A 119,910-nucleotide genomic window follows, 5' to 3' on the forward strand; every position below is an offset into this window, starting at 1 on the left:
TGCTCTTGAAGTTAGAAAGACAAGAATGAAAATGGACCTGAGAGACCCTATCTATTTCTAGAGTTTGCGAAGTTTCAAATCCTATAATACAGCCCTCCGATTGGTAAGGTCGCTCCAGGGCAGACATGCAGGCGCATTATAGGAATCTCACGATGCGACCTAATGGAAGAGACCGTAGGATGTGTTGACACACTTCCTTCTCCCACTTACTATGAATAACTTCCCCTATTCACCTTGGTATTGACTCATGCAAACACTCTCCGAATGGAGTCCACTCCCAGCGGCTCAAACCAAGCATGATCTTCACAGTGTGAACTCTTATGGGGGACGCTAGAGCTAAAATTACATTTACTCTCTCCACTGAAGTGTTCATATGACAGTTGGATTATAAATAACTTAGCGATACATTGACTATTTTATAATATCTCTATAGTCTAGGTGATTCATTTCCGAGTATACTTTTAATACTGGATTTTAACCCTACGTGTCTAGGTGATGTAAACAAATTTTATTACCTCAACGCGCTCACGACATGCTCATAAAACCGATTTAACCTAACGTCAGACACCGGCATCGATCTCCAGGTATAGGTGTTTCGTGAACCGTCAAACTTAAAACCTTCAAACCATTACTCATCTTATACGACTTTTGTCCAAGACATTGCGGATGGTTTTTGCTTGTAACTTCGGTTTTACAAGATATCGACCTATTATCATGAAAAATGGGATGTTCGTGTTAACATAAACTGAGCATGACATCTAATCTTTGTTTAGATTTTAAGAAGTCTAGAGTTATTTTATAACAACTTATACCTAGAGCATTCATCTATAACAAGCTTTCCTCAATCAAACATGCTTTTAATATAACCAACTTATATAAATACTAGCATCGCATAGTAATATTTTATAACTACATTATAAGATATAACAATGCATGTCAAGTCAATGCTTTTCTTAAATGGTGGGTGATAAACTATATTGCATACTATATGCACACATAATCAACAACATTATACAATCAAGCATGCATATAGGTAAACAACACTATAGTGACCCATTTTGGTGCATTAAAAACAACAAATAACTAAATTATTAAATAAACAGAACACAGCTTTCCTGAGAACTTGGCTTCAACATCATTGAGCCATCTGACCTAGCTCAAGAACCACATCGAACAACAGCCCAAAAACACCAAAAAAACCAAGTTGATACCAATCAACTGGCTCAACCAGGTCAACAGACCGATTCCAAGATAGTCTGGACCGGGCTTGACATGCCATTGGCGTAGTCCAACGGAGCACGGGGCGGGTCAGATTGACAGAATGCGTGTGGGAGTGAGCGCCAGGGTCATGCGAGCAAGCGACAGCGCGAGACAGCTTCGAACCGGAATAGGACGAAAATCGCGGGCACGAGCAGGCGGGCATCGAAACCGGGTCGGGTCGTGGAATGGGCCGGATACTCTGCCAACAGCTGGCGCGTGCAGGGGCTTCTCCGAACTGGGTCGGATCTCGGGCTGCGGTCGGGTCTGGAGCTTGCCTCGAGTCTGTGGCCAAATTCGGTTCTGTGAGCCATTTTTCTCTAATTTTGCTGCTATCTTCTCTCCCGGATTCAAGCAATTAGAGTCTAATTTCAACTCTAATGACTCCAACAAGTTTACAGACCCTTTTTCACACATTGATGCTCATAAATATGTGAGCAATTACAAATTTTCACAATAAATTTAAAGAAAAACAATGCCAAAATCATAATAAATCCACTTTAGTCCATATTTCATTCAAACTCTTGAAATAGCGGAAGCTAACTTGAGGGAGGCTCAGGGCAAGAGACAAACAATCGAGGCAAATTTAGCTCTCAGACGAACAATGATCGGTTTTTTAGCAAGGTACAGAATGTCTTGTCAAATATTGTTGAATAGAAAGGAAAAAAACACCCACCAAAAGAAATTGAGCGTAATTAAAGCATGCTCTGATACCACATGATGGAACACGAGACTACGCAACGGAATAAGGACCTAATTATACTCTAACTGCTTTTAATCAAAAGGAATTTAGCATGCAAAATGAAGGAAAAACAATAAATTAACTTACCTTTGAAGCTCAAGAAAACCACTTTTCCTCGCTGAATCTCGACCCAAACTCTTCCAGACCACCACTAAAGTTGACCTACTATCCTCTGGACTCAGAACCGGGTTGTGGGGATGAAGAAAACCAAGAGAGAAGGAGATAAAAAAAATAAGAATGAATTTGGGTTTGGGTTTTTAATTTTTCAGCCCAATTATGAAAAAAAAATTAGCAAAATGTCAAAAAAAAATTCATCCAAATTGAAAGGTCAATTTATAGAAAAAAACCATGCAATAATTGCATGAAATAAATTCATAAAAACCCAACACCTAGAATCCATTATCTAAGTGGGCTTAATGTCTCCACTATAAGCCAGACCTACCAACTATTTTGTTAGTGGAATTATACCAACAAGTTTGAGATTTTCCACTAACTTTAGTCAAGGGCAAAATAGCTTCATTTTGTCAAAGTCAACTTTGACCAAAAAAGTCAACATTTGACTTTTTATGATTTTTTTCCGTGTTGACTAATTTTGACCTCCCGAGATGAATCCGCATTCATTTCTCGAAATTCAAATCACATTTGAATAATAAGGTCGGTCAAAGTTTGACTTTTCAAAGTCAAAAAGTCAACTCTTTGACTTTTTACATTCTTTGATCATTTCCATTATTTCCGAGCTTCCGAATATGAACTTATTCATATTTTTTATATTTAAATCACATTTAAATATTAAAGCTGTATCTCTAACTGAAAACCGACTACTATATCTATATATACTTGTCGATTTCTCCTCTTCACCTAATTCAAACAATTTGAATCATTCGATCATACTGTTCTAAGTTTATTTCCATATGAGCTAGTAGGGGAACCTAATGGACCTATAGATCATGGGCTCTCCAACGATCTGAAATTATGCATAGCTAAACTCTTTAGACGGAGCTAATCAACATGTCATTCCACTATAGTCCTGTAGTTGCACTCCCCTCACTATAGATATATTTGTGTCCATTTGATATAACCATGATTAGTAAGCTAATCCTTCACAGGTTGTTCGTAATCTCAGCTGGATCATAAAAACCGTTTTATCCATGAGACTACATCTTATTCCTTAAGTTCCACTAATCCTCTAATGAACAATTGGTTTAAGGTCCAACCTATAAATCGAACCCCTCTCAGGCCAAGAAGAAAGTGGGACCCCTTGTTCAAGACCTGGATTCAGTACTAAAGGGAACAATCTATCTACTATTCCTATAATGGGTAGAGTGAATTCCATCTTGCACCCTATGTTCCCAGCTATCCATTTGATCTTACCCCTGAAATGGGAGGCTTATTGGGCCAGCGATGATGTGCTGCCCTTATCTATGCAAATCTAAGGATAATTCTGAGTGAACAGGAGTTCATAGTTAGCTCAGGATTAAGATTAAGTTACCTAGGTCATCAATTAACGAAATAGTCAGTTTTATACATAAAACGACATTTAGAACGTAAAAAGTGACTATTTCATGGTTCAGTCTTATGCAAACTCATTGCATAGGATGCCCCCACTCACATATCTCTATATGAACGATTCAGGATCACATCGTTTGTACTAACTACAAAGTGAGCCTCATCCATAGTGTCCCCAAAATAAGGCGGCCAACCTTATTCATATACTATAGACCATTTTGACTATATATTTGAACTTGATCCACATTTATGTCACTACATAAAGTTCAAACTACATTAAATAGCCTCAGGACCTTAGTTTATTGGATTCAAGATTATAATTTCAATAACAACTTTATCGAAAAACAAAACAGAATATGTTTATTAATTTACAAACTACGAGATTTATGATATAAAATCCAACATTTATTTATTCAATAATTTGTTTACAATATACAGAATATGAAATTTAAGACATAAATCCCAATAATACTTTGATTAGGACAACCTGTATTGCATACAGTATAGCTCATAGATGGTTAATCTATTTTGTAATATTTAAGAGTCTAATAACAACAAATTTTCAAAAATTAATTATTGCATCTTTAATTTCCTGTTTTTGAAATTTCTATTGATTTCTTCCCAATTTCTAATTGTAGTTTTCACATTTTATTAGAGAAACACTTATATCATTAATTGAAATCTAAAATCAAAAAGTAACTTTTTGAAAATTATTTTTTTATTTTTTTTTATTTTTAAAAATTGACTTGATTTTTTAAATCATTAGTTACCCAACCAATTGTAGAAAGTCAAATTGAAAGGTTTTTTTTATTTTTTTCAGGATAGTCAAATTGAAAGTTGAAATGTATATTTATGACAACCAAAAGTTTAAAATGCCAACATAGATATCAAAATTTTGATCTTAATTTTGTAAAAATATCAATAGAAATACCGTTAAAATATTGATGTTAATGGATATTCGTAAAAAAATTAAATTTTAAAAAAAAACCAACAAAAGTTTATTTATTTGAATATGCAAAAAGTTAAAACTAATAAATAAAAAATTACATTTTTTTAATAATTCACAACATTTTGTTTGTTGATTTTTTTTGCCACAGATTTTTTATGTTGTAAAAAAAATATCAATTAATCTTTTGTGTCGACGTTGAATTCATACACATAAAAATATCAACAAAACATCAACATGTCGACAAAAATTTAATACCCCAATAACCCTGTAACTCTGAGGCATGCATACAATCTTCAAAATCTATATTCTATGTCATTAAAGTAATAAAATATTAAGACATGGGTAAAACTTAAATTAAAAATATCAAAATTAGCATAATTCAATTGACATAGTGTTTGTACTATCATCCTTAAAATCTGTGATTCAATACTTCTGGTCAAGAATAAAAATGGAGACATGACCATATGATATAACAAGTGAAAATCCACACCGTAGGAACCTCAAGAACAAAAAGATGAACGTAGGATTCATAACTCATGGCTCTTCCCCTGAGCAAATTTTGTGTTTACACACTGAAGAGACAAGGCAAGATTTGGGATATATTAAGGAGAAATTTAAAAGAGAAAAAAAAAGTTTTAAAAAAATTAGATTCATGTATGATGAACAAGGCAAACTAATTTCCTAGGCTTGGATTACAGAATGAAACCAGAGATTGTACGACCCACCATAGACATTTTCCATAGATATTCAGCTGAAATGGGTGTTGCCAAAATGATGAAAACAGAAATTAAGATCCTTCGTGATTTAACTTATATGTAAAATGTTTCATTTAGTACATTCAATACCACATGCTACAACTAACTGCTTCCGGTAGCCGTGGAGACTTCAGCACTGCAAACAGGGCAGACCTGCATACAGCAAGCTTTAGTTATCTCGGGTTCGGTATCATCATACATATGTACATTATTATTGCTTAATAGGTCAGTGAATGTAAATGGGCATTTTACCTTGTTTATTTTTAGCCAATTATTTATGCAGTCAGAATGGTAGGAGTGTTTGCAAGAGAGAACGGTCAAGGTTTCACCATCCTCGAAATCCAATCGACAAATGACGCACCTGAAAAGATGAGCGCCAAAACCAAAAGCTAAGTAAGAAAAGATAAAAATGCCAAAAAAAACTCCTTGCTCGAGATGACTCACGAATCGTTGCTTCCAGTCTGGCCACTCCCTGCCTTGAAGTTTATGGAGGGTAGAGAAGCAATTGTATCAGCAGATAGCCCTCTACTTTCAGTTCCTACCACTTCACCCAATGCAAGCAACTCCTGAAATATTAATAACCTCTCAGGAATCAACAATAAGAAAGCATCAGCACTCCAGCAAGCCAAACTCACCTCGTATGACAGTTCATCTGGGTCAACGTCCTCCCACGTATCCTGCAAACCACGCGTGATGAGTATTTTGATCGAAGGATAAATTGGATGTCATCTGATATTCAGATTATAGCTACTTTCTGAGCTAGGATTGAAAACTTATTTCTATCCTAACTAGTTCAAAAGGCTAAATTTTTTTATTATTTTTTTTTTAAAAAAAAAAAAAAAAAATGAAAGAAAGAAAGAAAGAAAGATTCAGAACTATGGGCAGAAGAATATAAATATGATTTAAAGGTTTGGAGAAACACTAGATCTGGAAAAAAGAGGGTAAGCTCTTTGAAGAGTAAGTCCAATGAATTAGATACTTTAAATCGAGATCAAACCACAGTAATCATGAGGCCTGGTCACCAAGATCGATATTCTTTGCACTAGGCATGAGCGAAGAACTCCTCGTTGTGAACTTAACCTGTTCTACGCAAACAGAGCTCTTTTGAAGGATAATGAAAAGCAACTGGGAAGACTTGTTTGTATTCATCAAAACAGTGGGGGGCAGTCCAATACCAACAGCGGAAATTTGAACAGTGACACTGACTCACTGTTACATAGGAACAAATAGCCTTGCTCTCTCTTATTAAACATGAATTAAAGTGTGGAAGGTCCAGTTGGTAGGCGGGAATATGGAGGCTTCTAGATTCAATGGTAAGGTTTGTGGATTAAACTCAGAAAATCCGAAGCATTCATAGATTCTTGCTCATTCTAACATCTAGCTTTTAATGTGGTTGAGACATAAAAGTATATACTGTTCCAATTACGGAAAATAAAACAAGAGGGAAAAGTGATCCAAAGAGAAGCCTTTGGAGAATGTAAACTATTCTATTTAGAAGATAAGACAAAGGAGGAGGTACAGAAGAGAGAACTGGAGTCCTCTCTCTTACCTTGGTAGAGATATTTTTTACAAGAAAAAAAGGCCTTTCATAATCTATTTCCTGCTTTAGGGTTATGGGAGTGAGTGACTTCAACTTCACTGAACAAATGGTCATTTGAGGATCCTTATGCGACCTAGAACAAGAAGAAAATGCCAATGCCTTAATTCACTAATGCAGATCTTCTCTTAGTTGACGGAGCCATTTGAAAAGATATTTAGTCAGTATAACTAAAAACGTTGCAGTTTCAAATTCTGGAGTTGCCCTGCAACTGAGTCACCTTCAATCACTATCCTACTAAAATCACCCTCAAACATGTCATCACATCACATTCAAGTTGAAAGCTACAAAGAAAATTGCTAAGAGAAGTCGGAATGATAGACTTTTAACAACATCCACTAAAAGCAAGATCCAAGGGAGAAGATCTCTTTGTTGGATAAAACAGAGGAGGCAGGCTTGAACAATAGCAGATTGAACAGACGGAAAACTCTAAAAAAACATAGCCTATGGGTGTGGCAGATAAGGAGCTTTTTTTCCCTCTGAGACAGATGTAAACAGTAATGGCTCAGAGAAGGGGATGACAAGACGAGTTTTATCATAAATTCATGGTATTGGTAGGTGGAAAGAGAAGACACCTTATCAGTTATCATTAAGAGGCAATTATATTACAAGAATCTCAGATATGCATTCAACTTCTCGACTGGGAAATTCATCCCCTTCTCCGGCCTTTTCAGGCAACTGGAGCAAAAGATAGAATAAGGGTTTTGCAGCCACCTCTGGGAATCTGAGCGTGTAAAATTCTCAGTTAGGGATATTAGTGTAGTATTGGTAAGGGCACAAGGGTAATTAGTTAGGGAGTTAGAGCATTTGATTATAAAAAGAGGGGAGGAGATTGAAGAAGGGGAGGGAATTGTTGAGTGATTTAGGGTTTGGGTTAGCATACTCAAGAGAGGCAGTTCCAATCGTCTTATACTTGGTCTATCCTGTAGTTCTCAATCCTTTATATTTCAATATATTTCCGTTCTAGATTCCTATTAGGTGGTACTCTAACGCAGATGTGTGCAAGGTTGCTTGGGAAGCAGTACATAATTTAATTTGTGAAGGAATACAAATATTGAAAACCAAAGCAGTATTTAAATTAATCGTATCTAGGAAAAACACGGTTTCCAAAGGGAGTTTAAAGGACGTGTTGTGTAATTTATTTATGAGATTCTTAATAAAAACTAGATTAATAGTAGCACTCACTGAACTCGACATAAAAACTGAAACAAAAAATATGAAAATTGACAAAAATAACGAGCCTCCAGGGAATTTTACTCTCTTGAAGAAAGTTTTGTGGGTCTATCCAAACAAGATGGGGATGGAGTGTATAGCAGCTATAAAGGAAGGGCATGTGGATCTATTCCTCTGTAAATATTGTTAGTAACAGTACGTAAATTGTAGTGATAGGGCACATGGGAGTGTAATGTAAGGGAGGGCGGTAGTTAGTTGTTGAGTAGACAAGAACTTGGGTTGATCTTCATTTAGGAGGCAACTCGATGAACGGTGGTTTTTTAACTCTTCTTTGTAAATTCAATACTACTATTAAATTCACTTCTTTAACTCTATCAGACTTCAATATTAGGTTAGCACATGAAGAACATCACTTGATCTGAAAAGGGTAGCGGTCTGAGTCTGACCAATGGGCGCAAAAAATTGATGTTGAATTCAAGAATTATGATGATTACTTTTTTAAAAAAACTGAAGAGTTTTGTCAAGAGGTCTCAAGGGGAAGATTCTTGGGCTGCCATTGCAACATTCAGAAAAGGATTTTTTTTTTTTTTTTGGTTGAATCAAGTGCTATCATTAAGAAAAAAAGTGAAAGAATACAAGGGCCACAAAAAAAAAAATCCCGCAAAGCCCCTTTAAAGAAAGGGCTTCCAACTAAGTAAGATGCTACCTCGTGGATAATTACAAAAGGTCTTCGAACCAAAACCCAAAGAGAAACATGAAACCTCACCAAGGACCACACATCACCATGACCCCTCTCCACACCTCTAAAAACTCTGTTATTCTCCCCACCTAAATGTCCCACAAAATAGCACGCACCTCAGCTAACCATAAAACCAACCTTTCTCCTTCAATGGTAGATGGAGAAGGAACTCCTCGATTGACTCCTAAACATCTCTTTGGCGAGCTAACTCAAAGCCAAACTCTTGGAAGAAATAGTCCCACACGCATCTCGCAAATTGACACCTCCAAAGAATGTGATCCAGGTCTTCCTCCGCCTTCCGACGAAGAATATAACAAAAAAGCACCATAAGCGAAGACTTCCTCCTCAAAAGCCTATCAGTAGTGTTCACACGACTAAGCAACTTTCCATGTAAAGAACTTAACATTCTTAGAGATCTTAATCCTCCGAAGTCCATCAAAGACCGACTCTCTACTAGGAGAGGGATCCAACAACAATCGAAAAAGGGTTTACAAGAAAAACCCTCAAAAGGATTAGGACTCCAAATGCGAACATCCCTCCTTCCCAACCTAAAATTGAACTCATCAAGCAAGACCAACAAAGAGGCAACCTCCGTTATTTCCCTATTGGACAAAGGACGACGAAAACCAAAGAAGAAAGACATTGAGCTCCCTGTCCAAACCAAGAAATCAGAAACAGGACGATTTTTGTAGGAAGGGAGAAAGAAGCTCTTCTTCATGAAGCTAGCCTTTTCCTAATCTTTTCAAGTGGAGAATCCCAAAAAGAAATAGTCCTCAGATTCCCCCAAAATGGGAGACCAATGCTATGGTCAACGCTAGTACAAACGAAATTTAGAAAGATATGGTCAATGCTAGTAAAGACGAACTTTCATCTTCCTCATCCTCAAGAAGACTGACTGTCAAGCTGTTATCGACTTCCAATGCTGGCTGGACTAAAGTGTAGGTTTCAACAAGACCGTGGCAGAAGCTATCAAAGAGATTAGAAATGGTTCTCCCAGATACTACTTTGGCATGACAGGCAGCATTTGGTGATTATAGGACTACTTTTGAGTCGCATTCTCATTGGTGATGACAGTGCCTATTTCCATGGGATTTAAGGCACAAGCCATTCTTCCTAACATCCCAACAACGTAATTCCTCTTAACTTCTGAAGCTCTAGTTAATGTTGCTAAGGATACTCACATTTAAACATACATCGTCTTGGAAGGACTTTTGGATGGTGAAAGCCAGCCTGAGAAGCATGGAGACACAAGGACACTTTTTGAAGGTGTAACAATGGTTGACATAAACACACACAGCACCGCTTTGTCTTTTAGGAAAAGAGAAGTGACATCAATCACAAGAGGAGCAGAAAAGGAGGTTAGAAATTCATCAAGAAACCAAGGGAGCTACAAATAAAAAAACTTCCCAATTTGTGCTGATCAAAGAAGTAAAATCACAAAAATAGTTTGGACAAGGAACGCCAAAAAAAATTAAAATTTATATATCTGACGAGATCCCAAAAAATGTCCAAAAGAGAACACGTTTTGAAATTCCTATTATTCATCGAAATCCAAATTCTCAAAGGAGAAAAACCATGGTGACATTGAAAAATATACTCGAACTTGTGAGTATGAATGATAATGAAGTAAAGGAGCACCGGGATCTTACGGCCAAGGTAGAATGATGGATGAAACCAATTTTTCTACAATCAAGCACTTGAGAGTTGGGGCAGAGGCTAGTAAAAATTTGATGAAGGCCAACTTTAATTGTGAAAAAGGAAGAAATATAAAGAACCATACAAAAGGAGAGCCCAGCAAAAGAAGCCAAGCAAACAAAACTAACTATAACATTAAGCGAATAGAAAGTTATAGCCGCAAGCCTCCCTAGATTAATAAGTGAATTTTTAAGTTGTAGCTTCCAAGCTATCAAAGAGGGAAAAATTAAAACATTCTATTCCACGTAAGACTTTCCTCATTCTGCATCAATTCTATACAGATCAACGTTTAGCTACTTAACAGTTATAGGAAGGTTTTCCATATAAGATTTCTCTTATTCTGCATGAATTCCATATAGTGAGAATTTCAGGATCAATGTTGTCTATTAAAGTAATTCCAAGTGAATCAAAATGTATTTATTGTTAATAAAAAAATCCTAATGCAAAAGAGGTTAAAGTGGAAAATCAAAGAAAATACCTGGGAGTTTTCACCTTGATCATCTGTGTCATCTGCGTCATCTGCAACATGAGAACAAAATATTTTAGTCTTACATGATTTAGGGACCTCCACATAAGTAACAATGCATTAGAAGGGGAGCCACATGGCCAAGCATACTCACGATCTTGTAATCCAGCAAGGGCTAATAATCTGGCAGCCATTTCTCTGTCTTCAGCATCTTGTAGGGCTCTAGCATAAGCCTCGTCACTAGAAAAATTACCTGGATCAAGTTCAAAGTTGGGGTTGTTATGGTCTCCGCCATCTTCATGAGCATGCACATCAAACACGTCGTCGTCATCATTGACATCTGTTCCATCAAACTCATCATCATCCCCATCAGATTCTGTATGATCATGGGGATCACCAAAACCATCCTCATCGTCTAATACATAACTTCCAGCTTCCCAACTTCCAAAATCACTCCCCTCACTCGTCATTCTAAGCATCAGGTATGCCCTTTCCTGCTCATAATTTGTCATTGTCAATTGAAAACACGATGCTTAGAAAACCCTTTTTTCCCAAAATATAGAAGCTCCTATAACCAAAATCTAGACAACCATCCTAAGCAAGTAAGATGAGGACAGAATCTTACTTAAACTCCCCACCCATCACTCTTTCATTCTCTAAAAACACGATAAGACAAATGCAACATTTGAAAACAAAATTTCGACAGAACAACAATGTAGCACTGGAGTCAGTCAATCATCCATCTTAAATCCCCCTCCGTCCATAAGCTGGAAACTCATCAGTTCCAAATCAAGCTTCAAACACTTTGCATTAACTGATACACATATGCTCCCCAATAACAAAACAAAGTAATCAATCAATACCAATAGATGAAAGGAAAGAAACAAAAGCATGCCCATTAGTCATTATACAATTGGCTTTTCCTCTTGTGAACAACTTCCCCAAATCTTCCACTCTTCCGTACGCAACCCAGCAGAAATCTAACAAAGTCAAACGAAGTCGATGCTAGAAAAACCAGGGCAATCAAGGACAATAAAACACAATCAGATAATCAAGAAAGTAAAACTAAATCCAGAACCTAAACAACAAATAAACTCCCAGGATAGTTGTTTACTACTGAAATGAGAGAGCCACAAAGGAGAACATCAAGTCCACCACGCAATTAAAATTCTTAAAAGAACTCGCACCGAAACAAAATCAAGATAGGATTTCCATCAGAAAGCTCCAAAGGCAGCCGACAACAGACCGAATTGAACACAGAACAACACAAGAAACGAAAGCGGAAATTGAAAAGGAACAAGAAGAGATTAGAAACAGTAACATCAGAGAGAAAGAGAGAGAGAGAGATGACCTGTTCTTGAAGGGTACGAGCGAGGGCAAGGTCAGCATCGACCTGGGTGAGATTAGTGAAGGGAGTTCTGGAGGAGTGGCGAGAAGGGGTTTGAAGGGAGGTGGAGTCGGATCCAGTAGTGTCATTCTGGGGGTCTGAAACAGAGGGCGGGGATGGATTGGAATTGGGGTTTTGGTCATTATCGGAGGAGGCGGCGGTGGTAGTGGCGGTGGGGGTTGGCTTGACTCCATCAGAACCAAGTTTGGTGGCGGTAGTGGTGGCTTCGTTCTCCATAAAAGAAGGAGATTTGAGATTAAGAGAAAAGGGGGATTGGATTTGACAAATGGAAGAAGGGAATAAGAAAAGGACTGGGGAATTAGGGGAAGAAGAATGGAAGAAGATTTCAGAGAAGAAATTACGGTAAAGGAAAGATTCTGGGAAGACGACGATGATATATAATTTTGAGAGGCGAGACGCGAGACAGAACAAACAAACAGAGCCAACCTTTTTTTTTCTTTTTCTTTTTTTCTTTTTCCTTTTTTGATTTTAAAATAAACAAATTAAGAAAATGACATGAGGATTTTTTTTTTTTTTAAATNAAAAAGTTAAATTTTATTCTTAAACTTATCATGTTTTATTGTTTTCGACCTTATGCTTTAATTAGATTAGACTCAAGAATTAGTTAAATGATGCCATTTGTATATTTTATTTAATATTTGTTAATTTACTTACTAATTTGAATAATTAATAGAAATAATTATATAAGAATCTATGTAAAGCCCCCATAAATCCTCCTAAGAGAACCCTACACAAATTCGAACAATAAATAAAAATACCATATCATAACAACCTTGCTAACTATTTGGTGAGGATGCAAGGTAGCCTCATGGACACTATTATGGGCCAATTTTGGACCAAGAATCACGAGCTCGGAAAGACAAGTGAAAGGTAAAATCAAAACAATAAGAAGACAAAAGGAATGTAAGAAACGAGCTAGTGGGCCAAGGGAGGAAGAAACCAGAGAAATGAAAGGTGTTGGCCCAAAAGGCCCAACTTGTCCACCTCCGAGGTCGAGACGGGCCTTTTCCATCCCTGAAAGTTTGCTTCTTATAGGCCATGATCCAAGCCCCTTTGCATGGCCCAAATTTACATTCTCTAATCCCTTTTGGATTTGGATCCCAAGTCCACCCACTATAAATAAGCGGTCACAGGTAACACCCAAGATAAGTACTTCAACCCTTTTCTAGCTTGCTCGACCCTTTACTAAATACTAACTTAAGTAATTGAGGTTCTATAGCAGGCATCACACCGGTGTTTTCTCTTCTTGTCTTGCATGTCGTCTTTCTTCCATAAAATTATAAATTCAATATCGAAGGCACGTGAAGATCAAGTGAGTCTTCCTGTCTATAATTTTCCATCAACAGACACAAAGACTAAGCTCTCTCCAAATATGATAAAGAGGTCATTGCAAATATAACAATCAAATCCAAGAGTATTTGTAGATAGAGCACAATTCAAAAGAATTTGTAAATATATGAAATTTTAGATTTTGCTTTCGAATGCTATCAATAATAGACAATACAACTAATAAGGATCCATCACTGATAGATTTTGCTATATTTCTAATTCTTTAAAAATGTTGCTATCACTTAATTATTATCCCTAAAAATGTTATCCAATGCAATTACAATATGATAAATAACAACATACCAAACAACTTTCTAAACCTTATATCTCAGCCTATTGCCTACACTAAAATCTTTTAAAAGCACCCTCCCCACAAAAGCGCATCTCTCCTAATGGCTTGGCTAAAAAGGAGCAATCAAAGAATGAATAATCTTCAAACTAAACACTCCAATACAGAGGACAAAAACACTGTGGATATTAGAATTCCACCAGCAGATATGATCAAGTGTCAGAAGCCGATTACAGACAACACGTTGTCACGATCATGCTTGTCCAGGACATGTTGCTCATGGTCACATGTCTGTCTCCACATTTTTTTACCATGCTTTCTTTCTATGTATTTCATTTTGTTTGTTATTTTATTTTCTATGTACTTTTCTTAGTATATGACTGCTCGTCCATTTTTATATGCAAGGGTGGCAGATATTTTTTTATTCATAATGCAATAGGTGAGGGTATGACTAGTTGTCCTATATTCACATCCGAGAGTTATTTTCTATAAAGAATTGTTGACCCTTTTATTGCTTTCTAGTTGTATGATTAATCTTCATTGCTCAATCATGCTTTCAAAAGTTTGCGAAAGCCTTTTTCTCTATACCCGTTTTCTAAAATATTTTCTCAAGAATGGGGGTAGGGGTTGCGAGAAACGCCCTTTATGCCATCAGCTATTCGAAGTTGGATCGGCTGACTTGTTCAAGGGCGAGAACAAGTGTCACACAATCGCCTTGAGACTCTTATGAGCGTGCAATTGTGATAGTTGGTATCAGAGCTAAGTTAGCTCGTGAAGTGGAGAAACCGTGATCATGTCTGCTATGAAATAGTTGAGCAAGTCCCATGTTGACCGGTTGGTCGAGATAGAAGAACAAATGCTCTATCTAATAGAAGTCCCGATCAAGTTTGGTTCTTAGAAACTCGGTTACAAGAAGTCTCTAACAAGGCCGGTGAAATCGACGCGATGGTTGGCCTCTTGGATTGAATGCTCGTCAAGGAATTATTAACAATGGTTGAGACCCTAAAAGCAAAAGCTATGAGAACTGATAATTTTGAGCATGGGGATGGCTCGACAGGCTCTGTTGCCTCTATGGAAGAGCGTATCGAAGAATTAAACAGCTCGCAGAAGCCGATAATTTAGATGATAACTGAATAATCTGAAGTTTTTTTAACCAGTCTCGATGTCATCCAGGCAGAGATTGCAAACATCACTGTAAGAGTTAACCTCACCATGAGAGCGGTGGGAAACCAAGCCCCAGCTGGTGGTGCAATCCAATTCAACAGGATAAAAGTACCCGATCTTAAGCCATTTTATGGGGCTTGTGACATGAAAACGCTAGAAAAACTTATCTTTGATATGTAGCAGTATTTCAAAGTTACGAACACAACTACTGAAGAGTCCAAGATCATTTTGCGTGACGATGCATCCAGCAGAGGATGCCAAGTTATGGTGGAGGTCCCGTTTCATGGACATCCAAAAAGGTCAATGCACCATCGACACATGGGAGAAACTAAAGCAAGAATTTCGTTCTCAGTTCTTCCCCGAAAATGTTGAAGTTTTGGCAAGACGTAAGCTACGAGAATTAAAACAAGCACTATTAAGAACTATGTGAAACAATTTTTCGGGCTGATGTTGGACATATGTGATATATCCAAAAGGGACAAAGTTTTTTATTTTGTCAGAGGTCTGAAACCGTGGACGAAAGCAAAACTTTATGAACAGATAGTACAAGATCTCCCAGCCGCATATGCAGCGGTTGTACGTCTGTTTAACTTAACTAGAGAATCTCGCGAGAAAAGGAAACACTTGAGATCCCCAAATAGAGGAAGTAAGAGCAATTGCTCAAGCCCACCACGAAATAGTGAGGGAGATAGGGACACTAACGAGGATGGTAAATCACTTCAACAAAAGACTGAAAATACGTGGCGAGAGCTAAATCAACATAATTTTTATGGCCCTCTATCCTGTTATATATGCAAAAGGTAACACAAGGCAAGCAAATTTCTGAAACAAGCAGCCTCTAACTCCTTTCAAGCCTCATTAGCCTCAAATTCAAAAGGAAAAACTGTTCATACAAAGGACGAGAAGATGAAAGCATAAGAAGATGAAACCCCATGAGTTGGGGCCCTAAGATTCTTAGTTGCCCTTAAAAGGAATATGGGAGAAACAAAGGAACCCCCAAAAAGATGGATTCATGTATGTAGATGCTTGAGTCAACCATAGATTGGCCAAGAGTACCGTGGTCGACTCTGGAGCCACCCATAACTTTATGTCTAAAACAGAAGTCAGACGGTTGAATCTTCGTTAGGAAGAAGGCACAGTGAAAATAAAAGCAGTAAACTCTGCGGCTTTACCTATTATAGGAATTGTAAAGAGAACAATCGTAAAGTTGGGGGATTGGAGTGGCCCTATCGATTTCGTGATCATTAAAATGGACGAATTTGACGTATTGTTGGGAATGGAATTCTTACTTGAACACAAGGTAATCCAATACCCCTCACCAAATGCTTAGTGATCATAGGGTCTAAGCACACCGTTGTGCATATTGGAATCAAACAGCTGAATGGGATAAAGATGATCTCAGCTCTCTAGTTAAGGAAACCTACGAGTCAGTTGAAACCATAGAAGGGAAAGCCCCTCAAAACATTTTGTGTGTCTTAGAAAAGTGTCGTGTTGCCGAGTTGAACAGCTTACACATGTCTCTACCTCCAAAGAGAATAATTGATCAAGAGATTGTACGTGGTAGACAAGCATTCATGTCATGCACTATAGAAAGCCATTGTGTGAATAAAAGCTCTTGAGCTCATAACTTCACCAGAAGAGGAAGACAGTCTTCCGATATAGCTCGTGCTTACGTAGGGAACGAATCAAAGCATACGAATAGATAGAGGAAAAGGAAGCCCAGATATCGAGAGTTTCTACTAGGGGATAAAGTTTGGGTAAAATTACGCCCAAAACAATTTCGATTGCAAGGCTAAAGAAAACATCGCCTCATAAGGAGCTATGAAAGACCGGTGAAAGACATAGAAAAGGTTGAAAAAGCCTCTTATCGGGTACAATTACCGTCGTGGATGGAGATTCATCCTGTCATCCACGTAAGTACTTTGAAGAACTATCACCCCGACCATGCTGATGAGCGATGTAGTGTTGTGACATTTCTACTTGCCACGATGAAAAGAATGATAGAGGAAGAAGTCGGAAAAAGACTTGCTGGAAGAAGCAATAAAGTTAGAAGACCGAGACAAAGTTTTGAAGAGTTTCTGGAGAGGTGGAACAGCCTCCAAGATTAAAAAAAAAAAAAAAAAAAAGTCAGTTGGGAGCGCATAGAAGACCTCAAGGTAACTACTCAATAAATTGTTGAGTTCGAGCAGAGTTGGTTGGTGGGGACGTTAACCAATTGAATGAGAGAGTATCAAAGTCATGCTTGTCCAGGGTGTGTTACCCATGGCCGCATGTCAGCCACCACCTCTTTTTACCATTCTTTCATCCTATGTATTTCATTTTGCTAGTTAGTTTACTTTGTATGTACTTTTCTTAGTGTATGATCTGTCTCTTATACACATCTAGATGTGTATAAGAGACAGATGTATGACCGCTTGCCCGTTTCCATATACAAGGGTGACAGATGTTTTTTTTGTTTAGAACGCACTATGTGAAGGTATGACTAGTTGTCCTATCTTCACATCCGAGAGTTGTATGCTATAAAGCGTTGTTGACCTTTTTATTGCTTTCTAGCTGTATGACTAATCTTCATTGCCCCATGCTTTCAAACCTTGTGAAAACTTTTTTCTCTAAACCCATTTTTTTAAAAAATTTCTCAAGAATAGGGGTAGAGATTGCAAGAAACGCCCTTTGTGCCATCAGCTATTCAAATTTGGATCGACTGACTTGTTCGAGAGTGAGAACAAGTGTCGCACAATCGCCTTGAGACTCTTAAGAGAGTGTGATTGTGACACCAGGCAATGAAAGAGTGTTTAGGAATATTACCTCTAAATTAAATGAGACTGGCTTAAGGCACCACAAAATGCCTAGACTGTAAGGATTATCAAGTGATAATAGAAAATACTTTTAAACGACAAGGGAGCCATGTTAACTCAATCATCCCTCCTAACCTCAGCAACAATCGATGGTACTTACTCCAAGAATACATTCAACTCTCCAAAATTAAACTATCAATCACACGCCCCATATGGACGAAGGAATTCAAAAATGAGGAAACTTTTGCATTTAAAATAACCACCATACTAAACTATAGGAAAACAGGGCCCTTTCTAACTAGGGGTCAAACAAAATCGAACAGTGACACTCATCTCCAATAAAAAACCGCAAGAGAACACAACTTGTCCCATATAAAAATGATAGTCTTTCAACATTAAAACAAAGAATGAGTGGGATGACCTGTTCAAATAATTCGACCACACAAACTATGTATAATGCATTTTTTTTTATAAATTTTTAGCTAATTAAAATGTAGTAGTTAAAGAATATTTTGTGAGAATTAAAATCATTTTCATTTTTATTTACTTATTCAAGTTTTTTTACTTAAGAAACATTAATATTTACATGATTTTTTTTTAAAAAAAAATGTATAGTTTTTTTTCTAAGAAAAAAGAATAGTCATTATCTTAACTCTCAATCTTAACTCAAATTTCAATTTGAAAAAGCACATCATCTTAATATAAATATTTTGTAACAGTCGAACCAAAAATAAAACAGATTTCTATCAATCTCCTTCACGCAAATGTGTCAAAAATATTTTTTGGAAAATTCATGTATAAGACGACATAAAAATGCTAGCTCAATTATCGATTTTGTAAATATAACCAAACAAAAACAATGGATAAAAGAATCGTAGGTAGACCTAGCAAAAATAATGGATAAAAGGAAAAAATGTTAACAATATGGATTTTGACCCCTAATTATGAATTTGGATATGAATTTATATAGAAACAAAAGGGGTAATAAATATGGTTATGGATCTCTAGAGAGAAAGAAACTTATGGTGTAAAGTAAGTTAAAAGATGACGTGGGCCTCATCTAATAATCAATCGGAATGTAATTTAGGGCTATTTTGGGTGTAATAAGATTATGGAATATATGATTATAGATTTGAGAGTGGCACAAAGTGTGGTAAACACAGCAGTCTTAAAGTGGTAGGTCCTATTTTATTACTCACATTGGTTGATTGCGATTGTGAACGTTTATGAGTTTTTAAACATAGACCTAATTTAATATTATCAAATTTTGTATAAACTTAAAGTTTATTAGATCATGTTTGATAAACATTTGAATTTTTTGTTTTTTGTTTATAAAAATTATGTTTGTTTTCTTACCACTTGTTTGCCATGTTTTCATCTTTTTTAACTAATTACTTTAATTTTTAGCCAATTTTTTTAAAACAAAATCGAGTTTTTAAAAGCAATTTTTTTAAAAAAAAAATTGTTAGATTTTTATTAAAAACGCGCACAAAAAGTAGTATTCTTATTTTGTTTGACCATTACAATCCACCCCGTCCCCGCCCTCCTATTCCATTTCCGTCTAGTGAATTTTCCTGCAGGGATTTCGCGGAGATTAGGTTTCCCACGGCGAAAATTCCCTCCCCCCTCCCCATCATTTTCTTTCTAACAATTCTTTTTAATTAAATATATATTTTAAACAATTCCTTAAACATATCCAATACAACTTTCCTTTAAATAAAATATTATCAATTTTGGTAATAAAAATAATAATACACATTCTTAAAAAGATATAATTAAAATACTAAATTCTCATAATTTTTATAATTTAAAATTCCACAATTAGAACCTCATACCTTAAATATTACAACATCTAAGGAATTAAATAATAAAGTCTTAAACTTAAATAATTAAAACTTCTATAATTATCCTAACAAAGTCTACATATTAATATATATATATATTTATAATTTTTATACAAAAGTCGGAGTGGGTCAGGGTCGGGGAATATATTCCCATCCACGATCCCGAATACAAACGAAAAAAAATTCCTCACTCCTTCCCCATTTCCCGTATATTTGGGGATTCCCTATAGAGGCGAGTACCCATGGGCCCCTACCTATGGGTTTTTGGGACATCTCTAACCGTCATTTTCTCATAGCAATGATTTGTCGATACGCAAATAGATTATTAAATTAGAGGGTTTGATATCAATATCAATATTTAATGAGTATTGTTTTTTTTTTTTTCTTTTTTTTACAAATACGTGGGATGGAAGAATTGAATTTCTAACTTGGAAGTTGTTAGTATAATACTATATTATTTGAGCTATTATCAAATGATAATAAAATCTACGACTTATTTAAGAAAGAAAAATAACTTTAAAACATTATTTTGAATATTTTTTTTATATATAAATTATTTGATTTGCAATAATATATATTCACATCAATATATTCTTTTATATATATCTCCCTTTAAATATCTGTAGAATTGTTACCTCCACATAGACAACCATGGGTCGAAATTAATTAAAAGAAAGATCGTGCTATAGACTTTTTTTCCCCAAGTTATTTTACTTGTTTTATCCTTAAAAAAAAGGAACTTCTCAAAATTTTATTTTTTAAAATAATAATAATAATAAAAGTCGACGCTTTCTTTTGAATTTTAAAATTTTCGAGAAAGAGTCCGGCAATGTTGAGTTGAGAATTATTGGGGATAAGATTTGCAAATTATAATTAATTCATATCAACGGCCGATTATACTTGTTTTTTTAGTTTAACAACATTTGATTGGGAGTTCAAAATATATATTTTATGTTTTTTTTTTTAAAGAAACGTTTTATGCCCATTGATTTATAATGTTTTCCTAGATGTAAAATGTGATAATTGAGCCCTTTTTTAATTAAGAGTCTGTAATCGATCATGTCTTCTTCCGATGTCTTAGAGCTCAAAGCATTTGGTAATTGGTTATTGTCCAACCATTTATGGAGATTTTAATCTTAGTTTGGTGGATATATGGATTAAACTCTCGCCTATTTGCTCTCAAGATAGAAATTGAATTCTTCACCACTATTTGTTGGGTGTTGTGGTCAGACAGGAATAGAGTTATCTATGGAGTTTCGATTGTTGATTGTGAAAATCGAGTTTGTTGGATTCAAAATTATGTAAAGGAATTTTATGCAAACCACAATTCCAATATTAGAATTCTTGAACCTGCAAAAGATGGTATTCATTCTTCTATTTAGAAATGGACGAACCTCTGGTAGAATATTATTAAAGTTCATGTGGATGTAGCTTTAAAACATAAATCTTCTTTATTGGTCTGGGATTGTTTCTAGAGATTCTAATGGATCGTTGAAAGTCATTGTCATGGATTGTATCATTATTGATTATGACCCTCGTGTTCTAAAATGAAAGTTATTCTTGAATGTATTCGTCTTTCTTTTAAATTAGGTTTTTCTAGAACCATCATTAAATTCAGAAAAATTCATTTGTTCATGTAAAGAGAGAGAGAAACTTAGTGGCTTTATAATATATATATATATAAAAAGGTAAAAAAGGAAAATGCTATAAATACTATCTTCACTTGGCCAACTATTAATTTTTTATTTTTAATAGCAATTTCTTTTTAAAATGTTTCATATACAAATTGATATGTTAAATTTGTAGTTACTTCTAGTAATTAATTATGTATAGATTTGTCAAGTGACATATGTTTTTTTTCTAATTTATCAGTCTATAAATAATAATTTGTTTCTTCCTGTCATATCTCATTCCAATTGGAAGAGTTGTTCTCTCATTTATTCTTTTAATATTCAGTTGAGATGAGATCAAGTATCCAAGAATTTTGCTATATTTAGATAATTGAAACCAATGATCTACTAGAATTAGTCATTGTATCTTGTTAAAATGATCGTTGTAATATGTTTACAAAGTTACAACTCATGCAAAGCCGATAATTATCTTCAAAGATAACACTTACTGGAATCGGGCCCAGACTATCTATATCATCTTATTCTTGTATCTATAGGTTTGACTCATTTGATATTGTAGTTGTCAATTTGTTCATCAAATCAAAATGTCTTTGAGCTTTTGTTGGTCTCATCTATTTTAGTATGTTTTATGTATCTTTTTTATTGTATACAGAGTTTATTGTATTATATACTATATGTAATTGTTTGTAACTAATTTTGTTTGATCTATTTGCTAGTGTTACAAAGTCTTTTTTTTTTAATACATGGTATTCTCCCAAAGTATATAGGCAACTAACCTTTTGCTCAATGGATGACACACCATTGTGTCGAGCTCAATCAAATGAGGTGGCTTGTATTACAAATTCACAAACACATGTAAAATTACATAATTCTAGGCGAAACACTTTTTTTTTTCTTGAGTTGAGCAATATGCAGAATGAAGAATGTGAATCTTTAATCTTTTAGTTGACAATATACATTTAATATTAGTTGAGTTATATGTTCATGTTAGGTGTAAAGATTAATGAGCTCATTCCAAGTATGGTAAACCATGTTTATAAATGTATTCTAAATAATAATAGCAATCTCACTATGTTAGTAACTCAAAACTGCAAATTAGTTTTTGAGTTGGTTTAGTCAATTCCTAGTTTCTAGAAAATAGTTGAAGTTATTTTTAGTTGTAGTCAAGTCTAATTTCCTATTATTGTGGAGTTAGTGGGATTAGTTGCTAACATTGTGGAATCTATTTTTAGATTCAAGATATGTATTTATATGGATTTTTCTAGAATGAAATACACACTTCCCATTTTTCTCATTTCCCTCTCACTAGTTAGAACAATAGTGGTATCAGAGCCCTCAATTCTTAAGGGATCAGTGAGTGATGAGAATCAGTGAAATATCTCCGAGAGAAACTGAGTGATACACTTGTGAGAGTTGTTAGATATGGAATTAGAATCAAACAATCTTTCTTCATTGGCTTTACCTGTGTTTGATGGTGAAAACTACCAGGCATGGGCTATCAGAATGCAAGCCTACATGGAAGGTTGTGATTATTGGGAAACAATTGAGCAAGACTATGAGATTGCTCCACTTCCTGATAACCCAACAATATGTCAGATTAAGACTCATAAGGAGAGGGTCACCAGGAAGGCAAAAGCTCGAGCTTGTCTATATGTAGTTGTGTCTCCCACCATATTCAACAAAATTATAGTCATGAAGTTGGCAAAGGAGATTTGAGAGTTCCTCAAAAGTGAGTATGAAGATGATGAGAGGATTAAAGGCATGAAAGTGTTGAACTTGATGCGAGAATTCGAGAGAATGAAAATGAAGGATTCTGAGTCCATTAAAGAGTACTTAGATAAGTTGATTGGGATTGCTAACAAGGCACAAGCATTAGGAACCAATTTATCTGACAAATGATTGGTTCAGAAGATTCTAGTTTCAGTACCTGAGAGATATGAAGCAACAATAGGGGCATTGAAAGCTAGAGTGCAGCAGGGAGAAGGTGGAAGAGAGAAGAAGGGAAGTGGCAGCAATAGCTCAGAGTCTGCTGCAAAGGATGCTGGTAGTACATGAAAGCACTGTGGGAAACAAAATCATCTACATTTCAGATGTTGGAGAAGGCCAGATGTGAAGTGTAGAAGATGTCATTTATTGGGGCACATTGAACGATTCTGTAAGGAAGCAAAAACTCAACAGCAAGGAGGAGCACATGTTGTAATACAACAAGAAGAAGACCAACTCTTTGTGGCTATTTGTTTCTCATCAGTCACTTAATGTGATGGTTGGTTGGTTGATAGTGGGTGTACCGATCACATGACAAGTCAATAGAAAGCTGTGTTGGAACCAACTTGATTACTGAAGTGTTGTTTATCCCTAAAATTGATTAACTTGTTAAGCATTGGTCAATTAGTAGAAAAGGGATTAACGTGTTGTTTGAAGAAGGAAAGTGCCTCATTTCTGATTCCAATGGGAATGAGTTGTTCAAAATAAAGATGCAGCACAAGAGCTTATCGTCGGATCCGCTCGAGAAGGAGCAGATAGCTTTCAAGTGTCAAGTAATGACACTGAGTTATGGCACAAAAAGTTGGGGCATTTTCATCAAAAAAAGGTATGCACAAGTCTGGGGAATTGATTTTTTTGAGACTTTTGCACCAGTTACAAGAATGGACACAATCAAGTTGCTACTGGCTGTGTCAGCCCAGCATGGATGGAAGGTGTATCAGTTAGATGTGAAGTCAGCATTCCTAAATGGAGTGTTAGAAGAAGATATCTATGTTGAGCAACCAGACGGATTCATCATACCAAGACAAGAGCAGAAGGTTTATTTGTTGAAGAAGGCTTTCTATGGGTTAAAGCAAGTTCTTAAGGCATGGTACAGCAAAATGGATGATCACTTGCTGAACCTGGGTTTTGTGTGAGTCGTTTTCAAGCTCTTAGGAGCAAGTTAGGTGTTTGCAGTATTTGAGTTAGTAGGAGAATGTTAGTAACTCAAAACTACAAATTAGTTTTTGAGTTGGTCTAGTCAATTCCTAGTTTCTAGGAAATAGTTGAAGTTATTTTTAGTTGTCATCAAGTCTAAGTTCCGAGTTAGTGGGATTAGTTGCTAACATTGTGGAAACTATTTCTAGATTCAAGGCATGTATTTATATGGAGTTTTCTAGAATGAAATACACACTTCCCATTTTTCTCATTTTCCTCTCATTAGTTAGAACAACGGTAAACCATATTTATAAATGTATTCTAAATAATAATAACAATCTCACTATGTTGTACTTTCAATCGTAATCTTCGACATTCTCACCCCACCTCGTACTAAGTTAAAATATATGTGTGTGTATGAATGAAATTCGACAAACACTAAGCTTAAATCAACTTTAGATGAGGATAAACCTTAAATTTAAATCCTTTTTATTGGTTGAAATTATAAATTTGGATTTTTCAAATGACTACTCCATTTTAATTTAATGTGGTGTAAATTCAATATTATTTTTGTTGATAAAATACATACTTTGTGGCAATTAAAGCTATATTTGATAATTATTTGATTTTTTTTTTTTTTTGAAAATTAAGCATATAGACACTACTTTTACCTTCAAATTTCTTCATTTATGATCTACTTTTTACCAATGGTTTAAAAAAACTAAACCATAATTTGAAAACTAAAAAAAAGTAACTTTTAAACAATTATTTTTGTTTTTTTAGAATTTAGCTAAGAATTCAACCATTATACTTAAGAAAGATACAATTCATAGTAAAAAAATGTATTGAAAATAGACTTGTTTTTAAAAAAAACAAAATTAAAAAATTAAATGATTACTAAACAAAGCCTAAGTTCTACTCAGTTTAGTTTATTCTAATTTAGTTAACATGATATAGTTAACTAATATTTATTTATTTATTTATTTAAAAAAAATAGACTCATTACTCATACTTCATAGAAAAAAAAATGACTATATAAAAAAGGAAATACAAAAACCATGCATTGAATTATACTAACTATTATGGACTGTTTGAAACACTGAGATGAGATAGGATGTAGGAAATTCTGATATATGGAGAGGTCTAATGTTTGGAGAGTTCTGATCGAATATGATCGAATATATTTAAGCACTAAAATGATATACGATACACAAAAGGAAAATGACGATAAGATACGAAACACATTCCGAAAACGAGCTCACAAATCATTAAAATTGGTGAGATAAAATAATAAACCTCTAAATACTGAGATGATATAGGAGGTAGGAATATACCATCTCATGTTGGATCCACAACCCCTTAAAGTATATGATCACATAAGGATAAAATAGAAACCGAAATTTATGTTTTATTTGCAAATTATCATTGAATGAATCATATTTGAATTTATCGAATACTTATTCTTCATCTATTTCCTCTTTAATTTTCAACAAATATTTTTAATTTTCGTTTAATATTGAATTGAGCTTAAAACAAATATTAAAAGATTCGGCATATTTGAAATTGCTCATCTACAAAATTAGCCATTTTATTCCGAACAATCATTCTCAATATGTTCGATTGTAGTTAGGAAAAGTGGACTACACACAACATATATTTATAGTAACTCAACATGTAATTTTCTAAAAAAGAATTAATACATCAAACATGGACTCACTACTTGAACTCGGTAAATAAAACATCAATTAAAACCACTTCAAAGGTGTATCATATCTTCCACTCTTCAATTATTATGATAAAGAGAGAAAGAAAACTCATATAGTTTTATAATACCTAAATTAATTTTTTTCCAATGTCTAACATAAAATTACGTGGCATTTAATAGCACGTTTTTATTGAAATCGTAAAAATAAACCAAATATTACAAACATATTGCATTAAAATATATTTTATTGAAAAATCCTAACAAAAGTGGGTACCAAACAAGCCCTAAAAAAACCACCTTCTTCTTCTTCTTCTTCCTTGCGCAGCCGTTGATTTGGGAAATCACGGCGCGGCGGGTCAGGCGGCGAGTAATCGAGTGGAATTGCACCAGCGGTCGTAAGAAGGCTGAAGATTGGGCCATTCGGAGGCGGAAATTGCGTAATCTTGGAGCCAATTGGTTAAGATGAGTTCCTGATCCATCGGTGATAAAGTTCCGACGATCTGATTCACGGCTCTCTCTGTTTCGTCTTTCTCGTACCTCATCAGCGCTGGAAAAGCTAATCCGTTTCGAGCATGGCACAGCAATGGCAGCCATAGCGATAGCATTCTGAACTTTACTTCTGATCTTACCACTTCCTCTATTTCTTTGCTCATTAGCTCCCGAAACAGAGTTGCTGATTTTTCATAAACAGATCAAATTTAGTATGGATAGTTAAAATGATTGTCGCCATCTTTAAAAAAAAAAAGATTAAAATGGTAGAAGAGAGATTTATTATAAGAAAATATTTATTATTACCTGAGATTTTGACGAAGCACCACTGGATTCTAGGACTACAAGCAACGGAAACAGAGGCCAAGCCGCCGGCAAAGCTCCACTGCAACATAGCCTCATCCACCGCCCCATACTCCCGTAGCTTCTCCGTCATCCATACTAACTCCTGTCCGAGCTTCTCCACCACCACCACCTCGCTGTCGAATTCCCCCTCCACCATTCTCGTCTCCGATCTCCTACCATTCAACGGCTCTGCCTTCGGGACTATGGTACCGACGGCGCTGACGGCCAGATTAAAAAATTTGAGATACGGAGTGACGTAGGCTCCGAAGGGGAGAGCAGCGATAATCCGTGCTGGCCACGTGCCGGCTCTGTGCCGTTCTTCGATTTCCCGGGTCCGATGCAGCGAGTCGTAGAGGAGTGAGGAGGTTCGAGCGAAGGCGGCGGAAAGGGCGGCCCGGTTCACCTGCAGAAGCTCGATCTGGCCGCTTCTGGCGTTTTCTTCCATCATCTTCTCCGCCATTGCCATTGTGAATTGGTACTTCTGGCAACTAGCCGGCATCTCGTTCAATATCGCTAAGATCTTCAAATTTTAATTAAATCAATTTCGTGTTTTCAAGACCAATAGAAATGGAGTAAATTACGAAACAAATATTCTTGAACTCTTCCCTTTCTGTCAAAATCATCCCAATTCATTTTAATTTGAAATGTTATACTAAACAAAGAATGTTTCGATTGCTATTATAAAGGTTTAAAAACACTTTTTTTTAACAAAAAATTTTTTACTGCCACCTTATTTGATACATTCAGTTTCATTTAAAACTTAGGTAGTTTTTCATGTTATTATTTTGTTTTAATATGACATAATTTTTTTTATTTAATTAAATTCATTTTCTGTATTTTAAATCCATTTCTTATAATTTCCCAAACAAAAAAAAAAGAAAGAAAAAAAAGAAAGAAAAGAAACACAAAACATTCCCAAACCACGTGGATCGAACTTCTCGAAGGTGGATCCACGTGGCCAAGACCGCAAACTACAAAGAATATAAATCTGACACGTCATCCCAGCGCCGCCGTGAACTCGACACGTGGCGTAATTAGAACCATTCGTGCCGCCGCATTGCTCACATTTTCGTTTGATTACGGTCGGAACATATCTGAGAATTAAACTTCGAGGCCAAGCAAACGTTTGTGTTTATTTCTTTTTTTAAAAAATAATTGGTCAAGTTCAATCCTTAATTAAATAATCTATATTAATCTCTTTTTTCTTCTTGGAGTTTTCTAAAACAACCAATATAAACTATTCTTTATAATCCCAAGGCTTAATATTTTTCTACTTCAATGTAATCGAGCCACTTTTGAAAATTATAGTTTAATATCCTCCCTACTTAACTGGAAGATCAGATCGCATTGGTTAATTTACACAAATAAAAACAAATATATCAAAAAGAAACTTACTCCATAATTTATATATAAAAAATAATTTTTAATTTCAGATAATGTTTTGCACAGGATTTTTGAGACACATTTAATATGGACAAAAAAATGAAAAAATTCAAAAAATGAACTGGCATGAAATACAGACAAGATGAACCGAAATTCATTGAAAGGAAACTTACTAAATAGGGAAAACTAGTCATATCTCAGTAAAAAATAATAATAATAATAAAACAGCTGCCAAGGGCAGATAAAATTTTGGGACCCATTTGAAATTAATTAATTTTCAAGTGTTTAAAAATAAATTAATTAATGCTACTCTTGCTGCAATTAAAATTATGATCAATAATATAGGTGAATTTCACGTTTTTTTAAAAAAAATTTTATGAATATTATATTTTTCATAACTTAAATAAAAATCTAAAAACATAAATAAATGTTTAAAGATTAACTGGAATCTTGACTTAATTATTTTGAAATATGAATTTAGCGGTAGAAAGAATGATTATAAATTTAATTAATTTTCTTCGGAGGTGTTAATTAAAAATAAATAAATAAATTAGGGGGAAAAACTTACTTGAGAGAGAGCTCTGGTGAGAGGCTTAAAGGAGGAACCACCGAAGTCGAGAGTTTCAAAAGGAACCAAATCCAATTTAGAAAGCGAAGCCAAAGCCGAAGAACCCAACGGCGACGCCGACAACACGGAAGACGGCAGTGGCAATAGCAAAGGCGGCGAATTCCTAGACCCGCTGCCGTCGCCACCGCCACAAAAACGAGTTAAGAGCCGGCGAGAAGGGGCGAGAGCGACAGGAAACCAATCCATGACAATTCTCAGAACCCAAACCGTAAACCAGGAGGTAAGCATGAGCATGAACCGGAAATGGTCCGCCGGGCGCCATTTCCGGCCGGAAAGTTCGTTCTTAGCATTAGAGGCGACGGAGACGAGAGAATTGGCGGCGACGTTGACAGTGGACATGAAAAAGGAATTTAGAAGAGAAGAAGAAGAGGAAAAGGGCTTTCTTGATCTGTAGGCATAGGTTAAATCCAAACCATTTGCCGCCATTGAAAGGATTTTGAGGTTTTGGAAATGAAACAGAGAGCTTTAAAGTGATTGAAAACAGAGGAATTAGAATATTTATATATAGGGGATCAGAGGAGGATGTTTAATTATCTATTTTAAAAAAAAGATTACTATGAATCATTGGGTAAATATATGTCGGAACATATTTGTCCTTATTGAGTTAAGGGTTCATTGTAAGTGGACCAACAATCTTAAACTCAAAATAAATTTTTATATAACAAAATTCATTAAAGCATGTGGATTCAATCAAGTATCTTTTTAGTGTGTATAGAAAATAGATTCACGAGGTTAGTTGCAGTCTAACCTTAACGAAACGAAATAATAATATCGTTGAGTTTTCAATTTTATGTCTAATATTATTTTAGAAAATATTTCTTTTTGTACAATTCAGTCAAATGTCTAATCATAAGTTGTCAAGTGACAAACTTTTCTTTTCAAGAAAAAATTTACTTTTTTTTGTGAAAATATATTTTCTCTTTGTGATTGAAATGAATGCATAGAGATGGATATGACCTAGTATTACTTTATTAAACTTTAAAATTTATGTCAAATGGGTTTCTAAATTTAAAATGTATTTAATAAGTAGATTCTAGATATCTATACATAATACATACATAATAACTCGATTATATATTTGTTGATCTTCAGTCTCTTCAAGCGATTGAGACCAACAAAATTACAAAATTTGAATAAGTTTAGAGAATCGTAATATTAGTAAAAAAAAAAAAAAAGAAAAAAAAATCTTATTGACCACCATTTTCAGAAACATTTGTTTTACCCATTACATACAATCCTAACAATTTAAAACCTAAATTTCAAGGCAACAAAATCATATAATTCAACTCGTTAAAGCATTAACATAATTCAATTGATTATGAGCATAATTAAACTAGCAACAAGTATTTATTATCAATCTTTAAAATTAGAGGTTTGAATCTCCTATCCATATATTATCCAAAAAAACAAAAAGATTTGTAAATCTATTATATCCTATCTAATTATGCTCTTCAGTAGAATGATCCTTTAACAATCTTTGAGTACGACTTTTTGACTTTCTAATTAATATCATTAATCGTAATATTATTAGTTACTCACTTAATGTTGTTGGAGAAATACATGAGACTTATCTTTTGATTCTTCTTTTTAATCTTTGATAAAATTAAATTCTATTTTTCTCTTCTTCGTAATTAAACACCAAGTAATAATTAATATACATTATTAATTTTAAAAGTTAAACGTTGGAATTCCACTCTTAGTTTGAAGATTATTTAAATGAGGATTAAGTGAGTTAGGTTTGAATGGGGAATATTTAAGGAAAGGGAAAGGCATGTGTTTGGGTTTTTCCATAGACATCTAAGAAGGGTAAAGGCGGTAATAATAATATAATATTAGGTGTTATATATATATATATATATTCTATGTTGGAGAAAGTGCATTTTGTAATTTAGTGAAATGTCCAAAATGGCCGTTGCCTTTTTCTGCATTTTTGCAGTTTTCTTTACGCATTTTAATGCTTTGGTTCAGGTATTTCCTTATAAAGTTATACCTCAAAAATTTCATTTAAACCTTTGCACTTTCCACGCTCATTTGATTCTATGAATTTGACTTCTCTTTCTCTTCTTCAATCTAAAGAAACTATTTGTTTCGTGGATATTCAAGACTGGTATGAAATGAATATTTAAATTATTTCATTTGTTTCATAATAATATAAAATGTTAATACAACATGTTATGATTTTTGGATATATTCCTAGTAAAATCAGAAGATAATCTAGTACACAGTCACGAACGTTAAGAACAATATTGTAATACTTTGTAGAACAACACATATAAAGATATAGAACAAAATGAGAAACTCCATCTCAAAATACCTTAGACTGTCCCTAGGTATAAGCAGATTACTAAATGAACATTCAAACTCCTCTTAAGTGTGGAACTCCTTTTCACCAAAAGGTTTACTTTCCTTTGTTCCAGTGAAGCTCACTCTACTCTATGCACTCAAGATTTCCTTAAGTTAGAGAATCTATCTCTTCTTTTTATGCAAACTTGAATAGTAGTCTCTATCTAAGAATCATCGAGATATAATACTCACAGCCTTCTCCACGAAAGTAATGTTCTCCTCACAAACAACATAAATAACATTATCAAACGCAAAAGACAATCCTTACATTCAGAGTACTTATTTTTAAATAGATAGTTCTGAAAATTTAAATTCGTTTTAATTTTTCAATAGTGACCATCCAATAATTTTTTTAAAAGGATACTATCTCTATTTTTTTCCCTTTTTGATAATTTATAAGCATAATCCACTGAAATAAATATTATTAACCAATTAACTAACTTATTTTAAAGTATGTTCAAGTATTTTAAGTCTAAATCAAAATTGATATTTACAATAATTATTTTAATAACATATTCAAAACATAAACTAAAGTGTTTTAAAATTAGTATAAATGAAATTCATAAGAATAAAATATTAAATTTTTAAAGAAACTAAAATATTACATATGTTTAATTATATTAAATTAATATATAAAGGATCTAAAAATACAAAAGAGTATTATAGATAATTACATCATTCTATTTCTAAATCATTTTAATTTAGAAATTTTAGAAAACAGATGTATAAAATACTTAAAAAAGTACAAGAGTATTATTGATAATACATGATTTTAGATCATTTCGATTTAGAAATTTTAGAAAACAAAAATAGTTATCCAAGACCCCGTTTAGTAACCATTTCATTTTTTGTTGTTGGTTTTTTAAAATTAAACCTATAGACATTATTTCTACATTAAAGTTTCTTCCCTTGTTATCTGTTTTTTTAATAATGATTTAAAAAATCAAGTCAATATTTGAAAACTAAAAAAGTGGCTTTTAAATACTTGTTCTTGAATATTGGAATTTGGCTAAAAATTAAATTATTGTACTTAAGAAATATGCAAATTATTGTTAAAAAAATAATGAGAAAATAAATTTAATTTTCAAAAACTAAAAATAAAAAACGAAATGATTACCAAATGAATGTAAAACATTCCATAAATCGCTTAAATGAATCGAATTATCTAAAGACATCAAACATTTTATTATTTAGCATAAGTTTTCGATCTTCTGATTCTAAAAAACATAAGCGAGATTTGAATCCAGTCAAAGTTTCATCTGACCCATGTTCAAATATATTGAAAACTGTTAGAGAATATGCCACATCAGTTACCAAGGAAGAGTCAAGAAAACACGTCAGCTGAAGAATGTCATGTCACTAAAGTGAGTCATGAAAGATTATTCTTTTAATGCTCCAGATTTCTGTTAGGGGTGATAACAAACAAATATTCATTCTTCATGTATTGGACCATATGTCCTCATTTCATTAATTATTTATTGTATAATTTTTTAATTCTTTGAATCCCTAAGATAGGGAATAGTGTATAAATTGGGTAGGTTGCCCCTTTCCAATGTAAGAAAAGAATACGAGGAGGCAAGCGGAAAAGTCTGATCTATCGTTTAGTATTTTAGTCCTATCGTATACAATGAATAGCTAAACGATTGATTCATCGTTTAGCGTTGAGCATCCATCGTGTACAATAAAGAGGTAAACGATAGCCTCTATCACGTAGCTCCCGAATCCTATCGTGTACAACGAAGAGGTAAGCGATCATCCGTTTTACTATCGTTTAAATTCCGAGGCTCCATCGTGTAGAACGACAAGGTAAACGATAAGATACACTTTTCATCGTTTAACTTCCTGACTCTATCGTGTACAACGAAGAAGTAAACGATACCAATTCCATCCGTTTTATTTTTCTAACTTCCTTCACAAAAAAAATATTTTAACCGATTGTAGGTTTATTTGTTTTTACAAAAAAAAAAAAAAAAAAAAAAAAAAAATTAATGTGACAGTTTTCTAAGAAACCAAATTAATTTGTTTTTTCAACATTTCTCCTACTTTTTCTAAACAAACTTACGACAGTGATTTTTTTTTTAATTAATTAATTTATTTTTTTGCCGTACCTTGAGGGGATAAATGTGAGAAAATTTATGTCAACTAAGTTTATCAATTTTTTTTAAAAAATTCCTACATCTTTTGGTAACGTAAAAATAGACTAGACTTTAATTTCAGGACTTTATACATGTAAGACCCTAATTATAACTCAATGTGATATTTATGTATAAACTTTCAATTTTTTCATAAATACCATAGTGAACTTTATATTTTCAAAAAAGTAAATGATCTTTTACTATTTAATCCTTTAAATAATAAAAGAAAATAAAAAATACAAAAAAGTAAAAAAAAAATTATATCCCACCTATGCTTCATTAATGATTTTTTTAATAGTTTCATTTTCTCTCTCATCTATTCATATCTCACCCACGCTTCATCTTTTTCAAATTCTCTATCAAAATTTTCTATCTCATCTTTTTGTTGTTGTCTCCCTCCCTCCGTTCACCCTGCCACCATTGGCAAAGCGTCCGCCAAGATCTAGTGGCTGCCTCCCTCCATTTGGGCCACTAACTAACTATCGTCACATTTCTCATATCTCGTTGTGAGTTTCTTCCTTAGATCTCGCCGTCGTGGGTTTCTTCCTCAGATCTCCCTCTCTTTTCTCCTTCCTCCTCCCTTTCTTGTCTCCTTCTCGGCAGTGTGAGTTGCAGGTGGCTGGCGACGAGAGACGGACGACGTGGAGCGAATCTTCCGATGCTAGGCGAGCAGATCCGATGCATCTTCTGACGTGTGGCGAGCAAATCTGGCGCAGGACAATTTTTCCAGCGTGGGGTGATTTTTTCAGCGTAGGCAAGCAGAACCGACACGAGGTTATTTTTCTAGTGTGGGGCGAGTAGATCCAATACGGGATGAATCGACTGTGTGGGGGTCTGGATGATGACGGTCGATGGTGATATATAAGGTGGTATATATATATATATATATTACTTCTCAATATAAGGTGATTTTTTTATATATACTGGGACATATATCTTCAACTTTTATTGATACTTTCTTTATTATGATATATACATTAATATATATAACATTAAGTTCATTTGTGATCTATATATATTCGTTTCCAATTTTACTAGTATATTTCATATATTGTTTATAATATTTGCAAACATGTAAGGCAAAAATTCTAACGTATATTTAAAAATAATCACGACTTTAAACTATGGTATATATATATAAATCACTTTACTAGTATATTTAAAAATACGTAATATTTAAAATATTTTACTATTTTACTAGTATATTTCATATATTGTTTATAATATTTGCAAACATGTAAGGCAAAAATTCTAACGTATATTTAAAAATAATCACGACTTTAAACTATGGTATATATATATAAATCACTTTACTAGTATATTTAAAAATACGTAATATTTAAAATATTTTACTATTTTACTAGTATATTTCATATATTGTTTATAATATTTGCAAACATGTAAGGCAAAAATTCTAACGTATATTTAAAAATAATCACGACTTTAAACTATGGTATATATATATAAATCACTTTACTAGTATATTTAAAAATACGTAATATTTAAAATATTTTACTATTTTACTAGTATATTTCATATATTGTTTATAATATTTGCAAACATGTAAGGCAAAAATTCTAACGTATATTTAAAAATAATCACGACTTTAAACTATGGTATATATATATAAATCACTTTACTAGTATATTTAAAAATACGTAATATTTAAAATATTTTACTATTTTACTAGTATATTTCATATATTGTTTATAATATTTGCAAACATGTAAGGCAAAAATTCTAACGTATATTTAAAAATAATCACGACTTTAAACTATGGTATATATATATAAATCACTTTACTAGTATATTTAAAAATACGTAATATTTAAAATATTTTACTATTTTACTAGTATATTTCATATATTGTTTATAATATTTGCAAACATGTAAGGCAAAAATTCTAACGTATATTTAAAAATAATCACGACTTTAAACTATGGTATATATATATAAATCACTTTACTAGTATATTTAAAAATACGTAATATTTAAAATATTTTACTATTTTACTAGTATATTTCATATATTGTTTATAATATTTGCAAACATGTAAGGCAAAAATTCTAACGTATATTTAAAAATAATCACGACTTTAAACTATGGTATATATATATAAATCACTTTACTAGTATATTTAAAAATACGTAATATTTAAAATATTTTACTATTTTACTAGTATATTTCATATATTGTTTATAATATTTGCAAACATGTAAGGCAAAAATTCTAACGTATATTTAAAAATAATCACGACTTTAAACTATGGTATATATATATAAATCACTTTACTAGTATATTTAAAAATACGTAATATTTAAAATATTTTACTATTTTACTAGTATATTTCATATATTGTTTATAATATTTGCAAACATGTAAGGCAAAAATTCTAACGTATATTTAAAAATAATCACGACTTTAAACTATGGTATATATATATAAATCACTTTACTAGTATATTTAAAAATACGTAATATTTAAAATATTTTACTATTTTACTAGTATATTTCATATATTGTTTATAATATTTGCAAACATGTAAGGCAAAAATTCTAACGTATATTTAAAAATAATCACGACTTTAAACTATGGTATATATATATAAATCACTTTACTAGTATATTTAAAAATACGTAATATTTAAAATATTTTACTATTTTACTAGTATATTTCATATATTGTTTATAATATTTGCAAACATGTAAGGCAAAAATTCTAACGTATATTTAAAAATAATCACGACTTTAAACTATGGTATATATATATAAATCACTTTACTAGTATATTTAAAAATACGTAATATTTAAAATATTTTACTATTTTACTAGTATATTTCATATATTGTTTATAATATTTGCAAACATGTAAGGCAAAAATTCTAACGTATATTTAAAAATAATCACGACTTTAAACTATGGTATATATATATAAATCACTTTACTAGTATATTTAAAAATACGTAATATTTAAAATATTTTACTATTTTACTAGTATATTTCATATATTGTTTATAATATTTGCAAACATGTAAGGCAAAAATTCTAACGTATATTTAAAAATAATCACGACTTTAAACTATGGTATATATATATAAATCACTTTACTAGTATATTTAAAAATACGTAATATTTAAAATATTTTACTATTTTACTAGTATATTTCATATATTGTTTATAATATTTGCAAACATGTAAGGCAAAAATTCTAACGTATATTTAAAAATAATCACGACTTTAAACTATGGTATATATATATAAATCACTTTACTAGTATATTTAAAAATACGTAATATTTAAAATATTTTACTATTTTACTAGTATATTTCATATATTGTTTATAATATTTGCAAACATGTAAGGCAAAAATTCTAACGTATATTTAAAAATAATCACGACTTTAAACTATGGTATATATATATAAATCACTTTACTAGTATATTTAAAAATACGTAATATTTAAAATATTTTACTATTTTACTAGTATATTTCATATATTGTTTATAATATTTGCAAACATGTAAGGCAAAAATTCTAACGTATATTTAAAAATAATCACGACTTTAAACTATGGTATATATATATAAATCACTTTACTAGTATATTTAAAAATACGTAATATTTAAAATATTTTACTATTTTACTAGTATATTTCATATATTGTTTATAATATTTGCAAACATGTAAGGCAAAAATTCTAACGTATATTTAAAAATAATCACGACTTTAAACTATGGTATATATATATAAATCACTTTACTAGTATATTTAAAAATACGTAATATTTAAAATATTTTACTATTTTACTAGTATATTTCATATATTGTTTATAATATTTGCAAACATGTAAGGCAAAAATTCTAACGTATATTTAAAAATAATCACGACTTTAAACTATGGTATATATATATAAATCACTTTACTAGTATATTTAAAAATACGTAATATTTAAAATATTTTACTATTTTACTAGTATATTTCATATATTGTTTATAATATTTGCAAACATGTAAGGCAAAAATTCTAACGTATATTTAAAAATAATCACGACTTTAAACTATGGTATATATATATAAATCACTTTACTAGTATATTTAAAAATACGTAATATTTAAAATATTTTACTATTTTACTAGTATATTTCATATATTGTTTATAATATTTGCAAACATGTAAGGCAAAAATTCTAACGTATATTTAAAAATAATCACGACTTTAAACTATGGTATATATATATAAATCACTTTACTAGTATATTTAAAAATACGTAATATTTAAAATATTTTACTATTTTACTAGTATATTTCATATATTGTTTATAATATTTGCAAACATGTAAGGCAAAAATTCTAACGTATATTTAAAAATAATCACGACTTTAAACTATGGTATATATATATAAATCACTTTACTAGTATATTTAAAAATACGTAATATTTAAAATATTTTACTATTTTACTAGTATATTTCATATATTGTTTATAATATTTGCAAACATGTAAGGCAAAAATTCTAACGTATATTTAAAAATAATCACGACTTTAAACTATGGTATATATATATAAATCACTTTACTAGTATATTTAAAAATACGTAATATTTAAAATATTTTACTATTTTACTAGTATATTTCATATATTGTTTATAATATTTGCAAACATGTAAGGCAAAAATTCTAACGTATATTTAAAAATAATCACGACTTTAAACTATGGTATATATATATAAATCACTTTACTAGTATATTTAAAAATACGTAATATTTAAAATATTTTACTATTTTACTAGTATATTTCATATATTGTTTATAATATTTGCAAACATGTAAGGCAAAAATTCTAACGTATATTTAAAAATAATCACGACTTTAAACTATGGTATATATATATAAATCACTTTACTAGTATATTTAAAAATACGTAATATTTAAAATATTTTACTATTTTACTAGTATATTTCATATATTGTTTATAATATTTGCAAACATGTAAGGCAAAAATTCTAACGTATATTTAAAAATAATCACGACTTTAAACTATGGTATATATATATAAATCACTTTACTAGTATATTTAAAAATACGTAATATTTAAAATATTTTACTATTTTACTAGTATATTTCATATATTGTTTATAATATTTGCAAACATGTAAGGCAAAAATTCTAACGTATATTTAAAAATAATCACGACTTTAAACTATGGTATATATATATAAATCACTTTACTAGTATATTTAAAAATACGTAATATTTAAAATATTTTACTATTTTACTAGTATATTTCATATATTGTTTATAATATTTGCAAACATGTAAGGCAAAAATTCTAACGTATATTTAAAAATAATCACGACTTTAAACTATGGTATATATATATAAATCACTTTACTAGTATATTTAAAAATACGTAATATTTAAAATATTTTACTATTTTACTAGTATATTTCATATATTGTTTATAATATTTGCAAACATGTAAGGCAAAAATTCTAACGTATATTTAAAAATAATCACGACTTTAAACTATGGTATATATATATAAATCACTTTACTAGTATATTTAAAAATACGTAATATTTAAAATATTTTACTATTTTACTAGTATATTTCATATATTGTTTATAATATTTGCAAACATGTAAGGCAAAAATTCTAACGTATATTTAAAAATAATCACGACTTTAAACTATGGTATATATATATAAATCACTTTACTAGTATATTTAAAAATACGTAATATTTAAAATATTTTACTATTTTACTAGTATATTTCATATATTGTTTATAATATTTGCAAACATGTAAGGCAAAAATTCTAACGTATATTTAAAAATAATCACGACTTTAAACTATGGTATATATATATAAATCACTTTACTAGTATATTTAAAAATACGTAATATTTAAAATATTTTACTATTTTACTAGTATATTTCATATATTGTTTATAATATTTGCAAACATGTAAGGCAAAAATTCTAACGTATATTTAAAAATAATCACGACTTTAAACTATGGTATATATATATAAATCACTTTACTAGTATATTTAAAAATACGTAATATTTAAAATATTTTACTATTTTACTAGTATATTTCATATATTGTTTATAATATTTGCAAACATGTAAGGCAAAAATTCTAACGTATATTTAAAAATAATCACGACTTTAAACTATGGTATATATATATAAATCACTTTACTAGTATATTTAAAAATACGTAATATTTAAAATATTTTACTATTTTACTAGTATATTTCATATATTGTTTATAATATTTGCAAACATGTAAGGCAAAAATTCTAACGTATATTTAAAAATAATCACGACTTTAAACTATGGTATATATATATAAATCACTTTACTAGTATATTTAAAAATACGTAATATTTAAAATATTTTACTATTTTACTAGTATATTTCATATATTGTTTATAATATTTGCAAACATGTAAGGCAAAAATTCTAACGTATATTTAAAAATAATCACGACTTTAAACTATGGTATATATATATAAATCACTTTACTAGTATATTTAAAAATACGTAATATTTAAAATATTTTACTATTTTACTAGTATATTTCATATATTGTTTATAATATTTGCAAACATGTAAGGCAAAAATTCTAACGTATATTTAAAAATAATCACGACTTTAAACTATGGTATATATATATAAATCACTTTACTAGTATATTTAAAAATACGTAATATTTAAAATATTTTACTATTTTACTAGTATATTTCATATATTGTTTATAATATTTGCAAACATGTAAGGCAAAAATTCTAACGTATATTTAAAAATAATCACGACTTTAAACTATGGTATATATATATAAATCACTTTACTAGTATATTTAAAAATACGTAATATTTAAAATATTTTACTATTTTACTAGTATATTTCATATATTGGTTTGAGTATTTGCAATCTAAAATATTGTTCCAAGATATAGAGACATACATATTAGAGTAACGAGATATCGATACCTAATTAGAAGTGCATATATATCATAATACTTGGGATATATACGTCAAATAACAATGAAATATATTGACATACATATCAAAACATCAAAGAAATACATCACTAGAATACTTATGATATATACATCAAATCAACAACGGAAACTTACATAATATATATAATATCTGTTAGAATATTTCCAAATTAACAATGAATTACATTACATAATATAGAAATTAATTGGAGTTTTTATTTATTTAGATCTTATGTATTGCAATATATACAAATTTTGATTGATTGAAATTTCTTGATTACTTAAATGGATATATATATATAATATATATATATATATATATATATATATATATATATATACTGTAAATAAAATTATTGGTATATACTACAGTTTATGTTGAACATATATTACATTATACGGTGATTTATGTAAAAAAAATTGAATCAATCTCTAATTTATATACTATGATACATTTTATATATTTGTTAGAATATTGTCAAGTACCTAACATATTTTAAATAACCTAAAAAAACCGATATGTAAAACAGAGAAAATAGAAAATAAAATTTCATTAAATACATTCTTTCTCCAATTAAATTAAATAAATAGAAAAATCTCAACAAATAGATGCAAATTTTAACTAAATAAATGCATTTTCTCTCTCCATTTGAAAATATTAAAAAAACATATTAAATACATTTTCTTTCTCCATAATAAATAAATTTCTCTCTCAATCATTAAAAAAACTTCATAAATTGAAAAATTAGAAATAAAAATAATAAAAAAAATGCAAATTTGTCCAAAAATAATACTAATCGAAAAAAATTCAATTTTAAAAACATTTTTTAAATATACGACTTAAAAGATAATATTTTATGTAAAAATCTCTTAATTTTCATGCGTTGGGACTATTTTTGCACCTTCATTGGAAAAAGATGTGAGAAAAATCCGATCATTCTTTAAAAAAAAAAATTTGAGTTCTTTTCTTGCATCTTGTTGTGAGAAAATTTATAACAACCATGTTGGCGTACAAATGTCCAGGCTACAGGTCGAACTTCTCTTATCTAAAGATTATGTTCGAATGCAAGAAAACACTCACACTAATATGATGGAGTCTGATATACTTTAATACTTAAGTTAGTATACAAAATATTCAATCACACACAAAATAGAGACTACTTACAAAGTCCATCGACTAACATTAGCTTGAAATGTGTGTAATATCAATGATGTCGGTAAAGATATAGCCCCCAAAGTCGTAGAGTTCTAGTTGGGTAAGCTGGACTCCATTATTACCCTTTGGTGAAAGAAAACAAGCCCAAGTAGACTGTGTCTTTGGGCTTAGGCCAAGTCGTGGACCTGGGCATGCCTTGATGGACCCCAACAACCCGCTTAGCCTGTAAACAAGCACTTAATATTATAAGCCAGGTATTGTAATGTAGGGGCTGTTTTCAATTATTTAGCCGACTTCCAAGGACCAAATCCCCCATCCATGGTGCTTCCTCCACACGGAATATTCTCACAGGATGCAACAAAATATCTCACTTCCTCTTGTCTTATCATTAAATATCTTCCTTCCGCTTTTTCAGGACCATCTCACAACTATTTCTTCTCTTCTCTCTTATCCTTTTGAGAAAAAAAACAAAGTTAGGAAGATGAGCGCCTCATGGCTTCCTCTGTACACACCCACAAGACAGTATCCAATTCAAAGAAGGTTGGAACCGTACATTCCTTCCACTTCCAGAAAGCTTCATGGCAACACTTTGTCATGTAGGGCAGCTTCTTCTATTACAGACTTTGATCTTTATGATCTTCTCGGCATCGACAACACTGCCAATCCATCACGGATTAAGGCCGCCTACCGTGCGCTCCAAAAGCACTGCCACCCTGACATTGCCGGTCCTGCTGGCCACGACATGGCCATCATTCTTAATGAAGCATATTCTGTTCTGTCAGATCCTTGTTCTAGGCTGGCTTATGATAAGGTTAGAAATAGGTAACATACTATCGTAATTCGTGCACAATTTGTTTCAACAAACTACGGTTTTTGACATGAGAATTGTTCCATAGGAGCAAGCAAAAATGGCAGAACTTCGAGGTTACACAGGGAAGCCAGTTTATTCGGTGTGGTTGGGATCAGAAAGTGAACAAAGGGCGGTTTTTGTGGATGAAGTGAAATGTATTGGCTGTTTGAAATGTGCTTTATTTGCTGGGAAAACATTTGCTGTTGAATCTGTGTATGGGAGAGCTAGAGTTGTGGCTCAATGGGCTGACCCTGAATATAAAGTTATGGAGGCTATTGAAGCTTGCCCAGTTGACTGCATTTCGTGAGTTGTGTTTATGTTTCAAAGTTCCTCTGTCTCCATCTCCTGATTTGCTTATAAATTTCTTCTTTTTCTTGGTAAATTCAACACAGGATGGTGGAAAGGACAGACTTGGCAGCCTTAGAGTTTTTAATGTCGAAGCAACCACGTGGGAACGTAAGAGTTGGAATGGGGAATGCAGCAGGCGAAAGAGTGTCGAACATCTTCACTGACGTGAAGAAGTTCCAAATCAGATTCAATGAGGCTATGGAGAAAGCTACAAAAGAACAATCTAAGGTTAGACTCAGATACACTAATGGCAATAGTTCAATAATTGATGATACCTTTCCTTCCTTAATGGCTTAGTAAGATCATCAAGTTATATGATGATTGTTTTACAGGGAGCAACCTTTGAGAGTGAAGCACAGTTGGCTGCAATTCAGGCTATCAGATCAATCTCAAATTGGCTATTTTGGCAGACAGCCACACCAGCTGGACCTGGATCGAAACACGGACAAAACCTGGCACGGAGTGCTAGCAAATTCACACCCGAAATTAACAGACTTCAGGCTGCTGTTACTGCAAGGAAACAAGTTAGAGAAAAAGCAGAAGACAGAAATAGAACTACAGCAAAATACCTATACAAGGATGACTATTGGGTTCCAACCACCTTTGCACTTCCAGCCTCAACTCAATCTCAAAACAACACAATCTCAAAGCCAAGAGTGGAGACCAAACCTACTAAAGAATCAGGAGAACTTGGGTTTGACGTTGGTGATGGTGGTCATGTTAGTCTCATGAGATTGGCATTACCAGTTTCGATATCGATAGTAGCAACTACTATAATTCAGCAAATGGTGGAAAATGATGGTGCCAGCGGCTTAAAGGAACACGCCGCAGGTTCTATGGCTTTAGACTTAGTTAACAGTCGCTGGATGCAGGTGATGCTAACAGGAGTCACTTGGTATATCATTGGAATGGCAGTGTTGGGAATGGTAGGAATGATTGCAAGAAAGTTTAGGCCTTGAGAATTACACATATAGTAAATTCCTCTAAAAGACGGAAGTTTCATGTATAGCTATAGTTGTACAATTATAAAAATGGAAAAACACATGGATATGTGATCGCAAATGACAGAATTAAGAAGCGAAGTGTGTATTAAACAGAGTTATATGCCATTCAAGCATAATGTCATATAGTACAGATTTTCAAGATGCAATTACTTAAATTTAAAACCAATAAGAGCTTGCACAAGCAGCAAAACGTCTTAGTAGCGATATTTGGTTGAATAATCCTTAGGTGCAATGACCAAACCACGGCCTTTTCTTGCTCCACGATAAACTGTTTCAATAATATCAATGAACTCTTGTTTATCCTTGAGTGCCCAATTTATCTTATTGTTGTTCCCAGTACCAAGATCAATCATTATGTGCTTGTTTCTAAAGAAGAACATAACAGTGGAAGGATCATACAATTCATACATTGTGTTGAAATCAGGAACTTCTGTGATATCCACAAGGTATATTACTGCAAAGTTCTTAATCGTCTCTGCAACTGAGGCCAACACTTCATCCATCTACGTTAAAACACATATCAATCAGAAAAAAGCATCTAAAAGATGATAAAGAATCATACTTGCAATAGAAGATAATGGAGAAGCGAGCACACACAAAAGGAGATATGATAAAGGTTAAAAATCACTTTTAGCTCCTAAACTTTGATAGAAGTAACAATTTAGTCCCTATACTTCCAACTTTGTAACGATTTAATCCCTTAACTTTACTATGTAACAATTTAATACTTATCGTTTCAAATTTGTAACGATTAGTCCCTACCAAAAGTGTTCTTTAACCTAGGATAAATTACAAATGAAGAGTAGATTTTATTACAAGTATTATCATTTTTAATAAAATGCTAAGCTTCTATTAAGAATAAATGAAAGATTAAAGAATACACCTCAAGAAAAGTTCAACAACTCTAAGAAAAGGGCTCCAGTTAAACAAAAATAAGACCTGAAGGATAGTTACAAATGAAATGGAAACAGAAATCAAGGTATGAAATCTAACAAAGGATCATACCTCACTCACCGAATGCTTTACTCTAACAATCCTAGAACTGCACAAGAAATTGAAATTTTGCACTCATCCAAGTTAGGAAAAATTCACCAATACTAATCTTAAGAAGTCTGATCAATTCAAGCAAGCAAATATTCAAAGCTCTAACCCAGATGAGAAAAATACACAAAAAGAAAGGAAAGAAAGAAAGAAATAAGAAAAACATTGACCAACCAAGACATCAAAACTTGAAGAACTAAAACAAGTGACTTGTTTTGTGAAATGAAAAGGCATAACAGAACAAATTCAGTTGCACTAGAAACAAGAAGAAGAATAAGGGAGTTGAGAGAGATATACACAAAGAATTCTTCAGCCCAAATCATAGGAGGTTGAAGGACGGAAAATGGGCTCCAGGATTTCTTCAGTCTGTTTTATTCCTATTCACCAGTAATTTAGTCAACAATTTTAACCGAAATTGTTGCAATTATACACATTACAAACAAAGATTAAACTACAAGTATACTCATTTTTAATGAGCCGATTTCTTTTACTTCTGCTACCAAAATCCATCTAAGGGGGGAAAAAGTTAAAAGTAAGAATGTTGTAGAGTAGAATTTAGATTAATTTTATAATTATTTTGACTTTCTGTAAATAATTTCTACAACTGGGTTAGATGTGTTTAAGTCCATAAAATTTAAAGCTAAAGGTTAGCTTTAATTTCCGAATTTTTAGGTTTGTACTGAATAAATCCTTGAACTATAAAATGTCTAATAGGTTCTAAAGATAATCAATTTTTTTAAATAAATAATTGATGTATTGGAATTTCATATTTAAAAGAATTTTAAAGAAAATATTGAAAAGGTAAAAAACATATTAAACGAAAAATTAAAAATTAAAAATTTCATAATCTATTGCACAAAAAATTGAAATGGAAAGTAGATCATTATAAAATTTAGGAACTTATTGAAAGGTTAAAAGCCTACTAGACAGAACAAATGGGCATGAACTCAATCCTTAGGAACTAAAACTTGGTCTCTTTACTTTACAAAGAAATTTGATTTCTAATCAGTTCTATTGATCTACTTGGGTAAAAATTTTAACCAAATTTTAGAGACAATATCAATTTATGCTTTAGGGTTATATCAATTTAAACTCTTAACTAATAATTGTATCATTGATAAATCGATATTTGAAGAAGTCTACGCACATTTAAAAAATACCTGCATTATTTTTAAATAATGGTCTAAATTGATATGCTTACCGAGGATTTAAATTTTTAATTGATAAACTCCCACCAAGTTTAGGAATTTAATTGTTATTTGTCTTAAATTTTAAACAGTGAAATATCATTATTAAATTCTAGAAACTAAATTTTTATAGACTAAATTAAGTTTAAGGGAAGGTATTTTTTAATCAAATTAAAACGTGAGGTTGAACTAAAAAGTAAAAACTAAAAAATGGAATGAATACCAAGAAAATAATAATTTAACAAAAATGAAACAATTAGATATGGCGTCGTCTTTCATTCCTCTCTGCAAAAATGAATGAGAGAAAAGTTTCTGAGACTTCATAATTCGGCATAAAAAGAAGAAGAAAATCCTCCTCCTCTGAATTACGATCGCCGAAGAGAATCGGAATCGGCAAAAATTGAAAAAGAAATGCAAAAGAAAGAGAAATCGAAAGAAGAAGAGTTAGAGATTGAAAATGAGGTTACCTGCATACAAGTGTCGTCCCAATCATGGCCGAAGCGGATGATGACGACGCGTTCTTCTTCAGCGAGAATGGCTTGATCCACTGCCCATCCTGAGTGCAGATGTGGTAGAAGGTACGACATCTCCAAACCCTAATTTCTCCCGATTCTCTCTCCCTGTTCTTTTCTTTCTTTCTCTGAGAATGAAGGAACTTTCGCTCTGAGTTTTAAACGGAAAACATTTCTACGGCGACTGGCCGAAGAAGCCTCTAGAACAACATGGAAACTGCCTAAAGCTACCCATGCTTCCAATCTAATCACTCCACGTGTTACTTTTTTTCTTCTTTCCAATTCTACCCTTTGAGAATACTGTATAATTTTGGGCTTTCTCCATAAATAATATTAATTGTATGGCTAGTTGCACAAATAACAATCAGACCTAAAATAATAAAAAATTATATAATAAAGATAAATATATTAGGGATATAGTACAAAATTAGTGTCATATACCATTGATAGCAGCTCGAGGGAGGAACTATGGCAGGAGTGGATTGGATCTCGGTCTGAGAGACGGTAGGAGAAAGTCAGTCCGCTCAGTCTGATTTGGCTCACTGGCAGGGACAACACCCTAAAAGAGGGAAGGGATAGCTATATAGGTAAATGACTAAAGAGCTCACACGCAGGCCAACATTTCGCTCTTTTTCTTCTGATTTTCTCAAATTGAAAACTATCTCTGATAGTAGCTGTCAATGATAGCCACTGATAGCTACTATCAATTGTTATAATTGATAGCTGCTATCAGTGATAGCTTTCAATTTGAAAAATATTAATACAATATTAAAATAGTAACACTTGAAATATCACCTTTCAGTTTGCTATCAGTTTTCAATGGTTATCATTGATACACTTTGTTCAATTGTAATCAAACATGAAATATTAACATCTAAAGCTATTCGTGGATATCAATAATAGATTTTTATAAATAGTTATCAACTTTTGAAAGAAAACTATTATTTTTCAAAGATTAACATTTAAAACTATAAGTATAATAAGAAGTCAATATGTGACTATCTCTAATGTTTACCTAACTCATATCACCAATATTATTAATATCATTCATTTTATTGATATATATACCTAAGTTATATAACTGATATACGGATATCACTGATAACTATGGCTATCATTGATAGCTTCAATCAGTGGCTATCGCCAATAACTTTTAGCAATAGCTATCAATAGTAGATTTTCATCAAATGGAATTGACTTTTATATTACTAATATTATCGATATATGGATATCATCTAAGTTCTATCATCGATATCACTGATATCGTAGTTATCAATGGCAACTTCTATAATTGATAACATGTTATCAGAGGTAACTTCTGTCACTCATTTTTACCATCAAATAACATGTCATCGTTGATAGCTTCTATCACTTAAGATTAAGCTATAAATGATAGAAAATATTAGTGACTATCACTAATAGACTTTCATTAGTGACTATCAATTTTTGAAATACTAACACTCAAAGCTAGCGGTGACTATTATTGAGAAAGTTTTATCATGATTATCAATAATAGACTTTTATCACTAGTATACTTATACCTCTGATATCTACCTAAATTTGATATCACTAATACATGAATATGACTGATATCTATCTAAGCTCTATCACTGATATCACTAGTAATTGTTATTATCAATACACAAATATTACGGTACACAAATATACAAATATTTCAATTTGTGCCCTTCATTTTGGGTCATCTATGTCATTTTTTTAAAGTTTATTTCTGATAGACATCATACTCTTAAAGTCTTATAAAAATTAATAATAAAAAAAAACTATTGGCCTGTTTGATACCGTTCACATTTCTCATTTTGGAGAAATCAACTTGTTTAATAACTATTCTCGTTTCTATTTCAAACTTTTAAAAAATGTTTCTAAAAATGATGCAAATTTGTGGACTAAAAAAATAGTTTCTTTCAAATCCGTCTTCATTTTCTATTTAAATTTAATGTTTTGTTATAATAATCAAATTGGATGATTGGCTTGCTGGGTTAAGTCATGTATGAATTAGATACTTTCGAGTCTTGGGTACAAAACTCGGTCTCATAAATATTATATAAAAAAGCAAAAATTGGATAAAGGAAAGAAAATAAAAAAAAAATAGAAGAAGCAAAAACTGGAGAAAAGATAGAAAATTAAAAAAAAAAAAAAAAAAAAGAAAAAAAAAAAAAGAGAGAATAAGCAAAAATCAGAGAAAGGAAAGAAAATAAAACTCAAAACTTAAAGACCATATGTGTAACATTTGAAAACCTAGGACCAAATAGAAATTAGACTCAAAACCTATGGACCAAAAATGTATTTTTCTAAAAAACAAAATTTAAAATACCCAAATTTTGTGTATCTCTCCCCCATGCATAGTCTATGTAACACCTTGAATTTTGTTCGTAATATAATTTCAGTATTTTCTAATATTTGAGGACATTTCTGGAATATGGAAGTTTAAATTTAATTATTGAGATTTAATTGCTAAGGAAATGGGTGTTTCAATTCATCGATAAGAGGAAAATTATGGGAATTAGCCCTTCTAAAAGGAAAATTTGGACTTTTTATGTCACTTGAATGCAAATTAGACATTATTGTCAAGAATTTAGTTCAATTGGAAGAAAAAATGTTGATTTTTGAGTTTGGCGGGGGAAAATGATTTATTAATATTAAATAAAATAGGATAGAATAAAATAAAATGAACATTTTATTTTATTTTTCTTTCCTTTTTCTTCTTTTTTCTCTTTTCTTTGTTTCTTTTTATTTTCCCCTTTCTCTCCCATTTCTTTCTCCTTTCTTGGCTAAAGACCCCCTTTGTGTTCTTCTCGCCGCCAAACCCTAACAGTCGCGCCTTGCGCCGCCCACCGCTCGCCTCACCAAGCTGTCGCCTCTCTCTGTCACCAGGGTTGTCTGCCCTATTGGAATACAGAAACATGCAGGAGAAGAAAACAAGATCATTAAACATTCTAATTCATCAATTTTGACATCAAAATTAGCATGTTCATAGGGTAATAAGAAGGTTTCAAGACATACCTTTGAAGAATTCCTCCAAATCCAAGCTGCTCTTCACGTGATTTCAGCTCCAAATCTTTCGTGAACTACCAAGAGAACTTCTCTACTATTCTCAGCCTTGAATTTGAGTGGTGGAACTAAAAAATGGAGTGAATTTGTGAGGGAATGTAGAGGTTTTTGTGGTGAGGATGAAGAACTCAGCAGGAACAAATTTTCCAGCAACTAATCGATAGTTGCACTCTCATCACTATAGATATATTTGTGTCCACTTGATTTAGCCATAATCGGTAAGTCGACCATTCACAGATTGTTCATAATAACGGCTGGGTTAAATGTTGTTTTACCCCCGAAATTACATCTTGCTCCTTAAGTTTCATTGATCCTCTAATGAACAATTGGGTTGTGATCTAATCATTAGATCAGATCCCTCTTGGGCCATTGAGAGGGCGGGGCCCCTTGTTCAAGACATGGATTCGACACTTAAGAGAACAACCTTTCTCTTATCCCTAAATCGGGCAGGCGTGAATTCTATCTTGCATCCAATGTCCTCAGCTATCTACTCAGTCTTACCCCTGAAATGGAAGGCTCATTGAGCCGGCACTGTTGAGCCAACCTCCACCTATAAAAATTTAAGGATAATCCCGAATAAACAGGAGTTCATAGTTAACTCAGAATTAAGATTAAGTTACCTAGGTCATTGTAGTGAAATAGTCAGTCTTAAATAATAAACAACGTTATAAAGTAAGAATGACTTATTTCTTGGTCTGATCTTACGCAAACTCATTGCATAGGACGCCCCCACTCTTTATGTCAATATATGAACGAATCAGAATCACTTCGTTTGTAGCACCTTACAACAAATTGTAACAACTACAGAGTAGACCGCATCTGGTAGTGTTACCAGAATAAGGCACCAAACCTTATTCATATACTATAGATCATTTAAATTATTTACTCAAACATGATCTACTCTTATGTCTTTACATATAGTTTAAGTACACATGTAATAGCCATGGATCTTTTGGTTTATTGGATTTATTTCTAAAATGAAATAAGCAATTTATATATTCAATAACAACATTATTGAATCAAACTTCAACAACAAATTTATTAAATTTTAGAATAAGTTTAATGTTTACAAACCACGAGTTTTAGGACATAAAATCCAACACACCCACCGTTCGCCTCACCGAAGCCCATCGAGCACCGTCGTCGAGCCGTGCGTGCCCCTAGTCGACGCCAGCACCTGTGATCAACCACCGCACCTTGCGCTGCCGCAGCTGGTCAGCCCACCCCGTCGCCAGTCATCGCCCTTCAGCCATCCACGTCATTTCCTCCAATCGTGTCCACCACCACCGTTTTCATTGGGTTTCGCCAGATCTGGTGGTTTTGGGTGAGTCGGTGTTTTTGTTTTTCAATTAAATCTCTTGGCCATGTTGTTATGCTGCAATCTTTTGATACGCTTCGTTTGGGTTAAAGTGGAGTTGTAGGAGAAGCTTGGAAGTCAAAAGGGTACTATCGAGGAGGGTTGGGAGTGGTTTGGTCAAATCTTTGGGTAAGATTGCTTAATTCATGGGCAATTGAGATATTGGAATTAAGCCTTGTTATTAATTGTAAATTGAATTATGTTTAGACTTGATACAAGATCCATCTAGGCAAGGTGAAGATTATTCTGCTTGTCGCATAGGCACAATTTTGAGGTAAGTAATCTTACTACTGGAACCGCCTTTGTGCTGGACGATAATTCAAGATTTATTTAAGGACAAATTTGATTGTTCTGAGAGCGAATGGATTGTTTAGAAAAGATATATGAGTATGTGATAATATGACTGAATCATGTTATACGTATGAGCATGATTTAGAATTTTATGAGACATATTAAAAGAACGATTGAGCATGAGCCTAAATTATGAGTTAAGTGACACTACTACTGAAATGTCTTAAAGCTAGGCGAAAGTTAGGTATTTATTGATGCACATATTTATGTGATTCATTATGAAAGTGTGTATGCTATGTGATGTATTATGAAATTTCAAATATTTGATTGTTTACATGATTTAGTGCATGAAAGTGTGATGTACTAGAGTTGATCCATTAAAACTAGATTAAACACGTTCGTTGAGGTTAATTAACATGATTTTGATGAGGAGATTTTATGGGATTTAGGATTATATGAATATTATATGTGATATGACATTAGATGTGACACCTTTCCCTTTCCAGATTATTTGTTTACATGAAAGAGATGCATGTCTAAGGGCGCTAGTATATAAAAGAGATGTATTAAGGTTGGTGTGTATGAAAGTGATACATGTCTAGAGGGTATTAGGGTGTACGTAAAAGTGTTGGGAATGCCCTAGAACTCAAAGTTCGTGTTAAACATTCTATTTATCAATAATAATAAGTTATCGATTTTGCATTCTATTATGAAAATCCAATAAACATACCCATGACTACGAATACTTTAACTTTATGTGATGACATAAACATGATCAAGTTAATAGTATATGACCTAAATGGTCTAATAAGTATATGGATGAAATTTGGTATCTCATCTTGGTAAAATTATTGGATACGGCTCACTCTATAGTTGTTACAAGAAGTTGTAAAGTGCTACAAATGATGTGATTCACAGATCATTCATGTTGAGACATGTGCGTGGGGGCATCCTATGCAATGAGTTTGCATATAGACTGGACTACGAAAATAGTCACTTTTTCTTTACAACGACCGTTTACTGTTAAAACTGACTATTTCATTTATAAAGTAACCTAGGTTAACTCGATCTTAATCTTGAGCTAGCTATAAACTCCTGTTTGTTCGGGATTATCCTTTGATCTACATGGGTGAGAGTAGTTCAACAACACTGTTCAATAAGCTTCCCATTTTGGGGATAAGACCGGATGAATAGTTAGGGACATAGTGAAACGCAAAAATTGTTTCGAAGCTACAAGTCCATGCCATAAACTTGATGACATAGATTTTTAAGCCTTTTTTTTTTATCATCATACAAGCTCATCATAAACTTGTAACGCATGTATGAATATGAATGAATAAAATTAATCTTCTTATGTCATACAACGCATGGATGATAGCGATGATATGCGATACTACTTCTAGATATGCGTTATTAATGAATGTTCTTGTAGTATGCTATGCGTTGTCACAAGTTTCCTTGCGTTGAAACCAAGTATAATTTCACCACAAGTTTCTCGGTGTGATCCGAGGTTGAACACAAGGATTGTTTTAGGTTAATTGCGTTATATTTGTGATATATGCGACTGAGAGTTTTTTTCAAATTAATAAAAGTGTTGTTTGTACATGCGATAAAGTAAATTGTGCAGTAAAGTAAAGATAAACGATAAAAATGCGGTAATAAAGTAAATTACGATAAAAGTAAAGTGCGATAAAATAAACCTAAGCTATGATGATACAAGATACAGGTTACATGATACAAGATACCGAGGTTGAGATTGACTGTGAAGGATATACAAAGATCGTGTTATGCGGTGGCAAGTCTTATGTGTGAAACAGAAACAGAAAGGATAATTAATATAAACAACGCAAGTTTCTTAATTGCGTTCAAGATATAAGTACGGTTCCGCTTTTCCTTGGCGTACACCTTTCGGTGATCGGCCGCGTTTCCCACATCTCTGTGGTGAAACAGGGACGAACGTAGTGAACGCAAGGTTGCTTCCATCTCTGGAGGTACTTCTCGCTTTAGTTAACGCATTCTTCTAACCTTCTCTCGACAGATCAGAATGGCATCTTCACTTCTGTACTCACAGGTGAAGATGCCGTCTAGCATGCTTTAGCTAAACATCTTTATTTCTTTAGCACAGATTAAGTTACTTGTTTAATTCATATTAATTACCAAGGGATTAAGAAAACATCATGGAGAAAATAATTTATGGAGGAACGAAAATAGACAGAGAAGTGGAAATGGAAATGATCAAGACATTTAATAATAGTATTTAGTGTCTGGTACATGGTTGTGAATGAAGAGATTAAGAAGATGAAATACAATTGATGAATGAGAGTTAGAAACAAATACAAATAAATGCCAACGTCTTGGCACAGATCTGGAATGGAGAATCACTTGCCAGCGTCGATGGAGTGAATGGAAGGATGAGCTTCCCTCTCAGGCTTGCTCAACTGGTAGAAGGGATCTAAGTACAGAGCTTCTCGACGGGGATTTGGCAGAATTGCACTGAGACTCACCTCTCAGCCTTGTCTCTTCTCTTCCCGGATTTCCTCCGATCAACACTCAGATCAGCCCTCTCTCTCAATAGCCTCGTATCAATTATCCCCCGTATCAAGTATATCCTTCAGTGAATTCTTTGAGGGTATTTATAGGCTGAAGGCTTTGACTCTCTGACTTGTGGTCCTCACTTTATTGTTATGGAAAGTCCGAAAATGGTGGAATAAATATTCCTTCTGTTATGCAATCAGTCCGTCGAATATGCACAACAGTTAGTTATACACGTGTCACAATCCTCCGCGTTTACATTGCTCATTTGCATCTTTCGATCTATGTCCGCATGCGGTGTTGTTTTTATTACCGCATGTGGTTGAAGTTCAGCTCTGGATCGGCTGTCGCATTGCGCCGTCATTGCGTTGATCGTCTCTTCAGTATTGATTTGACGGGCACAATGCGATAGAGATGCGTTGTTCAGTTTCTCTTTGAGCCTTGATCGTAAGCGGTGACTTGGTTTCCTGCAAAACAGACTTGAAATATCCTTTTCTACCATCTTAATGGTCTTAGTGGGTGTATTTGCGATAATTTATAATTATTTTATTCCTTAGCTAATTTTCATACAACCGACGCATATTTTCTCTCTTTTGGCCACAATATCTGTATAAGAAAGTATATATAACTTGTATTTCTACAAGTTATCACATAGCCCTGCAAGATGGAATTCACTCCTACCCAATTTAAGGTTAGCAGATAGGTTGTTCTCTTAAGTACTGATTCCAGGTCTTGAACAATCGGGGTCCCGCCTTCTCATGATAGAGAAAGGACTTGATTCATAGGTATTATGAATCAAAATTGTTCATTAGAGGGTCAGTAGAAACTTAAGGAACAAGATGTATTCACAGGGGTAAAACGGTAATCTTGACCCAGCTGTGATTACAAACAACCTGTGAAGGATCGACTTACTGATTATGGTTATATCAAGTGGACATAATATATTTACAGTGAGGGGAGTTCAACTATGGGCTATAGTGGAGTGACCCATTAGTTAACGAATGAGGATTAATTTGGTAAAATAGTTTAGCCAATTAATCTCGGATCGTTGGACCCCATGATCTGTAGGTCCGCGAGGTTCCCCTACTAGCTCGTAAATGGATAAGCTTTAGAGTAGCATGATAAGTTAATTTGAGACGTTCAAATTAGAATGAAACAGAATAGGAGAATTTATATTTAAATATGATTTAAATATATGAAGATGGATTTGTGTAAAAATTAATTTAATATTTGATATTAAATTAGTTAGATTATTTAAATAATTATTTATTAATTTTATTAGAAAATTAATTTTATAAAATTAATAATATTTTAAATTTTAAAATCAAGTAGATTTTGAAATAATTTTTGATGAAAATAGAAAAATTGGAAAATTGCACAAAATGGAAAAATGGGTTTTTCTATTACCATCTTCAACTAGCTCACTCAAAATCCATTAACATTCTCTTCAATTACTCTAAGCATGAGCTGCATCTCATGTAGTCATCTTCATTGCATGTTTACTTGCAATAAATAAAGAAGATTGGAGTGGAATTGATGCATGCATTCAAAATGGTTTTTGAGAAAAATTCGTGCTGAAAAAAGAGTTCTTCAAACAAACTGGTGCAGTGAGCTTCTCCCTAGTTTTTTGTTAGTTCAAGCTGTTCTTGAGTCCCACAACTCATTCTAAAACTCCAAGAGGATAGTGAGAAAGATCTTGAAGTGGTTCACAGTAAGTTTTGGAGAAGACAACTGCTGAGGATCAAGATCTTGAAGAGTTCTACAAAGGTATGACTTCAAACCCTCTTATATTAGATGAGCATGCTTTAGTTTCTACCAAAATTAATGAATTAGAATGCTTATTAATCCTTGTTATTTCCGCTGCATGCTAATATACTCTTACAAAAAGGTGCACACTCAGTGGGTTGTGTGTATGCGAAAGAGGTGTATACATAACTATGTGTACAAAAGAGGTGCATATCCCTACATTCATAGAAAAGACCTGAGGTGTACGTAAGAGGTGCACACTCAGTGGATTGTGTGTATATGAAAGAGGTGTATACATAATCATGTGTACGAAAGGGATGCACATCCCTATATTCATAGAGAGGACCTGGGGTGTATGAAAGTGATGCACTCTAGGGAGAAAGGAAAAAGAGTGAGCCATGTAAGAGAAGTCTTCAGGTCCTACCAGTAGAAAGTTCCAGTTCATGTTGCATTTATTAGGTATAAATGCTTACCTGAACCTGGTAGTGGGGTTACTTATTGAGTATTTTATACTCATTCTTTCTCATGTCTTTTTTTTTTTTTCTAGGTAAGGGTAAAAGCATGCCGACGAATGACAAGCGAAATCTGTGATCGAGTCACTGGGACCAGTTTTATGCTTCTGCTCATGTTTCAAGATTTCTTTTCATGTCTTTAAACTTTTAGTCCTGATGTTTGAAACTTGCCATTTGGTATTCTTTTTCAGTCTTTTAAAGTTTTCTAGCCTTATTTATTTCTCATTATGATTTATGGGCACCCTTTTACTTAACTTTATCATTTGGTTTTAATGGAAATCTCTTATTTGACTTTATTTATCTAGCATTTATTTCGTTATGAAAATGTATCATTTTAAATTCTATGCATGCATATATATAGTAACGACCTAGCTTGAGTCCTAGGGAGTCGGGTCATTACAGTCTAGGGCTTCACGCCCATTGATGTTCCTTTTTTAAAAAGAAAAAAAAACATTGGAATCCCATATTCTTTCTCATTCTTTCTTCTAATTGAACCTTTTCTTCCTTCTCACTCTCTTTTTCTTCTTCCCGGTGGCGCGCGTTGTAAATGACTAGTAATTGGAGACCGATGCGGGACGACAACTGGGGAAGGGTGTGGTGGATCTCAATGACACAAGGTTTTGGACAGTGGCTAGGTTAGGGTTCCGTCGACTATAGTACACAAACTCGAACATCAACGGCGGCAACGATGAGCAAGGTGGCTGTGGAGGAAGGTGCGACAACAGTTGATAGGAGCAGTGATAGATCTAGGGCTTCACGAAGAGATGAGGATGGGCGATGATGATAAACGCTTTACGAAAAAGAAGAGATGAAGATAAGGATGGTTCTTACACACGCAAACCAAGGAATAAATGTACATATATATACTTTGATATATATATATATTTATATAAATTAGGACGATTTTTTTAACTTAGTTTTCTTATTTTATGATATATATATGCTTGTATATATGTTTTATATTGAACATTAAGTCCATCTGTTATTCATATATTGTGGTAAATATTTTTGTTTATTTTTAACTATTTTGAATTTATGATATATACTGTGATGTAAATGAAATTTATAGTATATAATGTGATTTATATTGAACATTGAGCCAAGCTGTGATTTATATATTGTAGTATAACTGTAAAAAAATTGTTTAAACAATATATACTCGTAATTTGTATATTATACTGTCATGATACTGTTATATCGAAACTTTGGAATGGTACAACCATCTATTTGAGTGCATTTATATCTCATATATTGATTAGAATATTTGGAGATATCTAATACAATGTTCTAATGTATATTTAAAAATACTCATGAATCTACCATAAAAACCAACCAAGTTGCTAAGAAACAAGTTGTATCTTAAACATATCAAATATATTTACCAGTATATTTTATATATTGGTTAGAACATTTGCAAAATCTAATACAATGTTCTAAGATATATTTAAAAATAACATGAATATGCTAGTAAAATCAGTTGCTTGATATGTGAAATGCATTAAATGAAAAATAAATCATATTAATACATTTTCTCTCTCCAATTGAAAATGAGAAGAAAATCTGAAGTAATTAATACTATATAATAAATGTATTTTCTCTTTCCAATATTAAGGATGCTTCGTAAATGTAGAAAGATTTTTCTAATGCATATTCTCTCTCATTAACAACGAAAAAATGGATTATAAAAAATAGAAAAATGATAAATTTGTCCAAAATTCTCTCTCGAAGCCTTCATTGAAAATTTCAAATCTAACGATAGTTTTAATAACATCATCATGGTCTTCAACTCGCGTTATTTTGAGTTGTCCATGCCTTCAAACATGGAAAATATGTATGCATGCCCATTTCCAGACTTCAAATGAAAAATGGCTCAAGGTTTAAAAATATTCCTTCCTCTCGCTTCTTTCTCCTGTTCCTTATCGGACACAACTACAATTTTTTTCTTTGAGTTTTTTCCTTCGTTCAAATTCTTTCTTTCATTTCTTCTTCGGCTCATTTATTCAAAACTTTCCCCTTGTTTGGCATTTCCTAGTATTTTTTTTGCATTTTCCCTCTTCTCACATTTTGCTTCTCCATTTCACTTTGCAATTTTTTTCTTTGATTTTTTCCCACTGACTTTGTTGCGGTAGAAGTCCATCTCCTCGATTAGAGATCTCGCCAATAGCTCTGTTTAAATGAGAGAAATCCAACACAAAATGTATGTGCTTTTTTACCAGATTAAGGAATAAAAGGAAGAAGCGAGAGGAAGGAATGACAAAAAAGAGAAAGAAACAAAATTAAATGGGAGCATTAGATCCCACACTCATTTAAGGGACAAATTGATGCTCTCGCACATGGCTGACCTAAGCTAAAAGCCATTTTTCGAGTATTTTTAACCATGTATCATTCTTCATTTGGACCCTTAAACAAGGGTCATCCGTACAAACATCACAGGGATGGTTTGTTTTTTTAGAAAACTTATAACTAAAATATTCGATGATGTTAGAAATTATAAGACTTGTAATTACCTATGTTTTTTTTAGTCCTAGTTTGTTCGTATTTGGAATTGAAAATGATATTGTCATTACGACTATTTATGTAATTTACATATCAATTTAATATAATTTAAATTTATATGATTTATTGATTAATTTAAATATTTTCCTTTTTTACTCATTTTTCTATATTTGAAAATGACCCATTTATAAACTTACTTTTTTTTTTTAAAAAAAAACAACTTGAATAATGGATGGCCCTTTCAAATAAACAAGGGATTATTTTAGTTGTTTCTTTGGTATGAATTGTTTGAAGCACTTTAATCATGTCGACATTAATCGTTCATACTTAGAATATAGCTTGTATGCTACAGTTTATAAAAAATTTTGGTTTAATATAAATTTATGGAACAAAATTTGACCAAATGAGTTAGAGATGATATGAATTCAACTTTCTGTCATTCTAATTAAAGGACACACACACACACACACCCAAAAAAAAAAAAAAGGGAAAAAAAAACCCAACAGATTTGTGAAACATGGGGGGGTACATATTCTGTACATTAGGGCAAGAGAGCCTATTAATTCAACAACAAACTGGGATGAGAAAAAGGCACCAATAACCTCATTATACCTTAAAAACAACTGAACTCTCCCTTCTCTGGGTAACAATGCTCAAAACAGTGTCTATCCATCGCGATGATATTCGAGTTGCTTTGTATTATCTAACATTACCTGTCCACAAAAACAACACAATGTTTGAATAATCCCAACCATCATCAATCGCAATATGGTTTTCCAATGGAAAATAGCATATTGCTATAATGCAAATTTATTCAACAACAATGGCTTATAGTAAAAATCTGAAAAGAAAAACATATGAGAAGTTGGGTCATTGTTCAAGTCCTTACCTCTCGAATGTAACTAGCTATGGCTTTGCAGCCCTCAATTGCAAGTTGCATCACATTCTCGAATACATCAATAGGTAATTTAGCATCCATCTGCACCAAATGATCATGTCAAAATGTGGGAAATGTGGTGATTTTACAGATCGAGGCAAAGAAGAAAAAGAAAGAGTGGAACTTAATGAACCTGAAGAAGAGTGACTTTATCCAACTTAGGTAGAAAGCCTACAGTGACATCAGGGCCACCAGCACTATCCTCTACATAATTCAAATCTGTCCATATCATAATACCAATCCATATTAGTTCTTGCGAACCATGCAACATTTTGAAGAAGAGAAATAAAGAAGGTTTTCCACTTCCAATACAGAAAACTAGAATGAATATGCAGAAATCTAACTCATCCTTACATTCCATGTTTGTACGTGATTGTGTGTGGTGTGTGTTTGGGGGGGGAGGAGGGGGCTCTCAATTACCAAGCAGAGGTGTGCTATTAAGGTAGCCAGCGCTGCAGGAAGTAACAATATCACGCATGGGAATTCCAGCATCAGCAAGCGCCAAAGTTGCAGCATTGATGCATGCTGATCTGGTACCTATAGAAGACAATAAAATTTTCAGGATATGTCTGAAGTTGAATTCTTCATGAATAGAAAGCAAATGAGGCCTGAAGAAGCTTTTTTAAAACACTGCTTTGGCCACCATTCAGTAGTAATTTGGTTTTGAAATTTATGTTTCTTTTTTCACAAATTTTCTTACAGTAGTTTTCATCTATCCTATGTAAACATTTGAATTCTTGGTCAAATTACAAAGACAAAAACAAAATTTACCATCATTTAAGCCAAGTAGTCTAGATGTGAAAGTCATTACCACTGAAGACAACATTATGCAATGCATAAAAACACTAGTTGCAGCTAATAGGTAAGTTAAAATGCAAAGACATAAGAAACGTGAACTTAACATGTGACAAGAAATTAGGCATCGGTGACCAGATGATAAAATGTTTCTCTATTGGCATTGATTTTTTTAGAAAAATAAAACAATATAGAAAATCTGGGATGTAGATTTGAATCTCCAACTTCAAAAGAAAAAAATGATGCCTTATTTGTTGAGCTATGCTCATGTCAACTTAAAAGATTTGTAGTTACAACAAAAATGGAAGTGAAACACTAAGAAGCTTGAAATTGTTTATATCTCAAACTTCATTTATGTTTCTACTTGAATCTATGAATACCCAAGCGTGTAGTTTCTCTCAAACCAAGTTTCCTAAGAGCATCGGCCATGTTTTTAGGGGCATGGCCTAAAAAGACTATTCAATTGAACAAGTCATGGAGAGGAGGTGACAAAAGAGGACCCATCACTGAGTGGTTTAGTAGTGAACAAACATATGGTTGCAGGTTCCGAACTTCTTAGCATAAAGGAGACAAATAGAAGAAGACAGAAGCGAGACAGTATCAAGAAAATGCTTTCATATTCTATGTTGTAAAAGAGAATAAAAATAAGAGGAATATTTGAAGAAAATGGCAAATAAACAGAAAGACGGCAAGAAAAGAGAAAGTGGAATTGAAATATCTGAACTAAAACTGATATTCTAATAATTTGAAGAGCTTTATCTGATAAACTTAATCATTAACTTTAATTGTACCTCCATCTGCTTGAAGAACTTGGACAAAAATATCTATCTGCACACAAAAACTAAGAATGAGGAAAGAAAAAGGTTGATATCATTGAGAAGCAGCTCTTAGATTAATGTAGAAAACCTGAGACCGGGGCATTAAATGTGTTAGAATGCATTCCTCCATTGTCTGGCGAATAACTAAGGATATCTCTGTGGATCGCCTGAATGTAACAAATGACATAACTTAATACAGATATAAATGCATCAATAACATAGTTCTTTCCCATCCGTTTTTAATTCCTTCCATATGGTGAGACCTAAGCAATGTCATTGAACCGGGAACTACTACACTATTAGTTTTACCCTGACCATATTCTGAAGAGAATAATCCAAATGCTACCTTTCATGGTTAAATTATTCTTATGTTTCAAGATATGAATGTTCACCAGACTCCAATTCCATAGAATAACTACAATCACTCATGGCATTCAAATCATCAAATGTAATGAACACAGACACAAAAAATGAATAACCTGTCTCCCTTGGGCTTTCTCATGCGGTCTCCGGTACTGAAATTAGCCATGGTGTACTCACAGCGCACCTGAAAGAGATCAAGGATTCAGGTAATGCATAACCAATGATCACTAAGAATTCAAACTTTGAATATCCAGAAGAAAGTATAACCAGTGCTTGGTTGCTCATTTGTTGACTCCTATTCTGAACCTACACATGCAACAAAAGAATTCATTCCAGCCACTTCAATATAAATACCCAGATGGTGTAATAAAAGAAAAAATAAATACAAAGGTCAACAAGTTCTTGTATTCATGGCATTTTGAATGAGGTAGATACAGCAACAAGCTGAGATTTTATACCTCTCTGGGACCATATACAGCAGCAAGAACTTTGGTGTTACCCATCTCAAAAACAGCAGAACTAACTCGGAAAAAAGTAATGATGCACAGTTACTTAGTATTCGATACAGATATCTCAAAAGCTAAATGGGAAGAGAAGTGAAAGTAAGTACCCATTTGCTTTAGAAACGGCGCCAATTTCTGCTCGGATTTGCCTCATCTAAAATTAAACAACAAAGTTAAAATTGAGCGAAGAAGTCAAACCGCCGGGGGGGGTGTGGCAGAGGGGGAGAGGAGGGACATTAAGCAAGATAATGAGAAGGGGAACAACTACCTCCATTGGACGGCGACCGTCTAGGCGAAGTCCTTCAGGGCTCACGAACTCCATTTAGCGAAACACAGTAAGGGGAAAAGGATGTTGCAAACTTAGAATGCAATTTTAGGCCCGCAGGTACAAGTCTGTTCGGTTTAGGGCCTGAACCACTGTGTTTCTCAGAAAAAAAATCAGAGACGGTAACTCTGATTGCTCTGAGAGGCGAGAGAGTGTAAGAGGGAGAGTGCAGCGGCGAGTTTGTCGTAAGGAAGCTGAAAGTGTAGCGTACGGCGGCGGCGGAGACGGCGTCAGGAAGAGGGGAGGCGGGGCGGAGTGCAGCGTGTGGGAGGGAGTGAAATAGGGTTTAGGGAAAAAATTAAAAAAAAAAAAAAAAAACTCGAGACCTGTTAAATCTTTAATTTTGTTCAGGATTGTAATTACCCTAAAGTTGAGAGCCGATTTTTCAATTCTCTTCGTTGTTGATGGACTTTACAATAATATGTTTCTATCCATTATATAATAATAGATATCGGTAGATTTCTATTAGTGTTTATCAACGATAGGGTTATATTAGTTTCTATTATTAATAATATTAATGATAGATTTCTATCCGTGATTGACGACTTCTATCAAATTATATCACCGATTAACTTCTATCAATTTCTATCAAGATACTGAATAACTTCTATCGATGATAGAATTGTATAGATTTCTATCACTAATAGACGTTGATAGACTTCTACCAGCATCTGTCTATGGTAGACATTAATAACAATGTCCATCAGAACTATTTAAAAGCAACAAAACTCGAATATAATATCCAACTTCATAGATAAATCAATTTTAACGCCAAGACTTATTGGGTGTTCGAAGGACTAAAAAGTTTTAATCCAAAACGCCCAAAATCTCACCCCTAACTACCAAAAATCCGGCGATCATCGCTAGTTCTTCTAAAGATTACTTTTAGCCATCATTATGTTTCATATTCTCGTTCTCTTCGATTCTTCTTCAACCCTTTAGGTTCGTTTTCCCCTCGTTTGATGACCCACTTCGTTTTTCCTTTTCAACTGAATGTGTTTCTTTGTTTCCTCTTCAGGAGGGGCGAACTTGTATCGTAAATAGAAATTGCGACGTCGGAGTGCATTGTGAGACTTGCTTCGTTGATGGTAATTTCCGCACCCTGCACTTGAATCCAACCGATCAATCCGATTCCAAAGGTCTGTAATGTAACAAAGCTTTGTTTATTTCTGTTTTTTCTGGGTTTTGGATTCTTTTTCATTTTGGGTATTAGTATTTTTGGAACATGTGAAAGATCTTTTGATTAATCAGTACACATGGTGAAGAAGAAGGGGACGGAGAATTTGTTTTTTTTTTTTTTTTGCTAAATAATTTTTGATATTCCTATTTTAAAAAATCTCCCTTGTTTTACTGCTAACTACTCGAGACAATAATTTTTTTAAAAAAAATTTAAAAGGCAAAAATGTGATTATTGTTCAAACATATGTTTACTGTTAGATTTGATTTGATGTTTCGTACGTATTACAGGATTATCCAATCAAATACATATCCAGAGTTGGATCGTGATTCTAAACATAAAAATTAACAACCTTTGATAAATTCAAATCAAAGTTAGGGGTAAAAGACAAAGTTGTCAAAAAAGGGTCCAAATTAAAAAAAAAAAAAAAAGTTCTAAAGGTTTAGAAATGCCAATTTCAATCAGCTCTTCTTCTTCAGCCAGTTCCCAAACTCAGAGCACAAATTCACCAGAAAATCACCTTATATCGGGGGCCACAACAACCGATACACACTCCGCTGCCGATGGAAAACCCTAAATCAAAGGCCGCCAGCACTTCCACCGCCGGAACCTGTCCATCATACAAGAAATACGAGATCCGCCACAGACTCCCAAATCCAAAAATCGCCGCTCTCTTAGTGATCGACATGCAGAACTACTTCTCCTCCATGGCCAACCCCATCTTCCCCAATCTCCTCACTACCATCCGCCTTTGCCGCGCCGCTTCCATTCCTGTCATCTTCACCCGCCACGCCCACACCTCTGCCTCCGACAACCCCATCCTCAGCGAGTGGTGGAACGGCGACATCATCCTCGACGGAACCCCCGCCGCCGACCTCATTTCCAATCTCGACCGGCTGGATACCGATGAGGTCATCCGGAAGAACACTTACAGCGCGTTCCGGAACACGCGCCTAGAGGACTGCCTGAAAGAGAAGGGCGTGGAAGAGGTGATCGTGACAGGGGTTATGACCAACATTTGCTGTGAGACGACGGCGCGTGAGGCGTTTGTGAGAGGGTATAGAGTGTTCTTCTCCACCGATGCGACGGCGACGGTGAACTTGGAGCTACATGAGGCTACGTTGAAGACTCTGGCTTATGGGTTCGCTTACTTGGTGGATTGCCAGAGGCTTCGAGAGCTTTCTGGTAATTGAAACTCCATGCCCTATGATATTGTTATTACTCTACTACTGTTGGGTTAGTCTCTGGTTTTAGTATGCTGTTGTTGTTGTTGTTACTGTACTGTTTGTTAAAATAAAATCTATGGTTTTAGTATGCTGTTTGCTAGAATCTCTGAGATTTTAAGTTGCCAATTAGCTTTCTTCTTCTTCTTCTTCTTCTGGTTTCTGCCTTTTGCTATTGGGTTTTGTTTTTCTTCTTCTTGAAGCCATGGAGAAAACTGGGAAACCATGTAATAATTCTGAAGTTGTTGATCTGGAAGATGATAGAGAGGCTAGGATTGACCCTCAACTTGGAATTGTGGAGCCAGTGATTGGGATGATGTTTAGTTCTATCGAGGAAACGTATCAGTTCTAAGTCAATTATGCAGCAAAAGTTGGTTTTACCGTTAGCAAACAATACCACAAAAAGAAAAAGAATGGAGTTGTTTCAAGAGCTGCCTTTTGTTGCTCAAGAGAAGGGTTTCGTCAAGTAGACAAGAGAAAAGAATTTGTTTATTTTACTCGGCCAAGTTCAAGGACAGGATGTGAAGCTTCATTGGCATGCTTGCTTGGAAAGAACGGTCAATACAAAGTTGTGTCTTTTAAAGAAAATCACAATCACGACCTTGGTAAAACAACGATGAAGCATACTTTAAACGTTGATAAGAGCATTTCCAATGCTCAAAAAGTTCATGTTGCAGATAGTTCAAGAACTTCATTTAGAGCAACTATGGAACTAATGAATAACGAGGTGGGTGGTAGAGAACGTATGAGATTTGTGGATGGAGATTACATAAATTATATACCCATAGAGAAATAATCAAGAATTGAAAAGGGAGAAGTTGAAGCACTTGCACAGTATTTTGAGAAAAAAACAGATGGAAAACTCTTCTATTTTTTATGCATCGCAACTCGATGAAAATAACATGGTCGCTAATATCTTTTGGACCGATGCACGTTCTGTGTATGATTATGAGTGTTTTGGAGATGTCATTTGTTTTGACACTACATGTCATTTGTTTTGAGTGAACTTGGTCGACCTTTTACTCCATTCTTTGGAGTCAATCATCATAAACAATCGGTGATATTTGGTGCTGCTTTACTTTATGATGAAACAATTGAGTCTCTTAAATGGTTGTTTAATACTTTTCTTGGTGTAATGTCTGGAAAGCAACCGGAGACAATTCTTACGAATCAATTTACAATAATAGCTAAAGCAATATGTGATGTCTTTCCTGAAGCTCAACATCGACTATGTGTTTGGCATATTTTTCAAAGTGCTGCTAAGACCTTGAGTCGTGTTTTATGGACCAAATCAGTTTGTTCACGACTTTAGCAGTTGTTTATTTGATTATGAAAATGAAGATGATTGGTTGTTAGCATGGCAAAAAATGTTAGATAAATATGCTCTTAGAGATAACAAGTGGTTGACATATTTGTTTGAATTGCGTGAAAAATGGGCAATAGTATATGGGCGACATACTTTTACACCTGACATGAAAAGTACACTACGAATGAGGTATTGAAAAAATATTTAAGGCCTGATTATGACATTTTGCAATTCCTTCTACAATATGATAGTTTTTTAGCAGATCGAAGAGGTGAGGAAATGGTTGCGGATTTTAAGATTAATCATACGACACCTATCTTGATAATGGATACAGGAATGTCACTACATGTGGTAGACATTTACACTCCAGCAATGTTTAAATTGTTTGAAAAAGAATATATCAATATTCTTAGTTGTAGTATCTACAAGATTGGTAAGTTTGACGGCGTATCAGAGTATAAAGTATTATTTCATGGAAGCTCTTGTCATTGGTTAGTTAAATATGAGGCTTAAACACAAATAGTCACTTGTAGTTGCATGAAATTCATTTCCACTGGGATTCTATGTAGTCACGCTCTTAAGGTACTTGATAGGAAGAATGTGAAAAAGCTTCCTACTTCATATATTTTGAAAAGATGGACAAAAGATGCAAGAGCTTCAGATAGTCAAATGCTCAAGGTTTGTGGAAAGTCAACTGGAGAGCGTTATAATCACCTGTGTCATAAATTGCCGCAGAACATGAAAAGTTGTTTGAGCATGCTTCTCAAAATTTTGTTCAATTGCCCAAAGATTTAGAGGAGATGAAGAAAAATATCTTCTGTGGAAAATAATCATGTAAAAGGATGTAGGAGATTTGAGTTCTCATCGAAAATGGTTCAAGAACGGGGAAAAGGACAACATATACAAGAGCATTGAATCAAGAGAGAGTCTATAGTTGGTTGCTTAGTTGAAAAGAAGAGATACAAACAAAATTTGAAGCTGAACTAAACTTTTCTTCAAATTACACAACATTCAAACAGGTACAATGTCTTACCAATCATACTATCAATGCAAAGTAAATGTGGTCACTTCATAAAGTTTTCTTTCTTTTCTTTAACCAAGCTCGTATGAAGTTTTATTTCATTATTCATTTGTTGTTTCGATCAGGAAAATAGTAAAAAGTATTTTGGAGGAAGATACACGGGGAAAAGTATGAACGATAGTTTGAATCTCATTACATCCGCGAAGGTATGAAAAGAAAAATATAATATAATATTGTATTTGATAGTTGAAAGACGAATAGTTTTTTTCTTAAGATTTTCAAAACAGTTTAGAACAATTGATAGCTTCGCAAATATAATTCTTTGGTTGACAGGTTCTTTCGTAATGGGTGTTAACACTACTGATCGAATACAGACGCATTCTTCCTTGTCTAGAGGTTGCAGTGTGTATTCTCTACGAGGAGGCGTATGAAGATCTAGATCATTTGTTGTGGCGGAGTGAATTTCCTTGTTTGTTTTGGAACTGCCTAATCAAAGTTTTTGGGTTGAGCTTGAGCTTGACATAGAATTGCTGCCACTTTCTGATAAGGGAAGGACTTTGGAGTGGAGTATTTGGTTCGAGAGGAACGGTAGAATCTTGAGAGGTATTGCCACAACGTTTCGTTCTTTGTTAGGTTTAATGCTTTGGACGTGTCTAAAGACTTGCAATTCTTCGTTAGGGCTTATTGTGTCTCCTTTTTGTGTAACTGGGTTGATTTAAACCTACAATTTGTTATGTGGTGTTCACTTACATATTTCATTAAAACCTAACCATAGTATTAAATTTTCGTCGAATTATCAATATTTCCACATTTTCATCAATCTGTCACATTTATTGTTACCGTTATCCTTATCGTTACTGTTAGGGTCAAACAACGATAACGTAAAATGTGACAGATTCATAATTTTAAGTACATGCGATCAAGAGCAATTTGATTATGTTTGTGATTCAAACTTATTACGATTTATCCGTCAATGAAATCTCATTCTAATTGCACCAATTTTCATTATAGTTTGGCAAAAGTGGTCTTAGTAGTACAATTCACTCACAGTTAATTTATATACTTCATTCCGATCTCTGAATCGTACAAACTCATTATACATGTGACCTGCTATTGAGCATAGTTTTACAATGGTAGTAACTTATTAATCGAAAAATACTCAAACATTAAGGACTAAAGCAGCATGAAGTCGTTTAAATAAAGTTTAAAGACACAATTTCATATTAAAAAAAAAAAGCTTAACCTTATCAACAACAGTTGACTTATAAGGGAATAAATGTGAAAAGGAAAAATTCCAGCAAGTACACATAGTCAACCTTTGCAACCAAACAAGACATAAATTCCTATGCAGCTCTATAAATATGGAACTATTTTAAAGTGTAGATCATTTTAAGTGTGAGAGAAGAAGATAGGCCTAACATGAAAGGGCTTGTCAAAATATAATTCTTTGCCCTATCATGTTGGGTTCTTTTTTTTTCTTCTTTTTGAAAAATCCTCTTCATTATTCTTATAATTTCCATGGATTATTATCAGTAGTGTGGAGTGTTGCAAAGTTGTAGAAGCTGCCATTAAGGATATGAAAGGGAGGTTTAGTATGAAGGGAAGAGTTTTATTTGATGGCCAAAAATGACTTGCCTGCTATATAAGCCACGTGCTATAGTGTTCATATTAGACAGTTGTATCAGGCAATCATTTTGGCCAAATTGATAAACTCTTCTTCGTCATACTAGACTTCTCCTTTTCTTAAACTTGAAAAGATGTGCAAATTGGACCGTTCATTCGGAGAATCTCTAACTACGCTCTCTATTTTTTTTAAAAAAAATTTAGTTTTTGGTCCTTTTAGACTTTTGATTTTGAAATACGAAGTTAAAATGTATTTAGTTAACAAAAGCACCTTTGGATAACCATTTGGATTTTAGAAATTAAGCTTATAAACAACTTCCACCCATAACACACTTTTTTTTTTTTTTTTTTTTTTTTTTTTTTTTTTTGGTTTTGCTATTCACTTTCCGTTAATGTTTTCAAAAAATAAGGTTAGAATTTGAAAACTATAATATATAAAAAAAACTTATTTTTATTTCTAGAATATGATTAGGAGTAGTCCAACTTTGTTTGTTTGTTTTATTTTTTTAATATGAAAATTATAATTAAAAAATTGAGAGGAAACAAACATAAATTTTAATTAGAGATTGAAAACTAAAAATGAAATCGTTACACAACTAAGCTAAAGATTCAAATGATTGAGTTATTGGTTACTATTATATGAAATCAAAGACTGGAAAAAGAAGAAAATCAAAGTTGTATTGTATCAGATTTCTAGTTATTATTATGATTGCAAAATATTATACAAACACTACTCCATTTATATATTTCTTTGTTTTTTTTTTTTTTCAAATCTAAAATTTTAAAACATCTACCAATTAAGTAAGCAAAAATTTGAAAAAAAAGTAGTTAAAAAAATTTGTACCAATTCTGAAATTTGGTTGCGAATAAAATTGTATTTTTATTTTTATCATTTTATTAGTATAAGAAATTTGGAGTGTATGAAGATTTATACCTCCAAAAGAAGTATATATATGTTGGCAAGTGACATACGACGTCAATAAATGTGTTTTTATCGTTGGTGATAACCATTCAAATTAACATTATGATGAAAGAAAAAGAACTTTGGTTAACAAAAAAAAAAAAAAAAAAAAAAAAAAAACTATCACTACAAGAATATTATGTTAGGCCGACACGTCAAAAAACGTTAATAAATCTAATTTATGCTAATACACTTATTATGCGTGGTTGTATCTACTTTTCTACCCAAAAAAACAAAAAACGCGTGTAAAGAAAGTTGGGTGGGTAATTTTGGGGTTTTTGTTGACGCGAGTTAGTATTTGCTAATAGGTAGTTTGGGTCGCTAGAAACCCTTTTAAATTTCCAAATGTTTTCTTCTCCACCCCTTTCAATTCGTGAAATCCTCATCTTTCTCTTTTACTTTTCTCTCATCGCTCACCCAACAACTACTCGCCTATAACCGCATTTTGGTATTTTTTCCTTTATAAACCAGTTTTGTTTTATTTATTTCTCATTTGTTTCTTTTTATATTGTATGAGATTTTTTTTAATGGTCTATTGTTGTGTAGAGTCTTGGGGTTTTCTTCATCTCTCAGTTTCTTTTGGTTTTTAGTCGATTGACTTCTGTCTACGTTTTTTGTCCATGCATAAAAGTCTTGTTAGAGTCTTTGTTGACATTTTGTGTAAGATCTACGATACATTTTTTGCATCGATAAAAAGTAAAAACCTCTGGTATATAAAATCTATCTAGCTAATTGATAAAAATTATTTATTTTTTTAACAACAAATTAGGCACACTATAGTTTGAACCTTTTAACTTATAAGAAGAGGCAAAAGACCATAGACATCTTCATGGTAGATCAACCATTTATATTTAAAAAAAATTATTGATAGATTTGGTTATAGTGGATAGTTTTTAAATATAGCAAAATGTTATTGTCTATCACTAATAGACAATAATAAATATTCATAGATATCTATCCGTGTCTATCACTAATTATATTTTACTATATTTGTAAATAAACTGATTCATTTTTCTGAATTCGAAAACAATCTCTTTTTCTTTTTTGAAAAAAAAAAACATAGGGTTAGTAACATGAAAATATAGAAACTTGAAAACTACGCATAGTCAATTAAAAATCTACTTATATTTTATGTTTTGAATTTTTTCAAATGTGTTTGTTTGCATGTTTATAAACTATATTTTTCAGGAAGAATTATATTAAATAGGCTTATAATATATGAACTTTTTTTTTAGATGTCCAAAATCTTCAAAATCTACAACAATGCATGCCTATTTACCATACTTTGTTGGATTACAATAAATCCGTTATATCTCATTTAACATATTTTAAAAAAAGAAGAAAAATACAAATAAATTCAAGAAAAAAATCTTAATTTATTGTTTTTAAATTTTTTTATCATCATTATTATTTTTTCAAAATCTTTCATCCCTATGCTAGTAACAAGCCTGAAGTATTTTCTTTTTTCCTTTCATTTCCAAAAATACATATTTATCTACTCATCTATACTTATATTATACTATATTAAAAGAGTCAATCAAGGGAGAACTTTTCTCTTCCTTTTTTGCCCTTACAATTTTTTATACAAATCCGATTTTGTCCCTATTATAGCTCCTTGATTAAAACCTACCTGGCAGATACCTTATCCATTAAACTCTTTTATCGAAACACCCTTTTGCAAAAAGACTTCATCCCTTCTACAATAACCACCATAACTTTTTTGTTTTATTATTATTTTTATTTTATTTAAGTCTTTGTGGGATTTTGTTTTTGTTAGTTGTTCATAAATAACCATTTCTAAATTACTAGAGATAAAAAAAGGGACCGGAGCGACCATGACTCTAAAATCTATGCTGTCATTGATATGATTGATGACAATTCGAAAATTAAAAATTAAGGTTGAATTTCAAAACGATAATTTCGGGTTCTTTTTTCATCTCTTTTATTTTTGTTCGAATTACTTTTCCTGGAGAAAATGTTAATAGTTGTGGAATTTTTACTTTGGTTAATTGGACAAATTTTTTGTGATTTACGTTGTGTATGTCTAGAGACAATGATCTACGACATTGTGGATGTAGAAAATGTTGGAGTAACGAATTGGTTGTTGTTGTTTTGTTTGTCTTTTTATATACACGTTTTTTTTTTGTTTAACAATTTTCATTTGATTATATTTTGATGAATAATTATCATTTTCATTCGATTCTTTGTAGAACGGTGAAGAATTAATATATTTAGATAGGGTTTTTCTGACATACTCAAGACATTATGACGTATCTACATTGGTTTGTTAAGATTCACATTTATTTTTTAAAATATATTTTCTATATATAAAAGGGGCCATAAGGGGATAATTTTTATATACTTATTGTTCCTTTTAATTTTGGCAAATTCCTATACTACCCTTTGTCATAAGAATGAACCTTTTCGAGCTTAAATGTCCATTCAAGAGGCTAGATGTGACCTTTCTAATTTTTAATTCACTAAACATATTTATATATTTCAAAATCAAAGTTTTATGTATAATAGGTGCAATTGGTGTTGGTGTGATGCAACTCTTCGAGTATGTGTTTGATAAATACCAATTGATGTAAATGATGTCAATGAGATGTGACTATTCAGATGGTATGTTGGTGGTTACACAATGAATATATGCTTCTTTTTTATGGAGGTGTGAAATGCATATATAAAAGAAAAAAATTTAAAAGTTTGATTCTGTTATAAATTAAAAAAATATTTCAGATAGCGAAAATTTGAGGAAAAAAATACAAGATCTTTTAAAGAGACAAGTAATAAAGTAAACTTATATATAAAAAAGTTCGGAGACTTAAATTATACATGTGCATATATAGGAGAATATTTATCATGCGCATAGATAGGAGAATACTTTTTAATTTTTTTTTTCATAAATCCACTTTCTTCCTTCTCTTCAAGGAGTTACTAACACAAATTTTTTATACCATATTGTATAGAATAATTTGTTTACCCAAAAACCGATAATATGAAAATATGAAAATATGAAAATAAAAATTATTATATTTTCTAACTCTTAAAAATTTATGGTAATTAAAAAAATAATGATTTTATTTATTTTAGGCTAAAAAATCACTATATTAAAATTTTTTATCTCACGTACACATGCCCAAAAAAAAACGTATTTCCTGACTAGTAAAATATATATATATATATATATATATATATATATTATGAGTATATATGTCAATTATATGTGAGTATATATGTGGAAATATATATAAGTGGTAGGAGTGTATATAGATATGGAGATATATACTAGTGACAAGGAGTATATGTGGAGGTACATAATATATATTATTTGTGTATAATGTAATTAAAAAAATAAATCAAGACCAAAAACTCATGGAAATAGCTGAAAATTAAATTCAGAAAAATATGGCGAATAAAATATATTAAATATATTTGCAAATAACTATATATATCATAGAAAATTGGTTGAGAACTTATAGTAGAAAGTAATAAAAATGCAGAAGACAAAAAACAAAAAGTCGTGGAATAAAATGAGTAACTAAAATGTAGAATCTTTTGCAATTGAAATATATTTTTTAAATGATTGCATTTTCGAGAAAAAAAATTTAGAATTTAAATTTTAAATCTCTGAAAAAGCTTACATACAATAAAGGAAATAAATTAATAAAGTTAATTTTGGTGTAAACTCGAGGATCACAAATACCGAAAAAATAATATAAATAAATAACTTAAATAAAATAAAGTAAATAAGAAAATAATGAAATAATGAATTTTTCTTTAATTTCTCCCAAGAAGTTGGGATTTCTCACCAATGTTTTATTCACACATCCATATGAACCCACCAAATCCCTTTAGTCAATTTGGAAAGTAGGAGGTGAGTTTATTTGGACACTAATAACGTATAGTTGTAAAATAAATGATTAACATATACAAAGACACGTGGAGATATAAAGGATGGGCATCTATTTTAGTGTAATATTTATATAATACTCCCACTTAGATACTCATTATATATATATGAAATATGCCTCGTCAAAACTTACTAGGAAAAACCCTACTGATCAAAACCTTACTAGGAAAAAACCGAATGGGAAAAATCCTAGTGAAGGAAAAAGAGTACATATTTCATATAATTTATACTCCTAAAAAATACGATATACTTGCTCTCTCTCATAGAAATATCACTTGAGATCTCTGAGTTGTCGAATTCTAATGTTGTGCACCAATTTCTCAAAGCTTGCGGTAGGTAATGATTTCGTAAATAAGTCTGTCATATCCTTCGAACAAATTTGTTGTATAGTGATATCACCATTTTCTTCAAGGTCATGAATGTAGAAAAGCATTAGTGAAATATACTTTGTTTTATCTCCTTTAATATATCATCTTTTGATTTGGGCTATACATGCTATGTTGTCCTCAAATAACATCGTTAGAAGATTTTTACTAGAAGACAAACCACGTTTTCCATGAATGCGTTGAGTTATTGATCTTAGCCATACACATTCTCAACTTGCCTCATGAATTGCAAGAATTTCAACATGATTTGAGAAAGTAGCCGTTATGATCTATTTCACTGATCGCCATGATATAGTAGTTTCAACATATGTCTGAGATCTAACTTTGTGTGGATCAGATAAATTGTCACACCCCGCCCCGAGCCCACACTTTTGAGCCCGAGGAGAGGTGTGAGGGACTGCAGATACCACCCTTTTGTGATACCTACAATCCATCTGAAGCTCTTTACTCTTAGTAAACTTTAAGTCAAGAAGATAAACAACAACTGATTAAGTAGACCCATTTTATATTACAACAATGTAATGTTTATACAACTCCAAGACTTAATTACAATTTTTACAACAACCATTCTTAAAACCCTTCGGAAGTATGACTGTGGCTTGTGGCAGACCTTGACCTTAGCAGCACTCTGGAACTCCTCACCTTTCGCTACCTGGGAAGAAAAACATGAAAGAAAAAAATGAGCTTCACAAAGCTCAGTGAGTGGTAAACAACTTTTAGAGTCTATTTCAACTCATAAAAACAAGCATATCATAGGTATACGAGGGTAGGTACTCAAACCTCTACTTTGAATGAGTCTGTTCTCCACTCTATCTACATGCACGGTAGATATCTAAACTGATAACTACATAGAATGAATATGCTGTCTACACACATGGTAGATAGTTAACTGTTACTAATTACGAACGCTTACTCTGTTGCATTCCCTTTTATTTCCAATGTCTCCTATGTCTCCTATGTGCACATAGCTCCCCGCTCCTAGGCTCAGAAGCTAGGTCCGTCGGCCCTCTGATCATCCCATACAAGGATCCTCCCACAGGCTCAGGAACTAGACCTTTCGGTCCCCTGACCATCCCGTGAGGTTTTATTTTCGGACTCAGGAACTAGGTCTATTGACCCTTTGACCATCCCGATCACATAATCCCATTCTCATGCTAAATACTCATTCATAATATAAGCATATACAATTTACTCTAAAAGATATGCTTAAGACTTAAGGAAAGTACCACTCACCTTGGTAAGGATAGGAATCTTTCTCTTAGAAGTTCCTTGATCTTCTCAGGCTCCTCTTTTGAACCCTAAATTCCAGATTCAACTTAAAGCTCAGATTACTCATAGTTAGGCTTTATCTCGAGTTACTTTCTTCTACAAATATACTTTAAAATGTCTCAGAAAGCTTACCCTAAAATATTAGCTTAGAAATCTTCGTGGTTTGGTTGAAAATATAAAAAAATCAAGGCTGGCCCAGCTTACCCGACAGCTCGACCCTTCTGTATTTTCCCTCATTCTTCAGCCCGATTCCTTGGAGATTCTTCTCCGGCAGCCCTACTCTGAAAACTAGACTCTCAGAACTTTTATATAGCTTTAGAATCACTTCAAACACACGAGTATTCTGGGAGAACTCCTTGTCCCAAATTGATGCTACTTCTAGACCTTCCTGTCCGACAACATCTTCCCCTCTTGGAACCTCTTAACCAACGCATGGTCTTGCTTCCAACGCATTCGTTCTTCCATCAACGCATAGATTCCTCACAATTAGCCTTCATACACTCTTCTTAATGTCCTTTGAATTATGATTTGAAGAGAAGTCCTTGGCCCTATTTATAGGCGTCCAAAATCTCTCTAAGGCCGACACCTCCTACTTGGTTGCATGTCTAAGTGTCTTTTCCCCACACTATCCACGCAACCTTCATGCCATTGCAATCTAAGGTGTCTTCCTCTTCCTTAGCCAACACATAATGCTTAAATTTTCATGTCTTCTTGTGCATCCACCTCATTTGTTTAAAGCCTAAGATTTCTTCCCAACAAGCCACATATCCGGATGACGACCTTGAATGCATCCATCCAATCTCATATATGCCCATCCGACCTCAATGCATCCATCTACCGCAAATGCGTTCATATGCGTCCATCTACCACAAATGCGTCCGTCCAACCTAATTTGTGTCCATCCAATTGGCGCAACATACCTATGTCTGGACACCACCCCTTGGCGCATGCGTCCATCCAACATCAGAAAGCGTTCATTCAATCTTACCTTGTGCATCCAATTGATGCAACTTGGTCACATATGCTAGATGCTCGCAAGGCTCATCTTTGGCTGTATATCCTTCTCTTTCGCATGACTTACCTTTGCCCTATGCGCTCAACTAGGATAATGATCAACACTCTTCCAATGCATAGTATTAGCCTTGTCTTATGCGCTCACATGCCCTCGGATATCCAACGCATAACAACCTTATGTACCGCAAGCCTTAACAACACAAGACGTTTCACCATGCGTCTACCATGGCTTGTCTCATCGCCGCATAGCTCATCGTCTAGTACTGCTGCTGCATAGCACCATCGCATAACGTTGCCGCATAGCATTAGCCTACCGCACAACTCTTGCTCATCGTGTAGCGCTGACGCCCATCGTCTAGTGAAGCAAGACTATTGTCTAGCGCACACGCCCATCGCGTAGCGCCATCGCCCAGCGTCATTGTCTAACGCTGATNCGCTGACGCCCATCGTCTAGTGAAGCAAGACTATTGTCTAGCGCACACGCCCATCGCGTAGCGCCATCGCCCAGCGTCATTGTCTAACGCTGATGCCGATCGTGCAGTGCCAATGCCTCATTGTTCCACACGATCTTCTACCGCATCGCTTAGCTCTACGCCTTTGCTATACGACCGTTCAGTGTTCGCCTACGCGATCGCCTATCTCGTCGTGTAGCTCCGCTCACTTACTATATGATCGCATACCCTATCGTGTAGTGCTGCTCATTAGCTACACGATCGTCTACCTTATCGTGTAACACTACTTATTTACTACATGATCAACCCGCGCGCACATCTTCAACGCCTAGCGCCTATGCCCGTGTAAACTTGAGGTTGCCGCATGCTTTGCTAACCTCTCAAGACATAGGTTGCCGCATGCTTGTCCCCGCATAGCCTATCCTCTCGGCCATACTTCAGCCTCTTTCAACGCCCAAATAACCTCTTAAATGTTCATGGCCAACGCATGACACAACACCAACACTTAGCACAAGGCCAACGCATCGTCAAATACTTAGCTATTTCTCTAGCTTCCAACGCATAGTTCTTTTTGTCATCATACTTAAACCAAAATTTCACTAGTTAAGGTTTAACTCAAAGCTATTCAACAATATATTTAAACACTTAGAATTTTCCTTTTCTTTAACACAGGATTTAACTTCCACTTAGTTAATTCCCTTAATCATCTGCTTAAGTAGGGAAAATGAAAATCCGGGTTTCACATAAATATCTAGAATCTGTATAACCAACTAGAACAAAATTTGATATATTTGAGTAAAACAAACCCATATCAATTGTTCCTCAGAGATAACAGACTATATGCTTAATTCTGTTCCAATGTCTTTTTGTTGGAGAAGAACTATATCTTGCTAATAAATATATTAAAAATGCAATATCTGGTCTTGTATTATCAGCAAGATATATAAGTGCACAAATTGCACTCAGATATGATACTTCAGGACCAAGAAACTTCATTATTATCTCGAGGTCAAACTATATATTTCTTCACATCTAGTGAACGAACATCCATTGGAATGTTCAATGGATGTGCTTTGTCCATATAAAATCTTTTCAAAACATTTTCTGTATAAATTGACGGATGAACAAATATCCCATCTGCTAAATACTCAATTTGCAAATCAATTATAAACACTAAGTCACTAAATAATGAAAGTTGACAATTAAGTTTGATGAGATTTTTCATGATAAGTACTAAATTGTTTCAAATTTAAATGTATAGGGACCTAATTCTTACAAATTAAAAGTATAAGGACTAGAATATTATATGCTAAAGTTGTTTAAGGACATAAATTATTACAAATTTGAAAGTAAGGTGACCTAAATTGTTACATATCAAAGTTCGAAGACTAAATAATCATTAAGGACTAAATAATCATTACTTCTACAAAAGCTTAGGACCAAAAATGATTTTTAACTTATATATTTATATATGCTTGATAATTATTGGAAAAATTGCAAAAAGTACTAGTAAAGTATGGTGGTAGCTAGTTGCAGTTAAACCCTCAAACTTTTAATTGTAAAAATTGAGCCCTCAAACTTATTTAAATATTAAAATTGGATCTTCAAACTTACGTGATATTAGAAAATTTAACAATTGTATAAATTTAAGGGTTCAATTTTTATCATTTTAGGATCCAATTTCTACAATTATTATAAGTTAATGATCCAATTTCTACAACTCCAGCATAAAGTTCTAGATGTTCCTCAACTTGTTAGCATATTGGTGTTTGAAAATAGGGTTGATTGAAGTTAACATTTTTCAACTACAGTTGACTTTAGAAAAAGGAATAATTTGAAAGAATGAAGGTTCTTGCTAGCTAGTTTAAGTCAACCATGCAACCCATAAATTAGAATATATTCTTTTAAATGTCAGAAACAAAGCAAAAGCAAAGCATAGACTTTACTCAAGCAACTATATATAGATACATAATGAGTTATCGAACTCTATAAACCTTGCAACTCTATTTGATTTGGAAGAGTAGAAGAAAAAAAATTATAACATGAAGGGTTGGATCATCTTTGCTGCCTTATTGTTGTTGATTAGATTCTTCCCTTTCATGTTTGATTCTATCTTCTTTCTTTCCTATCTTTTATGATTTGGCGAATGGTTGAATTTGCTACACGAAAATGGAAGGAAGAGAAGTTTAGTATGATGATTAAGAGTGTTGTTTGATAGCCAAAAATGACTTGCCTGCTATATTCAAATACGATAAGTTTTAAATTAAAGCACACAATTTGATTTGTATCAGGCAGTCATTTTGGCTAAACCGACAAACTCTTCTCCATCATTCTAGACCTTCTCTTTCACTAGAGTATGATAAAAGTGCAACTACGAGCTCATTCTTGCCATTTAAGGATGTTGTGAACGTTGGCTTACTTTTGTTTATTTATTATATTTGGTATTAGACTTGTGAGTAAATTTCACCAATCTCTTTCTTATGCTTAAATATATAGATTACTCGTTGAATATCAATGGTAGTTTTCGTGTTAGGTAGTTGATCTCAGATGTCAAAAAATGTATATTTTATTTATATATTTATGTTTTTTTTCTTGTTCCTTGTTGCCACAAAATATTTGACTATTCAGGTGATAAAAGAATTCAATTAAAAAAAATATTGCCACATGATAGCAGCAAAAATGTATTATCTTAATACGTTCAATTCGGAATTGTTCCTAAATTTTACGTGTTTATTTGGTGATTTTATAGGTTTCGAGCATTTAAGAGGTAGAGTCGACGTTAGTGACGAAATGGAGCTAAAACGAACCAAAATCGAGCTAAATTGCATCAATTGGGAAAGAAGAAGTGATGAAAGATCATTTCGCCCCTGCAAGCATGGCATCATGACACTGTAAGACGGAAAGATCATATTTCTTGAAAAGCACATAGCACCCGTGGTGCTTTAAAGTTGATCGCGCGCATCCGTCCGTCAATGCTACAATGATGTACCCTGGCACTACCACCCCAACCCGATTTATATAAAAGGGTTCTTCACCTGCCTAGGATTATTATCTCGGTTTCCAGCCAATTGCAATGTGTTTTCTCTCTATATTTCTCATGTCTTTTTTATCTTGATGTATCAAAACTCTACTTAGTTGATCTTCATGACAATTATGGGCTAAGGTACTCATTCTAACTTAGGTGTAGAGTAATTTTTCCCCTACATTGTAACTTGTGAGTTTTAGATCTTTTTATAACTTTGTGAATTGTTCTTTGATTTCTTTGCTGTGATTGAATGATTATGATTATATTTTTTCTTTGAGGTTGTATGATCATTAGCTAGGTTTTGAATTGCAATACGTGACATATGATTGTGATTTGATTAAAAGTAGGGTTAGACTAACTTGTAAACTATTACATCTAATAGTGAATAATGCTCTAATCAATCTAGGGAGAATCATGATGAATATTAATTTAGACAATTCCTAATTGATATTCACCTTAACGAGATCCAAATTCGTAATGCGATTAGTTCAAATTAATTAGAATGCTTTTCATCTAGTTAAGTTGACTAATTTTATTAATTGGATTTTCACCCAGCTTTTCTAAATGAGTTGACTAAGTTTAGACAATATAGGAATTAATTAGATGAATTTATGATCAAGTTGCAATTGGAGAATAACTTGAAAGCCTAAATTAGACCATTTAATTATTGAATTCAATCTCTCTTTAATTTTTCTTGCAACCAACCAATTTCAAACCCCCCTTTAGTTACCTAGAATTGCTAACCACTTAGTTTGGAAACTCTTCAGTTCCTTATGTTCAACCCGTGCTACCACTACTATAAAATTTGGTAGAAACGGTAAACTTATTTGGTTTGAAAGTAGGCAACAAATTCTGCCTGACCATCACACATGATAGTTTTTTATTAGAATGTTGTCTTGAATGCATAGAAATGGGTGGAACCTAGACTGCGTTCAAGTTTTTTCCTAAATAAAAAGAGTATATATTCATATTTTTTTTATAATATAATCTTATTCTACTACGAAATGATGGACTTTTATTAATCTCAGAGGTAATTGCAATCAGTAATATTTTAAAGATTATTAATTAAGTGGATGACAACATTTTTAAATAATTGCAAATATACAATTTTTTTCAAATCCACTGTACAGTGGTGGCACGACTGTTAGCAGCAGATGATGACGAACGACGGCTGAGCATCGGATCTTGTAGGTCTGAGATAGACGACGGTGCGATCTGACTCAGAGAAGTGGCGGCGACAGTTCAGGTAGTAGTGACGGTGGTGGCGTGATTGGATAACGGCGGTGGTGAGGGAGAGAGAGACAGGTCTGGAGTGGGTGGGGGGCATGCTTAACTAAGGGGAAAAAAGTTTAATTAATTATTTTTTCCATTTTTTTTTAATAAACTCAAATGAAACCCTAAAGGACCTTTTATTTAAATGTTGTAGTTTCAAAAAATAATTAGTGAAATAGGGTAGTTTTAAAACTATTTAGAAATTTGGGGTAGTTTTAGAATTTTGAGGTGTGGGAAAAAAATAAAAAATTAAGTCGAGGGTTGAAATATCGATCTAAAGTAAATCGAGGGTTGAGATTTCGACCTATAAAAAAATAAAAAGTAAGTCGAGGGTTTAAAACTCGACCTACATAGGTCGAATCTTCAACCCTCGACATCCTACTGCCGTCTCGTCACTTCCTCATGCCGGTCAACCTCACTTCCCTATGTTGGTCACTTTCCATGCTGAATGGTCTCATCACTACTATAGACTTTAAATCAATGGATTGAACCCTCGACCTATGGCTTTTTAAACAACCTATCGCCTCCTCTTCCTCTCTGCCTTATTCTTCTTGTTCTTTACTTTCTTCTTCTTGCTCTCTGCCTTTTTATCTTCTTCTCTATCGTGTGAATCTCTTATCCCCACACTTCAATTATACAGGTATGTTCGTTCACTTTACTAGATTTATGTTTTTTTAAAAATAATTATAGACTTTGTTTCTATTATCATATTATTACTTTTTTATAGTTTTTATTGTTGTTCGAGAAATATGTTATTTAGAAAAGAGGTATATGTTTACTCATCTAAATTTCTATTTTTAATTGAAAATTAAGTTATAGATTCTAATATTAAATTATTTTTTTTTTGTAGTTTTTGTTGTCGGATAACAAATTAAAAAAAAAAAAGAAAAAAAGAAAAAGAAAAGAAGAAAACGTTGTGACTTTGAAGAAAAAAAGTAGAACCACTATTGAATTTTTGAGTTTAACTTTTATTTATTACTAGCTTTTTGTTTTTAATACTTGTTTATATTTATTTTATGCTAGATTTATCATTTTAATTCCTTATATATTGATATTAATAAATTTTTTTTAATATTAGTTATATATTGATATTAGTTTGAATTCAATAATATTTTAGATCTACATGTTTATATTAGACTATCATGTTAATATATATTAGTCTATCACGTGAGTCTCAATTCAATAATAGTTTTTTAATAGTCTAAATTCACTAATATTGATATAATGATGTTCGTAGTTTTTAAATTTTTTTTTTTATAGTTTAATGTTTTTATTAATATTATGTTAGATTTACTATATTAATGTTTTCTTTTGTATTTTAAATAATCTTATTATTAGGGTTTCTAGGGTTTATTATTATTTTTTAAGACATTAGGTTGTAGGCATTAGATTTTATTAGTACAATATCTAATGCCTAAAATCTAATATCTTAGATTCTAGACATTAGATTTTATGCCAAAGAAGTAATCTTGTTTATTTGTTTTTTTAATATGATATTCTATTTTTTTAGTTATAAATTTTGTATTTTGTTTGTTTTTAATAAAAAAAAAGTTACTAATTTTATGAAAGTTTAACTTTGATTTTTATCATTTAAAAAATTTATTTTTTTTTGTGTGATTTTTTAATAAGAAATTTTAGTTTATAGTTTAATACAAAATTATTAATTTTTTGTTTAAAGTTTTTATTATAAGAAGTTTAGTATTCTTGTTTGTTTTTTAAAATAATATTAGATTCTTTTAGTTTTTAATAAGTTTAATATTCAAACTAAGTTACTTTTTAAATATTTTTGTTTGTTTTTGTTTGTATTTAAGTTTGATAATTAGTAAAATATTTAGTTTAATACAAAAGTTTAGTTTATAGTTTAATACAAAATTATTGTGTTTTTATTTATATATTTCTTATGATATTTGATTTTTTAGTATTTAACTTTGATGTTTATCGTTTAAAAAGTTTAGTATTTTTTTTAGTGATTTTTTAATAAGAAAGTTTAGTTTATAGTTTAATACAAAATTATTAATTTGATGTTAATTTTTTTTTAATTATAAGAAGTTTAGTATTCTTGCTTGTTTGTTTGTTTTTTTTTTAAAAAATAATATTCGACTTTGTTAGTTTTTAATAAGTTTGATGTTCAAACTAAGTTAATTTTCTTTAATATTTTCTCATATTTTTGTTTGTTTTTGTTGAATTTAAGTTTGATAATTAGTAATTTTGTTTATATATTTTAAACAAAAATTAAAGAGATTAAAGCATTATGTTTATCGTGCCGGATGTCAATTCTAAATTCGAAAGTTTAATAAATCCATTGAGGACATCAAAGGAATAAATTGGAGTTGTCTGAGTTTTTTTTTTTTTTACAACATTAGTATAGAACCATGGATTCAAGCACTCGATGAAGGGTTCAGATATGAGTGGATGACGACAAATCTATCAGAATGCATGAATGGAGTCCTGAAAGAAGCTCGAATGTTACCGATAAATGCTCTTGCTCAAATAATATTCTTCAAGTGCGTAAATTATTTCAAAAAAAAAGAGAAGAAATAAGGGATGATTTGGAGCGACGAGATAAATACCCGGTAATATATTTTTTTTTTGTAATTAAAAAAATGTTTCAAATATATTTATAATACTAAGTGAGTAAATATTCACACGAAAAAAATTAATAAATGGGCTGCAAGATCTAGTACGATCAATATGAAGGTGTGTTTCATGGAAAGATCGGACATTATAACCTCAATGCTAAGAGGAAATGTCCAAATGTTGAGACTAAACGGGTCTGAGCGATAATGTTCATGTAACAAGTAACAAGCGTTTGACATTCCATGCTCGCATTTTATGGTTGTTTGCTCATATTTTAACATGCACTACGAAGATTTTATTGAGGACTATTATAAACTGTCAACATATGCTGCATGTTACTCTCCTCAATTTAACTTGTACCGTATGAAGATTATTGGATCACGCACCCTAATATATTTGTCTTACCCATCGTTGTTGAGGAAACCTAGTAGACCAAAGAGTTTATGATACCATAATGAGATGGATTAGATAGAACCAAACGCTCGACTACGATGTGAGTTTTGTAACCAGTTAGGTCATAATCGAAGGAAGTATCCTTCGAAGATAGGCTCCAAACAATTAGAGATTTTTATTTTTAATATTTTTTATCTTGTAAATACTATTTTTATTGTGTAAATAATATTTTTATCTGGTAAATACTATTTCTATTGTGCAAATAATATGTTTATCTTGTAAATAGTATTTTAATTGTGCAAATAATATTAAGCTGTACATTATTTTTATGTTTTACTCGAGAAATAAATAATTTTTTCTTTTAGATCATAACTTTAAATCTAGGATCGATTGATCCCGATGTTCTATATGATCAATCGATTCATCGATCATTAATTTTATGGGAAGATCATGCCACTAGCAAGATATCCTGTAGACGTCAAGAGGCAGTTTTTCATCATACTATCCCACTCCATCTTTGAATACTACCGTTACTTCGTACATCTGAATTTTATGGAGTTGCCAAATTGGGATTCATTAAGCTAGATTGGCATCTCATCACAACATTGATCGGGAGATGGAGACCTGAGACGCATACATTTCATGTGCCCGTTGGAGAGTGCACTATCACTCTACAGGACATAAAAGTGTTGTTCGGGTTACCTGTTGACAGTGAACCTGTTTCTAGAGTGATGCATAATGATTGGTTACGTGATTGTCAACTATTCCTCGGTGTGACCCTACCTGCCAATAAAATTAAAGGATTGAGGTTAAGTTTGACATTGTTAGAAACACAATTCTGTGAGTTTGCTGATGATGCGGAAGAGGGCATGAGATATATGTGGGCATATATACTACAGATGATGGGTGGAAGTCTGTTTTTTGACAAACCAAGTCATTTCGTTCAATTGATATTCATGCCATTGTTAACTAACCTCTATGATGCGGGACGATATTCTTGGGGTGGTGCATGTTTGACATGGTTGTATAGACAACTATGCAAAGGAACAAAACTTGAAGTTATCACCAGGCTTATGATACTTTTGCAATTATGGGCTTGAGAACAATTTCCAACAATGGCTTCACAGCTTTGAAATGTAAATAACGCTCAATTAGCCGGGCGAGCCTACGGTTCTCAGTATGTTATTTTATTTTAATTTAATTTAACAAATATTTTTATATGACTGATCTAGTTAATTTTAAATCAAAATTATTAATTTAAAAATATAGGTGGAGAGCCAAATTTTGTGTGACTAGGGTAGCTACACATGTAGTTAGTCAATATAGATACATGTTTAATCTACTTCAACCTGATTAGGTACATTAATACAGAACCAAATTGAAATTTTTATACAATTTTTAATGTATTTGTCTTTAATATTTTTTAATATAATATTTTATGTTTCAGATTATTTGGGAGCCTTATAAAGCTGTTATAGATAGCTTTCCCAATTTCTGTACAAACGGTAAAAATATATGGCGGACGATAAGACCTCTCATATGTTTTCACAATTGTAAGTGGCATCTTCATGATAGGGTAATGAGACAATTTGGTTTCCAACAGAATGTCCCATACTGAACCCCTACTACATGACAACGACTTAAGAACTGGAGATTGGTTTGAAAAAGTTGCACATTTGGTAGTGCGATGACACTATCGTGCAAGGTTTATAGTAATAGGGGTTTCTTTTGGGCAATTTGATAGGGATGCCACTCAAAATTACATAAATTGGTACAATAATATTACAAGGCGTTACGTTACTCGTCCGAGAGCAATTGAGGGTCATCTATTACATAAATAAATATTGTCTAATTATTTTTAATTTAAATATATTTTAAATATTGTTTAATCAGTTTATAATTCACAGAGATTGAACAACAGTAGCCTCCATGATGTTGCAAATGATCCAAACCAAGTTCTTGTTATATGCAGTAATAACGAGAGCTATATGGATGAGATACATTATATGTATGATATACCTATTGTTCATCCACCAGTTCCTAGATATAGGGGACCTATTCGAGAAGAAGATGAGTTTGATGAGGTTGCCCACAATGTGGAAGAATTTCCTCCTATGATGTAGATGTAGAGCCAAATTGTAACACCCCGAAATTTTGTTCTTAATGTAATTTTAGTATCTTCTAATATTTGAGGATATTTTTGGAATTTTGAAAATTCAATTTTTGATAATTGAGATTTTATCTGGGAGAATTGGTTTAATTTTAAATTTGGGTTTAAAGAGGAAATGAAAAGAATTGAAAATGGTTATATATATATGTATAGTAAGTTAGGTTTTCTTTTTTAAGAATAAAGATAAAATATTTATTTTATTTCCTTGTGAGTTATTATTTTTTTTTAATTTAAAACCCAAAAGTCCTCCCCCTCTCTTTCACGTGCAAGCAGTCCCCCTCCCCTCCCCCTCCGTTTTCTTTCTTCCTCTTCATGTGAGCCCCTGTCCTGCCACTGATCGTCGACCTCGTAGCGTCGCTGTCCATCGCCGCCTGGACCCATTGGATCTGAAGCCGAACACTAGCTGTCAGTTCTTCGTGTCGGTGTGAGTGCCTCCAGCCGCCAATTGCTCGCTTGCCCTCACATCGTACTTCTCTCCCAGCCGCACCACATGTCTGCTGTTCCGTCGTCGTCGATTGAAGCCAACCTTCACACGCCATCCCTCACCTCGACTTCTTTGCGCGTCATTCCAGCAATCTATAGCTGTCCGCCTAGCCCATGTCTCGCCTCACCACCAGCTCTATAGTCCCTCGCAGGCGTCTTCCGACCAACCGTTAGGTCTCGCACACCTTACCGAAATTTGGATCTTGGGTAGGTGTTTTGTGAGGTTTTCTTGGAAAATCTTGGTTACCCATTTAAGTTTGGTTCAATTATATTGATACTGGCTATGTCTCAATTTAGATCGAGGTTTTAAGGTGTCAAGAACCACTATCCAACAACATAAGGTCCAGAATGATGACTTTTGGTAGGTTTTGGTTTTCGTTCTTCAAAGATTTTGGTTATCAAATGAATAGTTGGCCTAATTATGGATTAAATCTTGATTGTTGAAGATTAATTTGATATTTCAAGGAGGTTTGGAATCGTCGTCCAACAATATCAAAAGGGTTTTGTCACGCTTTGGTAAGTGTATTAAGTCTTGGAACCATTGATTTAAATATAGTATGTTGGAATTTGGAGGTTCTAACCATTATCATTAAATTTGCACAGTTTGGGGCATTTGTTGGGAGGTTGGGAGCAATTTTGAAACGAGCTATACTTTGGGTAAAGAATATTTGAATTTGTTTGGATTTATTTTGGCAATATTTGTATAGCTTTGTTTGAAATTAGGCCCCTAATGTGGAAATTGAAATGGGTTAACGTTTAGAGATTGGTTCAAGAATTCTACTCAAGATAAAGAGAAGACTTTGAATTGTTAATTTCCTTGGACTTAAATTTGAGGTAAGTAACTATATTACTGGAATTGCCTTGGGCCAGGTAATATTAAGCATGTTGTATTGAGGTTATTTATTAGATTGATTGTTATGTATGATTTCCTTGAGTGAGTTGCATGAACTAGATACGCATGAAAGAGGATTGAATGCTAGCATGATTTAAGTACATTTTATTCTTGGAGATTCTGCTGAATCTGAGGATGATGAGATATATATGTGTGTTATGGAACTATGATGATGAGATGTATATGTATGTTATGGGACTATGATGATGAGATGTATATGTATGTTATGGAACTATGATAATGAGATGTATATGTATGATATAGAACCATATTATGATACTTGTGATGTTGAAATCGTGATAGTATCCTCACTGTTAGTTAGATACCCACTAGAGGTTGTGTGTCCTTTAGGATTCACTAAAGGTGGTGGTTTCCTTCGGGATCCAACAGAGGTTGTGTTTCCTTCGGAACTCACTAGAGGTAGTGCTTTCCTTCGAGATTCACCAGAGGTTGTGCATCCTTCGGGATTCATTAGAGGTGGTGGTTTCCTTCTAGAACCACCAGAGGTTGTGTTTCCTTTGAGATTCACTAGAGGTGGTGTTTTCTTCGAGGTTCACCAGAGGTTGTGGGTCCTATGGGACTTACTAGAGGCAGTGGGTATACTTAACTACAGTAGAATGAAGTTCAGTTATTCATTTATGTATGTGTCCCATGAGGACTAGGAGAGTGCTTACGTCCCACCAGAGGTAAGCATCTAGAGGACATAGATGCCTAACCTGACCTTTGTAGTGGGGTTACTTACTGAGTATTTTATACTCATTCTTTCTCATTTTTATATTTTAGGTAAGGGCAGGGACGCATTGACGAATGAAAAGAGGAATCTATGAACGAGCCACTGGGGACCAATTTTATGTTTATGCTCATGATATTTAGATTTCTTTTCATGTTTTTCAACTTTCAGTTTTAATGTTTGAAACTTACTGTTAAGATTTGTTTTCAGACCTATTTATTATCATTTATGATTTATGGGTACCCTATCATTTTTTTAATATTTGAATTTAATGGAGGTATTTTGAATTTATCTTATTTATTTAGCATTTATTTCACTATAAAAGGGTGTCGTTTTAAGTTCCATGCATGCATGTGTTTAGTGATAGCCTAGCTTGAGTCCTAGGGGGTCGGGCCGTTACACAAACTGATTATGTTAGCTCGATGATGATGATGCCAACATTTGATTTAGGATATTATGATTAAGAGGTTGGTCCATCATTTTCATACCGACATGGACATGGACACGACCATGGAGAGTATAATTAATATTTATATTATGAAGCGCCTGCAGAGGTAATTAAAAAATAAATCGAAGACTAAAAACTCATGGAAATAGCTGAAAATTAAATTCAGAAAAATATGGGGAACAAAATATACTAAATATATTTGCCAATAACGATATATATCATAGAAAATCGGTGGAGTACTTACCGTGGAAAGCAATAAAATGAAGAAGACAATAACAAAAAGTCGTGGAATAAAATGAGTAACTAAAATGGTAGAATCTTTTGCAATTGAAATATATTTTTAAATGATTGCATTTTCGAGAAAAAAATTAGAATTAAATTTTAAATCTTTGAAAAAGCTTACATACAAGAAAAGAAATAAATTAATAAAGTTAATTTTGGTGTAAAATCGAGCATCACAAATACCGAAAAAATAATATAAATAAATAACTTAAATAAAATAAAGTAAATAAGAAAATAATGAAATAATGAATTTTTCTTTAATTTCTCCCCAAAAAAATGGGATTTCTCACCAATATTTTATTCACACACCCATATGAACCCACCAAATCCCTTTAGTTAATTTGGCAAGTAGGAGGTGGGTTTATTTGGACACTAATAATGTATAGTTGTAAACCAAATGACCAATATGTACAAAGACAAGTGGAGATATGAAGGATGGGCATCTATTTTAATGTAATATTTATATAATACTCCCACTTAGATGCTCATTATATATATGGAATATGACTCGTCAAAACCTTATTAGGAAAAATCCTAGTGATCAAAACCTTATTAGGAAAACCCAATGAGAAAAACTCTAGTGAAGGAAAAAGATTACATATTTCATATAATTTATACTCCTAAAAAATACGATATATTTGCTCCCCCTCATAGAAACATCACTTGAGATCTCTGAATCGTCACATTCTAATGTGCACCAATTTTTCAAAGGTTACGATAGGTAATGACTTTGTAAATAAGTCAGTCAGGTTATCTTTCGAACAAATTTGTTGTACAGTTATGTCACCATTTTCTTCAAGATCATGAGTATAGAAAAGCTTTAGTGAAATATGCTTTGTTTTATCTCCTTTAATATATTCTTCTTTGATTTGGGTTATACATACTGTGTTGTCCTCAAATAATGTCGTTGGAAGATTTTTACTAGAAGACAAACCACATGTTTCACGAATGCGCTGAATTATTGATCTTAGCCATACACATTCTCAACTTGCCTCATGAATTGCAAGAATTTCAGCATGATTTAAGAAAGGAGCCATTATGGTCTGTTTCACTGATTGTTATGATATAGTAGTTCCTTGATATGTGAACAGATAGTCTGTCTGAGATCTAACTTTGTGTGGATCAGATAAATATCTAGAATATGCATAATCAACTAGAACAAAAATTTATTTATTTGAGTAAAACAAACCCATGTCGATCATTCCTTGGAAATAACAGAGTATATGCTTAATTCCGTTCCAATGTCTTTTTGTTGGAGAAGAACTATATCTTACTAATAAATATACTAAAAATATAATATCTGGTATTGTATTATCAACAAGATACATAAGTGCACCAAATGCACTAAGATATGGTACTTCAGGACCAATAAGTTCTTCATTATTATCTCGTGGTCGAAATATATCTTTCTTCACATCTAGTGAACGAACTTCCATTGAAATGTTCAATAGATGTGCTTTGTCCATATAAAATCTTTTCAAAATTTTTCCTGTATAAATTAACTGATGAATAAATATCCTATCTGCTAAATGCTCAATTTGCAAATTAATTATAAACGCTAAGTCATTAAATAATGAAATTTGACAATTAAGTTTGATGAAAATTTTCATAATAAGGACTAAATTGTTTTAAATTTGAATGTATAGGGACCTAATTCTTACAAAATTGAATGTATAAGGACTAGAATATTATATGCTAAAGTTGTTTAAGCACATAAATTATTACATATTTGAAAGTAAGGTGACGTAAATTGTTACATATCAAAGTTCGAGGACTAAATAATCATTACTTCTACAAAAGCTTAGGACCAAAAATGATTTTTAACTTATATATTTATATATGCTTGATAATTATTGGAAAAATTGCAAAAAGTACTAGTAAAGTATGGTGGTAGCTAGTTGCAGTTAAACCCTCAAACTTTTAATTGTAAAAATTGAGCCCTCAAACTTATTTAAATATTAAAATTGGATCTTCAAACTTACGTGATATTAGAAAATTTAACAATTGTATAAATTTAAGGGTTCAATTTTTATCATTTTAGGATCCAATTTCTACAATTATTATAAGTTAATGATCCAATTTCTACAACTCCAGCATAAAGTTCTAGATGTTCCTCAACTTGTTAGCATATTGGTGTTTGAAAATAGGGTTGATTGAAGTTAACATTTTTCAACTACAGTTGACTTTAGAAAAAGGAATAATTTGAAAGAATGAAGGTTCTTGCTAGCTAGTTTAAGTCAACCATGCAACCCATAAATTAGAATATATTCTTTTAAATGTCAGAAACAAAGCAAAAGCAAAGCATAGACTTTACTCAAGCAACTATATATAGATACATAATGAGTTATCGAACTCTATAAACCTTGCAACTCTATTTGATTTGGAAGAGTAGAAGAAAAAAAATTATAACATGAAGGGTTGGATCATCTTTGCTGCCTTATTGTTGTTGATTAGATTCTTCCCTTTCATGTTTGATTCTATCTTCTTTCTTTCCTATCTTTTATGATTTGGCGAATGGTTGAATTTGCTACACGAAAATGGAAGGAAGAGAAGTTTAGTATGATGATTAAGAGTGTTGTTTGATAGCCAAAAATGACTTGCCTGCTATATTCAAATACGATAAGTTTTAAATTAAAGCACACAATTTGATTTGTATCAGGCAGTCATTTTGGCTAAACCGACAAACTCTTCTCCATCATTCTAGACCTTCTCTTTCACTAGAGTATGATAAAAGTGCAACTACGAGCTCATTCTTGCCATTTAAGGATGTTGTGAACGTTGGCTTACTTTTGTTTATTTATTATATTTGGTATTAGACTTGTGAGTAAATTTCACCAATCTCTTTCTTATGCTTAAATATATAGATTACTCGTTGAATATCAATGGTAGTTTTCGTGTTAGGTAGTTGATCTCAGATGTCAAAAAATGTATATTTTATTTATATATTTATGTTTTTTTTCTTGTTCCTTGTTGCCACAAAATATTTGACTATTCAGGTGATAAAAGAATTCAATTAAAAAAAATATTGCCACATGATAGCAGCAAAAATGTGTTATCTTACTACGTTCAATTCGGAATTGTTCCTAAATTTTACGTGTTTATTTGGTGATTTTATAGGTTTCGAGCATTTAAGAGGTAGAGTCGACGTTAGTGACGAAATGGAGCTAAATTGCAACAATCGGGAAAGAAGAAGTGAAGAAAGACCATTTTGCCCCTGCAAGCATGGCATCATGATACTATAAGACAGAAAGCCCATATTTCGTGAAAAGAACATAGAGCTGTGGTGCTTCAAAGTTTATTGCGCGCATCCGTCCGTCAATGCTACAATGCTGTACTCTGGCACTACGACACCAACTCGATTTATATAAAAGGGTTCTTCAACTACCTAGGATTATTATCTCGGATTCCAGCCAATTGCAATGCGTTTTCTCTCTATTTTTCTTTGTGTCTTTTTTATCTTGATGTATCAAAACTCTACTTAGTTGATCTTCATGACAATTATGGGCTAATGTACTCATTCTAACTTAGGTGTAGAGTAATTTTTTTCCTATATTGTAACTTGTGAGTTTTAGATCTTTTTATAACTTTGTGAATTGTTCTTTGGTTTCTTTGATGTGATTGAATGATTATGATTATATTATTTCTTTGATGTTGTATGATCATTAGCTAGGTTTCGAATTGCAATACGTGGCATATGATTGTGATTTGATTAAAAGTAGGGTTAGACTAACTCGTAAACTATTGCATCTAATAGTGAATAATGCTCTAATCAACCTAGGGAGAATCATGATGAATATTAATTTAGACAATTCCTAGTTGATATTCACCTTAACGAGATCCAAATTCGTAATGCGATTAGTTCAAATTAATTAGAATGCTTTTCATCTAGTTAAGTTGACTAATTTTATTAGTTGGATTCTCACTTAGCTTTTCTAAATGAGTTGACTAAGTTTAGATAATATAGGAATTAATTAGATGAATCTATGATCAAGTTGCAATTGGAGAATAACTCGAAAGCCTAAATTAGACCATTTAATTATTGAATTCAACCTCTCTTTAATTTTTCCGCAATTAAATTTTTCATGGAACCAACCAATTTCAAACCCCCTTTGGTTACATAGAATTGCTAACCACTTAGTTTGGAAACTCTTCCGTTCCTTATGTTCAACTCATGCTACCATTACTACAAAATTTGGTAGAAATGGTAAACTTATTTGGTTTGAAAGTAGGCAACAAATTCTGCCCGACCACCACACATGATAGTTTTTTTATTATAATGTTGTCTTGAATGCATAGAGATGAGTGGAACCTAGACTGCGTTCAAGTTTTTTCCCAAATAAAAAGAGTATATAAACATATATATTTTTTTTATAATATAATCTTATTCTACTGCAAAATGATGGACTCTTATTAATCTCAAAGGTTTTTAAGATTATTAATGAAGTGTATAACAACATTTTTAAATAATTGCAAATATACAATTTTTTCAAATCGACAGTAAGTGAACAGTGGTGACACGACTGTTAGCAACAGATGATGATGAACGACGGCTGAGCGTCGGATCTCGTAGGTCTGAGATAGACGACGGTGCAATCTGACTCGGAGAAGTGGCAGCGACAGTTTCGGTAGTAGTGACGGTGGTGGCGTGACTGGATAACGACGGTGGTGAGGGAGGGAGAGACAGGTCTGGAGTGGGTTGGGGGGGGAGGAGCGTTCTTAACTAAGGAGAGAAAAGTTTAATTAATTATTTTTCCATTTTTTTAAATCAACTCAAATGAAACCCTCTGTTGTAGTTTCAAAAAGTAATTAGTTAAATAGGGTAGTTTTAACGCTATTTAGAAATTTGGGGTAGTTTTAGAATTTTGAGGTGTGGAAAAAAAATAAAAAATTAATTCGAGGGTTGAAATCTTGACCTAAAGTAAGTCGAGGGTTGAGATTTCGACCTACCAAAAAATAAAAAGTAAGTCGAGGGTTCAAAACTCGACTACATAGGTCGAATCTTCAAACCTTGACATCCTACTGCCGTCTCGTCACTTCCCCATGCCGGTCACTTCCCATGCTGAATGGTCTCATCACTATCAGAGACTTTAAATATGTGGGTTGAGTTTTAAACCCTCGACTTATAGTTTTTTAAACAATTGATCGCCTCCTCTTCCTCTCTGCTTTATTCTTCTTGTTCTCTTTGCCTTCTTCTTCTTGCTCTCTGCCTTATTATCTTCTTCTCTTTTGTGTGAATCTCTTATCCCCACAATTCAATTATACAGGTTTTTTTGTTCACTCTACTAGATTTATGTTTTTTAAAAATAATTAAAAATTTTATTTCCATTTCATATTATTATTATTTCTTTTATAGTTTTTATTGTTGTTCGAGAAACAAATATTCAGAAAAGAGGTATATGTTCACTCAACTAAATTTCTATTTTTAATTGAAAATTAAGTTATAGATTCTATTATTAATTTTTTTTTGTAGTTTTTGTTGCCGGATAACAAATAAAAAAGAAAAGAAAAGAAGGAAACGTTGTCACTTTGAAGAAAAAAATAGAACCACTATTGAATTTGTGAGTTTAACTTTTATTTATTACTAACTTTTTGTTTTTAAATACTTGTTTATATTTATTTTATGCTAGATGTATCATTTTAATTCCTTATATATTGATATTAATATATTTTTTTTAATATTAGTTATATATTGATATTAGTTTGAATTCAATAATATTTTAGATCTACATGTTTATGTTAGTCTATCATGTTAATATTAGTCTACCATGTTAGTCTCAATTCAATAATAGTTTTTTAATAGATAGAATTCACTAATATTGATATAATGATGTTCGTAGTTTTTATTTATTTTTATAATTTAATGTTTTTATTAATATTACAATATCTAATGCCTAAAATCTAATGTCTTATATTCTAGACATTAGATTAAAGAAGTAATCTTGTTTATTTGTTTTTTTTTATATGATATTTTATTTTTTAATTATTTTTTTCAGTTATAAAATTTAGTATTTTGTTTGTTTTTAATAAAAAAAATTACTAATTTAATGAAAGTTTAGCTTGCTTTTTATCATTTAAAAAGTTTAGTTTTTTCTTTTTTGAGTGATTTTTTAATAAAAAAATTTAGTTTATAGTTTAATACAAAATTATTAATTTGTTGTTTAAAGTTTTTTATCCTAAGAAGTTTAGTATTTTTTTAAAAAATAATATTAGATTCTTTTAGTTTTTAATAAGTTTAATATTCAAGCTAAGTTACTTTTTTAATATTTTTGTTTGTTGTTGTTTGTATTTAAGTTTGATATTAGTAAAATATTTAGTTTAATACAAAAGTTTAGTTTATAGTTTAATACAAAATTATTGTTTTTTTTTTTTTTAATATATTTCTTATGATATTTGATTGTTTTTAGTATTTAATTTTGATGTTTATCATTTAAAAGGTTTAGTATGGTTTTAGTAATTTTTTAATAAGAAAATTTAGTTTATAGTTTAATACAAAATTATTAATTTGATGCTTAAGTTTTTTTTTTTATTATTATAAGAAGTTTAGTATTCTTGTTTGTTTGTCTGTTTGTTTTTTTTTTTTTTTTTTTAATAATATTCGATTTTTTTAGTTTTTAATAAGTTTGATGTTCAAACTAAGTTAATTTTCTTTAATATTTTCTCATATTTTTGTTTGTTTTTGTTTGAATTTAAGTTTGATAATTAGTAATTTTGTTTATATATTTTAAACACAAATTAAACACAATAAAGCATTATGTTTATCGTGTCGGATGTCAATTCTAAATTTAAAAGTTTAATAAATCCATTGAGCACATCAAAGGAATAAATTGGAGCGAGTTTTTTTTTTACAACATTAGTATAGAACCATGGATTCAAGCACTCGATGAAGGGTTCAAATATGAGTGGGTGACGAAAAATCTATTAGAGTGCATAAATGGGATTCTGAAAGGAGTTTGAATGTTGCCGATGAATGCTCTTGCTCAAATAACATTCTTCAAGTGTGTACATTATTTCAAAAAAAAAAGAAGAAATAAGGATGCTTTAGAGCGGCGAGATAAATACACCGGTAATATTATTATATATATATATATTTATATATTTGTAATTAACAAAATGTTTCAAATATATTTATAATGCTTTAGAGTGATGCATAATGATTGGTTACATGATTGTCAACTGTTCCTCGGTGTGACCCTACCTGCCACTAAAATTAAAGGATTGAGGTTAAGATTTGGACAATGGTTAGAAACACAATTCTGTGAGTTTGCTGATGATGCGGAAGAGGGCATGAGATATATGTGGGCATATATACTACAGATGATGGGTGGAAGTCTGTTTTTCGACAAATCAAGTCATTTTGTTCACTTGATGTTCCTGCCATTATTAGCTAATCTCTATGATGCGGGACAATATTCTTGGGGTGGAGCATCTTTGGCATGGTTGTATAGATAGCTATGCAAGGCAACAAAACTTGCAGTTTGTGAGATCGCTAGCCTCTGATACTTTTGCAATTATGGGCTTGAGAATAATTTCCAACAACGGCTTCACAACTTCGAAATGTAAATGACGCTCAATTAGCTGAACGAGCCTATGGTTCTCGATATGTTATTTTAATTCAATTTAATTTAACAAATATTTTTATATGACTGATCTAGTTAATTTTAAATCTAAACTATTAATTTAAAAATATAGGTGGAGAGACAAATTTTGTGTGACTAGGATAGCTATACATATAGTTAGTTAGTACAGATACATTATTTGATTTGCTTCAACCTGATCAAGTATATTAATACAGAACCAAATTGAAATTTTTATACAATTTTTTTAATGTATTTGTCTTTAATATTTTTTAATATAATATTTTATGTTTTAGATTATTTGGAAGCCTTACAAAGCTGTTATGGATAGCTTTCCCAATTTCTTTACAAACGGTCAAAATATATTGCGGATAATAAGTCTTCTCATATGTTTTCACACTTGTAAGTGGCATCTTCATGACAGGGTAATGAGACAATTTGGTTTCCAACAGAATGTCCCATCGCCTTGTAATACTGAACCCCTACTACATGACAGCGACTTAAGAACTGGAGATTGGTTTGAAAAAGTTGCACATTTGGTAGTGCGATGATACTATCGTGCAAGGTTTATAGCAATAGGGATTTCTTTTGGGAAATTTGATAGGGATGCCACTCAAAATTACATAAATTGGTACAATAATATTACAAGGCGTTACGTTACTCGTCCGAGAGCAACTGAGGGTCATCTAGTACATAAATAAATATTGTCTAATTATTTTTAATTTAAATATATTTTAAATATTGTTTAATCGTTTTATAATTCACAGAGATCGAACAACAGTAGCCTCCATGATATTGCAAATGATCCAAACAAAGTTCTTGCTATATGTAGTAACAACGAGAGCTATATGGAGGAGATACATTATATGTATGATATACCTATTGTTCCTCCATCTGTTTCTAGATATAGGGGACCTATTCGAGAAGAAAAAGATGAGTTTGATGAGGTTGCCCACAATGTGGAAGAATTGCCTCCTATGACGTAGATGTAGTGTCACACCCCCTTCCAGATTACCCTTTTGATCTGGAAGAGGATATGACCGTGGTAGTTACTAGCCCTACTGCCAGCACCCACCACCCAAGCTTTCTAATCTAAATACCAACTTGCTGAAAAAATTAGTAATATACGCATACAACAAACCTCCCTTAAGGTTCTACAAAGATTACATAAATACATGCATACAACCAAGACATTACTTTTACAGAAAAAATATTCACAGATGGCTCAAATGTTCCTAAAGAAGCCTTAGTCCCTCTCGAAACATGTGTACATAAACAGATCATCAACCTAAGTCTTCTTAATAAGCCGAGTCTTTTAGTGGCAAGTAGCAGCCGGAATCAACCTTGAGGAAACTGACCGCTACCTGAGAAGGGAAAACACAGAGGTTTTGTGAGCTTAAAGCTCAGTGAGTGACTATAACATCGTATAACATTATGCATTACAATACTATAAACATGTAAATATATTAATGAGTATTTCAAGCAATTGTCACTAAATGTAGCTTTACACCATTCTTAGATATCATCAAACATTATTATTTCCTAGTTGAAAACGAGCCTAAATGCTCTAGCTCCCAACGTTTATTACCGACCAAGAGACCCATATTTCGGCCTCTCATTCAGAATTGCCTACTTGCACATGGCCATACTAAGTACCATAATATCTTAGGTACTTCTGCTCAGATACCTTCTCAAATTTGTCCTTCAGTATCGAGCTACTAAGATACCTTCTCAAATGTCGATCGGTATCAAATTGGCCAGATACCTTCTCAAATGTCCTTCAGTATCAAATTGGCCAGGTACCTTCTCAAATGTCCTTCGATACCAAATCAGTTAGATACCTTCTCAAATGTCCTTCGGTATCAAATGTGTATTTTGTAACATCAAATTAAGTTCCATTACCTAGTATTTACACAAGAACTGTTCCATTGCCACTCATTTACAAAAGAACTCATTCTCCCATAGACTTCCTCTAGGAAGCATATATCACAATCAGAACATAGCTTTTGTAATGGTTACACGACGTACCTTGGCCTGTGCTATACACATACAAGCCGGAAACATGCATTAAATTATTCTCCTGCCATTTGTTGCTTGAGGAAGTATAATTTCATCATTAATGTCACTGTGCTTTACTTGATCATATATGCGTGAGTATTGGAAACCTTAAGTTTACATAGTCACTCACCGCTCGTCAGGATCTTAATAGTTTGTACGCTTCCCCTAGCTCTTTTTGGCCTGAAAAGATATAATTCCCGATTAAACTACTTAGAATTATTAGTAAAATACCTCAATTAATTCATTTATTGAAACAACTTTCATCAACATAAATAACTTTACTGGCGAGATCCCCCTGAGCGAGGTCAGCGAGATCCCCCTAAGCGATGCTAGCGAGATCCTCTAGAGCGATGCTAGCGAGATCCTTTAGAGCGAGATCAAGCTTTTCCTGAAAAATTTCATCCTAGCGATACTCACCCCAATTTCTAGCGAGATTTCATTCTAGAGCAAGATTGGCGAGATTCTCTAGAGCGATACCAACAAGATTTCCTCAATAGGCGAGATCCTTATCCTCACATCTCGCTATAACTCCCACGGTGAACTGGTTGTTTGTTCAACCTAAGCAGCTGTCTGCTTATGCACCGTTTCCCTGTTACAATTTTAAAAATTCATAACTCGAAATTCAGAGCTCTTTTCAAGAAACTTCCTTCTACAAACTTGTTTAGAATTGAGTTAACTTTCTTTCTTTAAAATTTCAGCCAAGAATTTCTTCAAGTTTGGCCTAGAACTTCCAATCTTCACCTCGGGCCCCAATTAACCCAAGATTCTGCCTCCTCTGTTCTTTCTTCACTTCTTGTTCTTCTCCTTGTGCAAACTTCTTCCGGTAAGACAACCTCATAAACTAGCTTCTCTCAGTTTTCGATTGACACTGATTTTACTAAAATTTGCTCATGTAAATTATCGAAACCATGCTTTTGAAGTTCTTCTTCCAAAAACTTCCCACCGCCTCCAGAGTTCAAGGATTAACTGCCACGTTACCCCTCATTTAGTATGTTTTTCCTTCCCTTCCATCATAACTCCAACAGACAAACATGAATTGCTACTTAATAAATATATAATATGATATTCCTTTGGCTAAACATACTTATCTAGGTGAGTTTGGGGTTTACAATCATTCCCCCCCCCTCCAAAGAAAATTTCGTCCACAAAATTACCTGATATGGTCATTTGAAAGTTGATGGATATCTCTTCCTCATTTGCTCTTCAGGGTTCCCAGCTAGCTTCCCCGATTCCATGGTTATCCATAGCACGCGTTCATAAAGAATCGTTCTTATTCGAGTACCTGTCCCTTTCCTGTCAAAGACTCGATGGCCTCCTCTCGTAAGGTAAATCTTCTTTGAGTTGTACTGGTTTGTGTGCTATATGTGCATGGAAATCACAACATGTATTTTCTTAGTATGACACATGAAAATATCTCGTGAAATACGAGCTAGCTCCATGCGGCAATCTGCCCTATAAGCTGCTGGGACAACCGTTCCACAATTTCATATGGTCCGATGTATCTGGACTTAACTTCCCTTTTCTCTCAAACCGGAGAATTCCTTTCCATGGGGATAGCCGGAGAAACACCCGTTCTTTGACTTCAAATTCTAGTTCTCTTCTTCGCTTATCAACGTAGCTCTTCTGTCTATCGCGAGCTGCCTTAAGATTATCCCTGATAAGTTTCATATTCTTTGTTGTTTGTTGAACTAATTCTGGACCCAATAATTTTCGTTATCCGGCTTCATTCCAGTATACTGGGGTCCTGCAAGGTCGGCCGTACAATGCTTCATAGGGAGCCATTTCGATACTAGAATGGACGCTATTGTTGTAGGCAAGTTCAATCAACGGTAGGTGCGTATCCCAACTTCCTTTGAATTGTAACACAAGCTCTTAACATATCTTCCAGTGTCTGTATAGTTCTTTCCGATTGTCCATCTGTTTGCGGATGAAAAGACGTACTGAAATGTAATTTAGTGCCCATAGCCTTTTGTAAACTAGGCCAAAATTTTGAAGTAAACCTCAAGTCCCAATCCGACACTATCGACACTGGGGCTCCATATTGACTGATTATCTTATCCACATAAATCTTAACTAGACGGTCTAGTGTAAAAGTAACTTTTACTGGTATGAACTTGGCCGTCTTGGTTATTCTATCGACCATTAACCAAATGCCATCAAATCCTGAGGGTGTCTTAGGCAATCCAAATAGAAAGTCCATTGTCACATGCTCTCATTTCCACTTAGGCACTGGAAGTGGATTAAGTAATCCTGCTGGTCTTTATCTCTCAGGTTTTACTTGTTGACAGACTATACATCGGTCCACATATTTTGCTATGTCTCTCTTCATCCCAGGCCACCAATAAGATTTCTTCAAAGTTCTATACATCTTGGTGTTGCCTAGATGCATGGCATAAGTGGAATTATGTGCTTCCTCTAGAATGGCTTGTTTAAGTTGTAGCTTGTTAGGCACACACATTCTCCCCTCCTTTTCTAGTACACTATCTGTTCCCAATTGAAAGTCAACCCTGATGCCCTTACTTACATCATCAGCAATCTTCTGAAAATTAGGGTCTTCCAACTGATCCCGCTTAAGGTTTTCTACTAAGGTTGGCCTTATTTGAAAAGTAGCTATCAACTGTCTCTTATACACATCTAGATGTGTATAAGAGACAGACTCTAGATTATGTGTGGGATAAATGTCCTTGTGTTTCTTAAGTTGACGAGAGGCATATGCAATCACCTTCCCATCCTGCATCAACACACATCCCAATCCTTGTCGGGATGCGTCACAATAAATCTCAAATTCCTTACCTGGAATAGGCAAGGTAAGCACTGGTGCTGATACTAATCTCCGTTTCAGCCCCTGGAAACTATGTTCACACTCCAACGACCATTCAAACCTCACGCCTTTCTTGGTCAGGTTCGTCAATGGAAGGGCTATCTTAGAGAAACCCCTGTCTCTTATACACATCTAGATGTGTATAAGAGACAGGATGAGAGGCATATGCAATCACCTTCCCATCCTGCATCAACACACATCCCAATCCTTGTCGGGATGCGTCACAATAAATCTCAAATTCCTTACCTGGAATAGGCAAGGTAAGCACTGGTGCTGATACTAATCTCCGTTTCAGCCCCTGGAAACTATGTTCACACTCCAACGACCATTCAAACCTCACGCCTTTCTTGGTCAGGTTCGTCAATGGAAGGGCTATCTTAGAGAAACCCTCTACAAATCTCTGATAATAACTTGCCAAACCCAGGAAACTGCGTATCTCTGAAACAGTCTTGGGTCATTCCCAATTAACTATTGCTTCCGTCTTCTGGGCATCTACACTAATGCCCTCTGCTGAAACAACATACCCAAGAAATACCACCCGATCTAACTAAAAATCACATTGACTAAATTTAGCATACAACTGCCTATCTCGCAACATCTTCAATACTATCCTTAGATGCGTTGTATGATCCTCCTTACTACCAGAATACACCAGTATATCATCAATTAATACTATCACGAACTAGTCCAAGTAGGGATGAAATATCCTGTTCATAAGATCCATGAATACTGCAGGGGCATTTGTTAATCCAAATGGCAATACTAAAAACTCATAATGTCCATATCTTGTTCTAAATGCGGTTTTAGGAATGTCAGCTTCCCTCACTCTCAGTTGATGATAAACCAATTTCAGGTTTATCTTTGAAAACACCGTGGCTCATCTTAGCTGATTAAACAAATCATCAATGCGTGGTAATGGATATTTGTTCTTAATCGTTACCTTATTCAGCTGCCTATAGTCGATACACAATCTAAGTGTATCATCTTTCTTCCTTATAAACAATACCGAAGCTCCCTAAGGCGATACACTAGGTCGAATGTATCCCTTGTCAATTAACTCTTGTAGCTGAACCTTTAATTCTTTCAACTCAGTCGACGCCATTCTATATGATGCCTGCGATATAGGAGTTGTTCCTGAAACTAAGCCAATAGTAAACTCCACCTCCCTGTCGGGTGGTAATCCCGATAGTTCTTTAGGGATTATATCCCGAAACTCATTTACCATTGGGACATCTTCTGGGTTCAACTTTTTCCCTTGAACAACCACTACATGAGCTAGATAGGCTTTACATCTATTGCTTAACAGTTTTTGAGCTTTCACTGTCGATATCAAATTCCCTGTGACTAATCATTTGCTTCCTGTCAGCATTGCATCCTGGCCATTTGATTTTCTGAGCACCACCTCCTTCTTGTAACAGTCTACTGAAGCATGATACTTACTTATAAAATCCATCCCTAGGATAGTATCAAACTCTAACAATCTAAAGGAAGTAAATCAGCATAGAAGTTCTGACCATTGATCAGTACCTCACAATGATTATAGAATCTATCTACATCTCATCTCTCAAAGGGGTAGAGATAAATAACTCTTCAGGCATAGGTTCAACCAACCTATCTATACTAGATGCATACATGCTAGATATAAATGAATGTATGGCACCAAGATCAAATAAAAAATAAGCAGACTTTCCACATAAGATAACATTACCGGTCACAACATCTGAAGACTCCGTAGCCTTCTGGTGTGTCACGACATACACTCGCCCCTGCTGCTGGGGTCAACCTACGACATTCTTCTGCTTGGCACCACTCGACCCTTCGCCCTGATTTTCAGCACTCTTTGGTTGGTTAACTGTCTGGGAGGTCGACTATTGTGTTGTTGGAACGTCCCTATTCATCTGGGGATAGTCCCTCTTGAAATGTCCTGTTTGTCCGCATTGGAAACATGCACCTCTGCCACTATAACATGCCCCAAAATGCCTCTTGCCACAACTAGGGCATGTCGGTCTCCTGTTTGTGCTGGCTACTGACTCACCAGCTCGTGGCATCTCTGATCGGCTAACTGCAATGGTCAAGGATCTCGTTTTCCTTTTCTTGGATCCCTACCAACTGGTTCTCCTGAAATGGCTTCCACTAGTTTGGGTTACAACTAGAGATCAGAATCCCCTGTTTCTAGCCCTACTACGGCCTCAATGCCTCTTGGCAACTGCTCAACATCTGCCAAACTCCGCTCGACTCGTATTGCTGTTTCTACTAACTGGTTAAAATCTAACCAATTAGCCGTAGACGTCACCGGAGTTCTAATTTCTTTCCTCAAACCTTGTTCAAATTTCCTGCATCTATTTCTTTCCTCAGTAATAATCGGTAGAGCATACTGTGATAACTCTGTAAACTTCTGCTCATATTCTGCCACCGACATCATTCCCTGTGTTAATCTGAGGAACTAATCCCTTTTTACATCTCGGAACGAGCTGGGGTAATACTTATCTTCAATGGCCTTCCTGAACTCAGGCCATAACATCGCATCTGTACTGGCTCGTCTGGTGGATATCACTTTCCACCATTTCTCTGCTCCTTTCTATAGTAGAAAGGTGACTAATCCTACTTTTCTGTCCTCTGAACAACTCATAACATCGAAACATTTTTCAACTACATCGAGCCATAACTCAGCTTCAGCCGGATCTGTTGCACCTTCAAATGTCATTGCCCCTAGGGCTTTAAACCTCTCAATACCATATTTCTTCTCTGGGTCGGCTCGTATAGAGCCCACATTGGTTGCTAATCTTTGCACTATCCTATCAAAAACTACATCTTCTAGCTAAGAATCTGCCCTTGCCTGGGGGGTACTGGACTCTCCCTCAGACATCATTTCCTGACCTACTGGATCATTCACCTTCTTTTTGCCACTCGGTGGGTTCTCTCCAACCTCCGGGCTCCTATTGGTAGAGTCAGTATTCCTCCCACCTGTTTGTTTACTCGGTCTCCACGTTGCCTCGGTATTTCACCTAAATCAATGTATACATATTAAGGACTCACACTTAGAGAATTAGACTTATACATGAACTTCCCCTCTCATTTCCAAAATCTTATGCTCTGATACCAACTTGTCACACCCCCTCCCAGATTATCCTTTTAATCTGGAAGAGGATATGACCGTGGTAGTTACTAGCCCTACTGCTAGCACCCACCACCCAAGCCTTCTAATCTAAATAACAACATGCTGAAAACATTAGTAATATACGCATACAACAAACCTCCCTTAAGGTTCTACAAAGATTACATAAATACATGCATACAGCTAGGACATTACTTTTACAGAAAAAATATTCACAGATGGCCCAAACGTTCCTAAAGAAGCCTTAGTCCCTCTCGAAATATGTGTACATAAAACAGATCATCAACCTAAGTCTTCTTAATAAGCTGAGTCTTTTAGTGGCAAGCAGCAGCAGGAATCAACCTTGAAGAAACTGACCGTTACCTGAGAAGGGAAAACACAGAGGTTCTGTGAGCTTAAAGGCCAGTGAGTGACTATAACATCGTATAACATTATGCATTATATTACTATAAACATGTAAATATATTAATGAGTGTTTCAAGCAATTGTCACTAAATGTGGCTTTACACCATTCTTAGATATCATCAAACATCATTATTTCCTAGTTGAGAACGAGCCTAAATGCTCTAGCTCCCAACGTTTATTACCGATCAAGAGACCCATATTTCGGCCTCTCATTCAGAACTTCTTACTTGCACGTGGCCATACTAAGTACCATCATATCTTAGGTACTTCTGCTCAGATACCTTCTCAAATTTGTCCTTTAGTATTGAGCTACTAAGATACCTTCTCAAACGTCCTTCAGTATCAAATTGGCCATATACCTTCTCAAATGTCCTTCAGTATCAAATTGGCTAGGTACCTTCTCAAATGTCCTTCGATACCAAATCGGTTAGATACCTTCTCAAATGTCCTTTGGTACCAAATCGGTTAGATAACTTCTCAAATGTCCTTCGGTATCAAATGTGTATTTTGTAACATCAAATTAAGTTCCATTGCCTAGTATTTACACAAGAACTGTTCCATTGCCACTCATTTACAAAATAACTCATTCTCCCATAGCCTTCCTCTAGGAAGCATATATCACAATTAGAACATAGCTTTTGTAATGGTTACACGACGTATCTTGGCCTGTGCTACACACATACAAGCCGGAAACATGCACTAAATTATTCTCCTGCCATTTGTTGCTTGAGGAAGTATAATTTCATCATTAATGTCACTGTGCTTTACTTGATCATATATGCGTGAGTATTGGAAACCTTAAGTTTACTTAGTCACTCACCGCTCGTTAGGCTCTTAATGGTTTGTACGCTTGCCCTAGCTCATTTTGGCCTAAAAAGATATAATTCCCGATTAAACTACTTAGAATTCTTAGTAAAATACCTCAATTAATTCATTTATTGAAAGAACTTTCATCAACACAGAAAACTTTACTGGCGAGATCCCCCTGAGCGAGGTCAGCGAGATCCCCCTAAGCGATGTTAGCGAGATCCTCTAGAGCGATGCTAGCGAGATCTACTAGAGTGAGATCAGGCTTTTCCTGGAAAATTTCATCCTAGCGATACTCACCTCAATTCCTAGCGAGATTTCCTTGTAAAGCGAGATTGGCGAGATTCTCTAGAGAGATACTAGCGAGATTTCCTTTATAGGCGAGGTCCTCATCCCCACATCTCGCTATAACTCCCACGGTGAACTGGTTGTTTGTTCAACCCAAGCAGCTGTCTGCTTATGCACCATTTCCCTGTTACAATTTTAAAAATTCATAACTTGAAATTCAGAGCTCTTTTCAAGAAACTTCCTTCTACAAACTTGTTTAGAATTGAGTTACTTTCTTACCTTAAACTTTCAGCCAAGAATTCCTTCAAGTTTGGCCTGGAACTTCCAATCTTCACCTCGGGCCCCGAGTAACCCAAGATTCTTCCTCCTCTGTTCTTTCTTCACTTCTTGTTCTTCTCCTTGTGCAAACTTCCTCTGGCAAGACAACCTCGTAAACTAGCTTCTCTCAATTTTCGAATGGCACTAATTTTACTAAAATTTGCTAATGTCAATTGTCGAAACCATGCTTTTGAAGTTCTTCTTCCAAAAACTTCCCACGACCTCCAGAGTTCAAGGATTAACTGCCACGTCACCCCTCATTTAGTATGTTTTTCCTTCCCTTCCATCATAACTCCTATAGAAAAACATGAATTGCTACTTAATAAATATATAATATGACATTACTTTGGCTAAACATACTTATCTAGGAAACCTAGAGTTCAGGGTTTACATGTAGAGCCAAACTGTAACATTCCGAAATTTTGTTCTTAATATAATTTCAGTATCTTCTAATATTTAAGGACATTTTTGGAATTTTGAAAATTCAATTTTTAATAATTGTTATTTTATGTGGAAGAATTGGTTTAATTTTAAATTTGGGTTTGAAGAGGAAAAGGAAAGAATTGGAAATGGTTATATATATATATATATGTATAGTAAGTTGGGTTTTCTTTTTTAAGAATAAAAATAAAATATTTATTTTATTTCCTTGTGAGTTATTATTATTTTTTTTATTTAAAACCTAAAAGTCCTACCCCTCTCTTTCAAGTGCAAGCAGTTCCCCTCCCTTCACCTCTCCGTTTTCTTTCTTCCTCTTTGCGTTAGCCCCTGTCCTGCCACGATCGTCGACCTCGAAGTGCCGCTGTCCGTCGCCTCCTGGACCCGCTGGATTTGAAGCTGAATGCTAGCTATCAACTCTTCGTGTTGGTGTAAGTGCCTCCAGCCGCCAGTTGCTTGCTCACCCGCACATCGTTCTTCTCTCCCAGCCGTACCGCACGTCTGTCGTTCCGTTGCCGTTGACCGAAGCCAACCTTCGAACGCCATCCCTCACCTCAACTTCTTTGCGCGTCATTCCAGCCATCTGTAGCCGTCCGCCTAGCCCCTGTCTCGCCTCGCCACCAACTTTGTAGTCCTTCACTAGCGTCTTCCGACCAAGCGTCGGGTCTCGCACACCTTGCTAGAATTTGGATCTTGGGTAGGTGTTTTATTTTGGAAATCTTGGATACCCATTTAAGTTTGGTTCAATTATATTGATACTGACTATTTCTCAATTTAGATTGAGGGTTCAAGGTGTCAAGAACCACTATCCAACGACATAAGGTTCCGGAATGATGACTTTTGGTAGGTTTTGGTTTTCGTTCTTCAAAGATTTTTGTTATCAAATGGATAGTTGGCCTAATTATGGATTAAATCTTGATTGTGGAAGATTAATTTGAGATTTCAAGGAGGTTTGGAACCACCGTCCATCAATATTAAAAGGGTTTTGTCACGCTTTGGCAAGTGTATTAAGTCTTGGTACCATTGATTTAAATATAGTATGTTGGAATTTGGAGGTTCTAATCATTATCATTAAATTTGCACAGTTTGGGGCATTTGTTGGGAGGTTGGGAGCAATTTTGAAACGAGCTATACTTTGGGTAAAGAATATTTGAATTTGTTTGGATTTATTTCGGCAATATTTAGGTAGCTTTGTTTGAAATTAGGCCCCTGATGTTGAAATTGAAATGGCTTAACGTTTAGGGATTGGTTCAAGAATTCTACTCAAGATAAAAAGAGGACTTTGAATTGCTAATTTCCTTGGACATAAATTTGAGGTAAGTAACTATACCCTCGGGCCAGGTAATATTAAACATGATGTATTGAGGTTGTTTATTAAATTGATTGTTATGTATGATTTTCTTGAGTGAGTTACATGAACTAGATACACATGAAAGAGGATTGAATGCTAGCATGATTTAAGTAAATTTTATTCTTGGAGATTCTATTGAATCTGAGGATGATGAGATGTATATGTGTGTTATGGAACTATGATGATGAGATGTATATGTATGTTATGGGACTATGATGATGAGATGTATATGTATGTTATGGAACTATGATAATGAGATGTATATGTATTATATAGAACCATGTTATGATACTTGTGATGTTGAAATCGTGATAGTATCCTCACTATTAGTTAGATACCCACTAGAGGTTGTGTGTCCTTTAGGATTCACTAGAGGTGTTGGTTTCCTTCGGGATCCACCAGAGGTGTTGTTTCCTTCGCGACTCACTAGAGTTTCCTTCGGGATTCACTAGAGGAAGTGGTTTCCTTCAGGATCCACCAGAGGTTGTGTTTCCTTTGAGATTCACTAGAGGTGGTGTTTCCTTCGAGGTTCACCAGAGGTTGTGGGTCCTACGGGACCAACTAGAGGTAGTGAATATACTTAACTACATGAGAATGAAGTTTAGTTATTCATGTATGTGTGTGTCCCATGAGGACTAGGGGAGTGCTTACATCCCATCAAAGGTAGGCATCTAGAGGACATAGATGCTTAGCCTGACCCCAGTAGTGGGGTTACTTACTGAGTATCCCGTTCTCATTTTTATGTTTCAGGTAAGTGTAGGGACGCGTCGGTGAATGACAAGAGGAATCCATGAACGAGCCACTGGGGACTAATTTTATGCTTACACTCATGATATTTAGATTTCTTTTCATGTTTTTCAACTTTCAGTTTTAATGTTAATGTTTGAAACTTACGGTTAAGATTTGTTTTCAGACCTATTTATTATCATTTATGATTTATGGGTACCCTATCATTTGTTTTTAATATTTGAATTTAATGGAGGCCTTTTGAATTTATCTTATTTATTTAGCATTTATTTCACTATAAAAAGGTGTCGTTTTAAGTTTCATGCATGCTATGTGTTTAGTGACAGCCTAGCTTGAGTCCTAGGGGGTCGGGCCGTTACACAAAATGATTATATTAGCCCGATGATGATGATGCCAGCATTTGGTTTAGGATATTATGATTAAGAGGCTGGTCCATTGTCTTCATATCGGCATGGACATGGGCGCGACCGTGGAGAGCATAATTAATATTTATATTATGAAGTGCCTATAGAGGTAATTAAAAAATAAATCGAAGACCAAAAACTCATGGAAATAGCTAACAATTAAATTCAGAAAAATATGGCGAACAAAATATCTAAATATATTTGCAAATAACTATATATATTATAGAAAATCAGTTGAGCACTTATCGTAGAAAGCAATAAAATGAAGAAGACAATAACAAAAAGTCATGGAATAAAATGAGTAAATAAAATGGTAGAATCTTTTGCAATTGAAATATATTTTTAAATGATTGTATTTTCGAGAAAAAAATTAGAATTAAATTGTAAATCTTTGAAAAAGCACATACAAGAAAAGAAATAAATCAATAAAGTTAATTTTGGTGTAAAATCGAGCATCACAAATACTAAAAAAATAATATAAATAAATAACATAAATAAAATAAAGTAAATAAGAAAATAATGAAATAATGATTTTTTTTTTTTAATTTCTCCCCAAAAAGTTGGGATTTCTCACCAATATTTTATTCATACACCCATATGAACCCACCAAATCCCTTTAGTCAATTTGGCAAGTTGGAAGTGGGTTTATTTGGACACTAATTATGTGTAGTTGTAAAACAAATGACCAACATATACAAAGACACGTGGAAACATGAAGGATGGACATCTATTTTAGTGTAATGTTTATATAATACTCCCACTTAGATGCTCATTATATATATGAAATATGACTCGTTAAAACCTTACTAGAAAAAACCCTAGTGATCAAAATCTTACTAGGAAAACCCAATGGAAAAACCCTAGTGAAGAAAAAAGATTACATATTTCATATAATTTATACTCCTGAAAAATACGACATATTTGCTCCACCTCATAGAAAAATCACTTGAGATCTCTGAGTCGTCGTATTCTAATGTTGTGCACCAATTTCTCAAAGGTTGTAGTAGGTAACGACTTCGTAAATAAGTCAGTCAGGTTATCCTTCGAACAAATTTGTTATACAGTGATGTTGTCATTTTCTTCAAGATCATGAGTGTAGAAAAGTTTTAGTGAAATATGCTTTGTTCTATCTCCTTTAATATATCCTCATTTGATTTGAGCTATACATACTGTGTTGTACTCAAAGAATGTCGCTGGAAGATTTTTACTAGAAGACAAACCACATGTTCCACGAATGCGCTGAATTATTGATCTTAGTCATATACATTCTCAACTTGCCTCATGAATTGCAAGAATTTCAGCATGATTTAAGAAAGTAGCCATTATGGTCTGTTTCATTGATTGCCATGATATAGCAGTTCCTTGGTATGTGAACAGATAGCCTGTCTGAGATCTAACTTTATGTGAATCAGATAAATATCCAAAATCTGCGTCGTCAACTAGAACAAAATTTGATTTATTTGAGTAAAACAAACCCCATGTCGATCATTCTTCGGAGATAATAGAATATATGCTTAATTCCGTTCCAATGTCCTTTTGTTGGAGAAGAACTATATCTTGCTAATAAATATACTAAAAATGCAATATCTGGTATTATATTATCAACAAGATACATAAGTGCACAAAATGCACTAAGATATGGTACTTCAAGACCAATAAGTTCTTCATTATTATCTCGAGGTCGAAATATATCTTTGATCACATCTGGTGAACGAACTTCCATTGGAATGTTCAATGGATGTGCTTTGTCCATATAAAATCTTTTCAAAATTTTTCCTGACTGATGAATAAATATCCTATCTGCTAAATGCTCAATTTACAAATTAATTATAAACACTAAGTCATTAAATAATGAAATTTGACAATTAAGTTTGATGAGATTTTTCATGATAAGGACTAAATTGTTTCAAATTTGAATTTATAGACCTAATTCTTATAAAATTAAACGTATAAGGACTAGAATATTATATGCTAAAGTTGTTTAAACACATAAATTGTTACAAATTTGAAAGTAAGGTGACATAAATTGTTGCATATCAAAGTTCGAGGACTAAATAATCATTACTTCTACAAAAGCTTAGGATCAAAAATGATTTTTAACCTATATATATTTATATATGCTTGATAATTATTGGAAAAATTGCAAAAAGTACTCGTAAAGTATGGTGGTAGCTAGTTGTAATTAAACCCTCAAACTTTTAATTGTAAAAATTGAGCACTCAAACTTATGCAAATATTAAAATAGGATCCTCAAACTTAAATGATATTAGAAATTGTAACAATTGTATAAGTTTAAGGGTTCAATTTTTATCATTTTGGAGTCCAATTTCTACAACTATTATAAGCTACTCATCCAATTTTTATAACTCTTAACATAAAGTTCCAGATCTTCCACAACTTGTTAGCATATTGATGTTTGAAAATAGGGTTGATTGAGGTTAACATTTTCCAACTACAGTTGACTTTACAAAAAGGAATAATTTGAAAGAATGAATGTTCTTGCTAGCTAGTTTGAGTCAACCATGCAACCCATAAATTAGAATATATTCTTTTAAATGTCAGAAACAAAGCAAAAGCAAAGCATAGACAACCCAAGCAACTATATATAGATGCATAATCTAATCAACTATATATGTTGATTAGATTCTTCCCTTTCATGTTAGATTCTATCTTCTTTCTTTCATATCTTTTATGATTTGGTGAATGGTTGGATTTGCTACACGAACATGGAAGGAAGAGAAGTTTAGTATGATGATGAATAGTGTTGTTTGATAGCCAAAAATGACTTGCCTGCTATATTCAAATATGATAAGTTTTAGATTAATGCACACAATTTGATTTTTATCAGGCAGTCATTTTGGCTAAATCGACAAACTCTTCTCCATCATTCTAGACCTTCTCTTTCACTAGAGTATGATAAAAGTGCAACTACGAGCTCATTCTTCCCATTTAAGGATGTTGTGAATGTTAACTTTTGTTTATAATATTTGGTATTAGACTTGTTAGTAAATTTCACCAATCTCTTTTTTATGCTTAAATATATAGATTGCTCGTTGAATATCAACGCTAGTTTTTTCGTTAGGTAGTTGATCTCAAATGTCAAAAAATGTATATTTTATTTATTTATTTATTTATGTTCTTTTTTCTTGTTTCTTCTTGCCACAAAATATTTGACTATTCAAGTGATAAAAGAATTCAATTAAAAAAAATATTGCCACATGATAGCACCGAAAATGTATTATCTTGCTATGTTTAATTCAGGATTGTTCTTAAACTTTACGTGTTTATTTGGTGATTTTATAGGTTTCGAGCATTTAAGAGGTAGAGTCAACGTTAGTGACGAAATGGAGCTAAAACAAACCAAAATCGAGCTAAATTGCATCAATCAGGAAAGAAGAATCCAAAATGGCATCATGACACTCTACGATGTTGTAAGATAGAAAGCCCCTATTTCGTGAAAAGCACATAGCGCCACAACGCTTCAAAGTTCATCGCGCGCATCTGTCCGCCAATGCTGCGATGTTGTACCCTATCACCACGGCACCAACTCGATTTATATGAAAGGGTTGTTCAGCTGCCTAGGGCTATTATTTCGGATTCCAGCTAATTGTAGTGCGTTTTCTTTCTATTTTTCTTCTGTCTTTTTTTTTTTTTTTTTTTTTTTAAATTTTTTAATTTTTATCTTGATGTCTCAAAACTCTACTCGGTCGATCTTCATGACAATTATTGGCTAAGGTACTTATTCTAAATTAGGTATAGAGTAATTTTCCCCCTATATTATAACTTGTGAGGTTTAGATCTTTCTATAACTCTGGGAATTGTTCTTTAGATTCTTTTGCTGTGATTGAATGATTATGATTATATTTTTTCTTTGAAGTCTAGGTTCCGAATTACAATACATGACATATGATTGTGATTTGATTAAAAGTTACCAAGGGTTAGACTAACTTGTAAATCATTAATTGGGCTCTCACACAACTTTTTAAATGAGTTGGCTAAGTTTAGATTATATAGGAATTAAGTCGATGAACCTATGATCAAGTTAACTCGAAAGCCTAAGTTAGACCATTTAATTATTGAATTCAATATCTCTTTAATTTTTCTACAATTAAATTTTTCTTGCAATCAAGTAATTTCAAACCCCCCTTTAATTACATAGAATTGCTAACCACTTAATTTGAAAACTCTTCGGTTCCCTTTGTTCGACCCATGCTATAGATGGGTAGAACTTAGATTTTTTATTATTTTTCTAAGAGGTATTGTAATTAAAGTGTGAGGTGGAAGAATCGAACCTCAAACCACGAGGTTGATAGTATAAACATTATTCCAGTTGAGCTACGATTTTGTTGGCTAAAGTCTCATAATTTATTAGTGGACTAATTATTAATTATGCAGTATTGATTTATCCATTAATTGAAAAAAAATCTAAGTTATTATATGTATTCTTGAATATTATGTAGTTGAAATACAAAGTGGATTATGTTCAAGAAATAATCTAAAGGTCTATAGTATATGGATAAGGTTGGGTGTCTTATACTTGTGATACTACGGATACAACCCACTTTGTAATAGCTACAAATAGTTTGATCCCCGTTCATGTGGAGACATTTGAATGGGGATATCCTATACAAAGAGTTTGTCTAAGATCGGACCGCGAAATATTTAATCTCTCTTTGTAAATTCGTTGATTGATGAGATTAATATTTCATAGGATGATCATGTACGACGCGATCTTAATCTTGAGTGATTTATAAACTCTTGTTTGTGAGGTCAGTACTTTGATTTGCATAAGTGAGAGTGGCCTGAGTTGCCGACTCAATATGCCTATCATTTTGGGACTTGACTAAATGGGGAGCTAGGAACATATTTTCACAAGATAGAATTTGCTCATTCTCGCATAGGGTAGGTAGATGAGTAGTTCCCTTAAGTGTCGATTTTGGATCCTGAACAACGGGCCCCACCCTCGGGCCCATTCTCTCACTGGCCCAAGAGAGACCTAGTTTATGGTTGGACCATGAACGTCCAAGGGAGACCTAGTTTATGGTTGGACCATGAACAAATTGTTCATTAGAGGAATTAATTACATAGGAGAAATGGACATTTTGACCCAACTATAATTATGAACCACTCGTGAAGGATCAACTTACTTTAATTATATTTATGAACACAACTTGTCCTACAATGTATAAGAGTACAACTACGGACCTATAGTGGTTTGCCTTGTAGTTAATAATTAATCTTGAATCATTAGAGCTTATAATCTGTAAGTCCATAAGACTCCCTTACTAGCTCACCATAGACCAATAAAGATCAAATATGTTAAAAAAAATTGAAATGTTCAAATTTATGAAGAAAAATATTAATTGTAATGGATATAATTAAATACATATTTTATTATAAAGTTTATTTAGATGAGATTCAAATTATAACTTTATAATATGAAGAATTAATTTATTTGAATATGATTCAAATAGTTAACTATTTATTTGGATGAGATCCATATAAATAAATAAATGATTTAATTTGAATAAGATTTAAATTAAATAATATTAGGAGAATTAGTTTATTTAAATATGATTCAAATAAATAATTAATTAATTTGAATAAGATTCAGATTAAAGAGAATTTGCAAAAGATACATATTTAAATATGATTTAAATACTTTAACTCTTTTAATATGAGATACTAAGTGGGAATATGTATTTTATTAGATATTATTGAATATTTAATTTAAAATATATGTAGAGGGATTCTAATTAGGAGTGACCCAGTATCTATAAATACGGCCCTAGGGAGTTGTAACAACCCGATCTTTCGAGTACTCTAACAAGGGTCGTTACTCATAATACACATTTAAAACCAAATATTTTGACCATAAAATCTATTAAAATTATTGAAAAATAAGGAGAAAAGAGAAGAGACAAGACAAGGCTTACGTAGAAAACCTTAACACAGGGAGAAAAAAAACCACAATAGAGAAGTTTTATTATTTTAATGTCATACATATAAGAGACCCCAACCTCAAATATAAATAGAATGAGGGAAAACCCTGATTTAGTAGGCATAAAGTAAAAAGACAAAAATGCCCTTAGGGCTAAAGCACCATATTTCAACACTCCCCCTCAAGTTGCGGCGTAGATATCAGCTAGACCCAATTTGCTAACACAAGCTTCAAAAGTCTGTCTCGATAACCCTTTGGTAAGAACATTTGTGACCTGTTGGCCTGAAGAAACGTAGGGAATACAAATCACGTCGTGGTCTAACTTCTCTTTAATAAAGAGTCTGTCAATCTCAACGTGTTTAATTCTATCATGTTGCATTGGATTGTTGGCAATACTGATGACAACCTTATTATCACAATACAGTTTCATGGGATTAGGATTGTCTTGGTGAAGATCAGACAAAACTTTTTGTGACCATATTTTTTCACACACTCCTAGGCTCATAGCTCTATACTCTGCCTCAGCACTACTCCTGTCAACCACACCCAGTTTCTTACTCCACCAGGTAACCAAATTTCCCCATACAAAGATACAATATCCCAAGGTTAACTTTCTATCGGTTACTGATCCTACCCAATCTGAGTCAGTATATGCTTCGATACTCCGTTTGTCATATTTTCTAAAAACTAAGCCCTTTCCTAGGTGGATTTCAAATATCTCAGAATTCGAGGAACTGCTTCCATGTATTCCTCATATGGACTCTACATGAACTGACTTACCACACTTACAGCATATGATATATCATGTCGGCTATAAGATAGGTAAATAAATTTTCCCTTAAGGCATTGATACCTCTCTTTATTTACAAGAACTCCTTCTGTAATATTTTTCAGTTTGCCATGGACTTCAACAAGAGTGTCAACAGGTTTACATTCGATTATTCCCATTTTCTTTAACAAGTCCAGTGTATATTTTCGTTGAGACACAAATATTCCTGCTTTCGATCTTGCCACTTCCATCCCAAAAAAATATCTCAAACTACCAAGATCTTTGATCTCAAATTCGCCTGCCATATTTTGCTTCAACTTAACAATCTCTTCCGTATCATCTTCTGATAAAATGATATTATTGACATAAACCACCAAAATAGCAATCTTCCCTGGTAGTGGTCTTTTGGTGAACAAGGTATGATCATAATGCCCTTGAACAAACCCTTGGGATTTAACAAACATAAAAAATCTATCGAACCACACTATCGGAGATTGTTTGCAAACATGGTTCCCAAATTTAGCTTCGAAACCTGGAGGAGGGCTCATGTAAACCTCTTCTTCTAAATTACCATTCAGGAAGACATTTTTTATATTCAGTTGATGTAGAGGCCAGTCCTTATTCACGGCAACGGATAGAAGAACTCAGATTGCATTGAGCTTAGCCACTGGGGAAAAAGTTTCTGAATAGTCAATCCCATATGTTTAAGTGAACCCTTTAGCTACTAACCTGACCTTATATCTTTCAAGCATTCTGTCAGATTTATACTTCATCGCGAACACCCATTTGCATCCAACAGTTTGTGACCTTTAGGGAGGGCCACCAGATCCCAAGTTTTATTCGCTTCAAGGGCTCTCATTTCTTCCATTACTGCTGCTTTCCACTTGGGAACTTCTATAGTTGTGTGCACACTGGTAAGAATTGCTAGAGCATCCAGTTGGGTAGTAAAGGCTTTAAAACCAGGAGACAAATTCCTATAGGTCAGAAAGATCTGCACAGGGTACTTGGTGCATGACCTGGTTTCTTTCTATAGAGCAATTGGCATATCAAGAGTGGTATCATAATTGCCAGTTTTCTCCGACCTCTTTCCAGTATCAGAGTACTGACTCTGCTCGGACTCCTGTGACAAGTCCTCATTCTCTTGAGGACCTTCCAACACCTCATTACCATATTTAGTTTCACCCTTTTCTGAGCTTGTCTCACCATCTTCTACACATCCAGAGTTTCCTTCAAGGACATTATCTGAAACAAAAGGATCTTGAACTTGAGCTGGTGCTGGTTCTGATTCTTGGACACTTTCGATGAGACAACAGGGGTTTTCTGGGTTTCCTTTTTGAGATTCTTCCTGTAATATATTATCCACGACACCTGTCTAGTAGGGAGAACAAACACTGGAATATTTAGACCAGATTCAGGACTAGGTAAAACAAAAACATTTGTTTTGTATCTGGACTAAGTTCAACGTTGAAATCAATAGGTACGGAGTATGTAGAACTATTAGTCTCTTCACTAGTGGTCTCTCCTTGAAGATGACTAATAGGAAAAAATGGTTTATCTTCAAGGAACGCAACATCTATAGTAACGAAGTATTTCCTTAAAGATGTGTGAAAACATTTATAACCCTGCTGATGAAGAGGATACCCGACAAACACACACTTTTGAGCTCGTGGGACAAACTTAGTCTGGTGAGGACCGTGAGTATGCACGAAAGCTGTACACCCAAACACATGAAGAGGAACCTCAGAAATAAGACGCGTGGATGGGAATGATTCTTTAAAACACTCCAGGGGTGTTTGAAACTTAAGAACGCGTGAGGACATCCTATTAATGAGATGAACGACAGTGAGAACAACATCTCCCCATAAATACGATGGAAGAGACGCCAGAATCATCAGGGATGAAGTAACTTCAATGAGATGATGATTTTTCTATTTAACCATCCCATTTTGTTGCAGAGTGTAAGCACAAGAATTTTGATGGACAATTCTTTTCGAAGTCAGGAATTCCCGAAGGGTGTGATTGACAAACTCACGTCCATTGAAGTTAAGACTGTGGTGTAAAATTGTTGGAAGATAGATACGACCTCGAACTTATCAGTAAGGAGATACACCCATGTAAGTCGAGTATGATCATCAATAAACATGACAAACCACCATTTATTGGACAAGGTAGAGATGTTTGAAGGGCCCCAAACATCAATGTGGATCAGGTGGAAAGGCTGGGTAGGTTTATAAGGTTGAAACACAAAGGAAACGCAAGGCTGTTTAGCACGTATACAGACATCACAAGATAGAGAAGAAATGTTCACAATATGGAATAAATGGGGAAAAAATATTTTATATATAGAAAACTTGGATGTCCAAGATGAAAATGCCACAATAAATAATCCTTTTCAGACATAGTAAATGATGATAACAGACTAGTCCTAAACAAATTCCTAGAAAAAGCATCTTCAGAAAGGAAATAGAGGCCTCTGTCATATCGGGCAGTGCCAATAGTCATCCCCAAGCTCAAGTCCTAAACAAAATAGCATCTGGTGAGAAGACGACTTTACAGTTCAAATCTTTTGTTATTTACTTATTGACAACAGGTTAAAGAAATCTTCAACACATGTAGTACATTTTTTAAAACTAGTCCTTGAAATGGGACAAACAACCTTTTCCAGCAACAGGATCGATGAACCTATCTGCAATTCGAATCCTCTCATTTTCAGCACTCGAAAATACAAAAGGAATCGATCAGATGAACCAATCAAGTGATCGATCGCTCCTGAATCTAGAATCCATAATTCATTCCCTTCAACAAAGAAACTAAAGGACTGAGGAGTATCTAATTGAACAACTGTTGCGATCCCTCTATTACCTGAGTCACTCGGGTTGGTCACCTGAGGTTGTGCGACCACCTCAATAGATTCACTCACAAGAGCTCGACCATTGATTTGTCATTTGGAAGGCGACGTTTGCCGTTAGGAGGCCGACCATGTAGTTTCCAACACTGGTCCTTCGTGTGCCACGACTTCTTGCAATGTTCACATACTAGAGGTGTTTTATCATTCTGTTTGTCACTATCCGATCCAGAGGATTCCACCCCAAAGGCAGCGGACTCCTAACAGTAGAGCCATTCATTGCACTCGATCTATCTTCTTCTAACCGAACCTCTGAGCAGACCTCTATGAGAGACGGTATCGTTTTTGCCCTAGAATTCGACTCCGAACCATATCAAATTTTGGATGCAATCCCGCAAAGAAGTCATACACACGATCAATCTCTTCTATCTTCGAATATTGAATTCCATCATATGAGCAATTCCAGATGATCTCCCGACACAAATCCATCTCTTGTCATAATAAGGACATATTGTTGAAGTATGATGTTACATCCATGCTCCCTTGCTTACACTCATAGACCTGTTTACGTAGAGTATATAGGCGAGACACGTTCTGCCTTCTAGAATATAACCTTTGGACCGCATCCCAAATATCCCATGCGTGGCTGAATAGAGCAAGGGTTTTCCAATCTGAAGTTCCCTGCTGCTGATCAACATTGAGCAAAGTAACGAATCCTCTCCCTTCCAGACATGCTCTTGGGGATCCCCAAGGCTTGGCCGTGGTATTTTTCCGGTCAAGTACTTGAATTTATGGCGCCCTTCAAGGACCATTTTAACATTTTTGGACTACGAGAAATAATTCTGGCCATTCAGCTTCTCTCCTATGATCATCCCTACAGAGTTTCCTATAGTCCCAGACATCAAATTAGTAGTAGGAAGAGTAGGAAACACTATTACCAAATTTTCTGAATAGATTGGAAGACTGGAAGATTCATGTCCATTCAGTTTTGCCCCAAGAATTGTCATATGTTATTGGAGACTTGCCAATTGGAGTTCCCCATGGAACTCTACTCTTGGATGTTTCTGCCCATAGGAGACAGGAATGGAATTCTCTACCATAGAGTCACCCATTCGATACCGAGGCTGAACCGGATACACATTTGGGAGGTACTATTGCTACTAGACAGATGCTGCTGGCGGAGCTCCGATCGGTTACTGTCCACTAGGCTCGACACTACTCTCGGATGGAGGCACGATCGGGTAGTGTGGAAACATCTCGAAAATGATCGACTGGCTGCTGGAGGCAAGAGGAG

General features: G+C 33.3%; 7 protein-coding genes and 3 long non-coding RNA genes across 19 annotated transcripts; 4 read left to right on the forward strand and 6 right to left on the reverse strand.

Annotated features, from left to right (window-relative positions):
• Positions 1-4,959: 4,959 nt before the first annotated feature.
• Positions 4,960-12,710, reverse strand: LOC120081554 (E3 ubiquitin ligase BIG BROTHER-related). Its single transcript, XM_039036540.1, has 7 exons — positions 12,231-12,710; positions 11,034-11,373; positions 10,892-10,932; positions 5,845-5,886; positions 5,654-5,775; positions 5,462-5,570; positions 4,960-5,362 (listed from the first exon to the last, which is right to left on the reverse strand). Exons 1-7 carry the CDS (start codon positions 12,501-12,503, stop codon positions 5,312-5,314), a joined length of 978 nt encoding a protein of 325 aa, XP_038892468.1. The 5' UTR covers positions 12,504-12,710; the 3' UTR covers positions 4,960-5,311.
• Positions 12,711-25,997: 13,287 nt separating this feature from the next.
• Positions 25,998-29,268, reverse strand: LOC120081928. The gene is made up of 3 exons (XM_039037111.1): positions 28,731-29,268; positions 26,741-27,299; positions 25,998-26,618 (listed from the first exon to the last, which is right to left on the reverse strand). The coding sequence occupies exons 1-3, from the start codon at positions 29,214-29,216 to the stop codon at positions 26,302-26,304; spliced, it is 1,362 nt and encodes a 453-aa protein (XP_038893039.1). The 5' UTR covers positions 29,217-29,268; the 3' UTR covers positions 25,998-26,301.
• Positions 29,269-41,355: 12,087 nt separating this feature from the next.
• On the forward strand, positions 41,356-43,744 carry LOC120081491 (chaperone protein dnaJ C76, chloroplastic). The gene is made up of 4 exons (XM_039036427.1): positions 41,356-42,243; positions 42,329-42,585; positions 42,675-42,858; positions 42,963-43,744. Exons 1-4 carry the CDS (start codon positions 41,785-41,787, stop codon positions 43,587-43,589), a joined length of 1,527 nt encoding a protein of 508 aa, XP_038892355.1. The 5' UTR covers positions 41,356-41,784; the 3' UTR covers positions 43,590-43,744.
• LOC120081493 lies at positions 42,716-43,047 on the reverse strand. The gene is made up of 2 exons (XR_005482860.1): positions 42,906-43,047; positions 42,716-42,838 (listed from the first exon to the last, which is right to left on the reverse strand). It is a non-coding gene; the product is annotated as an uncharacterized LOC120081493 (long non-coding RNA).
• LOC120081492 (thioredoxin-like protein YLS8) lies at positions 43,701-46,568 on the reverse strand. Of its 6 annotated transcripts, none has more exons than XM_039036429.1 (4): positions 46,330-46,520; positions 44,973-45,041; positions 44,640-44,676; positions 43,701-44,137 (listed from the first exon to the last, which is right to left on the reverse strand). In XM_039036429.1, exons 1-4 carry the CDS (start codon positions 46,353-46,355, stop codon positions 43,829-43,831), a joined length of 441 nt encoding a protein of 146 aa, XP_038892357.1. In that variant the 5' UTR covers positions 46,356-46,520; the 3' UTR covers positions 43,701-43,828. The 6 variants fall into 6 exon arrangements, with proteins under 6 accessions (XP_038892357.1, XP_038892359.1, XP_038892360.1 ...); XM_039036431.1 differs by having other exon boundaries at positions 44,973-45,052; positions 46,330-46,467; XM_039036432.1 differs by lacking the exon at positions 44,973-45,041.
• A 12,224-nt stretch (positions 46,569-58,792) lies between these two features.
• LOC120081179 (exosome complex component RRP41 homolog) lies at positions 58,793-62,437 on the reverse strand. The gene is made up of 11 exons (XM_039035869.1): positions 62,062-62,437; positions 61,901-61,947; positions 61,749-61,809; positions 61,558-61,596; positions 61,407-61,474; positions 61,016-61,094; positions 60,901-60,937; positions 59,735-59,851; positions 59,448-59,533; positions 59,267-59,356; positions 58,793-59,090 (listed from the first exon to the last, which is right to left on the reverse strand). Exons 1-11 carry the CDS (start codon positions 62,113-62,115, stop codon positions 59,043-59,045), a joined length of 726 nt encoding a protein of 241 aa, XP_038891797.1. The 5' UTR covers positions 62,116-62,437; the 3' UTR covers positions 58,793-59,042.
• Positions 62,438-63,667: 1,230 nt separating this feature from the next.
• LOC120081579 (nicotinamidase 2-like) lies at positions 63,668-67,744 on the forward strand. Of its 3 annotated transcripts, XR_005482883.1 has the most exons (4): positions 63,668-64,480; positions 64,722-66,843; positions 66,971-67,051; positions 67,179-67,744. XR_005482883.1 is itself a non-coding variant. In XM_039036597.1 (2 exons), the coding sequence occupies exons 1-2, from the start codon at positions 63,859-63,861 to the stop codon at positions 64,868-64,870; spliced, it is 771 nt and encodes a 256-aa protein (XP_038892525.1). In that variant the 5' UTR covers positions 63,668-63,858; the 3' UTR covers positions 64,871-66,844. The 3 variants fall into 3 exon arrangements, 1 of the variants encoding a protein (XP_038892525.1); XR_005482884.1 differs by lacking the exon at positions 64,722-66,843 and having other exon boundaries at positions 63,672-64,480; positions 67,179-67,659; XM_039036597.1 differs by lacking the exons at positions 66,971-67,051; positions 67,179-67,744 and having other exon boundaries at positions 64,722-66,844.
• Positions 67,745-86,180: 18,436 nt separating this feature from the next.
• LOC120081886 lies at positions 86,181-88,240 on the forward strand. 2 transcript variants are annotated; one of them, XR_005482980.1, is made up of 5 exons: positions 86,181-86,590; positions 86,681-86,744; positions 86,830-86,899; positions 86,987-87,040; positions 88,059-88,240. It is a non-coding gene; the product is annotated as an uncharacterized LOC120081886 (long non-coding RNA). The 2 variants fall into 2 exon arrangements; XR_005482979.1 differs by lacking the exon at positions 88,059-88,240 and having other exon boundaries at positions 86,987-87,725.
• Positions 88,241-100,627: 12,387 nt separating this feature from the next.
• Positions 100,628-102,413, reverse strand: LOC120081065. Its single transcript, XM_039035745.1, has 3 exons — positions 102,216-102,413; positions 101,435-101,588; positions 100,628-101,001 (listed from the first exon to the last, which is right to left on the reverse strand). Exons 1-3 carry the CDS (start codon positions 102,411-102,413, stop codon positions 100,628-100,630), a joined length of 726 nt encoding a protein of 241 aa, XP_038891673.1.
• A 4,408-nt stretch (positions 102,414-106,821) lies between these two features.
• On the forward strand, positions 106,822-108,847 carry LOC120081832. Of its 2 annotated transcripts, XR_005482957.1 has the most exons (5): positions 106,822-107,256; positions 107,338-107,402; positions 107,645-107,698; positions 107,802-107,875; positions 108,661-108,847. It is a non-coding gene; the product is annotated as an uncharacterized LOC120081832 (long non-coding RNA). The 2 variants fall into 2 exon arrangements; XR_005482956.1 differs by having other exon boundaries at positions 107,802-108,847.
• Positions 108,848-119,910: the final 11,063 nt, after the last annotated feature.

Source organism: Benincasa hispida, chromosome 7 (genome assembly GCF_009727055.1).
Source record: "Benincasa hispida cultivar B227 chromosome 7, ASM972705v1, whole genome shotgun sequence".
Taxonomy (NCBI): Eukaryota; Viridiplantae; Streptophyta; class Magnoliopsida; order Cucurbitales; family Cucurbitaceae; genus Benincasa; species Benincasa hispida.

What these genes read in the sequence shown, in the direction of transcription:
- LOC120081554 (XM_039036540.1), bottom strand. Translation starts at nt 12,503, where the DNA reads ATGGAGAACGAAGCCACCACTACCGCCACCAAACTTGGTTCTGATGGA. An exon ending in CTCGTACCCTTCAAGAACAG is followed by an intron (nt 11,374 to 12,230) that starts GTCATCTCTCTC and finishes AATTATGAGCAG; the next exon opens with GAAAGGGCATACCTGATGCT. An exon ending in CAGATGAACTGTCATACGAG is followed by an intron (nt 5,776 to 5,844) that starts GTGAGTTTGGCT and finishes TTAATATTTCAG; the next exon opens with GAGTTGCTTGCATTGGGTGA.
- LOC120081928 (XM_039037111.1), bottom strand. Translation starts at nt 29,216, where the DNA reads ATGGCGGCAAATGGTTTGGATTTAACCTATGCCTACAGATCAAGAAAG. An exon ending in TCACCAGAGCTCTCTCTCAA is followed by an intron (nt 27,300 to 28,730) that starts GTAAGTTTTTCC and finishes TAAAATTTGAAG; the next exon opens with ATCTTAGCGATATTGAACGA. An exon ending in GTGCTTCGTCAAAATCTCAG is followed by an intron (nt 26,619 to 26,740) that starts GTAATAATAAAT and finishes ATGAAAAATCAG; the next exon opens with CAACTCTGTTTCGGGAGCTA.
- LOC120081491 (XM_039036427.1), top strand. Translation starts at nt 41,785, where the DNA reads ATGCAACAAAATATCTCACTTCCTCTTGTCTTATCATTAAATATCTTC. An exon ending in TGCCCAGTTGACTGCATTTC is followed by an intron (nt 42,586 to 42,674) that starts GTGAGTTGTGTT and finishes AATTCAACACAG; the next exon opens with GATGGTGGAAAGGACAGACT. An exon ending in CTACAAAAGAACAATCTAAG is followed by an intron (nt 42,859 to 42,962) that starts GTTAGACTCAGA and finishes ATTGTTTTACAG; the next exon opens with GGAGCAACCTTTGAGAGTGA.
- LOC120081492 (XM_039036429.1), bottom strand. Translation starts at nt 46,355, where the DNA reads ATGATTGGGACGACACTTGTATGCAG. An exon ending in TGGGCTGAAGAATTCTTTGT is followed by an intron (nt 44,677 to 44,972) that starts GTATATCTCTCT and finishes TTTCTTGTGCAG; the next exon opens with TTCTAGGATTGTTAGAGTAA. An exon ending in TAAAGCATTCGGTGAGTGAG is followed by an intron (nt 44,138 to 44,639) that starts GTATGATCCTTT and finishes GTTTTAACGTAG; the next exon opens with ATGGATGAAGTGTTGGCCTC.
- LOC120081179 (XM_039035869.1), bottom strand. Translation starts at nt 62,115, where the DNA reads ATGGAGTTCGTGAGCCCTGAAGGACTTCGCCTAGACGGTCGCCGTCCA. An exon ending in AGTTCTTCAAGCAGATGGAG is followed by an intron (nt 59,852 to 60,900) that starts GTACAATTAAAG and finishes TGTCTTCTATAG; the next exon opens with GTACCAGATCAGCATGCATC. An exon ending in ATAAAGTCACTCTTCTTCAG is followed by an intron (nt 59,357 to 59,447) that starts GTTCATTAAGTT and finishes CATTTGGTGCAG; the next exon opens with ATGGATGCTAAATTACCTAT.
- LOC120081579 (XM_039036597.1), top strand. Translation starts at nt 63,859, where the DNA reads ATGGAAAACCCTAAATCAAAGGCCGCCAGCACTTCCACCGCCGGAACC. An exon ending in GAGGCTTCGAGAGCTTTCTG is followed by an intron (nt 64,481 to 64,721) that starts GTAATTGAAACT and finishes TTCTTCTTGAAG; the next exon opens with CCATGGAGAAAACTGGGAAA.
- LOC120081065 (XM_039035745.1), bottom strand. Translation starts at nt 102,413, where the DNA reads ATGGTAAATGAGTTTCGGGATATAATCCCTAAAGAACTATCGGGATTA. An exon ending in AGGGATACATTCGACCTAGT is followed by an intron (nt 101,589 to 102,215) that starts GTATCGCCTTAG and finishes AGTTATTATCAG; the next exon opens with AGATTTGTAGAGGGTTTCTC. An exon ending in GCTTACCTTGCCTATTCCAG is followed by an intron (nt 101,002 to 101,434) that starts GTAAGGAATTTG and finishes ATACACATCTAG; the next exon opens with ATGTGTATAAGAGACAGTTG.